Genomic DNA, 142,579 nt, shown 5'->3' with positions numbered 1-142,579 from the left:
CAGTAACACCTGAAGCCATGTGATACCCCCTCCCCATTCCTCATCAGCTCGCATTGGTGTCCTCGTTGGCTGCCAAGCAAAATACCACAGATGGGGCGGCGTAAACAGCAGACATTATTCTCAAAGTTCTAGAGACTGGAGGTGCAAGGTCAAGGTGTGGGCAGCGTTTATTTCTCCCGAGGGCTTCCTCCTTGTCATGTAGACGGCCGTCTTCACTCTTCGTCGCCTGTGTGAGTCTGTGTCCCAATCTCCTCCTCTTTCTAGAAGGACACCAGTCCTCTTGGACCAAGGTCCACCCCACTGGCTTCATTTTAACTTAGTTACTGTTCAGAGACTCCATCTCCAAATAAGATCACATTATGAGCTCCTGGCGTAACCCCAGAACCTAATAGACTTCCACGTGTGACTTTAGGGGAGATAATTCAACCCAGAACAGTTGGTGTCTCTTGCAACCAAGGAACCCCAGTCAATGCAAATTACCAAAGGGCAGGGGTCATGACTGTTTGCTCTTGGGACTAGCCGGTTCTGTCCAGGTGGTAAGAAATCAAAAGGGCTACATGAGCCTGAGAACATGTCGAGTACAGACAGTGAGCAAACCCAGAGACAGTGAGCCATGGGTGACACTCATACGGTGTGGTGGTGGTGTTGTTGTTCGGTCATTAAGTTGTGTCCAACTCTGTGCGACCCTGTGGACTGTAGCCTGCCAGGCTCCTCTGTCCATGTGATTTCCTGGCAAGAATACCGGAGCGGGTTGCTATTTCCTTCTCCAGGGGAACTTCCCCACTCAGGGATCGAACCTGCCTCTCCTGCAGGCAGATTCTTTACCACTGAGCCACCAGGGTGACCACAAAGGACAAAGGACATACAGTGTGTTAAGAACAATGAGGGAGTGGGTCACACATGGGATGTGTTACTTGACAAAGAGGACGCAACGGGAAGAATGTCATCACAGGTGGGACTGGACCCAGCCTATCAGAAGCCGACCACTCACCTCCAGGCTGACTGCTCCATCATCCCTGATCAAGTTCCCATTGATGACCCTTGTGCTGGTCCAATTCAAGGCCCCGTGTGTCACCCCAGAAACACAGACTAACATCACGGCGGCTCTGTGGGTCACTGGGGGTGCAGCTGGGCCAGCACTGCTTGCCCAGAGTCTCCTCACTAGAGCCTGAGTGTGGTGGCCCTGCCCATGTCCTGGCCCCTTGCTCAGAGCCCAGTTCTGGTCCTTGTCACCACGTACTGATGGGAAGTCCAAGAGAGGAACAGGACATCTCAGGACTTGGGATCCAGTCTTTCCACCCACTTGCACCCCATGCAAAGTGCAAACCTGCCTCCTCTGCCCCTCATTTTTCGCCATGTGCTGGAGACTGATTTACTAAAATGCATGGCTCAAACACCATAACTGGGTCTGTGAGCCTCCCACCCTGCGGCTGGCTATGTGCATGGAGGTTATCGCTGCTGCCAGATGATTGCCCTCGCAAAAACAGGCTTCCGTTCAGAATATGTTGAACTAAGGATCAGACCAGGAACCAACTGCTGAGGCCAAGTTGTGGCTTTAGATTCTATTTGTAGGGTCACTGGGAAGGGTCCTGTTAGCTTAAGGAAACTCCCTCACCTTTCTTTGTGCATGTGGGCAGGGACAGTTTGTGGAAATATTCAGAGCTTGTGAACCTGATAGGGATAATCACCCAAGAAGAGACACGTCCCAGGCCAGTCCCAGCACAGGGACTTAATGGAAGGTATCAAACAGTCACTGGTTTAAAGGTTTGAGCGGGCACATCATAGATATACATAGAAAAAATTAATAGAATAATTTTAAAGATATTTCTTAATTGTTCTCAGCTCTTAATATTGCCCCGAGCTGGACATTTTGGGGTTAGCAAACCAATTAAATTAGGAAAAACCAGACATACTCACATATATATATGTAGCATATATATGTGGTACAGTGAGGTTTGAAAGTGTTATTCACTCGGTCATGTCCAACTCTTTGCAGTACCATGGACTGTAGCCTGCCAGGCTCTTCGGTCTACGGGAATTCTCCAGGCAAGAATATTAGAGTGGGTTGCCATTCCTTTCTCCAGGGAATCTTCCCAACCCTGGGATCAAGCCTGGGTCTCCTGCATTGTAGGCAGATTCTTTACCATCCGAGCTACCAGGGAAGCTTAGTAAACCTATAAGTAGGGAACCTCTATGCTGAAGGCAAATATTGGTGGGACTTTCTACATTTAATCTGATCTAGTACATCAGTGGAGAAGGAAATGGCAACCCACTCTAGTATTCTTGACTGGAGAATCCCAGGGACGGAGGAGGTTGGTAGGCTGCCATCTATGGGGTCGCACAGAGTCGGACACGACTGAAGTGACTTAGCAGCAGCAGCAGCACATCAGTGTGGCAAACTCAGAAGGGCTGAGGGTTCACCTTATTTGCAGGTTAATGGCTTCATGGGTGCTGGCAGAGGACAGGAGACTCTTGGGAGAGATAAACCCCTCACTACACTGCATAGCCAGCAATGTAAGCAGCAGCACGTTTGGTTCCCTTGTCCCCATGTCCTCCAGGGATGATACAGATGAGCTCAGATGGACGTCAGCACACACGGAGTCGCATCGCAGGGGAGGAAGCCTGACCTCTCCTGGAGCTCAAATGGCACCAGTGGTAAAGAACCTGCCTGCTAATGCAGGAGACACAGAGATACAGGTTCTATCCCTGGATCAAAAAGATCCCCTGGAGAAGGAAATGGCAACCCACTCCAGTATTCTTGCCTGGAAAATTCCATGGGCAGAGGGGCCGGGTGGGCTTACATTCTATGGGGCTGCAGAGTTGGACATGACTAAGTGAGTAAGCACACATGTACGCAAGCTTGCCTGCCCACTGCTCCTGACGGAGATACCTTATAAATGTTCCAAGGTTGTTGCCACACCAACATCCTTGCAAAGGCAGCCTGGAAGAAAGGAGAGTTTGGATCACCTCCTATTCATCTCACTGGGGCGGGGGAATTTCCACCCAAGGCTACAAGGATGGTGAGACCCATGACACCTGACCCTGGGAAGATGGGACGATAGCAGTTTACCAGTCACATATTGCTCACCCCAGGAGGGGAGGCCATCCCGCCATGCAGGGCCATGGGGGTGTTGCATAAGAAACAGGATGAACAGCAGGGGCTGCAGGAGGAGCCGTGTGGTATCAGGAGGGTGGGGTGCCCACCCATTCTTGCAGGAGGATGTGATTGGCTTGTTTGAGTAAGTCTGCAGCCTGGCAGGGAAGTGAAATCCGCTACTTGGGAATAAGCAGGAACTGTGCCCAGCCCCTTGATAAGAAGGTTGTTTGGCTAAGGGGCCCTATCTGTGGGAGCCAAGTAGGGCAGAGAACTCGTGGTTAGGCCACTCGAGGCCTCTCAATTTCGCCAGATGTCAGGGCAGCACTTAACATTCAATTATAATTTTAGGTCCTAAACCATTGGGACAGATAGTGCCTCATTCACAACATGTGGAAACACGAGGGTCTCACAGGGAATTGTCTCCCGGCAACCAGAATACTGAATATACCATTTTCCCAATGGAAGGGGGAAAAAAACACTAAGGCACATTTCTGTCGCATTTCATTTATAAAATAAAACACGATTATTTCTCTCCCCTTTTTAAAATTTATCTTTAGAGTTGTAATAAAGTGCAGGAATAAACTTTTTTTTTCCTTAGAAGACCAGAGAGTAAATATTTTAGGTTCCTGGGCCATACGGTCTCTGCCACAGGTAATCAACTCTGCAATTATAGCTTGAAAGTGGCCACAGACGATGTGTGAATGACTGGGTATGACTGTGTTTTAATAGAGTTTTATTTAAACACAGGCAATGAGCTCATGGGTCATCATTTGCCAACTCCTGCTATATTTTTTTCCCCTTGATATGTGGTATCCTAAATTATTTAAGTATTTTTAAGTTTTAATACTACCCAGCTCCCACTCAGATACAAAAGGGATTCAAAAAAGACATTTTGAAGGAATGTAAATCTTGGCTAAAGTCCTTCAAAGTAGTACAAGGAGGAATTCCTTTGCACAATATATTGAAAAATGCTAAGGTTTATGTCTATCCAATTATACCCCCAAATATAATTCATCAAAGTCTCTAATTTCACTCCCTCCCAAACTCAGTACCATATTCTCAATAGTTGGTTTATCTATTTCTTTCTCCTCCCAACTTTGGCCACTTTATTTTAAGTAAATAAATTAAGTCTTGGGCTTTGGAAGTGTCTGTGACTTACCCACTCTATTGATCAGCACTGCCAAACTCCAGAAAATTGGAATGGTGGGGAGAGAAATTGTATTAGAAACACTGAACATGCAAATGTTGGTAATAAAATTTTTCTTTTTCCCCCAATGACAGTGTAAAAGTGAGATGTTATCCTAGTCAGCAACATCGTGAGGGTTTAACCAGGCATATGAGACACTGGAGATCATTTAATAAACCCTCATTTCAGCTCTTGTTTCACAGATGAGAAAACTAGTCCAGAGAGGAGAAGAGGCTTGCCTTACTCATTTGCCCCTACCCAGGTCTAAGTATTATTTTGAGAATTTCAGGAGGAAGTTTGGGTGATCCATGATGTTAGGTGGTAGATTCCTGCTCCCCATCTCCCGGGTGCCAGGTACCCTCACCAAGCAGGTCTAGTCTGTGCAGATTCTGGGTTAGGTTCTAGGGTTTCCAAATGAAAGAGGCGTAGGTCCCATTCTGTATATAACCCTACACTTTCTGTGTGTTTGGGAAAACTAATTTTCCATATAGACTATAAAATGGGGCTGATCTTTTTAACTCTTCCTTTGGATTGTGGTAAGAATTAAATGAGATGTAGCATGTGAAATCATCAGAATATCAGCTGGCGCAAAATTAACCTGCAGGGTTAGCTGTTACCTTCAGTACAATGAATAAAGGAGCCAGAAAAGTAAAACTCCACTTAAAATGAAGATGTGACTGTGCGGTGAATCTAGTGAGCTTGGGGGAAGGGTGAAGGGCACTTGTCTTTTCTCAGGGAAGGAGGCCTTCCTGGATGGAGTGGCTCCTGAGTCAAGAGCTGAAGGATGGACAGGAGTTAGGAAAGCAAAGAGTAGAGGAAGAGTTTTGCAGAGAGACAATGGCATTCAGGCAAAGGGTCAGAGGTCAGGCTGTGTCAAGAGGGCTAGATGCTTACATTAGGAAGGAGACCTGACAACAGAGAGGGTGGGGGCTAAGAGCAATCCAGCTCATAAAGGGTCTTGCTTTCCGTGCTCAGGAAACTCACGCTTGGGCTTTACCCTTCAGGTGGGGAGGCATGAGGGGGTGGCAGAGGAGTGGCATATACTGACTGTCACTTTATAAAGGTAATCAAGGCAGCAGACTTACATCTGGATGGGGACAAAGCTCTGGCTGATCGATTAGTTAATAGACAGTTGTACAAACCAGGGGAGATATCACGAGACTAGACTGGGCTGCAAACACAAATGCCGACAGAGACCAACAGCTGCCATAGCTGAATAAATCCAGCCAGGTGGGCAGTGGCTGCAGCAGACAGGAGAACTCATGCCCTGCATCGAGAGACCTCCACAGCTTCAGCCGCTTTTGGATTCCTTGGAGGATAGGTTGGCAAGTTACAGCTGCCTACAGCTTTTGTCTAAAAAATTAAAAAAAAAATTTATATTAGGTATGTTTTCTTCAATTAGGCTGTGAATCTAGAGCCACTCTAAATATATATATATATATATATACATTTTTGAAAAGTATTTTGCCTTTATTTTTAAAGGGGTTTTCCATGAGTATAGAATTCTGACTTGACAAGGTTTTCTCTTTTAGCACTTAAATATCATTTTAGCACTTAAATATCATCTTAGCACTTAAATTTCATTTTGTTGCCCTCCATATTGCATTGTTTCAGATGAGAGATCACTTGTAATTCTTAACACACTCCCCTGATTGCGGTGTGTCTTCGGTTGCTGTAAAACTTTCTCTTTTTCTTCTTGTTTGTTTGACTTAGTTGCACAATGCGGGATCTTTTTTAAGATGCATCTTCAAGGAGCCTAGGTGACACTGTGGCTCAAGGTCGGTGTCCAGCCCCCAGCCTGAGCTCATGTGATGGGAGTCACCCAACTCCCATCAGAGTCACCCAACACAGCTTAGAGGCTATTCTGTGGGCACAGGTCCACACTCAGGGGGGTGCCGCTCACACTGTAGACATTGCATCTTCCATAATGACTTCCCCACAGGTGGAAGTAGCTTGTCTTGAAGAAAATGTGCCCTTTTCTAAAAGCAAAAAGTGCCATGTGGACGGATGGTGCCCTGGTGGGAGCCCAAGGAGCTCCACCTCCAATGGAGGCAGAAGGAGCTCCCCAAGGAGGATGCAGGCCAGAGAACAAGGGGCTGATGAGCCGTCTCTTTGGCATGGATCAGCTGGTTTCAGCAGGAATCCTGAAAAGGCCTAGATGGGACAGCGGGAAGTTGGGCCAAGAGGGAAGAGGCAGAGAGGAAAGTGGGGCTGAGAGCCTGGAAGAGAAGACTCAGGGTCTTGTGTCCTGGTGGTGATGAAGGGTGACAGAGACACAGGTGGGGAAAGGTGACTTTTTCACAGTTTGATAAGACAGAGCACCAGGGCTGCTCGGCAGGGCTCTAGGCAGGGGTCCAATCTGTAGGCGCTGGAACTGGAGCTGGCAGAAGCCCCGAGCATGCAGGTCTGCTCTCCAGACTTGAAGACCCAGAGTTCCAGACTCCATACATTTTTGGGTTCCTGGCTGCTCAAGCCGTGCTTGACAGATTGGTGGTTCCCAGAAGTGCCCCAGTGTTGGGGCATTCATGAACGTCCTTGACCTCACCCCATCTCTCCTCTATTCCCATGGGGTGCATTCTCCCCATTTCTCTTTTGTCTCTTTGGGTCCCATTTTCAGACCCCTTCCCCTGGAGCATCTTATGTTGAGCACAGGCTGGTTCACAGGTGCCATCTTTTAGAAAACAGACAATTATCATGGAAGAAAAGAAGTGGTGGCAACAGTGGAAAGGAACCTGCCTGCCAAAGCTGGAGACTTAAGAGACAGGTTTGCTCCCTGGGTTGGGGAGATGCCCTGGAGGAAGGCATGGCAACCCACTCCAGTATTCTTGCCTGGAGAATCCCATGGATAGAGGAGCCTGGTGAGCTACAGTCTGTAAGGTTGCAGAGTCAGACATGAATGAAGTGACTTAGCATGCATGCAGGCTTGGCTGACATGAACTTGTCACTTTTACACTCATCTGAGGCTGTTCATTTTACCCTGTCAGCCTCATCTCCATGGTGATCCATCCCTTCCCCAAGATAGAGACAAGGAGATACAGACCAGGGACCAGGAGCCCTGGAGGAGGGTCTCCTGCCATTCTCCTGTTCCTGCGGAAGGGGTCTGCTCTGACTGCAGTTGGCTCATTTTCCCTGGTAGCCTTGGGCCCAGGACTTGAAAATTGCTGTGGTGTTAGCCACGTGCTTTATCAGGAGAAATCCCTAACTTCTCCCTTCCTGGGTGGGACCTGCGAGCGCCCGGCACCACATGTGCTGTCTTCCACGTCGGCATCCTGGCATGACCCGGCTCCCTGCCTGGGGCAGGGGGGTGGCCTGGCTGTGCTTGCAGAAAGCCCAGTGCTCTGCTCTGTCACCCCTACCCCCCACTACCTGCTGGCCAAGCTATCGCAACTCGTTTTCCTAACAAAGGCCTCAAATCGTTGGTGCCACAGGCAGAGACGAGTTTATCTTGCTTGCTGAGCAAACAGAGAGAAGCTTATAAAACACCCCTGGCAGCGGGGAGTGTGCACTCTTCTGGTGGCCCTGGGGTGCAGATGAACGTGGACATGGGACCCCGAGGCACTTGGCTCCTGGCTGCGCTTCTGCTGGGTCTGTGCGCCCTGGCGGGGGCCCAGAAACCAGGTAAGTGGAGATTCAGGTCCCTGAGGGGACGTGGAGCATCCGAGCCAGCGAGCCTGGGAGCCTTCTAGAACCCAGAGGGTGGGGGTGGTGGGATGTGAGGTCCTTGCCTCCTGCCCCCTGGGGGTCTCTGTTTGTATTAGTTTCCCTGGAAGAGAAAATGTGGATGGTGGGGAAGCAGGTGGGAAGGTGTCCTAGGACTGGGGATGCTGGCCATGCAGCTGGCTCCTACATGCGTCCACCCGCTTCCCACCATTCATGGAGGACAGTGGGGGAGAGGGGTGAGACATCCCAGGAGGACCCCCTTCGGGATCGGTCAGGGTGGCCTTGGGTGTGGGTGGGCCAGCTCGAGGAGGAGCTGGGTAGGAGGCCCATCAAGGTCTCCCAGAGGGTCCGACTTGCTCACTTTCATCCTGACCTTGGCCTGAGTCCATCTGTCCACCCTCTTGCCAGAAGGTTTTATTTTTAAACTAATAAAACACTTTCAGCCAAGCCTTGTCAATTCCTCTGAAGGACGCTGCGTGGTTCAAACACGAGCGAGATAAGACGGCCTTTACAAGGCCAGAGCGGAGCTGATGGAGCATCCTGGACGCGCTGGCGGGCGGGGGCACATGTAGGGGGCTGGCTGACCTGGGCTTCTTTGCAGACGCCTGCCAGTGCTCGCGCCTGAACCCGCACAACAGGGTGAACTGCGGCTTCCCGGGCATCAGCAGTGACGAATGCTTCTCCAGAGGATGCTGCTTCGACTCCAGCGTCGTCGGGGTCCCTTGGTGTTTCAATCCCCTCCCGAAGCAAGGTAACGGGCAAGGTCCCCTCCTGAGCCCCGGCCAGCAGCCCAGGACCCAGCTTCCCCAGGCTCTCTAACCACCCAGGCCAGCCCAAGGGAAGAGAAAACGCCCTCTGCCTCCTGTGTCCACATTAGATCCCGAGGGTGAGATGTTTGTCCTTTTAGGGAGACTTCAGGGGATCCGACTGCTTGACTGTATTTGAAGGAAGAGCGAGTCTCAGGACCCTCTTGGCTATGGCTCCTGAATCAGCTCCTAAGGGACATAAAGGCATTAAAATCAGAATGTTATTAACATAACTGCAAACAGACCCCAAATGTTAAGAAATTAAGTTAAGGCTTCTAGAGTCATCTTTTGAGAGTCAGTTTTGTATCTGTGCATATTATCAACTTAAAAAGTCACCTGTTTCAAGGCAGGCACACAGAGTTCTGTCTGCAAAGCAGATCCATTTGTGTGGAACTCAGCGCCTTGGGTCCCGTCCACACCCCTCACGGGTGGTGGTCGGAGGCTCCCGGGCTGTGGGGAAAACGGAACTGACTGCAGGTGGTCGGTTTGTCTATCGCCAAGGTTCATCCAGTAGTGGAAGGATCCTTGGGAGTCAGTTCTTTGTATTAGTATTAGTCAGTATTAGTCACTCAGTCATGTCTGACTCTGCAACCCCATGGGCTGTAGCCCACCAGGCTCCTCTGTCCATGAGATCCTTCAGGCAAGAATATTGGAGTGGGTTGCCATTCCCTTCTCCAGGGGATCTTCCCAACCCAGGGATCGAACCCAGGTCTCCTGGATTGCAGGCAGATTCTTTACCACTTAGCTACCAGGGTAGCCACTCAATTCTTGGTCAAATGCTTTATAACTTTAAAGGATCCTCCCAAGAGGTAGTGTGGGCAACTCCATTTTATAGAGCCATGTCAAGTCCAGGGAGATGAAGCAACTTTCCCTCTGACTTTGGGTATCCGGAAGAAGGGGTGGCCACCCGCTGGTGCCCACCTTTAGTCTAGGGGTGACAGTCCCAGGATCCCCTGTTGCTACCCTGAACCTGTGAGCCCAAGATGCTCCCCTAGCAGGATGGGATGGATGTGTCTGGCTAATGAAATAGCCTAACTGCATCCCCTTGTTGTCCCCAAACCCGGTGGTGCCTTGCAGAGTCGGAGGAATGTGTCATGGAGGTCTCGGCCCGCAAGGACTGTGGCTACCCCGGCATCAGTCCTGAGGAGTGTGAGTCCCGGAAGTGCTGCTTCTCTGACACCATCCCCCAAGTGCCCTGGTGCTTCTTCCCCATCTCCGTGAAAGGTAACGTCGGAGAACACAGGCAATTGCCCAGACACAGGCAATTCTCAGGGGCAGTGGGAGCCAGGGTGGGGGAGGTCCTCAGCTCGCCAGGATGCCCAATGCCAGGCCCCCAGACCCCGGGGGTGGCCAGTTCAGGAAAAACCGTGCTCATGTGGGAGCTCACCGTTACTGTGAACCGTCTCAGAAGTCAATTCGAGAATGTTCTCAACAAGGACAGCTTTTTTTTAAAAAAAAAAAAAATAAACTAAGCCCTCGGGTCTTCCCACTGTGTCTTTTCTGATGGTTGTATAAAGCACCTGACCCTCAGCCGCGGCCCCAGGTCCCAGCACAGTTGGCTGGTGTCACTATTTTGGGTGCTTCCGAATGCCTTGCCCTGCGCTGGGCACCATGGGTAGGATCCAGAGCAAAGCAGATGTGGTCTCTTCTCTTGCGGACCCTGATGCTCTCTCCCGTGACCATGGGTGACTGGTCCTGCCCCAGTGCCAGTCCCGGGGGGCCATCTCCTTCCTGCCACCCCCTTCCTGTCCCTGACCCTGAATTCGACAAGGAAAGACCACATGTTTCCAAAAGATGGGAAGAATGCATCAGTCCTTTAAGGAAATCAGGATGTTCCAAAGAGCACGCTTTTTCTTTCAGAAGTTTCCAAGTGATTTTTTGAGTGCCCTAAGGGTCTACTTGGAAAACTATCGATTATTTGAGGAGAATGGACCCCCAGAGGGCATCTGGCTGTGTCCCTGCAGGCAACTTCTTCTCCAGCAGGGATGGCTGGACAGAGATCTGTAGTCCCCAAAACCCATGGAGCCTCTTAGCCTGGATTCCAGGCTTCCTGGCACTCTTACCAACCATCTTGTTTTTAAATTTCTAGACTGTCATTACTAAGAGGCAGTGGCTTCAGAGAACCCTCCAGGCTCCTTGGATGTGCCGAAACAGAAGAAGAAACTCACCATCTTACAGTTTCGGATTTCATGTTTCCCCAACTCCTGGGTTTTCGTCATCTGCTTTTTATCCCTTTCAATGGCTTCACATATGATTTCTTCAAATAAAGAAAGCCCTTAAAATCTGCTAAGTTCCATGTTGGCTTCATTGACACAGAGGTGGCCAAAGCTTGTGAGCGTGTGTGTTTGAGAGAGAAAGTTATTGAGAGTACATATACGTGTTGTGTGTAACTTTAATATTCTTTTATCTGCTTTAAGAGCAAGAATTCATCTAATAGGTTCAGGCTACTCTGACAGTGAAAATGTATTGTATGTAAGGAACTTTGGAATCCATGATCCCTTTAAAACTCTCATACTCAATCACTGTATAAAAATTCAAAGACTTTACCTGTAAAAAATTGGCTTCTCTGGTGGCTCAGTGGTAAAGAATCCACCTGCAATGCAGGAGACACAGGTTCGATCCCTGAGTCAGAAAGATCCCCTGGAGAAGGAAATGGCAACCACTCCAGTGTTCTTGCCTGGAGAATTCCATGGACAGAGGAGCCTGGCGGGCCACAGTCCATGGGGTTGTAAGAGTCGAACACGACTTAGCAACTAAACCACCATCACCAAATCCCTAAAAGCATATTAGAAATTACAGGCTACTCTTGGAGTAACAAATAATTTCAGATTGCAATTACAAAACTGCTTTTACAAATGCATCACTGAGTGCTTGCTTTTGAAAATCATGCAAGTTACCCTAATACCGCTTCCAAAAGTGAGTGGAGGACTTGGGCTTCTGTGCATCCTCCCCTCAGCCTGGGAGCGAGCGGCCGCAGCACTGTGCTGTAATTGGAAAGCTGTTCTGAAGAGGAAGTCTGAAACTTTCATCAAGGCTTCTATGCGGCCTATGGGAAGGTCGTGGCGTGAATGATATTTCGGGCACCATGGTGAAGGGGTCCTGACATTCTGCCGCGCAGCGGTGGGGGTGCAACATGGGTGATCCAAGGCCGGACTCTCTGTGGCCTACCCCTCTCCGCTTCCTCCTCCCCCAGCCTGGGCCCACAGTCACCCCAGAAACCCAGGGCCTCTCCTGTGTGACAGTGGCTTTGCACTGCAAGGCGGGAATTCTACAGTGCTTTTTCCAGGTAGAGACTTGGCTCCACATCCGCTCTCAGGACACCGATTTTGAGAAAAGGGCCCCGCTCTGCCTTAGGTCAGTGTTGCATCTTTATCTTGCTAAGACACACACATAAATCCCATAAAACAATGGCTCTGGCTGGAACACGGGGTCTGAAACACTCAAGACAAGTGGCTCAGTGGTTGTGAATTGATTAGTCAGCAGGTGCCTTGTCTTCTCAACTTGTCCTCACGTGCAGTTTATGAGTCCCTGAGTCAGCCTCCCCACCCATCGCACAGCCAAGTCAAACCCCACCATTGACGTATTGGGGAAAAGGTTTGACACATGAATTATTCGTACCTGCACTCCCGGACCCGGAATTGGGTGCTCCTGTTCCTGGCGCCAGGCCGTCTGGGTTTTAGGATCTGGTGGAGCCTCTGGTCTCAGGCTCCTGTTCCGGGGTTGCACGTGTTAGTCCCTCCGCTGTGTCTGCCTCTTTTCCACCCATGGACTGTAGCCCACCAGGCTCCTCTGTCCATGGGATTTCCCAGGCAAGAATACTGGAGTGGGTTCTCCTCCAGGGGATCTTCCCGATCCAGGGATTGAACATGGATGTCCAGCATTATAGGCAGATTCTTTACTGTCTGAGCCACCAGGGTAGCAGGTAGAGGCGCCCTGATTCTTTTGCAGGAATCCTCTTCTCACGCCCCATCCGCAATCCCACCTCCTCTCACAGATTCTCTCTGATGTACACCCCCCTCATTTCCCAGATGACTCCTTATGGCCCTTCTGATAGCTGAGTGCAGATTTTTAAGCAATTTCAGTGGCATTCTCTGGGCTTGGGGGTTCTTAGGCTGTTTTAATCTGTGTGACGTATATCTCTAACTCCTCTTGCTCCAACACCATTGACTACAGAGAACTGCCTGGTATCTCAGTGTGGTTCGGAGCGGCCCCCGATCTCCTTCTGTAAGTGGCCCATGGGCCCGGGGGACGGGGGTACCCTTGTTGTCCCTGGAGCAGCAGCTGGAGACATTCAAGCCTCCCTCAAGCTTCCCCCCACCATTAGACAATCAACCTTTCGTTCTCCTCTGTTATGCCTTCTTCCCTGCCTCTCCCCCTCTGCTCCCTCCAGAGGTGCTCACTGCCCCGCTGGGCTCAACTGGGAGGTTGCTGATGGTGCAGAAGGGCGGGCTGGGTGCAGAGGGTCTGGTGGGGGATGGGACTCACTCCCACTGTCCTGGTCTCTGGGCCCCGGGGTTCATCCAGGTCTTTGGCCGGCTGGCTCAGGTGATGAAGTTGCTTTGAGAGGCAGTCACAGGGGACCAGGGGAGAGGGGGCCAGGCAGGTCCTGGGAGAGGGACAAGAGGAGACGTCACAGTGCTTGTCACAGTGACCTTGGGGAGGCTGTCTTATCACTGAGGCTTTCAAGTGTCCTGTTTGTCGTTCGTGGGTGATGATTGTGTCCCCAGCAAGGTCGTGGTGGGAAATAACGTGTGTGAGCTGCCTGGCGCACTGCCGCTCCCAGTAAACGCATCTCCTCCCAGGACCGTCTGCTCCTCCTGTCCTGACACCTAGCGGGCCACTCAGCGGCCTCGGGTCTAAGAGTCCTTCCCCCTGCGCTGCAGTGCAGCACAACTGAGTCCAGAGCGGGCGTGGGTCCTCAGAACGTGCGTTTATGTGTTATGTTCATTACATGCTCACTGTATGTTGAGTGTACATACAGTGGATTCCATTATTCAGGGCAGTTCTCTTCTATGAAATCACTGACCCCAAATGAGCAAATCATGAACAATCAGGATTGGGGAAAATGCAGAGCTGGGTGCCTTAGGGCCTCTTGGCCAATTTCATCAACTGACCAGCACGTGACCTTGCTTGGTGTGTGTTTCTGCGTGAAGACCCCTTAGTAGTAAAAGTATGGCACCCACGAGGAAGCCAGGAGACAGTGGGAACCCTGGGTTGAGTGGGCTAAGGTGGATCCTGGCTCCCACGTCACGGAAGGCCGTGCGGGTGTCTGGAGCTGATGTGGCGAGAGGGGATGAACACAGACTGGCTGCTGCAGGAGGGTGGAAATGAGGAGACTGGCGATCGAGGATTTGGGGTCACATACCAGCTGGTATCAAAAATCTGCCCTCTGATGATTTCCCGGAACCACTGTGTTTTGAAGCAGAATGCTGAGGGCCGATAAGCAATTATGGACAAGATTCTGGAGGGAAGGCTGTGATGGACACTACAAAATGAGCATTCTCAGGGACCCTGTCATTTTCACTTGTATTTGCCTCTCTCTCCTTTTCTCTTTTTTTTCACACAATGGTGAGAGATATTTGTCAGTTTTCACAATCAATAGCCAGACAAAAAATAAAAGATAATTACAGTTGCGAAAGGAAGATAAAATAAAGACAACTGATTTAATATATGTTGTTGTTTCACTAACGCTGAGCTCACCCCAGAGCCCCGTAACTCACACCTCCAGGAGGCTCCTCTGATGACCGTGCTTTCTCCGGAGGGCACAGCTCAGTCTCTTGCACTTGGGACATGAGACAGCACTCTCACTGTGCTCGGGTCATGGGAAAAGCAAAATCACCAGCTACAAGCACAAAAATATGAAAAACAAGGTTGTGAAAAGGCCCCGAAGGGCCCCTAGTTTATAGGGTGAGCTGAAACAAGAAGGCAGGGTCGCCCTGGGCCCTCAGTGGGGGATGCTCAGCGTCTCCCTGCCGTGCGTAGGCTTGCAGAGCTGATGGCCATAAAAGCCAGGCAGCACCGACTCTGGGGCTACATACAAGTTACAGTGAGCCGGCGAATCTGCAGACAGAAAACCTGCGAATCATGAGGATCAACTGTGTGTTCATAATAGTTGTTATATTCATTATACATATATTTTGGAGATGTGATTCACACTCATAAACACCTCAGATGTTGCTTTGGGGTTCAGGGGGCCAGCCCCTCTGCAGATAACCCCTTCTCCCCGCTTCTGCCTAAAGAAAAAGGAGGAGAGGCCACAGCCCAACCTGACCTCCACGGTGCCCACCATGGCGACCTCCTCAGTACCCCCCACAGGGCACCATGGAATTAGGGGGCTGCAGTAAGTTTACATACCAGATCTCCAATATACATATGTTGGCTCAGTGTAAAGAACCTGCCTGCCAATGTGAGAGATGTGGGTTAAATCCCTGGGTCAGGAAGATCCCCTGAAGAAGGAAATGGCAACTCACTCCAGTATTCTTGCCTGGAGAATCCCATGGACAGAGGAGCCTGGTGGGCTACAGTCCATGGGGTTGCAAAAGAGTCGGACATGACTTAGCAACTAAACAACAATATATATTAATATATATGCATTGCACTTATCTTCTGTAACAGTTTCTGTATCAAGGCTGCTTCCTAGCCGGGTGACCTTGGGCAAGTGACTTAGGTGGTTGGTATCTAGTTTTACTCATGTGCAATGTGGGAGGTATTAATAGCACCTTTTTCTGTAGGCTTGTTGTGAGGATTCTATGAGTTAAACCCTGAGATGTGGTTGGACCAGTGCGGGGCACGTGGTGAGTGCTTCATGAAAGTGACTAGTTACTGTTGGATTCACATGTACCGACCCCAACAGTCCAGGCCCCATTACCTGGGGGTACAGAAGGGATCTCCCTTGTCTCAGTGCCAGGTCATCAGCCCCTCCAAGGTCCCCCTTGCTGATACAGGAAGGCTAATCCCTGCCAGGTCCCCTCCTTGGGGAGCCTTCTGTGGCCCTGGCTAAAGTGGTGGTCCAGGGGGGCAGCTGTCCCCACCACAGGCTGCATCCCAACTGCTGGACCCCTGGGAACACCCTGAGGGTCTGCCTGCTGGCAGCATTCCTGTGGAATGAGTTCAACTCAGTTCAGTTGCTTAGTCATACCCAACCCTTTGCGACCTCATGAACCACAGCACACCAGGCCTCCCTGTCCATCACCAACGCCCAGAGTTTACCCAGACTCATGTCCATTGAGTTGGTGACACCATCCAACCATCTCATCCTCTGTCTTGAAATGAGAGGAGACTTCATTTTCCCTCTTGCTATACTTGGTGGGGATCCTGGCAAGGGTGCTGAGCCTCGGGGCCCCACAGCCTTGAGAAAGCAGCCTTGTCTTCCGTGCTGACGCATGGTGTCCTCTGCAAATCACGAAGCTACTGCTTCAGGGCCACACACACAGAGTGGAGGGTGCTTCTGGGGTCTGTGCCCCTCAGCACCACCTGGGCGGTGAGCAGCGCCCCTCCCCCTGGCTGGTGGCTTGTCCGTCCAGCCACAGCGAGGTGACCCCATGCCTCCCAGCCAGCTCATCCAGGCAGACTCAGGGCTGTGCCCTCACAGATCACTACTCTCCCCAGCCTGGTTCCCAAGGCCCGTTCCCACTGGTCAAGCCCCTCCCCTTCAGCCCTGAGCCCTTCTGTTTACAAAGCTCCAAGGCTTGTCCCTGTCCCAAGGCCTGTCTGCGTCTGTGTGAAGAGCTGTAAGGTGTTCCAGGACACTGCTGGCAGCTTCCTGGACACCCAGATCGATGGCAACCCAAGGAGTCATTTCAATCCACGGTCCCAGGGCTGGATCCCTGCTCCAAACCAGCCAGGCCTCCCTGGCAGCTCAGACGCACACCCAGGAGTCAGTTGCCTGGGCTAATACTGCTCTGGTGCTGGGGGACTGGATTTCTAGAAGGTCCCATGGCTGGCAACTTCTATATTTCCTGGGGTCCAAAGAGAGCTCAGCAAGGAGATTAAACCAGTCAGTCCTAAAGGAAACCAACTCTGAATATTCACTGGATGAACTGACGCTGAAGTTGAAGTTCCAATACTTTGGCCACCTGATGCGAAGATCTGACTCATTGGAAAAGACTCTAATGCTGGGAAAGATTTGAGGGCAGGAGGAGAAGGGGACAACAGAGGATGATGATTGGATGGCATCACCGACTCAATGGACATAAGTTTGAGCGAGTTCTGGGAGATGGTGCAAGCTCTGGGAGATTGAGCAAGCTCTGGGAGCCTGGCGTGCTGTGGAGTCGCAAAGAGTCGGACATGAATTAGCAATTGAACAACAAAAGAGAGCTCAGCACTTAAGGCTCAACCTTAATTTAGCACAGTCAGAAATGAGGCTTCAAGGAAGGAAGGATTGTCCTGTTTGCCTCACTTATGACACAAGGTGAATGAGAAGGAGTTTACCTATGAAGAACCTTCCAGGGCCAGGATGCTAACAGGGCTGCCTGTCCTCCAGTGCCCTCTGCTGGCAACCCTGGGAACAGACGTTCCTACCTTCAAGGGGCAGAGATTTGGCATCTGACAGTACTCAGCTTCCTGATGGAGGATCTGCAGGTGGCGCACTGGTAAAGAATCCACCTGCCAATGCAGAAGAGGCAGGAGACAAGGGTTTGATCCTTGGATTGGGAAAATCCCCCGGAGGAGAAAATGGCAACTCACTCCAGGATTCTTGCCTGGGAAATCCCATGGACAGAGTCCCTGGTGGGCTCTGATGTCCAGAGATTGTAAGTTAATAACTTAATAACTTTAATAACTATTAGTAACCTTAATAACTATTGTAAGTTGCTAAACTTGTAAAGTCAAATCAGGCTGAATTGATTGACGTGTGTGTGTTAGCGGCTCAGTCGTGTTCAACTCTTTGTGACCCCATGGACTATATAGCCTGCCAGGCTCCTCTGTCCATGGAATTCTCCAAACAAGAATACTGAAATGGGTTCTTCCTGACCCAGGGATTGAACCCTGGCCTCCCGCACGGCAGGCAGATTCTTTACCATCTGAGCCACAGGGAAGCCCCAGATTTGTTGACATGGGTTCAGAAAGCAGAGATGCCACATTCAGTGCTGCAGTCTAGGAAGTTAGGGACTCATGCTGCTTTGAAGATGGTCACCTCCTGGCTGTGCCTTTATATGGCCTTTCCTAGGTGTGTATACATGCAGAGAGAGTGAGAAAGAGAATTATAAGGCCTACTCCTGTCAGGTAAGGCTCACTTAAAGGCTCCACAAAGGCTCCAGCTCTGAACACAGTCACCTTAAGGGTTCAATATGGGAATTTGGGGACAGACTTCAGTTCACTGTTTTCACATCAGTAATATTGCTAATGGTTATATCTTGAGGTTGTTGTTGTTTTTTAAATTAGTCTCTGTTGTTGTTGCTGCTGTTCAGCCATTGTGTCTGACTTTTTTGTGACCCCATAGACTGTAGCCTGCCAGGCTCCTCTGTCCATGGGATTCTCCAGGCAAGAATACTGAAGTGGGTTGCCATTCCCTTCTCCAGGGGATCTTCCCAAGCCAGGGATCGAACCCAAGTCTCTTGCCTTAGCAGGTAGATCCTTTACTATGGAGCCACCAGGGAAGCCCACAATTCAATACAATAAAATTAGTCTCTTTTAAGTGAATCCATTCAGTGAGTTTTGAAAAATGATCCAGTTATATAAACAATACCATGATGAAGATACACAACATCTTCACCCTTCGCCTCAATCCACTCATGCCCTTTTGTAGTCAACGCATCGCTCCCACATCCAGCCCGAAGTAACCAGTGATCTGCTTCCCTTCACTACAGTTTTGCCTCTTCGAGAGTTTCCTGTAAGTTTAGACACGTCTTGCACGGTCATTTGCGTCTGTCTCTCTATTTGAAGCACATCAGGGTTGTCCACACCTGTTCCCTGCTGAATAGGGTTCTGTGGGGGCTGGGTGGGGGCCACTTCACTGTTTGTGTGCCATCCCCCGATCATAGGCTTTCGGGGGTTTTTCCAGGGTAGTTTCGCTGTTTTAGGAACAAAGCTGCTGGGGACAAGTGTGTGCACATCTGGAGCTGGCTATAAATAAAGGGTTAAATACCTTTTCTCATGGTAAATACCCGCTAAGCAGGCTGGCTGAGTCCTACAGCAACTGTTCTGCTCCACTTGATAAGAATCTGACCAATTGTGGATGTTTCCCACGGCCTCTCCAGCAGGACATTTCAGCCTTTACTTTCAGTCTGCTGCTGCATGCAGTGGGCATCTCGTTTCCACTTTCATTTATATTTCCCTGGTAACTAATGATGTCTTTCCAGAGGCTTGTCTTTTTCTTACTTTTTTCTCTGGTAAAGTGTTCACATCTTTTTTTAAATTAATTTTTATTGGAGAATAATTGATTTATAATGTTGTGTTAGTTTCAGGTGTACAGCAAAGTGAATTAGTTATACACATACACACATATCCATTCTTTTTCAGATTCTTTTCCCATATAGGTCATTACGGAGGATTGGCTAGAGCTCCTTGTGCTTTACAGTAGGTCCTTATCAGTCACCTATTTTATACATAGAGTCTGTATATGTCAGTCCCATAGTTTTCTTCAGGTGTTCTGTCCTCTATATGTTGAGTTGTAATAGCTCTTTATCTATTCTGCATACAGGACCTTTACCAAATTTATCTTGTACAGATATTTTCTTGCCATTTCATTTAAGTGTCCTTCAAAGAACAGACGTTTGTAATTTTGAAGATGCCCAGTGTTTTCAACCTTTTTTTTTTTTTTTAACAATTGACACTTTCCGTGTTCTAGCTAAAATAATCTTTGCCTAATCCAAGGCCACAAAGATTTTCTAGTATGTTTTCTTCTGGGAGTTTCATAGTCTTAGCTCCTATATTTTGGGTTTCTGACACATTTTGAGTTAATCTTTTCAGTGTGAATTTGGGCATTTTCCTTTTTTTTTAAATTCTCTGAAGCCATTTATGTTGCATTGAGAAGTATTTGGTACTTGCAACTCTATTAGACTTTCTCTGTGAGACCATCTGGGCATGGAGAGTTTTACAAACTTGTTCCTCGGTAGCGCTCTCTAAGTCCTCGTCGTTGTGTGCCTTGTTGCTCAGTCGTGTCCGACTCTTTGCCGCCCCGTGGACTGTAGCCCACCAGGCACCTCTGTCCACGGGGATTCTCCAGGCAGGAATACTGGAGAGGGTTGCCATGACCTCCTCCAGGGGATCGTCCCAACCCAGGGACTGAACCCAGGTCTCCTGCATTGCAGGCAGATCCTTTACCGTCTGAGCCACCAGGGAACCCCAAGAATACTGGAGCGGGTAGCCTATCCCTTCTCCAGAGGATTTTCCCAACCCAGGAATCGAATCTTCAGCATTGCAGGCAGATTCTTTACCAGCTGAGCTACCTCTTTGGTGGATTTGCGCTTAATGCCTCTACTGAAGCACTTTGGGTAAAGTGTGATTTTTCCAGGAACTTGTCTATTTCATCTAGATTTTTCCAAATTAGCTGCATAGAGTTATGTAGAGCAACCTCTTATAATTTTTTAAACCTTCTTGTATTTTAATAATGCTTCCCAAAGAATTCTTTTGTTGTTGTTGTTTATTTGAGGTTTTTTCCTCCTTTTTTGTTTTTCTATTTTGATTAGGTTAGCTAGTGGTTTGCATATTTTATTTTTTGAAAGAACCAGTATTTCAATGTATTACTTTATTCTTTTTCTCTTAGCTGCCTCATTAATTTCTTCACCTTTGTGCTATTTTACCTCATGCTCTTATTCTTTCCCTAGTTTTCTGAGTTGGAGACTTAATTCCCTTATTATTGATATGTGTTTAAACCTGTAAATTTTCCTTTGATTACTGTTTCAAATCTTCTTGATAGATTCAGAAATGTGATGTTTTTATTATTATGATTTTTTAAAGAAAGTCTATAATTTCAGTTTGTAGTTAATCTTTTAGCTACAAGTATTTAGTAGAGATGTTTAAATTTCCCTTTGCAAGAACTTCCAGAAGGGTTTTCATTATCTTGTGGCTTTTTCACATTTGATGGTAGAGTAATTGTGATGTTTCTACCATATGAAATGTAATGCTTTCTTTGTGATTAAATTCTGTGATTATTTCACATGCACTTAAGCCAGATCTGGATTCATATGGAATCAAGATTTGGCTGCTTGCTACTCATAAGCCAATAATTAGAGAGGCAAGTGTCGGTGGAAAGGAAAAGTGCTTTAATTAGGAAAGCCAGCAATCTGGGGAGAAGGTGACTGATGTCTGGAGACCAACTCTGAAGATTCTGCTCAGCCATGACAGTTTTTAAGGAAAAGGGGGAGGATGAGAATCTCAGTGAATCGTTGAGGCAGGAGGCTGGCTTCTGCACCCTTCTCCATGGTGTGCAAAATGGCTGACTCTCTCTTCACATATTATCTTGCCTTCATGATCTAAATCCAGGATTGCTAATGGGGGGCAGCTGTGGGTAGAGAGCTAGTCCTTCTTGAACTACTCAGTTCTTCATTCTTACTTCTCTTCTAGGAAAAGAATCCACAAGTTAGACAAGGCCTGGTGTGAATTCAGGAGAACATACATCAGGAGTTAGTTTCAATTGCTTAGGGATCTCATTCCTATAAGTAGGTTCTTTTAAAGTTTAGAGGAAAGAGAAATAGGGAACAGGAAAGGGTCGAAAAATCTGCTTTCAATTTCCCACTTGTCAGGACATCACTCCATCTCTACGGGATCGAGGTGAAGGTCCATCTTCTGTAAGTTCTTCATGCTGACATAGCATGCCATGTTCTTAAGAGTGGAAGATGTTGATGTGAGTCTATAGCATCTCTTTGCTGACAGTTTTAGTTGCCTGCTTACATATACGGGAAGAACAAACTGCAATTATTTTGGTGCCCACAAAGATGTGGATTACTATGAGCACTAGTGTTAGTCCCATTCTCTTGAGGCCAGTTCTTAGAACTGTGCTGACCATGGACTCAGTGCTGCTCAAGATGGAGCAGCCTATGTCATGGCTGCAGTCTGGGCATCATGCAGTTAGATTTTTCCCTCTGGTGGTAGTTTCAGTGTTTGTAAAATAACTCATTAATGTGCATCAAAAACAGTCTGTGGCTCTACCGTTCTCATTAACTTCTTGGTTTTGTACTCAGGAGTAGGGGAGGTAGGCAGTGCCCTGCAGGATTCTGCTCGGTTCCATCTGTATTATCAGGACTTAAAGTTTGACATACATGTGTCCCTAAACCAAGATCATGGCATCTGGTTCCATCACTTCATGGCAAATAAATGGAGAAAAAATGGAAAATAAAAAGTGGCAGATTTTGTTTTCTTGAACTCCAAGTTCACTGCTGATGGTGACTCAAGCCATGAAATTAACAGATGCTTGCTCCTTGGAAGAAAAGCTATGATAAACCCAGAGTGCGTATTAACAAGCACGGACATCATTTTGCCAACAAAAGTCTGTACAGTCAACCTGTGATTTTTCCAGTAGTCATGTATGGATGTGAGAGTTGGGCCATAAAGAAGGCTGAGCACCAAAGAATTGATGCTTTTGAATTACGGTGCTGGAGAAAACTTTTGAGAGCCTCTTGTACAGCAAGGATATCAAACCAGTCAATCCTAAAGGAAATTAACCCTAAATATTCATTGGAGGGACAGATGTTGAAGCTGAAGTTCCAATACTTTGACCACTTGATGTGAAGAGCTGACTCATCAGAAAAGACCCTGATGCTGGGTAAGACTGAGGACAGGATGAGAAAGGGGTGACAGAAAGAGGTGGTTGGATGACATCACTGACTCAATGGACATGAGTTTGAGCAAGCTCCAGGAAATAATGGTCAGGGAAGCTTGACATGCTGCAGTCCATGGGATTGAAAAGAATCAAGACATGACTTAGCAACCGAGTGAACAAAAGATTTACCTTATTGATTATATTGTCTCCATTTTCTTATTTTTTTGCTCACATAACTTACACGCAGAATGGGGTCCTCATCAACACCCCATGTGTTTCCAACTAAACATCAGCTGTGTTTTTCTCTCTTTCTGCAGCATCTTTATGTTATGTTTAGTAAAGTGTACCTCTGCCTAGCCCAGGTGGCACGAGTGGTAAAGAACCCACCTGCCAGTGCAGGAGACATAACTGATGCCAGTTAGATCCCTGGGTTGAGAAGATCCCCTGGAGGAGGGCATGGCACCCACTCCAGTATTCTTGCCTGGAGAATCCCATGGACAGAGGAGTGTGGCAGGCTACAGTCCATGGGGTCACAAAGAGTCGGACACGACTGAAGCGACTCAGCATGCAGCCCATTATTGGTACAAAGATATTTATAACTGTTACACCTTCATTGTGCATTGTGGCTTGTAAAGTGTCCCTCTCCATCAGGTGTAAGTGGTTTGTCCTGCATCTTGTTTTGTTTGATTTCAAGACACCTCCTTTGCTTAGTGTCCCATCAATTAAATCACTTTTGATCATTAGTGTTTTAAAGTTTATATTTTTAGCAATACATTGACTAATTTTTTTTCACAATGACTATTGGTTATAAGCTGAAAACAAAGGAATACTGATCAATAAATACAGAAAAGTAATGAGGATAACAATCATAAAAGTAATGATACTGAAAATTCATCTTCAGATTTTCAATGGAGAAGTTATTTGATGAATCAATTGAAAAATCTTATGCATGAGTGTATGCTGAGTTGCTTCAGTCATGTCCGACTCTTTCAACCCTATGGATTATAGCCCACCAGGCACCTCTCTCCATGGTATTTCCCAGGCAAGACTACTGGAGTGGGTTGAGATTTCCTTCTCCAGGGGATCTTTCCCACCCTGGGATCGAAACTGTGTCTCATATTTCCTGAATTGGTGGTTAGTTTCTTTACCACTAGCATCACCTGGGAAGCTCCTAAAAAATCTCCCGTTGAAATCACACAAAAAAAGTTGCAATAACTTTGTATGATGTAGGATAAACTGAATTGGTATAAAAATATTTTATTTCTGATGTTTCCTTAAAAATGCAATAATTTATATTATGATCCTATTTATTTCTATAAGATTTGTATAGAGAACATCAATGTTTTTCCAGAAAGTAAAAACAAGGTTAAGAAGAAATAAACAGGACCATAATATCAGTTCAGTCCAGTCACTCAGTTGTGTCTGGCCCTTTGCAATCCCATGGACTGCAGCACGCCAGGACTCCCTGTCCATCACCAACTCCCAAAGCTTACTCAAACTCATGTCCATTGAGTTGGTGATGCCATACAACCATCTCATCCTCTGTCGTCGCCTTATCCTCCCACCTGCAATCTTCCCCAGCATCAGGGTCTTTTCAAATGAGTCAGCTCTTTGCATTAGGTGGCCAAAGTATTGGAGTTTCAGCTTCAACATCAGTCCTTCCAAGGAATATTCAGGACTGATTTCCTTTAGGATGAACTGATTGGATCGCCTTGCAGTCCAAGGGACTCTCAAGAGTCTTCTCCAACACCACAGTTCAAAAGCATCAATTCTTTGGCACTCATATTTCTTCATGGTCCAACTCTTACATCCATACAGGACCACAGGAAAAACCATAGCCTTGACTAGATGGGCCTTTGTTGGCAAAGTAATGTCTCTGCTTTTTAATATGCTGTCTAGATTGGTCATAACTTTTCTTCCAAGGAACAAGCATATTTTAATTTCATGGCTGCAGTCACCATCGCAGTGATTTTGGAGCCCAAATATGCTATTGGAGATCAGTGGAGAAATAACTCCAGAAAGAATGAAGAGACAGAGCCAAAGCAAAAACAACACCCAGTTGTGGATGTGACTGGAGATGGAAGTAAAGTCCAATGCTGTATAGGAACCTGGAATGTTAGGTCCATGAATCAAGGCAAATGGGAAGTGGTCAAACAGGAAATGGCAAGAGTGAACATTGACATTTTAGGGATCAGCAAACTAAAATGGACTGGAATGGGTGAATTTAACTCAGATGACCATTATATCTACTACTGTGGGCAGGAATCCCTTAGAAGAAATGGAGTAGCCATCATAGTGAACAAAAGAGTCTGAAATGCAGTACTTGGATGCAATCTCAAAAACGACAGAATGATCTCTGTTCGTTTCCAAGGCAAACCATTCAATATCACACTAATCTAAGTCTATGCCCCAACCCGTAATGCTGAAGAAGCTGAAGTTGAATGGTTCTATGAAGACCTACAAGACCTTCTAGAACTAATACCCAAAAAAGATGTCTTTTTCATTATAGGGGACTGGAATGCAAAAGTAGGAAGTCAAGAAATACCTGGAGTAACAGGCAAATTTGGCCTTGGAGTACAGAATACAGCAGAGCAGAGGCTAATAGAGTTTTGCCAAGAGAATGTCTGGTCAGAGCAAACACCCTCTTTCAACACCAGAGAAGACTCTACACATGGACATCACCAGATGGTCAATACCGAAATCAGACTGATTATATTCTTTGCAGCCAAAGATGGAGAAGCTCTATATAGTCAGCAGAAACAAGACCGGGAGCTGACTGTGGTTCAGATCATGAACTCCTTATTGCCGAATTCAGACTTAAATTGAAGAAAGTAAGGAAAACCACTAGACCATTCAGGTATGACCTAAATCAAATCCCTTATGATTATACAGTGGAAGTGACAAATAGATTCAAGAGATTAGATCTGATAGACAGAGTGCCTGAAGAACTATGGATGAAGGTTCATGACATTATACAGGAGGCAGGGATCAAGACCATGCCCAAGAAAAAGAAATGCAAAAAGGCCAAATGGCTGTCTGAGGAGGCCTTATGAATAGCTGAGAAAAAAAGAGAAGTGAAAGGCAAGGGAGAAAAGGACCAAAATATAAATGATTGCATTTTAAAGGAAACATTGAAAAGAAAATATTTTTATATCAATTCACTTTATCTTGCATCATTCAAAGTTATTACAACTTTTAAAATTATTTTTGTAATTTCTAGAAAAAAAGTTTGGAGCTTTTTCCTTTTTGTAGTGGAAAGTTCAGAGTGAAAAGGGGTGGGAAGCCTGGCCCTGTGCCTGCTTCCATAGTCCTTATCACTCTGAACCTCAGCATCACCCCACCAGTTATGTATGGGCTCAAGAATCTCTGAGTTTTTCTGCTTTATGGCCACACTGTTCTGCAACATGTATCTGGGCACAATGAGCATATTGAATTAGGGTCCAAATGGTCTTCATTAAGGCAAACAAAACCAGCGCGGAGATCCTGCCTGTCTGCTTTGTTTGCTTTACTAGAGTCTATAAACATGGGATGATAACAAGGGCCCAGCTGATGGGTCTCCAATCTTTTAACAGACTTCGGGCGCTGGCTGGAGCCGTGCAGTCTGCTGGATGGCTGACTGCTGGCCTCCGAGTGCAGCCCTGGGTTACAGAGCTCCTCACCCATGAGCTCCAGGCAGGTCTCCTCCTTCCTTCTCCTCCCTTACCAGTCCCTCTTCCATGCTCTGTTACTGGGGGTACTTCCCTCACCTGCAGCTGGGGTGCCAGGGAACTGAGCAGACAGCAGCTTCCAGCTCAGGGTGAAGAGCTGGCAGGACAGGAGGTGCCAAGGACTGAGCAGCTGCTCTGGGCATGAAACCCAGAGTGAGACCCAGCCCAGGAGGCCAAGTCAAGCTGCAGTGAGTCATGACAGATGGATGGGGAGGTTTATAGAGTTCGCACCTCCAGGGCATCACAATGTAATAGGGCGGTCGCTGTGTACAGGTCACCTGTAATGATGTCAGCACCACCCTGCAGCCAGCGCGGGGATGGCACTTTACCTGTTGGGTGGCCCTGACATCACTGCTCCAGCCTCACACCCTCCTCGGGAGAGATCACAGTTGCCCATCAGGAAACCACGGCTCAGGAGTCTGAGGACACCCACTGAAGCTTCAGTCAAGTCTTCTGTCTTGAGACCCCACAGGACCATCCTCTCTCAGCCTTGCTGCTTGATAAACATGATATCATGGTGAGTCCAGGTCTCCATGCTGTGCTCTGCCCTTGAGCTGCTGCCACCTGGACCCAAGTTCTGGGATCTTTCTTCCCAGGGCTGTGCAGGGTCTCTCCCACCACAGATGCTCCAGTGTCAGGACTGTCTCATTCTGCCCTGATGCCCTGGAGAGAGGTGTGTTTTAGCTACATCTTCATCTTGCTCTTCCTCACATTTCGGACACCCCACTGCCTCCTGCCTGGCAGAGCTTGACTCAGGATCTCTTGTATCTTTCATATTTCCTCTATTCGGTTACATTCAGTCCGTCCGCCTCTTTGTGACCCCATGGAGTGTGGCACTCCAGGCCTCCCTGTCCTTCACCATCTCCTAGAGTTTGCTCAAACTCATGTCCATCGAGTCAGTGATGCCTTCCAATCATCTCATTCTCTATTGTCCCCTTCTCCTCCTGCCTTCAATTTTTCCCAGCATCAGAGTCTTTTCCAATGAGTCAGTTCCTCTGTTAGGAAGAGTGATGTGTGGACAATAGGGCCTCAACACCCATGCTTTCCCTCCCACACAGCTGCCTTTGTGTTTTGAACTTATTTAATTATGTATTTATTTATTTTTGGCTGCGCTGGGCCCCTGTTGCTGTGCATGGGCCTGCTCTCTGTGTGGTGCACGGGCTTCTCATTGCAGAGGCTTCTCCTGTTGAGGAGCACAGGCTCAAGGGCCCACAGGCTTCAGTCGTTGTGGCTCAGGGGTTCTGAAGCACAAGCTCAGTAGTTGTGGTGCTCAGGCTTCGTTGTTCAGCATCATGCAGGATCTTCCCAGACCAGGGATCGAACTCGAGTCCCCTATACTAGCAGGCTGATTCTTATTCCCTGGACCACCAGACAAGTCCTGAATTTATTTTTGAAATCAGCATATTCACCCACTCAATCCTTCCTAACATAAAGAATATGGAAAAGAATGCATATATATGTATAACCGAATCACTTTGCTGTACAGTAGAAATTAACACAACCTTGTTGATCAACTATATACTTCAATAAAATAATTAAAAAAAAATGAGTTTGGGGATAACAGCTTCCACACATGCAAATCATGTTGGATTAATTTAATTATTCACGAAAGTCTAGGTGTTATTCACCTTTATTCAGATGGAATTAAAAGGAATACATCTAATAGAAAACAAAGCACAAAGTTGGCTGCAGATCATCTTCGATTAATTTCAGGAGGAAAAAATTCTAGGGTGAAATTAAACCTCAAGACAATGTTACAGCGTTTCAACGCACATGACCACGTAAAGAAAGTGAAAGTGTGAGTCACTCAGTTGTGTCTGACTCTTTGCGACCCCATAGACTGTAGCTCCTCTGTCCATGGAATTCTCCAGGCAAGAATACTGGAGTGGGTAGCCATTCCCTTCTCCAGGAGGTCTTCCCTATCCAGGGATTGAACCCAGGTCTCCTGCATTGCAGGCACATTTTTTACCATCTGAGCCCTAAGTAAAAGTAAATAAATATGGGCTATGGTAAAAAAAATAAACTGTTAAATTGTGTGTACTTTTAAAGATATAAGCTACTTGGAGTTTCGTGGAGTTTTTCGTGTCCTGTTAACCATTTACTTAATAGCAGACCCCCACCCCAAATTCTAACGATAAAGTTCCTTCCTAACGCTTGGAGCCACTGCAGGGCAGCAGCTACGGCAGAAGGGACGCGGAGTGGCTTCCGTAGTGAGGTGTCTGAGGTCACGCTGCTCCCTTCATGACCACGGCTTCCTTATCAGCTGCGACCGGATCATTTTCCTCCTCTGGAACCTCCCACAATATATGGGATAAAGGCTGTGCACACAATGGATGTTTAGTAAATATTGACTGATTATTCTTTGTTCAATAAAGTATCAGTGTGTGGGAGTTGAACAAATATTAACATTTTAGTAAAACTCCTCAAGACAGGCAAACAAAAGCTATCATGTGAGTGCTATGGATTATGAGTCATCTATTAATGAACCTTGGTTTTAGCGTCTTTCCATTTAGTATGTGAAACAGGTCTATTTTGGGTCTTGAGAACTTGTGAGCTCCTTTATAACTGAGAGCTACATGTAAAGAGGCTTTGGCTGTTGAGGTCTGCTCTGACCTGTTGACATTGCCATTCTTGATGGCCTCACAGAGCTTTAAATTTCCTGGTGGACTGAATTCTTAATGAGGTGAATATATTAGAGCAGGGGAAAAGCAATTTTTGAAACTCTGGAATGATGGTGAGTATGGAAGATCAATCTGAGATAAGCTTGCTTCAAACCCAGCAAATGTCCAAATGGCACCTTAGCACAAACCAGTTAGAATCCCTGTGAGCAACAACCCTGGAGAGGTACCAACTGTGAGGACTTCTCCCCACAGAGAAATCTCCTTTCTCCTGTGTAGACAGCTTGAAGAGATCCTTGGGAGTTCCAGTCCGGGTAATTGATATGTTCTCTTTGAAGTTTTGATGGTCCGCTATGGTCTTGCTTTTGGCAACAGGTATCTTACGGGATGGATTTGCTTTCAATGCTTTCTGAATTTCCTAAAAACTATTCTCTACATAGTTGAGCTAACAGTTGTTGGGGATGTGGTGGAAAGAACCAGGAGTGAGATGTAGCTGCATTTTTATGAGATGTAAGGTACCTTGGGGTGTCCCTGATAGCTCAGTTGGTAAAGAACCCACCTCTGATGCAGGAGACACCAGTTTGATTCCTGGTCAGGAAGATCCCCTGCAGAAGGGATAAGCTACGTACTCCAATAGTCTTGGGCTTCCTTTGTGGCTCAGCTCGTAAGGAATCCCCCTTCAAAGCGGGAGACCTGGGTTTGATCCCTGGGTTGGGAAGATTCACTTGGAGAAGGGAAAGACTACCCACTCCAATATTCTGGCCTAGAGAATTCCATGGACTGTATAGTCCATTGGATCACAAAGAGTCGGACATGACTGAGCGACTTTCACTTTCACAAGGTACCTTCAATTGGGAGCATTTTTATCCTGCATTGTAGTGAAAAATCTAATCAGACGTTTGTTCACCTCTGCTGGAACCACACGCTGTTTGCACAAATTAGTGGGTCATTGCTATGAAATAGGAAACGTTACCTTTAGCTTATTTTCACTGAAGTACTTTGAGGCGAAGGATGAGACAGTACATGATGGTGGTGGTGGTGGTGTGTCACACTGAGAGCACTTTTGATCCAAGGAGTCATCATACAAAACATGGTCACTTACTAGTCGCTTCCGCACGGGGATGCCAAGTCACATTCATTCCCACCCAGCGACACAGCCAGGTCTTCCTACTTAGTGATTTTGTCAAATCACTAAGAGAAAGTTGGGATTCCACTGCAGAAGCCCAAGGACCTAGGAATTCAAGTAAGTGAACTCAAAGTGACTTGGGACTTCTATTTACTCTTAAACTGGATGCTGGATGTGATTTCATTGGTCCCCTTCCTCATCCCTGTGCAAATAAACCCCTTTGATCTTGACTGAGCATCTAGAATGAAATGTTCCACATTTCATTGTGGAATGAATGACTCCACAAGCTAGGTTCCCAGGATTCTGACTTCAAGCCTTGGTGCCAGTTTCTCCCAAGTCTGCTCACTCTTATACCCTCCTCCCCCTGCTTCCTGGACCACTCTATTTATTTGGTTATTTTTAATGAAAAATTCAAGCTACCATATTTCAAGTCCTTTTGCTTAGATAAACAGTATGTAATGTTATGGTTTTATATATATGTGTGTGCCACCCAGATTTATCCACCTTCAACTTTGCTTCTATTTGCCTTGATACCTTCTTTTTATAAAAAGAAATAAAACAATAAAGGTGCCCTCTCTTTCTATCCTTTCCCCTCTCTCCCCAGAGTAGACTGCTGTTCTAAAGTCAGTGTATTCATTGGAAGGGTTGATGCTGAAGCTGAAGCTCCAATACTTTGGTCACCTGATGCGAAGAACCAACTTATTGGGAAAGACCCTGATGCTGGGAAAGACTGAAGGCAGGAGGAGAATAAAGTGGCAGAGGATGAGACGGTTATATAGCATCAGTGACTCAATGGACATGAATTTGAACAAACTCCAGGAGATAGTGAAGGACAGGGAAGCCTTGGGATGCTATAGTCCATAGAGTTGCAGAGTCAGACACAACTTAGTGACTGGACAACAACAGCAACATTACTCTCATCATGTCCATAAGTAATAAAGAGTATCTGTTGTTTTCAAAATAATCAGAAATGGGACCAAAATAGGCAGGTTTTCATTTTATATTTTACAGCTAGCTTATGAAATTTATTTATATTGAAAAATATGTCTGGTTCGTTTAATTTAACACAGGCTGCATTCCCCTCCTGATAGGCAGTTAAGTATATTATTCTCAGTTCCTTCCTGTTGAGACAACACGGAGTTGCTCAATTTCCTAGGTATTGGCCAAATGCTTGCCAAGCTGAATGTGTCCGCTGTGCCTGCACCAACTTTAAGCAAGAGCTCTTAATTCTCTACACGCTTATCAACATTTGCTGATATGCTATTCTAGTGTTAGTTTATCTTGTGAGTGAGGTGGAGCCTTTTTCCACATCCTTATTGACTACTTAGGTTTCCCTTACTGTAAATTTCCTATGTATGTATTCTAAAAACCATGTTGACTTTTTTTGCTGTAGCCATAGGAGTTCTTTGTGTATCTTTTATAGCAGACCTTCCTCAATTATGTAGATTCCAAATATCTTCTCTGAGTTAAAGACTTGACTTTTTAATCATCTAATGCATCTTAATAAACATGTAGTCTTGATTTTGAGTCAGATTTATCAACAGTGCCTTCATAATTTGTGCTATTTTAGAAAATCCCAAGAAATCTTGGTAACAACAAAGTTATGAGATATAGTTGTTTTATATATTAGACACAAGCATTTGGAAATAAAGATCATCTGTGAATAAAGACAACTCTACTTACTCTTTTGCAATTTCTTTTATTTTTTCCCTTGCCTTATTATGTTTTCTAGAAACACCATCATAATATTAAATAGAAGTGGAGAGATTGAGAATTCTTTTCTTGGTCCCAATCTTAGGGGGAGAATGTTCAGTATTTCACCATAAGGTATGGTGTTAGTTGTGGGATTTTTTTCTGTAGACACCATTTATCAGCTTGAGCATGTTCCCTTCTATTCACTCCTAGTTGCTGAGAATTTCTATCATGTTCAGGTGTGAATTTTGTTAAAGGCCTTTTATGCATTTATTCAAATGATTGCATGTTTTTATTTTCACTTTTTGATTAATGTGATAAATTATTTGATGCTAAATGTGCCATGTTTTCCTTAGATAAATCCATCTGCATTCTGATATATTATTGTTTTTGTATCTTGCTGGATTCAGTTTACTAATATTGTGTTAGGCATTTTTGTATCCATGTTCATAATGATCTTTCATAATTCATAATTTGTCAGGTTTGAGTATTAGGCTCATGCTGGCTCCATAAAATGAGTTGAGAAGTATTTCCTCCTTATCATTTTTTTCCCTAAGTTTGCATAAGATTAGAGTTCTTTCTTTGATAGAATGCAGTAGTGAAACCACTGGAGCCTGAAACTTTCTTTGTATTAATAGGAAGACTTTTGACAGTGATTCAGAAAGTCTAATAGAAACAGGGATATATTGATTTTCTATTTATTCTTGTAAATAGAAGAATTTTGGTAAATTGTGTTTTTCACAGAATTTGTCCATTTCATCTGTGTTATCAAATTTGTTGGTTTTAATAATAATTAATGTTATTCTGAACATTACCTAATTTTTTCCTTTTAATGCCCTAGGACTATAGTAATACCTCACTTCTTCTCTTTAATTTTTTTTTCATCAACCTAGTTAGAGGTTTATCTTTTTCTTTATCTTTCAAAGGTTGTTAATTATTTTATCTTGCTCTTTTCTCTGTTTCATTTCTGTTAGATATTTTGATACTGCCCCACAGGTACTGAAGGCTTTGGTATTTTTTAAACTTCCTTTCTTCTCTGTTCTTCAAATAGAATAAGTTACCTTGTTCTATCTTTAAGCTGACTGACTCATTCCTCTGTCATCTTTATTTTGCTCTTAAGATCATCCAATAAGTTTTGATCGCACATATTGGAGTTTTCAGTTCTAGAATTTTTGTCTACTTTTTTTTTTGTACTGTATTCTTTCCATCCTTCCTTCCTTCCTTTCTTCTACTGTTTTTCACTTTTCAAACATTCATCAAGCATGATTATGATTGCTGTTTTAAAATCTTTATCTGATTGTTACATCTGGGTCATCCCAATTTGGTTGGTTTCTTTTCTTCAGAATGCATGACGTATTTCTGTTTCTTTGTCTTTCAGTAATTTTGCTGAAGCTCCAATACTTTGGCCACCTGATGCTAAGAACAGACTCATTGGAAAAGACCCTGATGCTGGGAAAGATTGAAGGCAGGAAGAGAAGGGGACGACAGAGGATGAGATGGTTGGATGGCATCATTGACTCAATGGACATGAGTTTGAGCAAGTTCCAGGAGTTGGTGATGGGCAGGGAAGCCCAGCGTGCTGCAGTCCATAGGATCAAGAAGAGTTGGACATGACCGAGCAATTGAACTGAATTGAATTTTGGATTATATGCAGAATAATATACTATTAAGTTGTGGAGAATCTAGATTCTGTTATATCCCTCTGAAGAATTTTTTGCTTGTTTGTGTGTTTGTTTGTTTCAACCGGCCATCTGCTTGGCTGGAGTCAAACTTCAAACTCTTCCTCTTGGGTGGCACTCACACCTCAGTTCTTTATATCTTTAGCTGGAGTGTGTCCTGTGTACACATGGATCAATGAAAGTGAAAGTGATAGTCGCTCAGTCGTGTCTGACTCTTTGTGATACCATGGACTAGCCCACCAGGCTCCTCTGTCCATGGAATTCTCCAGGCAAGATACTGGAGTGGGTAACTGTTGCCTTCTCCAGAGGATGTTCCCTTCTCCAGGGGATTGTGCCAACCCAGGGATTGAACCTAGGTCTCCCACACTGAAGCATATTCTTTACCATCTGAGCCACAGGGAAACCCATATAGTTCAGAGGTCAGATCAAAATTTGAAAAGGGTTTTTAAACATATTGGAGTTTGGGGTTCTCCCTCTGCGATTCTCTTCTTTCTAGGATTTCTCCTTCACTTCCCAGAAGCTGACCTTGTCTTGTTCACTGTATGCTAGTTGTTTAGGCTAGAAAGACTGGAGACTTTCTGTTGGGGTTTTAGCCACCACTAGACAGGAACAAGAGATCAAATTGCCAACATCCATTGGATCATTGAAAAAGCATGAGAGTTCCAGAAAAATATCTACTTCCGCTTTATTGACTATGCCAGAGTCTTATGACTGTGTGGATCACAAAAAACGATGGGAAATTCTTAAAGAGATGGGAATACCAGACCACCTGACCTGCCTCCTGAGAAATCTGTATGAAGGTCAAGAAACAACAGTTAGAACTGGACATGGAACAACAGACTGGTTCTAAATCGGGAAAGGAGTACATAAAGGCTGTTTTTACCTTATATGCAAAGTATATCATGCAAAATGCCAGGCTGGATGAAACACAAGCTGGAATCAAGATTGTCAGGAGAAATATAAATAACCTCATATATGCAGATGATGCACTCTTGTGGCAGAAAGCAAAGAACTAAAGAGCCTTTGATGAAAGTGAAACAGGAGAGTGAAAATTTGGTTTAAAACTCAACATTCAGAAAACTAAGATCATGGCATCCAGTCCTATCACTTCATGGCAAACAGATGGAGAAATAATAGAAACAGTGACAGACTTTATTTTTGGGGGCTCCAAAATCACTGCAGATGGTAACTGCAGACATGAAATAAAAAGACGCTTGCTCCTTGGGAGAAAAGCTATGACCAACCTAGACAGCATATTAAAAAGCAGAAATATTACTTTGCCAACAAAAGTCTGTCTAGTCAAAGCTTTGGTTTTTCCAGTAGTCATGTATGTATGTGAGAGTTGGACTATAAAGAAAGCTGAGCACTGAAGAATAATAATTAATGCTTTTGAACTGTGGTGTTGGAGAAGACTCTTGAGAGTCTCTTGGACTGCAAGGAGATCCAACCAGTCAATCCTAAAGGAAATCAACCCTGAATATTCATTGAAAGGACTGATGTGAAACTCCAATACTTTGGCCACCTGATGTGAAAAACTGACTCATTTGAAAAGACCCTGATGCTGGGAAAGATTGAAGGCGGGAGGTGAACGGGATGACAGAGGATGAGATGGTTGGATGGCCTCACTGACTCAATGGACATAAGTTTGAGTAAGCTCCAGGAGTTGATGATGGACAGGGAAGCCTGGCGTGCTGCAGTCCGTGGGGTCACAAAGACTCGGACGTGACTGCATGACTGAACTGAACTGAAGACAATACCAACCATGGCCTACCCTCAGGCAAAAATCCATAAAGAGGGCAAATTCGCTTCACTCCCTTGCCTGTCTTCCAGTTGTCGATGCCCCTCTAGGATCTTGCAAAGCATTTTCGTTTTGTTTTCGCTTTGTTTTGCACTCGCCAATGCCTTCAGATTGTTGCTTTTATTTTCCAGAGTTTTCATTATTATTGCCAGGAGGGTTGGGTCTGGTATGAGGTTGTTGCTTGTCTATATTTTCTTTTTAATACTGTAAGGCTTACTGTCACTTTGGGGCTTTTAATTCATCTGGAAATATGTTAATGGATTGCAAGTTGTACATGTAAATTTACCTTTTTTCTCAAGATGGATAATTAAGAGATGCTTAGTGTTGTGATCAGGCATCTAAATTTATCTTTTTTTTCTAATATGGATAACTGGTTGTCCTGACCAGGTACTCTGTTGTCCTTTCTTTCCCCATCATATAAACTATCTTTCTGTTATTATCCAAATTTCTTATGTAAGTGGATCTATTTCTGGGCTTTCTGTTCTGCTCCAGCTGTTTATGGTTCCATCACTGTGCCAAAACTTCTTTGCTTTAAAAACAATTTATGAATAATCTGATTGGATAGATACTTTTGCTCTTTCTCTTCTTTTTGCTGCTTGTTTTTTAAGAAGTTTTACTGGTTATCTTTGGCTATTTACCTTTCCATATAAATTCTACGATCAATTTGTGATGTTTCATAAACATCTCCCTTTGGAATTTTGATTAAAAATACATTAAATCTGTAGTTTAATTTTGAAAAAAAAAAAAAAAAAAAAGGCTGTCTTTAAAATCTGGTCTTTTCAACAAGTGGTGTTGGGTAAGCTGGACAGCTACATGTAAACCAATGAACCAGAGGCAAGCCATGGGGTCCAGGGGAGCTCTGTGTTTCCCTCTAGGGCTTGTGCAAGAAGTATGATCTCTTGAGGTGTGACAGACACCCTAGAGCAACTCATGATATCACCACATTTCCAGGGGATGAGAAGAGTCCTTGCTGAGCTGGCGGGGACAGCATCTCCAGCATCACAGTGACAGCAATTTAGGAATCCCTAAGAGCCCACAAAGCAGCTCCTGAGACAGTGAGTTTGTTTTAAACATCTGATGGGTGCAGAAAGAGTGGAGGCACTGGAGAAAACTCAGTTCAGGAAGAACTTGCCTTAATCCACTTTTCCCTGCCCTGCCCTTCCCTGCCCCACCCAGGTTGCCTACCCTTGTAGGAGCAAGTCAGAAGAGGAGGGATTAACATTTTCATTCCGGCTAACTTCAAACATATGTTAAAGTAGAGATGGTAGTTTGATGAGGCCCCCTGTGCCCATCAGGTAAATTCAACAATGATCAATTTATATCTAATCTTGTTTTATCTTTACCCACCCCATTTATTTCTCCCTCTGGATTATTTTGAAGAAATGTACATACAGATACACACTCATAAATCTATAATACAATTATCATGCTACCATTATTTCCTTTATAGCACTGAATGAAATTGAGTACAGAATTATGATGATTGCATGGAGCCGGAAGCTTCATTTCCTGACAACTACATTTCATGACTTTAGGGATCATGGGGTCACCTGAGTTTTCATCTCAAAAGGAAAAGAAACTGTCCCCACTGAATGCAATGTGTGAACAAGACACTTAACGAAATCCCACGAGCCCTGTTATTCAGCCCACTGACTACTGACGAGGACCTGCAATGGTCTGAATGTTTGTGGCCCTCCCAGACTCAAGCATTGGAAACCCAACACTCCAAGTGATGGCTTTCGGGAGGTAATGAGATCATGTGGGTGGAGCTCCCATGAATGGGGTCAGTGCCTGATAGACTAAACTCCAGAGGCCCCAGTCTCTCCCACCATGTGCAGCACAGATGACTTGGCAAGAATTCTCATCTATGAACCAGGAAGATGGTCCTCCAGAGAAGACCATGTTGGTGCCATGATCCTGGGCTTCCTGAATCCAGTTGTTCAGTCACTAAGTCGTGTCTGATTCTACGACCTCATGGACTGCAGCACACCAGGCCTCCCTGTCCTTCACCATCTCCCAGAGTTCTTCACATCAGATGGCCAAAGTATTGGAGTTTCAGCTTCAGCATCAGTCCTTGCCATGAATATTCAGGGTTGATTTCCTTTAGGATAGACTGGTTGGATCTCCTTGCAATCCAAGGGACCCTCAAGCGTCTTCTCCAACACCACAGTTCAAAAGCATCAGTTCTTTGGCACTCAGCTCTTTTTATGGTCCAACTCTAACATTCATACACGACTAGTGGAAAAACCATAGCTTTGACTAGACGACTTTTGTTGGCAAAGTAATATCTCTGCTTTTTTTTTTTCAGCAACAATAACACTTACTGTTTGCCATCACTTTACAAGTATTTTTTCCAGTGAGTTTTCCAAATAGCCCTGTAAATTGAAAGGATTTTTATTTCCTTTTTACAGATAAGGCAACTGAGATTCAGAGAGATTAATTTACAGAGGCATACAAATACAGGTACTAGCAGTAAGTGTCAAAATCAGACCCATCTGATTCTGAAGCCCGTACTTTCAGAAACCACGTTAAAAACAGGTAACTCATAAGATCCCAGTTCAAGGCAGACTCTAATCCGTGGCCAAAACGGGAGACTGGAAGTTTGCCGAAGGAATATTTGTGTGCCTTTCGTTAGTTTCTCTCCAAAATCGGTGTTGCCGACAGTTCTGGTGCCTTTAGCAGTGAGTGAGCATCCCAGTAGTACTGCTTTCTAAGAACACTGATCTTGAAGTTAAAATACAGGCTGTGTTTTCTCTAACTTGGAGTTTCCCAGCCAGGAATGATTTTGATCCCCAGGGAACATTGTTGGTGGTCACAGCTGGGTGTGAAGGGGTGGTGCGCTCCTGGCAGTCCAGCAGGAGGTGGCCAGGGCCACTGCTGAGCATCCCAGCACGCACAAGACCCACCCCACCCCTAAAGGAAGGCTTACCTTCCAGGGAATTCGAAGCAGGGACGGCGTCGGCGAGGGTCAGGAAACAATTGCTTAATTAAACGTTAATTAAGAATATAAAGAGTAACAGAATAAGGATACCTCAGCAGGAAAATTCAGTGGAGAAAAGAGGCTGAATAATTCAGCCAGAAGGTGAGAGAAAGAACCACATGGGGAGACCAAGTTTCGGTAAACAAGCTCTCTGCTTTTAATATGCTAAGTTGATCATGGCTTTTCTTCCAAGGAGGAAGCATCTTTTAATATCGTGACTGCAGTCACCACCCAGAGTGATTTTGGAGCCCAAGAAAATAAAGTTTGTCACTGTTTCCAATGTTTCCCCATCTATTTGTCATGAAATGATGGGACTGGATGCCATGATCTTTGTTTGTTGAATGTTGAGTTTTAAGTCAGCTTCTTCACTCTCCTCTTTCACTTTCATTAAAAGGCTCTTTAGTTCCTCTTTGCTTTCTGCCATAAGGGTGGTGTCATCTGCATATCTGAGATTATTGATATTTCTTCCGGCAATCTTGATTCCAGCTTGTGCTTCCTCCAGCCCAGCATTTTGCATAATGTGCTCTGCATAGAAGTTAAATAAGCAGGGTGACAATATACAGCCTTGACATACTCCCTTTCCTATTTGGAACCAGTCCATTACTCCATGTCCAGTTCTAACCGTCGCTTCTTTATCTGCAAACAGGTTTCTCAGGAGGCAGGTAAGGTGGTGAACCATGTCGGATTCATGCTCTCTGAGGAAGATTTAGCTTCGGGACCAGAGACCAGGCTTGATCGCTCGGGGCTCTTGTGTGGCTGAAGTTTTATTACAGTGAAGAGGGACAGAGAAACTTCTGACACAGACATCAGAAGGGGACAGAGAGTGCCCCACTCAGCTGGTCTTTAGCAAGGGAATTATATACTTTATAAGTTAGCTATTACAACAAATCAAAAGAATGTCTCATGGTTGTAAAAGCTTTACCAGACCTACTCCCACAATTTACATTTTAGGATAACAGGATTAGAATTTAACAACAGAAAGATTCTACCAAACCCTCTCCCACAATATACATTTTAAGGTATCAGAATTGTCAGAAGGTTTTCAGGAAGGAGAAACTGTCCTCAAGCAGGATACATTGTTGTTATATAATGCCTAGTACAGAGTTTAAACTGAGTTGTTTGTTGTATAACTATCAGTTCCAGTCTTAAAGAAAAAAAACATTTTATGTGACTAAGACTAAGGGGAAAAAAAAAGTTTGTCCTTTCCTCCTCCTTCAGAATTCCAGACCCCTATCACCTCCTTGAGAATCCTAGACCCCTCTCTCCTCCTTTGGGACCCTGGACTTCTTATCAACCTGCCTAAGAATTAACTCTCTCACCCATTCCCCGCCCACCCCCCACTTTTCTTTTAGGAGAATTATGTTGCCAAGGGAAAGGGGTGTCGTTTTCATTCCCTAACTACTTCCTGCTGTTAAAGGGCATCATCTCTAAATTGTTGAGGCAACATATTACCTTAAACCTCATATTGAGGGTCTCTGATCTGGGGCCCCAAATAATAGCTGGAAGAGTCTGTGACACTCCTAGGAGCCTGGACAACCGTTTGTAACTTAAAAGCTTTCAAACGGTTAGAAACAAATCCAGTTACACAGTTACAGGTGCAAGGAGCAAACAGTAAAAAGAAAACAATTAGAATTATTATGATTAAGATAGTTTTCCACCATGGGGAGCTAGTTAAGGTTTCCCAAAGTGCGGTGACTGAAGCTTCAAGAGAATCCACAGCCTGAATCATTTTGTTCACGTGTTTAGTAAAGTGAGTGACATTAGTACTCATATCTGGTATACAGGTACCACACTGGGTATGAATAATAGCACAAGCTCCTCCGTGTGTGGCCGTTAGAATATCTAAGGCCAATCTGTTTTGTAAAACCACCTTTCTAATTTGTATTTGTTCAACATTAAGGGCTGAAATAGCTTTTTGAGGATCTTGTGAAGCCTGTTGAGTAAAGCATCAACTCATAGCATAACATCTGTAGTTCCCAGAGAGGGAAGGAGTATTGCAGCCAGATAATCATACCAGTGAAATACAGACCTTGCCCAGCAAGTTTTAAGGTGTGGCAAATTAGCAGGCTTCTCTGGAAGCTCTGAAAATGTGAAGACATGAGTAAAAGCTAAACCTAGGGTGCATCTCCCTATCCAGCCGGGGGAAGCCATGCCTGTAGGTAAGAGCCATATATCCTGTAGGACCCGTTTGGAGCAAACCAGTGTGACTGAGGGATCCAGTCCCAGTTAGTGCCCGGCCAGGACCTGAACTGGGATTGGAAAACACAGGAATGGTTACTTTGCATATTTCTTGAGGCAAAAATCCCAATTGTTTCCAATCATTATAATTAAGTTGTCATCTAACTTCTGGGGATGGCTGTATTTATTCCCAGCATATGGGAGCAATAGATAGTAGGTGTCTCTTTTCAGGAGTTAGCCATATGATCTCATCCCATATTTTATAAACATCAGGTAGGAAACCACCAGAACTAGACCCATTTACCTTCTTACGTGTAGCAAAATAGTCATTAAACCAAGATAATGTATAATCAAAGTTGAAAGCCCCATTAGGTCCCTAGTTAAGGTACAAAGTGTTACACCAGTCCATTTTAGGATTGCTAGATATCATCAGATTAAAGAGAGGCATCACATGAGATTGTTGTTGGTGAAGATATTCACAGAGTTGAAGAAAGTCTTTTCCTTGAAGTGGAGAAACCCACCATGGGAAGCCTTCAACTGATGAAGAGGGAAGTGCTCCGCAGACCCAGGGATTAGACCGACTGTGGAATGCAGCATAAGATTGAGCCCAGGACAGGAAAGTGTTATCTTGAGGGTCAAAGGGAAGACTCAGGACTTTTGGAGTCAGCAGAAGCAGGCCCGCATAGATCATCAGGCCCATCTGAAAAGTAAAAGGGGAAAGCATAGAGGGTAAAGACATAAAATGACATTGTTTAGTTTGGGTGCCACTTTTTAACTCAAGTGTGGTGCACCCAGGAATCAATTCCTGACACCTTGACAGCTGTGGGAGAAGAAAGAATAACCTGGTAAAGGCCTTCCTAAAGGGGCTCGAGAGATTGGCCTTCAAATACCAAAGTCTTTATCAGGACCTCGTGCTTAGCTCAGTGGCTTGTTTGATTCAGAGGCTGGGTCAGGAGTCACCTCCCCGAATTTCCGTAATAGCTCTTCAAAGACTGAAAGCTGAGTCACATAGTTAGTTAATTCTAAGGCTTTGGGGTCTATAACAGTGTCTGTGCATAAGGGTCTTCCATAGATACATTCAAAGGGGGACAGTCCTTCCTTTTTAAGGGCAGTCTGAGCCCTCATTAAAGCTATGGGTAGAACTTTAAGCCAACTGTCCTGAGTCTCTTGAGTTAATTTACGCAGATGTCTCTTAATAATGTCATTAGCCTTTTCTACCTTTCCTGAAGATTGGGGTCTCCAGGAACAGTGTAAGAGATATTCTGTTCCTAGAGCTTTTGACACCCCTTGAGATACAGCAGCTCTGAAGGCTCTGCAGCAGCCCAAACCTGGGAATAACTTTACGGATTAAAATTTTTATAACTTCCTTACCCTGTTCACTATGGCAGGGAAAGGCCTCAATCCATCCAGTTAAAGTGTCTCCCAGACTTGTAAGTAAGAAAATCTGTCTTTGGCATATGAGTAAAATCAATTTCCCAATCCTCTCCGGGATACTTTCCACTTCATTGGAACCCAGTTCTTGCTAACTGTTCAGTCTTTGGGCTATTTTTCTGACAAACCTCACATCTCTTGATAATGTTTTTTGAAGTTTTCATTACATTTTTACCCTCACATAGGTGAGAAGCCATCTGGTAAGTGCTTTCAACACCTAAATGAAAACTCTGGTGTAAACCCTTAGGAATTTTCCATTGAGCATTTTCAGGAATTATGAATCGTCCAACTTCAGACAGTAACCAACCTATATCAGTAATTTTTGCTCCTCTTTTCTCATATCTTTCTAATTCTTCTTCAGTATATTGTCATTTTTCCTGTTGGGCAGGACCTGTCCAGACTAGGGGTGTTTGTAGGAGAGGGAGTTCCTAAAGTGCCACTTTTCTGGCTTGAGAATCAGCCACCTGATTTTCCTCTACTTTACTCCCATCTCTGCTGTGCCCCATGCAATGTTTATCAGCTACTTCTTTAGGACAATATACAGCAGTTAAAAGTCTCTCAATCTTTTTGAAATGTTTAATAGGTTCTCCTGTTGCAGTTTTAAATTGTCTCTCTTTCCATATTGCAGCATGGGCATGTAAAGTCAAAAAAGTATACTTAGAATCAGTGTAGATATTTAGATAAGGTCCGTCTAGTCAAGGCTATGGTTTTTCCTGTGGTCATGTATGGATGTGAGAGTTGGACTGTGAAGAAGGCTGAGCACCGAAGAATTGATGCTTTTGAACTGTGATGTTGGAGAAGACTCTTGAGAGTCCCTTGGACTGCAAGGAGATCCAACCAGTCCATTCTGAAGGAGATCAGCCCTGGGATTTCTTTGGAAGGAATGATGCTGAAGCTGAAACTCTAGTACTTTGGCCACCTCATGCGAAGAGTTGACTCATTGGAAAAGACTCTGATGCTGGGAGGGATTGGGGGCAGGAGGAGAAGGGGATAACAGAGGATGAGATGGCTGGATGGCATCACTGACTCGATGGACGTGAGTCTGAGTGAACTCTGGGAGTTGGTGATGGACAAGGAGGCCTGGTGTGCTGCGATTCATGGGGTCGCGAAGAGTCGGACACGACTGAGCGACTGAACTGAACTGAACTGCCCTCTGCTTATGGAGAAGGCAATGGCACTCCACTCCAGTACTCTTGCCAGGAAAATCCCATGGATTGAGGAGCCTGGTAGGCTGCAGTCCACGGGGTCACGAAGAGTTGGACACGACTGAAGGACTTCCCTTTCACTTTTCACTTTCATGCATTGGAGAAGGAAATGGCAACCCACTCCAGTGTTCTTGCCTGGAGAATCCCAGGGACGGGGGAGCCTGGTGGGCTGCAGTCTCTGGGGTCACACAGAGTCAGACACAACTGAAGGGATTTAGCAGCAGCAGCAGCCCTCTGCTTAACTCTAGGGCTTGAGTCAAAGCAACAAGCTCTGCCAATTAGGCATTTGTACCAGGGGGAAGAAACTTTGCCTCTAAAATCTGTTCAGATGTAACCACAGAGTAACCTGCTCTCCAATTCCCATTCCAAACAAAAGGACTGCCATCTGTAAATATATCCATGTTAGAATTGTCTAGTGGGGTATCCATTAGATCTTCCCGAGCTGCATAGTTTAAAGTTAGAAATAGCGAACAATCATAATAAGGTGTTTCATCTTCCTTCTCAGAAAGGAAAGTGGCAGGATTTAAGTTTCCACAAACATTAAGCTTAGTTATTGATCCTTCTAACAACAATGATGATATTTAAGAAGCCGACTGTCTGTCATCCAAGTATTAACCTTAGAGTTTAGGATTCCACTCACATCATGAGAAGTCAGCACAGTAAGATTTCACCCATTAATTATTTTGAGGGCTTCGGGTGTTAATAAAGCCCCTGCCACAATTACTCTTAGACAGTGTGGCCACCCACCTGAGATTACATCTAACTCTCTGCTCAGATAGGCTATAGATTGCTGGTGAGGCCCTGAGGGTTGTGTCAAAACTCTCAAGTTTTCTTTTGCTGCTGCTGCTGCTAAGTCGCTTCAGTTGTGTCTGACTCTGTGCGACCCCATAGACGGCAGCCCACCAGGATCCCCCGTCCCTGGGATTCTCCAGGCAAGAACATGGGAGTGGGTTGCCATTTCCTTCTCCAATGCATGAAAGTGAAAAGTGAAAGTGAAGTTGCTCAGTCGTGCCTGACTCTTAGCAACCTCATGGACTGCAGCCTACCAGGCTCCTGTGTCCATGGGATTTTCCAGGCAAGAGTACTGGAGTGGGGTGCCATTGCCTTCTCTGAAGTTTTCTTTTAGTGACAAATTAAATTCTGACAATTTGGGCAAGGTCAAAGTAGGAGCTTGCAGGAGAGTAGGCTGAAGAGCCTTAAAAGCCTTTTGAGTATCTGGAGACCAACCAGCTTGTCAGTTTGGGCCTGCTGAGTTTCAGTTATAAGTTTATATAAAGGCCGGGGAAGTTCCCCATAATCCGGAATCCAAATGCAGCAGTAGCCTGTGCTTCCCCCAAAGCCTCTCAAATTGTCTTAAAGTCACAGGTAAGGGATGATTTAGTATAGGTTTAATTCTCTCCTGGCCTATGGCCCTAGTCCCTTCTGATATGATTAGGCCCAGATATTTAACAGATTGTTGCAAAGCTGAGGTTTTTTTTTCCTTGATGCATTATAACTGCAGCCTGCCAGAAAGTTTTAAGAAATCTTTTGAGGCTTGTGAGCAAGCTTCCTCTGTCTCAGCACAGAGCAGAATATCATTGACATATTGTAGTACCACTGCCTTGGAGCGATTACAATTTTGTAGATCCCATGACAAACTTAAGCCACTCCAGTGTTCTTGCCTGGAGAGTCCCAGGGACGGGGGAGCCTGATGGACTTCTGTCTATGGGGTCACACAGAATTGGACACGACTAAAGCGACTCAGCAGCAGCAGCAGCAGCATGACAAACTTTGCCCAAATAGATGGGGGCTGTCAAATCCCTGGGGCGAAACTGTCCAGGTTAACTGAGAAGCTGGCTGAATAGGGTCTTGAAAGACAAATAGAAATTGACTTTCATCCATCAACAGTACAGAATAGAAAAGTTTAGTCACTCAGTGGTGTCCGACTCTTTGGGACCCCATGGACTGTAGCCTACCAGGCTCCTCCATCCATGGGATTTTCCAGGCAAGACTACTGGACTGGGTTGCCATTTCCTTCTCCAGAGGATCTTCCCGACCCAGGGATCAAACCCGGGTCTCCCACATTATAGGCAGACGCTTTACCGTCTGAGCCACCAGGGAAGTCAGATTTCCATAGAGGCAGATGGCAAATGCCTTTGTTGGTTAGTTGTTGGCAATGCTCTTGGTAAGTGCCAATTTGTAGTCGACACACGCAGTTATGAAATGGTCAAAGAGACTAGGAAAAGGTGACCAAGAAAGGAAAGTTCAGCCCACACTCTTTGCCCATTTTGGTTGCTCCCCTTGCAGGGACCTTGGGTGTCTCTTGGCATGGGCAGGTCGGTATAAACCCCTGACAAGGCTCCCCTTTTCGGGGCTGCCTTCAGTCATTACAAGGTACCACGAAACCTCAGAGCAAGGCTCATCCCTTGCTTCACACAGGGCCTGTCATTCATTCACACAAGCACCCCAAAGAGTGAAGTTAAGCAGAAGATGTGTATACTAAGAAAGCAGAGAGGCTAGAGCTCTGAGTGTTCTTGCCTTGTTCTGAAGGTCCCGGACGAGCCCCTGAGATGATAGCTTATGGTGAACGATGTTGGATTCACGATCTCTGAGGAAGATTTAGCTTCAGGACCAGAAACGAGGCTTGACACTCAGGGCTCTTGTGTGGCCGAAGTTTCATTACAGTGAAAAGGGACAGAGAAACTTCTGACATAGACATCAGAAGGGGGTGGAGAGTGCCCCCCTAGCTAGTCTTTAGCAAGGAAATTATACACTTTTAAAATTAGTTATTACAATAAATCAAAATAATGTCTCAAGGTTGTAAAAATTCTACCAGACCCACTCCCACAATTTACACTTTAGGATAACAGGATTAGAACCTAACAGTAGAAAGATCCTACCAGACCCACTCCCACAATATACATTTTACGATATCAGGATTAGTCAGAAGGCTTTCAGGAAGGAGAAACTGTCCTCAAGCAGGATACATTGCTGTTATATAATCCCTAGGACAGAGTTTAAAATGACTTGTTTGTTGTGTTATCATCAGTTCCGGGCTTAAAGGAAAAAACCGTTTTATATGACTAAGACCAAAGAATGCAGAGAGGGGAAAAAAAACCCAAAAAGACATTTTTCCTTTCCTCCGCCTTGAGAATTCCAGATCCCCATCTCCTCCTTGAGAATCCCAGACCCGTCTCTTCTCCTTGGGGACCCCAGACTTCTTATCAACCTGCCTGGGAATTGACTCCCTCAGTAGTCCCATCTCTTGAATAATTTTACACAGTTTGTTGTGATCCACACAGTCAAAAGCTTTAGTGTGGTCAATGAAGCAGATGTTTTTCTGGAATTCTCTTGCTTTTTCTATGATCCAATGGGTGTTGGCAATTTGATCTCTGGTTCCTCTGCCTTTTCTAAATCCAGCTTGAACATCTGAAAGTTCTTGGTTCACATACTATTGAAGCCTGGCATGGAGAATTTTGAGTATTACTTTGCTAGCATCTGAAATGAGTGCAATTGTGCAGTGGTTTGAACATTTTTTGGCATTGTCCTTCTTTGATATTGGAATGAAAACTGACCTTTTCCAGTCCTGTGGCCACTGCTGAGTTTTCCAAATTTGCTGGCATATTGAGTGCAGCACTTTCACAGCATCATCTTTAGGATTTTAAATAGCTCAGCTGGAATTCCATCACCTCTATGAGCTTCGTTCATAGTGATGCTTCCTAACGCCTGCTTGACTTTGCACTCCAAGATATCTGGCTCTAGGTGAGTTATCATGCCCTCATAGTTTTTTGGGTCATGAAATGGCAACCCACTCCAGTGTTCTTGCCTGGAGAATCCCAGGGATGGGGGAGCCTGGTGGGCTGCCATCTATGGTGTTGCACAGTTGGACACGACAGAAGCGACTTAGTAGCAGCAGCAGCAAGATCTTTTTTATATAGTTATTTTGTATATTCTTGTCACCTCTTCTTAATATCTTCTGCTTCTGTTAGATCCATACCATTTCTGTCCTTTATTGTGCCCATCTTTGCATGAAATATTCCCTTGGTATCTCTGATTTCCTCAAAGAGATCTCTAGTCTTTCCCATTCCATTGTTTTCCTCTATTTCCTTGCACTGATCACTTAAAAAGACTTTCTTGTCTCAACTTGCTATTCTTTGGAACTGCATTCAGATGGGTATATCTTTCCTTTTCTCCTTTACCTTTTGCTTCTCTTCTTTTCTCAGTATTTGTAAGGCCTCCTTGGACAACCATTTTGCCTTTTTGCATTTCTTTTTCTTGGAATGATTTTGATCATCACCTTCTGCACAGTGTTAAGAAACTTCATCCATAGTTCTTCAGGCACTCTGTCCATCAGATCTAATCCTTTGAATCTATTTGTCACTTGCACTGTATAATCATAAGGGATTTGATTTAGGTCATACCTGAATGGCCTAGTGGTTTTCCCTACTTTCTTCAATTTCAGTCTGAATTTGGCAATAAGGAGTTCATGATCTGAGCCACAGTCAGCTCCCGGTCTTGTTTTTCTGACTGTATATAGCTTTTCCATCTTTGGCTGCAAAGAATATAATCAATCTGATTCTGGTACATCTGGCGATGTCCATGTGGAGAGTCTTCTCTTGTGGTGTTGAAAGAGGGTGTTTACTATGACCAGTGCGTTCTCTTGGCAAAACTCTGTTAGCCTTTGCCCTGCTTCATTTTGTACTCTAAGGCCAAACTTACCTGTTACTCCAGTTATCTCTTAGCTTCCTACTTTTTCACTCCAATCCCCTGTGATGAAAAGGACATCTTTTTTTGGTGTTAGTTCTAGAAGGTCTTGTAGGTGCTCATAGAACTGTTCAATTTCATCTTCTTTGGCATTAGTGGTTGAGACAGAGACCTGGATTACTGTTATATTGAATGGTTTGCCTTGGAAACAAATAGAGATCATTCTGTTGTTTTCGAGATTGCATCCAAACACTGCATTTTGGACCCTTTTGTTGCCGGAGGCTTGAGAAATAACTGATGTTTATCCCCCGGTCTGTGGTGCTGTTGTAGGAGCGTGAACACACTGAGACAGGGCTGGATGCGCATGCTTATGCACACACACATGGCCCACCAGTGCACACGTATGTCAGAGCATGACGGACCATGACACACTCATGCTTGCACTACTTGGCTTGTGGCTGTTTCCAGAGCTTTAGAAAGCGCCTTGCCTGTGCTCCATCAAAGTCACACACTGTGCAGTTCCTATCAGAAGTGACTGCCACCAGGTTCAGGGCTGGAGGGATGTCCTCTTGCCAGGTGGCCTGGGACCCCACGCCTGCTGCCCTGGCATAATCGCTAATAGCGTCCCACGTGTTCTGAACGTGTCCCCACGTGGACGACTCACCACACGGTCACCTCCCTTGGGCCTCCCCTGGCGTGGTTGCTCCCTGCCCTGGTCCTCCAGGCCCTGATGGGAAGGTGAGAGCCTTGTTCTTCCCCCCAGCCAATGTGGTCCAGCCTCCCTAAGCAAGGACGTTTGAATGGAGGGCCTGGTGGGGATTATTTTGGTCCCATGTGGAAGTGTGGAAGGGATTCAGCAGACACGTGGTGATTGGCTGTGGCCCGTGGTTCACTGAGACTACTAATCATTTGAGCACAATGAGGACACAGGCAGGGACGCTGAGGGCGTGGGGTGTCAGTCTGCATAGCAGGAGCGCCAGGGTCCTGGGTGAGAGGACACAGGCCCTGGGCAGAGCTTGTCCAGTTGACCAAGGGGCCGGTGGGAGGCGGGGCCGGAGAGGCTTTCTTGGAGACATTTATCCAGATCTTTGACCGAATCCTCCCTCCCCTCAGAAGGAGAAGGGGGCAACAGAGGATGAGACGGTTGGATGGCATCATTGACTCAATGGACATGAATCTGAGCAAACTCCGGGAGTTGGTGAAGGACAGGGAAGCCTGACGTGCTACAGTCTGTGGGGTCATGAAGAGTCAGACAACACTTAGCGACTGAACAACAACAACAACCCCTCCCCTCCCTGGAGAAAGTATAAATTAAATAGACCCTCAGAGCTGGGTGTCCCCTGGGGCTGCCATAATAAAGCACCACAGACTGAATGGTTTAAACCCCAGACATCTCTCCTCCGCCAGCCTGGAGGCTGGAAGTCTCTGTGGGCCCGGGTCCCCCTGAGGCTCTAGAGGAGCCGCCTCCCCCATCTCCCAGCTCCTAGGGGCTGACCGCAGTCCTCAGCTCTGAGAGGCATCTCTGGGTCTTGGTCCCTGTAGTCAAAGACATCTCCATGCCTGTCCATGTTCACGTCGTCTCCTCTCTGTGTGTTTGTCGCTGTATTTTCTCCTTTTATGCACACCAGTCAGATTGGACCAGGGACCCACCCTACCCCAGCCTGACCTCACCTTAACTGAAGCACTTACACTCAGACAACCTTGTTCCAAATAAGGCCATGCCCTGGGGTTCCAGGAAGGACACGACTCTGGGAAGGACGTGACTGCACCCAGCATACCTGCAGGTCACTTGGGTGGCTTGATTCACAGGGACGAAGAGCAAGGTGACTTGACCTGAACTGGCTGAGGATGGAGTTCCCTGGGGGGGTCTCCTGCTGCTACTGGGCCTTTGTCCTGTCCTGCCTGCACTGGGGGCTCTCGGGGACGATCTCTGCCTTCCTGGGCTATCCCCCTAGGATGCAGCGCAGGGCCAGGAGCTGGCACTAGTCAGGCTCAAGTGGCGGGCACACCCAGGTGCCGCTTCAGTGGTTGGCAGGCCTCAGCTTCCTGCTGGAGCCCATCCAGCTGCACAAAAAGGCTTTCTGCGTCCAAAAGTCAGGGCTGTCCAGGAGGGGCCTGGTGCCCTGGGCAGGCCTGCTCCAGGCTCTAACTCTGTTTATTTCTGCCTTGATCCTGTGGGCTTCCTGGTCCTTAGCTGACTTGTTCCTGGGAACCTTTCTTTGTTGTAACATCGTAACAGCACCTGCTGCTGACGCAAGAGCTCCAACCCCAAAGGCACCCTGGATGTAGAGGTCACTGTGGCCACACCGCCGGAAGTGTACCCTGAGCTGGACATCACTTCCCCGGAACCCCCAGGGGATATCACAAGCCCTGTTGCGATAGGACCGCTGCTGGCAGGAGACCCAGGGCCCATGGGGGTTGTCCTCGGGCCCATGGCCTCCATCCCGACTCAGGGCCTGCTCTCCTCTCCCCCTCTCCCCACGTTTGGTGGGTGATTCATTTGTACTGCCCCAAGCCCCCCATTTGCCCTCAGTATAAACCAGTCCCCCCTGAATCAGTCCACGTCTGTGTCCCCTGAACATGGACACTCAGTCCTGCTCCTCAGGGAGGGTCTGGCTGCAGAGAACTCAGCACAGAAGGTGGGGCCGCACCCAAGACAGCTGCAGGGCAAAGTGACAGCTGGTCCGCAGGGAGCTTCTTGGAGAAGGGCGTGACCCCAGAGCCACCCAGAGGGTGTCAATTACTGGACTTTGAAACTTCTTTCTCTGTGTGACTCTCTGTGGGCTTGAGTAACCAAGAGGGACAGTATCAGAAAGCTGAGTAGTAAAGTGGAGTATATCACTCTGTGCAGACCACATTGACTGTATTTACTATGAGGTGGTGAGCTCACGGTGCCTGCCCAGAATGCCCTTCTGACCATCACCCATCTGAACTCCTACTCATCCCTCAAGACCCAGTGCGGTTTCACCCCCGACGAGAAGCCTGCTGGGTAGCTAGCACCCTGTCAGGTATCGCACTGCAGTTCACACTTCAAGGCCAATTCTCTGGGTTCTGAGGGCAGGCTTCTGCCTGGTGTCCTGAGGGCCCAGCATCACAGGCCGAGTATCCATCCCATGATCACGCTCAGCCCATGCTTCTTACATACATGCCAGTGGCCAGGCATCCTGCAGTGGGAGGTTGCAGCACCCAGGGCCAGATGGCCTGCTTCTTGGCCCTAGCTTGCCCTGGGCACCTGAACACACAGCCCAGGTGGGGTTGCTGGGCAGGCTCCCAGGACAGCCCAACCAGCTGCTCAGACCGGGCTCTAGGCACCAGGCAGCCACCTGTTGGGGCGGGGCCAAGACAGGTGACCCAGGGGCCCGCTGCTCTGGCACTGGGTTTACTTCATTCCTGGAACTTGAAGTGCCCCATTGGATTGCTGACGGCTACGGCTATGGGCCTGTGTGCTCTGGGAGGCAGGGTGGGCTCTCCATCCCCATCCTTTGCCCCTGGTGGGAACAGAACAAAGAGAACACACACACTGGACTTCTCCCCACAGCCTCAGTTCCCGGGGCTCCAAGGCCAGCCCCGCCCCATTTTCTCCAAGAAGCCTGTGTCCTGCTCGCCCATCCCCAACCTCCTGCACAGCCAAGGCTTCTATGGGACCGGGCTCTGGGGCACTGGACCCTCTGCACCTTAGCTGCTGCACCATGCCTGGCAGGTGATCAGAGTGTGACCCTGGCATCCAGCTCGGGGTCACCAGCTCATGGATGCCTGCGGACCAGGCTCCACGTGACAGGCGAGGAAGCCGGGGCCCCAGAGACGGGAAGGGACAAGCCCAAGGTTACTCGGCCCCAGACTGGGACCATGTCTCTCGGCTTCATCACTGTAACTACAACCCTGTCTCCCTGTGGGAGATTTTCCAGGTTGGGGACGTGTTCCATGTTATTCCTGCCTCGGCCCCAAGCCCCAGGCTCCTGCAGTGGGGCTCAATCTACATTCACTGAGGGATGCCAAGCAAGTTACCAGGCAGCAGCTGGTGCTGGCTGCGGGAGAACTCAGTGGCCTCCCAGTTACTTGCCTGGGTGGGCGGGCCGGGGGTCCATGCAGGTCCTGCTCTCCAGGCAGTTCCAAGGGCAGCCGGATGATCTCCCTGCCAGGACAGCCTTCAGATAACTGTCACTTCTAAGCCTGTTTCTGGGCATCTGTGACTTCCTGGAACCTGACCCAGTTCCCCTGCCTGGCCTGGCCTGGGGATATTGTGAGGAGTGGGAAGGCAGGGGTCAGGCCAGAAAATGCTGTGAGGAATTTGATATGATGTTTTTGTTAATTACATAAAAATCAAGCCATCTGTTAGCTTGGGTTACTCCCCTCTCTGGGAACAGAGCAAATGCCCTGAAAACAATGCAGAAACTGCTCTGTCTGTAAGCCTTATGGGGAGGGGCAAATCAGACATGGGTGTCTCTGCACATGGGTTCACCCAGGGCTCCCTGGGTAGCAGAGCGGGCCTGGGGAGTCATGAAGTGGGACACAGTGCCCGGTTCCAGAGCACACGCAGTCTAGCCCCATGAGTCCCTTGGGGAAGGGCAGTGCTAGAGATGAACCCCTGGGTGGTTTGGGGAGCCCTCCTAAAACATACCCCCACCTGGGGGTTAAGTGCAGCCAGCAGGTGTGTCTGCCCTGGGATGGTGGACAACTCCCACCCCACGGTTCCTGGATCAGAGTTCAACAGAGAGAGAAGAACACCCCGTTAGGAAGGAAGCCTGGAGAACACACCACAACTAGACCCCACGCTCCCCCACTCTCCCCGCCAGTCAGGTGCAGGTGGGGCTGGCATCCTAGATGGAGGAGGAGACCGCAGGGTCCCACAGAGGCAGGTCGCATCACAGCTCTGCCAGGCCTCCTTGGTGACCTTTGGCAGATGTCCAGTAACAGAGACGAGCAAACCCAACTCCATACTGCAGCTGATCCTTCAGCTCTAACCTTCATGCTCTGTGGACAGATGGATGGAGAAATGGATGGATGGACAGATGGAAGAATGAATGGCATGTGTGCTCAGTCGTGTCCGACTCTTTGCAACCCACTGGACTGTAGCCCTCCAGGCTCCTCTGCCCATGGAATTCTCCAGGCAAGAATACTGGAGTGGGCTGCCATACCCTCCTCCAGGGGATCTTCTGACCCAGGGATTGAACCCACATCTCTTAGGTCTCCTGCATTGGCAGGTGGGTTATTTACTGCTGGTGCCACCTGGGAAGCCCTCTTGTGCTCTGTGGCTGGAACTTAATCATGATGCCCTTTCATCTTGGTACAAGTAGGTCACCTATAGCCTGAAATATACAATAGCCCCTTCTCAAGGCTCTGTCTCCCAGCCTTAACTTTTAAAGGTAAAACACGTTTCATTCACATAGAGATAAAAAGTTGCAGAGCAGAGAATGTTTGTCCTGTTGGAAGTTTACAAGAACATGGTGCCTAGACCTGTGTGGACTGCTGCAAGAACAAAGGCCCGGGGTCTAGCCTGAGAAGTCTAGCCCCCGGTCTAGCCCTGGGTCAATTACCAAGAAGTTTGCAGCAACCAGCCACACCCCTCCCCTTTTAGTGGAAATAAACCTGAATTCTAATTCAGCTAAGATGGTTCTTTGGGACACGACGAGTCCACCATCTTCCTGGGTTCCTGGCTTTCCAAATGAAATCGCTACTGTTGCTCCAACACCCATCTCTCGATTTATCAGCCTGTTGTATGAATTTGATAACAACATTTTGAGCCTTAGTTTGTTCCTCTGCAAAGTGGGTATAATTATTCCCATTTCATTTAGATATGCTTTTTAATTAATTAATTAAAAAAAATTTTTTTTGGTTGTGCTGGGTCTTCCTTGATGCGCAAGGGCTTTCTCTAGTTGTGGAGAGCAGGGGTAACTGTCTAGCTATCGTGTGTGCACCACATCGTGGTAGCTTTTCTCGTTGCAGAACACAAGCTCTCGGCTCAAGGGCTCAGTCGTAGCGCACGGGCTCCATAGCTGTGGCTCGAGGATTCTAGAGCTCGAGGGCTTCAGTAGCTGTGGCAGATGCGCTTTGTTGCTTCATAGCATGTGGGATCTTCCTGAAGCAGGGACTGAACCCGTGTCCCCTACGTTGGCAGAACAGATTCTTAACCACTGGACCACCAGGGAAGCCCCTAGATATGTTGTTACAAAATAATTTCCAAGCTTTAGCTTTCACATTAAAAAAAAAATGGAAAGGAAGCTGGGCAAAGTAGAGTGAGTTCCCTTTAGTGTGAACAAATGTGCTTAAATGCACAGAGGACATTCTGGGAAAATGCCTAAGAACTGTGAAACATGAACAGTGGCACCCAGAAGGGGCAGAGTCTTCTGTACTGTCTGACTTTAACAACCAACTGCAGGTATTGTATCCTTATTAAAACATACTCAATACATTTGTTAAAATGTAGTTGATAAAAATAACTTTTTGCTGGAGAAAAAGCAAAAAATAAAGAAAAAGCACCTCTACCTTTCAAGAGCTGTGACATAGAAATGAAATCAGCAAACCTGTTTTACCTGACTTGTGGTTGTCGCCTGTTGTTTCAAGTACTCGAGGTTGGCCTGGGATTAAGTGGCCTGGAAACTCATGTCACTGAGCAGGGACCCTCCTGACCTGCTCCTGGGTGGATTGTTGGGTGGTGCCCAGGCCTGATGATGCTTCCTTGAGCCTCACACTGAGCCTTTGTTCTTTCTTCCTGGCCAGGCTGACAACGGGCATTGACCCTGCTCTGGCTCCCAGGTGTTCTCCCAGATAGAGAGGTGTCCACAGGCAGCTGCATCTGCCATTGCCCCTCACTTGCTACTGCAAAACAGTGGGGTGGGAAGCACCTCTACCCTTTGGGATGGTCGAGCCTCTGGGGACTTTGAGTGGGCGGGGCTGGAGGGAAGGGCTCCCAAACAAACAGAACCTGGAGTGCCTGTGTAAACACAGGGGTATAAATAAGTCTTCTTGGGCAACTCAACATGTTCTCTGAGCAGTCGGGTCCCCAGAGCCAGCCTGTGACCATGGAGGCCAGAACATTCTGGCTGCTGGTGGTGGTGGTCCTGGCCTTGGGGTCCTCCAGTTCGACCGGGCAGTATGTGGGTCTGTGTGAGTACCACTCTGACTCCCTCCCACTGGGCGGCAGGGAGGAGGAGGGGCTGGGTGGAGAGTGGGAACACAGGACTAGGGGACAGGACATGAAAGAGCCAGGCTGGGGGCTTTCTGTGGGCTAGAGGAAAGTGACCAAGCTCCTTAATAATTTAGTGATTGCTACTTTAGCCACCTGATGCAAGGAGCTGACTCATTGGAAAAGATCCTGATGCTGGGAATGACTGAAGGCAAAGGAAAGTGGGGTGGCAGAGGATGAAATGGTTAGAGAGCATCACCAACTCAATAGACTAGATAACTCAATGAACATGAGTTTGTGCAAACTCCAGGAGATAGTGGAGAGCAGAGGAGCCTGGTGGGCTACAGTCCATGGGGTCGCAAAGAATCAGACACAACTTCGGGACTGAACAACAATGACAAACTTACCAGACACATACATTTTCTCTCAGCAGCCCTACAAACTGGGTCTTGCTGTCCCTATTTTGCAGACAAGGGAACTGAGCTTCAGAGAGTTAATAACTGACTCTACTGGTCAGTGTGGAAAGCAGGATGGGAACCCTGGTAGCCACACAAAACCTACCCTGCCACTGCCTTCCTTGCTGGAGACTTCTGAATCAACAGTATAGGTCTTTCTACATTATTCTGGCACATTTGCAAAACACAAAGAAAAGACAAATGAAAACAGCCGCTTCCAGAACATTTTCAATACCTACAGTTTTCATTTAGCCATTGAATTGTGATTCCAGGTGGGGCATGACTGTTCCATTAACTGGATTTTGCAGAAATTCAAGTGTGGCTTTTATCAGGTTCTGAGTGGTCTCAAACTTGGGAGCCATCAGAATCACCTGGAAGCTTTTAAACCTCAAAGCCCAGTAGGATGTGCCAACTACATCGGAAGGTCTCTGGGTGGGAGCAGGTGTCACTGGTCCTGACCCCACCGTGAGCAAAGTTTGGGAACCAGTGGAATAAGGAATTATGAATTGGCAGCCAAAGAAGAGGATTCTAGGTTCCCTGTGAATTCTATTTGCCTAAGGAAAAATCCGGTTAAGGAATGAGGCACAGTGGACTTTTGCTGAGCTTCTGACATAAAGACTTATCTGAAAAGTGAATCATAGAGACCCACAGATACACAGGCACGGTGTGTCGAGGGAAGGAGGGAGAGGCAGAAAAGAGCACACATTGCGGTTTTCTCACTTGAATGCCTACGTTCTATTATCCTATTCATTTTTAAGGGGGAAGTTCTGTTGATTAAACACTGAAGGGAACTTTGTTTCCGGGTTCAGGGGCCCCTGGATTCCTGTGGGTACCTGCCAACTGGCGGGAACCCAGGCTCTACAGCTGCTAGGAGCACCCAAGTGAGAGACCCCGGGCAGCCGGCCAGATCCTTCACAAAACATTTCTCCTTAAATATTTATGGGGAAAGAGGGCTCTGGAGCAGCATGTTGGGGGAGGGGTAGGGTTGTATCCTATGAACTGGGAGCTGCGAGGAGGGTGCGGACTTGTAAATGCGGCCGGTGGACCAACCCCAAGCCAGAGAGGGCTGTCTGACCTGGCTTTGTGTGGGCCAGCGGCGAACCAGTGCGCGGTGCCGGCCAAGGACAGGGTGGACTGCGGCTACCCCGAGGTCACCCCCGAGCAGTGCAACAACCGCGGCTGCTGCTTCGACTCCAGCATCCACGGGGTACCCTGGTGCTTCAAGCCCCTGCAGGAAGCAGGTGAGCCAGATGGAACGCACAAGGTCTTTTGGGCCCCAGGAAGCCACACGCACTTGGGCCCTGGGTGGGCCCCCTATGCCACAGCTGTCTGCTGGGCAAGGCGGGGCTTCCCAGTTGGCACCAGTGGTAAAGAACTCACCTGCTCATGCAGGAGACACAAGAGACGTGGGTTCAATCCCCGGGTTGGGAAGATCCCCTGGAGGCGGGCATGGCAACCCACTCCAGTTTGCTTGCCTGGAGAGTCCCATGGACAGAGGAGCCTGGTGGGCTGCAGTCCAGGGGGTCACAAAGAGTCGGACACGACTGATCACTCATGCACTTAGTTTTTCTTCCTTTCAGAAAGGTGTTCAGAGTCAAGGCCTTATGTAGAGGGAAATAGCTTAAAAGCTCCCCTGGAGAAAAGTGGATATTACATGGGTTTGGAAAACCGGGCTGACTTTCAAGGCCATTTTCAGCAAGCACCCCATTCAGAGTCTTGGTCATTTGTGATCTGTGACGTGCTCTCTGTCTGGACGTGGAGTCCTGGCACGTCTCCCCACCCCGCCACCCACCTCCTGCCTGCACCACGAGGGGCTCCCCCCTCCCTCGCTGGGGCAGTGGGGTGCAGGGTGGCCCCGGGGGACCCTGCCCAGGAGCAGATGGCAGTGCACTGGGTGCTCTGCTTTCCTGGCTGTATTCCGCCCCCCTCCCCGCCTGTCCCCCATCCCCACCCCCTTGGAGGTTGCCGCAAGCCATCTGGAGCCCAGGTGCCAGCTCGCTTTCTAAGAGGCACGTACTACTACGTGAGGCCCTTTCCTGGAATTGGCACAGTGGCGGGGGTGGGGGGGTGGGGGGATGGGGGCACCCTTGCCCTTTGTCCCTGGGGAATGACAAAGGCGCCTTCATTCCAGCCAGCCGGTCTGCCTCCCTAATCAGTTACGGGGTGGGGGGCTACCCATTGGCCAGAGCTCCTCCCCTTCCCGCAAACCCCGGCAGAGGTCCAGAGCCCAGTGGGGAGTCACCCCTGTGCTGATCAGCCCCCCTCCACCCACTCTTCAGCCTGAGAAGATACTTCTTTGAACTCTAGCAGCGACCCTGTCTGGCCTGGCCCATCTCAGGCTCCATTTGTCCTGACCCCTTGGGTACCCCTGGGATATGTGGCTGTTCTCCCAGGGAGTGGGGACTCGACCCTTCCCCAGGGACTTGGCAGGGAGACAGCACACACCACTGACCTGGAGAAGCCAGGCAGCGGTGGCCGGGGACCACACAGCTGAGGGTGATGCTTGTCTGTGCTTCATTTCCAGAATGCACCTTCTGAAGCCACGTGGCTGCCCGACACCCAGGGAGGGGACCTCCGCACTTGGGTACCCTGCCAGCCCACCCAGTGCTCATCCCTCTGCTTCTCTCACACTGCTCCTGGCCAGGCCTGAACCAAATGCCTGGGGCCTGATGTCTTAAAGAATAAAGCTCCCGTGCTCAGCATGAGGACAGGTCTTCATTCCTAAGACTTGACGCCGCTGTGCTTTATTTCTGCCAAGTCACTCTCTTCCTTCTCAGCCTTCCACCAATGGGGGCAGGGAGCAGTGTCTTAGCATCACCCAGCAAAGGGTCTGCCCTAGGCCTGGGGAGCAGGGAAGGACCCCAAAGTAGCTCCCTAGAGGTGAGGATGCTGCAAATCTGAGACCTAGTGTGGCCAGACAGAGAGTGTCACTTAGACACTTAGAAGGTTTCTCACCTTCTAAGCATCACTTAGAATGGTGTTGAGAAACACCATTTCAAATGTAAGTTCCCCCCAAAAGGTTATTCATGACTTTCATGGTAAAGAGAGAGCCAATAAATCCATTTTACCAACTGGCACTTTTTTTGGTATTTCTTTGCAAGTCAAGTGTAGCATCTGTGACACCTTGGCCTTCTTTTGCTATTTTTCCTCTGAAAATGGATGCAGTTTTGATCCGTAAACAAAGTGTCACCATGAGAGCTCTTGAAGTCTTAGCCATCCCCAGATGGAGAGTCATCTCCCCCACTCTTGGAGACACTTGGCTCTCCCAGGACACCAGGAACCTGTCCATACCGTCAGACCTGAGCTCCTGCTCTCCAGGCCACATGGCCGACTCCCCTGATGCTACTGAGGGCCGTTTCTGCTGCTTGGGGGCCAGGAAGTAGTGTGGCCCCCGAAGGCAGGGCTTCTGGGCCTGAGCCACCCTTCCCGCTGGAAAAGAGACACTGGCTCCTTTTCAAAACAAAAGGCTTCCTTTTTAGCCTTGCACTTGGGGCCAGGTCTGTAGAGTGAGAGCCTGTGTTGTGTCCTAGAAGGGAGAGGTTAATACCCTTGTTGTAGGATAAGCAACTCATCCCAAAGCCCTTTGAGGGGACACCAGCCAGAGCCCACCCAGGGGCGGCCTGCCTGTTACACTGAGATGTGTCGAGTGAGGTCTGGTTGGAGGACCAAGAGCTGCCCTGACGTGGCACGTGATTCCCCACGTGGGAGCCCCCACCTGGTCTCCAGCCCTCTCACACCCTCCACCCCAAGAAAAGGACTCTGTCCCATCATCCATCATCCCCGATGGTCCTGAGTCAGCATCTCTTCCTGGCACCAACCACTCCCCCCACTCAATTTGTCCACAGATTCCCAACAGCATCTCCCCCATAGGTCCCTACTCATCCCCCACCCCCAAGAGGACAGGGCACTCAGCGTACAGCCTTGCAGGGTAAGGAGGGAGACAAGGCTGGGATCACAGGGTGCAGTTCCCTTCCCTCACCTTGGAGGCAGCCAAGGCCCCTGCACCCGCCCTCCTGGATGGAGCCCACTGGAGTCACCATCTCCCCACTGCCACTGCTGCCACTGCCCACCTGGCACTCCTGTGGTCAGCTCAGAGCCACTGCTTCTGTGTCAAGGCCTCCAACACCATCAAGGGGAGGGGTTCTTGCCCCCACCTCAGCCCCCAGACGGCAGCTTCTATTTGCTGACTGGTTGTTCAGGGTCCTGTCTGGAGAACGTGTTTCCTGGGAAACTTGGGGGAGACCCCAGGCCAGAGTTAGACGCTGGAGCAACCTTTGTCCCTACCAGAAGACCTGGCCACAGGCGAGAGGATGGGGAGATGGAGCCTTAACCTTTCTGTCCTGGGGCCCACACATCTCTGTTGTTCCTGCAAAGGTCAGAGGGGTCATCATGCAAGTCGGGCATCTGGGGTCCCAGTTGGCGTGAACACTAGCCCCTCCCCAAAGCCAACACTTTTCAAGTGGCTCAAACAACAGGTGTGGATCAGAATCACCCAAGGCGTTTCCAAGAGTCTCAGAGTCTGGTGATGAAATCGGGGTCTCCAGGGCAGCTCACAACCTCAGTGATGTCCAGTCAGGCAGAGAGAAGCTGGGCACATCCTTCTGTGCAGGGTCAACATCTGATAATGGAAGCCAAGTGTGTTGTGAGGGTCTGTGACACCAGGAAGGACAAGACCCCCAGAGAGGGGCCTGACCAGGCAGACTCGGATCGTCTTTGAAACCGTAACTCTCCAGTCAAAATGAAATACACAAACAGAACCAGTGGCTCACTTGTCCTCCAAGCCAAGATAACTGCAGACTTGTGGGGACCTGGACAGGCCACTTCTTAAATAATTTCATATCATTACTGAGTTAGGGCACACACTTCAATCCCATGCCTCACCCTAGCCACACAGGGCGGGGGCTGTGGCTGTAGTAGTCTCATAAGTGTGTTCAAAGACCACCGACATCAGGCCAGACCGCTCTGACCGCAATGGAGCAGGACACAGGGAAGCCCAGTTCCCCAGCCTTCCAACCTGGTCCAAACCACACTGACCAATGGCCCCCTCTGCTGGCTGACCTGAGTGACTGCAGCTTCCTGCAATCCCAGCTTCAGCCTGTCTCCAAGTTACTCACTTTCTAAATGGGATTTACTAACAGGCCTGGTCACCTGACCACCTCGCCTCCAGACAGCATGGGATCTTGAGCAGAGCTGACCCCCCAGTTTCCACCAATTAAGCAAAAACTTCATCTTCTCAGGAAACTTGGAATTTTTTTCTCATTCTCCTTTTCCTTGCGGTTAAGTTTAACCCTGGCCGTGGTGCTCCATTTCCCGCTTCCTGAGATGTCCTCTAGTCCCAGGGGGTGGGGGAGCAGAGGAAGTGGGGATCTCATGGAAGCATCTAGTGCCCCGTCTCCCTGAAAATAAACATTGAAAAGGCGGCTCAGCCTCCTTTAGTACACACGGCTGCAGCGCTGTGGGGCTTCACACACGTTACTTCATTCAGCCCCCACAGCAGCCTGTGAAGTACAATCGTTATCTCCGTTTTTACAAGCGAGCAAGCAGAGGCACAGAGAGATTAGTCAGGAGCCCAGGGTCACACAGCAGGGGAGGGAGATCTCCAGGGTCTGCAGGCATTTCCTCACCCCAGCAGCTCTGAGCTCTCAGAGTAGAGAGGGCTCCTTCTTAGTTCTCAGGCCAGGCGCTGGGCGGGGCAGCTTCTGGGCCGTGGGTAGAAGAGGGGCTTCCCTGTCCAGGTCAGTAAGTAGCAATGGCTGGGTGGCTGCTGCATGTCCTGCCAAAGAGAGCTGGAAGTAGCCCCACTGAACCTGCAGGTTCCATAAGGGTCTTGGAGGGTGTCCCTCTGGGACCCTGCCTCCATGTGTGCCAGGCCAGGTGAGAGGGGGAGGCTTACAGAAGTCCACATCACCCTGCCCAGTGTGGAAACCCAGACCCCAGCAAGCCCCAGCTTACTCAACAGGGAACTGGGCAGAATTCACCCCAAAATGCCTGAGGGGGAGCTTTAAGTTCAGCCATAGAGAAAACTCAAGTCACTGATGTGCACAGTGCAGATGTGTGCACCACGTTCTGTGTGTCTGCCCGAAGCATGTGGCTGCCCCTCGTTTCATCCTCTGGACAGACACTCAGAGGGTCTGTGTGAAGCCCAGCATCTCACAGTGACACCTGGGGTGGGAGGAGCTTGGCGGGGTCTGGCTCCCAGGCATGCTCTGTGTTGGTGGCAGGGTGGTTCCGCCTTTATCCTTCACCCTGGTGTGGACATCTCATGCTGCGGCCAGCCGGAAGTCGCTGGCTGACACCCAGATGGATCTGTAAAGATAATCAAAGCTAATAAGATGATCAAGCACTTGGCATGTGGCAGACTCCCATCAGGTACTTGAGATTTGCTAAGTCCTTGAAAGCTCATGTGGTGTGGGGGGTGGGTACTGCCATCCCGTTTTCTATTTTTTCAGAAGAGGAAGCTTTCACAGAGCCCTTTAGTAATTTGATCAGGCATCCACAGCCAGGAGGCAGCCTGTGAGGATGCACTGTGGCGGAATCATAGCACCTCCCATCTAATCCATTTTATAAACAGCAATAGATTTCTGACAGATGGCGCTAGCAGTAAACAACCAGGCTTCTGATGCAGGAGAGGAGAGAGATGTGGGTTCAAACCCTGGGTCAGGAAGATTAAGATCCCCTGGAGGAGGGCATGGTTAACCCTCCAGTATTCTTGCCTGGAGAATTCTGTGGACAGAGGAGCCTTACAGTCTAGTCCATAGGGTTCCAAAGAGTCAGACACCACTGAAGCAACTAAGCACAAATAAATTAAATTGTTAATATGTTTACAAGCTTGTGTAAAGAAAGGTCTATAACAATTGGCTAGGTTTAAAAAGGAAACACTGATGGGGAATTTCCTGGAGGTCCAGTGGTTAGGGCTCAGAGCTTCCACTGCAGGGGGTACAGTGCAGGCCAAAAAAAAAAAAAAAAAAAAGAAAAAGAAAAAGGAAACATTGAAATGCTGAAAAACATGAATAATTATCCTAATTACTGACTTGCCAGGACCCAGGAGAACATCCCACTGAGCCCTGCTCAGTCCCTGAGTTCTGTGTGGGTCTCCCAGGGGTGGGTGGTCTTCCTTGGCTCTGGACCCTAGATGTCAATTAAGTACAGAGAGTGCTAACCAATTTTAAAATTCTGGGAGGAAAGGTACTACAATGTGGACTGGGCACTTTTTTCTTAGATTTATCCTTACTTTACCAGTGAAGAGACAAGAGAGAAATTCACTCAAGGACACAGCCTTGCTAAGACTCAAACTCGAAGTGTGCTGGCATTTTCCTGGGCTGCGTGCAATTTGATCATCACTGGTGGATTTTACGCCCCCGGGCACTCAACTGACACTGACTGTCCAGGTTCCAAATGGCCTATACCACCCATTAAACCTTCCTACCTCCCGGCCAGTGCACATCTAAAATTTGAAGCCACCAGTGGTCACAGTAGGTTCAAAAAATGAATTGGGTCCCATTGGATCCAGGGATCACTCTGATATCAAATACCTTCCTCACTGATTAATGATGCACATTTGTGGAACCTTCCAGAAACCATGGGATGAGAGGTTTGACTTGCCCAGGAGAAGCCAGACCCGCTGCCTTGCTGCTGGTGGAAAAGGGAAAACAAACATCAGGCTTACTCCACCCCCAGCATACACAGTGCCATTAAACCTGCTTATTATTAATATTACTTGTGAAGTTCACAGGCTTTTCTCCTCCTCTTGTGTCAGTGCGGTTGGTCTGTGAGAGCGTTGCCCCGACATTTCTTATTTGGCAATGACTCCTTCCGTATTGTTCCAAAATATGTTGACTATTCACTGGAATTCATCACTCTGTTCTAAGAATTCTTGAACACTCAGAGGCACACAGAGGAAGGGTTTTGCGGGGTCAGGTGATCAATGCATTCACCAGGGAAGCATGCAGGGGAGGTGAGTGTGTGATGCCGGAAGTCCCAGGTCTCACTGTGGGTCTGACACCAACAAGTGGAGCAAGGAAGGAAGGACTTGGGGCGGGGGGCAGAGCCTCAGGCCACGGCCAAGTTCAGACAAAGTTTCCAACAGGTGGATCCCTAAACCAAGCTGCCCCTTAGAAGAAAACTGCATGGGGAGGAATGGCCAGTTTGGGAGGGGCCTGGGGGAGGTGTCCTGGCGCCGGTGCCCTGGGGCTAGAGGCAGGGTGTGGGTGCTGGGAGGGGCTGCCTTGGATGAACCATGAGAGTGGGGGTCACGCGTGGGGTCTGCAGCCCCACCTCCAGGGGGAGAGCTTCTCTGTGCACCTGTTTCACATCGCACATTTCCTTCTGCTTGAATTTCCAGAAAAGCTTCTGTGGTTTAGATTGGAGGTTGTAAGGATATAAGTATAAGGTTGTTTTCCTACTTTTCAGATTTATTGAAGCATGGATGCTATGGTAAAAACAACCACAGTGGGGATCAGAAGGGACATGGCTGCATGGATTCTGGAACATTCCAAGGATGGCATGAATGACGTACCTTCTGGTCTGATTTGGAGTGAGGGGTGGGAAGCCAGTGTGAGGAGAGTCATTCTGAGAGTCATGAGGGGCAGGGTGATCACCAGCCATCTGGTGGGCAGCTCTGGTTTCCTTGAGGGGCTGTGCTTGGGATGGTTTGGGGGTGAGATGACTAACTTTCGTCTTATTTGTTTAAAGGCGTGTGTAGAATATTGGTGAATGAGATGTCTAATGAAGATATTTTTGGAAGGAGTGGACAGTGGCGGGGAAGCTGGTGGGGAAGTGCGGGTGGCTTGGAGCAGAGGACGGTGTCTAGAGACAGATAAACTTGCACGGGGAGAAACCGTGGGGGCGCCAAGCCTCAGCGGGGCTCCTCCCTGTGTCCTGTCCCCTCACACACACCTGCAAGGGAAACCTAGTCCCCCCGATCACGGCCTCTCTCAGGTGAGGATCCCAGAGACACCTGGACCCAGGACCAGCCTGAACCCCGGTGCTGAGCCCTGTGGGGCCCTGACAGTGTAAAGACCCGCAACACTGACTCCTGGTGATGTTCACCCATCGTCTGGTTGTGGTTGTTTAGTCGCTGTGTCCAATTCTTTTTGACCCCATTGGACTGTAGCCCGCCAGGCTCCTCTGTCCATGGGATTTCCCAGGCAAGAATATTGGCGTGGGTTGCCATTTCCTTCTCTAGGGGATCTTCCCAACCCAGGGTTGGAACCTGCATCTCCTAGCAGAGACTGGGAGAAGTGTGGGTGTGGGGGCAGACTCCTCCAGGCCGCTTCCTGTGACTGGACCGACTCTTTGCTATCAGCCTCCTCAATGCCTTCTTCTGAAGGCGGGAGTGTGATGCAGGGGTCAGGAGCCCTGGTCCCCTGCTAGACTGTCACCGTCTGAATTCCACCTCCACCATTTGTCTTGGGGCACTTGTCTCATCTCTCAACCTCAGTTCCCTGGCCTGTGAAACGTGTTGGCCATAGTTTTCTATCCCCAAGGATGCCTGAGAAACGAGATCACGTATGAAAGCCACCTGACCCTGCGTTACCACTTTGCCTATCGAGTGGGGCTGGCATATCTCCTCCCGCACTTTCACTTTCCTTCCCAACTTCATCCATCATAACACCTTCAGAGGAACTGTTTCATTAAGAGAGAGCGCAGTGCAAGGTGGACAAAATTCTCCACAGCCTCCACCAGGCCCCAGGCCCGAGTCTCCCTGCAGGTCTGCGAGCTGCTGCTGTCAAAAGGAAAGAGAAGCAAGAAACAGGAAAATCTGAAAATAACAATGATTTATTTTGATTTATGTCACATTTTCATAAATGGCATCTAATTTCAGAAAACAAAACTCAAGTCTGCAAAAAATGCACGTACAAATCATCTAAGGAGATAATTCTACAGAGATATACAAAGTAGGACCAGGGTCTATAAGATTGAGTCAGAAAGCTCACACCCTAGGGTCTGCTCAGGTCCCTGTTCCAACAGAGGGAAACAGCCAAGGAGTCAGGTACCCAAGGGAGCCACCATAACTTAAAAAAAAAAAAATATATATATATATATATGTACGTATGTATAGATGTCATTCTCATCTACAAGAGTGCACACCTCTGCCAGGATTTCCTAAAGCTACGTGGCTATATCAAGGCAAGGTTATCCACACAGCATTATAAAAACCAGAGATTACATAATTACATGTTAGATATACAGATATATGCACATCTTTACACAATGATTAAAAGTGTTATTTGCATTGACTCTTGCTTTGGAAAGAAGAACAAAGGAAAAAACGTAAAGTAGCTATTCATCGAGTAAAAGGCAGCAGTTCAGATTCAGCTCTGAGCAGGTATTAAGCCACTCTGTCTGCAAAGAAAATAAAACTTGGGGAGTGGGGTCAGCTACGTGTGCTAATTTTTTAAACATACACATTCTACCAAGAAACCCATCTCTGGTCATCCCCCTCCCCAGGGAGCATTTGATGATAGAAACAGAAAACTTCTAGTGTAGGGAGAGTGGTTCATATTGTTAGCAATTTGGGTGATAGAACCTTTTGCTATCATTTTTCACTGGCCGAGGACTTGGAATGAGGTATTTGTGATGAATCTTGGGCAGCCTGTGTTCCAAAGGTCATAGAAAAGTGTCCCCTAAGGTACACGATGCCAGAATTGTGGGGAAAAAAAGTAGAGATATAAAAACAAAGTATCTACCACAGCCACTGGAATACTCTCGATGAAACCAACCATGGTGCCTTTCAGACCGGGTTGTGCCTGGGATGTCCAGGAACCTATGAATGTAGGGCTCTCAACCTTGACCCAGGTGCCTACGACTCTCAGTCTATCTCTTCGAGATCTGACCCATTCCACCCAGCTCGAGAGGGCATGTTCTGGGATCCCCAGGAGGGCAGGTGAGTTTGGTAACTTCTCCCCTTGGAATGAGTGAGCCCGCTGTTTCCTCTGCCCCAGCAAAGACCTGCTTGGAAAATACTGTTTTCTCGAAAGTGCCACAGTGCCGATCCAGGGCTGTGCTGACCGGACCACTGCCTTGCGGCAGGTGAAATGAAAGCAAGGCTTCCTAAACACTCCTTCAAGGAGACGCCCTGGGGGGCTTGAGAAGTTGCCCCCAAGCAGGTCAGGGACTGTCACACCTCACCGCCTGGCCATGCCTCAGCATCTCCACCCCAGCTCACCTTGGCCCTGCTGCAGGTGAGGGATGACCTCCATCCTGCAGAGGTACCAGCAGATGGCTTCCAAGTTCCCCAGGACCAGATGTCCTAGCATCAGTGAACATAGGAAGTACCATTTAACTGTACACAAAATCGGGGCCACAGTTAAATGCATGTGCAGGGTTCTCGCTCATATTTATAGACACCCCAAGCAGAGGGTGCGGGCCATGGAGACAGAACTTCGGCTGACTGTAGCCGTTTTCTGCTTTGCTCTTTTCCACTTGTGTGGCTTGGGCTCTGGCTGTTTCCAACATCTGGTTAAGACCATGAGCCCCAGGGAGAAATTCACACGTACTTGTGGCCCTATCCTTGGTTTGGGGGTGTCTCCGTGGGAATGGGGAGCAGACTGGTTGGGTCTGGCCTTCCCACTGTATACTCACAGCCCATCTTCCCTCCCAAAGTGGGGCCCAGACCCAGCTGACAGGCTCTGTCTGGCCTGTGAGCAAACAAGGACACACTTCTGTGCTTCTGTCCTTTCTCTGCAGCTTTACATCGTGGAAAAGCCCTGAGGCTGTGCCCCTCCCGTGATGACCACTTGGCTGGCTGGAAGATGGTAGCCAGTGCACCTTCTCCTCTGATGTTAAAGGCCTATTTTAAGAACAGGGAGGTGTCAGGGGCTCTAAGTCTGGCCTGAATTCACTTGAGTCGTCTGTAGAAACCTGGCTTCATTGGCTGGCCTCAGGACCACTGTTATAGGCCACAGTGAATGCCTGTTTGAGGACTGATTCCACGCTGATGCGTTCAGAGATAACAAAAATGAAGCTAATGCTAAACCTTCATTTCCTCAAAGATGGGAAGAAGAAGTGGGGGAGGACATGTAACAGCTGTCAGAAAACCTGGGCCGAGCCTCAGAAGGACATGCCTGAATGCTTCAACTGCATGCCGACTTCCTGCCCAGAAAGTGGGATTTTCAGCCCAGGCTGCATGGAGCCTGCAGGTGGGAAAAGTGGACTCCACAGGGAGGGTGTGGGGCTCCCCCATTTCTGGTCCCAGGGGGACCCCCAATAGGGACATCAGAAACACCTGTTTTTGCAGAAGGCGATTGTCTCCGGGGCATTTCCCTGAGGCAGGAGGTCAAGTGCAGGGACCGGAAGGACCAGACCTTAAATGGAAGCTGCAGAGAAGAAGGGTGGGATCCGCAGGGCAGCTGGGGTGCAGAGAGGAAGCAGAGGGAGGCTCTCAAGCCTGCCCCACTCCAGGGAGCTCTCCAGTGTCTGCACACACTCTCCGGGCACTTAGCAGAAACGCAGGGACGGCCCATCCTGGGACTTGCCTGGCTCCATCCTCTGTGTCCCCAAGGAGAGAGGCAAGCCCATGATGACAACGAGCCCTAAACACGCTTCCCTGAAAAGTGTGGCTCTGGGTGTATTTACAGACCGAAACCAGGGAGCTGAGCAACACCCTACACCAGCTTCCACGGTCCCTGTCCCCTGGGACCATCGCAAGGGAGGCTCACTGGTCCCTGTGAATCTGGGCTGTCGGCACTTTCTAAAGCCCTGGCTCACATTAACAAGAGGGTGGGGAAGAGATAGGTGAGGAGGCTGGAACACAGAGGAGAAAAACAGAACTTTAAGACAGTTCAACATGAAACACGAAAGTTACTGAGAGAAAGGAGACTATTTACAATCAGGCATTAGATGGGACCACTGAGGAATGAACCAGAACCTCTGCTGGACGTCAGCAAGGGTAATTCCAAATACAAACAAAGACCCCTCCCCTTTACCGAGTCAGATCCAAGCCCAGTATTTTGAGTCTGAAGCATTTAACACTGAACACAAGTGAAAAGTTATAAAATATTTTATTAGTGGTCTTATTTCTTCAGAGCCTCTAACTTGATGGCCATACACACTGCACCTCCCTCCGCCCAGCTGGGTCGTTTGGGTTTGCTTTCTGCCACACGCTGATCAAGCCGGCATTTGCTGAAAGACTGAGTTGGTTCTGACTATGCTTCACCATCTGCTCGGCAGGTGTGAAGTCGGGGAATTTTCACTTTGCTTCTTGGAGTAAAAGACAAGTAAAGATTTACAGACACCACAGATAATACTGTGAGATACACACCTGGAGCGAGCTGGCGCATGCCCCTGCGCGTGTGTGCACACACTTGTAGGCACACACACACTGGACCCTCTCGGACCCCAGCCAACACACAGGCAGGCTGCGTTAGGAAGCTACAGCCAGGCACGGACAGAGGAAGGCACCTCTCCACTGAGACAGGGTGGGTGGGTGGGCGGGGTAGGGGTAAGAAGCTGGGTCCCCAGGCCAGCTCGGGACTCCACTACAAAAGGCAACTGAGGAAAGAGGAGCAGGCTGCCCCCCATCCCCATGGTCTGCACGGTGACAGCAAGTCCAGAACTATCCTCGTTTCGCACTTTACACCTTGAAAAGCACTTTCGAGTCCATTCACACACTGAGAACAGGAGGCAAGAGGGCAGAGCAAAGTAATAGAGCATTTGGGGTCAGACTTGGCTCTCTCCTGGCCCTCGGGCCCGGGGCCTCACTGAGCCTCCCCAGCCTCGGTGCTCTGGCTGCACCAAGCATGCGGGGGGGCGGGTGGTGGTGAGGGGGAGTCAACACACGTTAGTGAGTGAGGCCCGAGCAGAGGAGCTGGTTAGGCACACAGCCGGGCCACCCAGTGAGGAACAATGGATGCTAGGCACACGGGGGAATGTTCAGCCGTGAACCCACCGGAGGCCTTTCTACCTCATGCACTGGCCTGCCCCTGACCTTTCTCAGGTGGGAAAATGACCTTTCTGTGGATCTCTAGGATGAGTTTTTACCTAAAAGCTTAAGTCCTGTTTCTTGGTCCGGAAGAGCCCTCTCCCAAGGTGACTTAATCAGATTCCAGCATCTTTGTAAAATGTGTACCTGGTGTCTTTCCTTCCCATGTCACCCATACGAAGCTTTGGAAGCATTTAATTCTCAAGCTGATACTCAGTAAGAGTAGGTGAAAGGGAGGTCTGAGGTACTACAGACAGAGGCGAAAGGCTCCCAAGATGGGCTGGTCAGCAAAGCCAGGCCCTGATGCTTCTGAGGAGCCACGGGGGTTAGAACACAGTGGAGCCCCTTCTTCTCCTCAACCCCATGGATCAGAGATTCTCTGGACTTACATTCTCACCTATACTGACAACCAGAAAGGCAGCACATCACTCATCCGAAGTTTCCTCCTTCCTTCTACATGAAGAAATGAAATCACAGACGAAGGAAGATCCAAGTCATTACATTCAGAAATTACTTAAAAGAATTAGACTTGGCAAGTGGCCCTGGTTTAAATTTCAATGTGTGAAAGACAGCACGTCACCCCTCCCCACCTCTTAACTAAACCCATATAGGAAAATAAAATCAACAAGTTACTTGGATATTATCTTTTGTTGTTGCTTAGTTGCTCAGTCGTGTTGACTCTTTGTGACCTCATGGACTATAGCCTGCCAGGCTCCTATGTCCATGGGATTCTCCAGGTAAGAATACTGGAGTGGGTTGCCATTTCCTTCTCCAGGGTATCTTCCCGACCCTGGGATCAAACCCACATCTCCTGCTTGGCAGGCGGTTTATTTACTACTGAGCCACTTTGGGAAGCCCGGATATTATCTCAGGCCATTGCAGTAAGGGCTTTGTTGTTTTTTTTTTTATCAAACTTCCATACAACAAAAAAGCAGATTCACTCGGAGACCCTGATTCCAGGTTCACGGCATCCTAGAAGGGGAAAATAGTTCTGTTTCCTTCAGAAACCTTCTTTGGCCTGAACCCCCTTCTACCCTGTGGCCACACTGATTCTGACAAGCACACAGGCTCCTGCCAGGAATTCAAAGGCCATTAACCCTACAGAAGTGCCCATGATTCTTGCCCTAGAGGGATTTTGCTTAGGTGATCGCATCATTGGAAAGAAGTTTCCAATCCGGAAAGACTGAAAAGATGATGGTGCCGCTGAGTTGCCATGGAAACCAGATGTGGGAGACAGCATCTCCCATGGCTCTCAGTACACAGTTTGATGGAGCTCCAGAGTCTTGGCCACACTAAGCTTTTGCCGGTTTTTTACCAAGGCCTTGGATTCTCAGGAAATCTCAGCATCTTCCCTCCTGTGCAGTTAGTACATCTTTCATGGGCTACACCTGCAGGTCCTTCACGTTCACACCTGGGTTTCTCTGAGCCCAGGTTCAGTGGAGGTAGTTGATGTGATAAGTGAGGGAAGAGAAAATGCTTGTAAAAAATCAGCAGGATTGAGCTTCTAGAATTTTTAGGCAAAATTAAGGTGCTCAGAAAGTTAGGAGAAAAAAAAAAAACTCCAATATATTTTGCTTAAGTGAAAATAAGAAGCACGGGGGAAATAAAAGATTTTGAAAGAGATAGCCAAATTTGCCTTACAACTTTCTGTACAACTTTAAAAAATTCCTGCGTGGCTTAGCGCACATGGTTGGTTCCAAGGTTTTCCTCCAACCTGCAACCAGCACCTGTGTCTTTCCCAGGTTCTGTCTGCAAATGAGACCAGCTCAGCGATCAAGCCAAACCCCTCACATCTCTCCACGAAGTAGGTTTACCCTGAATAATTTTCTTCACCAAGTACTAAAAAGGTACAGCTTCTGGAAATGAATGAAATTGATCGACTTTTGACTTGGAAAACGACTTCTCGTTGGAAAAAGAGACAAACTGTAGAAAGATGAAACTATGAAAATACCAGTCACAGGATGGAGTCCCTCTTGGCTTCGCCTTTCCACCCCTGGACATCTGACTGCCCAGGGGCCCCGGGAAACTGCCCACATTCCTCGTGCAGAACCAGAGCTCCCTGGTCAGAAGGAAGAATTCTGCTGAGGAAGCCTCTTGTCACCCACTTTGTGGCAGTTTTAAATTCTGCCTCAGGGGTTGTATTTTAAAAATTTCTGCATGTGAAAAAGAAAGACCATTCTACATCTTCTTCCTAGTTATAGCTAGAAAGGGTAATGGAGAGAAGACCCAACTCAGTGGGGCGGAGAAGTCCAGCACTGGTTTGCTGCCTGACAACCCGACGTAGTCCCCAGGCTCCACAGGCGGGTCTGTGTCCTTGAGCCCGCAAGGGTTCTGGAAGTGGCCTATGGCCACGGTGTCCAATGTTCCTCTCTCTGGCTTTGCAGCACTTTACCTCTCGGCCCGGATTTTGTATCTCAGCACGAGGTAGGCGATGAGACGCAGGGAGATGAAGAAAATCCCCAGGACAATGAAGTCCAAGTAGAGCTTGGCGTTCTCCACGTCCAGTTCTCGAAGGATAGCCTCTGACTTCTGGAAATGGCACGTCTCGTTGGTGTTACAGTGCAGGTCCTCCCGGTCGAGGCCGTAGATGGAGAGGATGACCCCCTCAAACCCATACCTAAGGGGGGAGTGCCAGAGTGAGGAGGGCTTGGGACCCCCCATCCCTACCTCTGCCCATGTCTGTGGAATGTACACTGACCACTCCCCCGCCCCCCACCGCATCCTCAGCCTGGCTCTTTCCCTCCCTGGAGGTCTTTTTTCCTGGAATACTTCTTAACCGCTCTGCAGCTTCCTAGCATAAATCCATTCAACAGCTTGACCGAGTGTCTTCTAATTTCCTTGCCTCCAAAGTCTCCACACACACACACAAAAACAACCCAAATTTAACCAAGAGTGGGTATTGTTCAGAGGTGACACGAATGGAAAAACACTTTTTTTGATCACTTCTGATATCACACCTTTTTTTTTTTAAAAGTTAAATAGAATAAAAGGTCTGAGAGCTTTTCAAGGCCTGCAGAGCATTTGAATAAAACATTTCTGCACCACCTTTCATTCTGTTCCAGCTCTGCATTATCAAAACAAAAATGCTAATTCTGAGAAGAAAGACATGGGTCTCTGATTTCTCGGTCTTGAAAGGTGCACCATTGCTGAAACTCTGCACAAGGGCTTTGTTTTGATTTTGCTCTCGGGAATAATATACCTGGCTCTGAATTGACATTCTAGAAAACACAAGCTTGTTCACAGCTTGAGACCCTGGGTGTCATGTGGAATGGCTGTGGCTGGGGGCATAAGCTCTAATGACCGGCCCTGCCTGCTGAGGGCCAAGGTGCCAAAGCGCCTGTGAGTCAAGAGCGTGAAACCTGATGCTGAAGCGCTAAGGCACCAGAGCAGTCTTCTTCAAGAATATGAGGACATTTGAGACATGTCTTCTTCTCCACTGGATTTCTTACTCAAAACCTTGTACTGTGGTGTTGGAGAAGACTCCTAAGAGTCCCTTAGACTTCAACGAGATCAAACCAGTCAATCCTAAAGGAAATCAGTCCTGAATGTTCATTAAGGACTGATGCTAAAGCTGAAGCTCCAATACTCTGGCCACCTGATGTGAAGAGCTGACTCATTGGAAAAGACCCTGATGTTGGGAAAGATTGAAGGCAAGGAGGAGAAGGGGGTGGCAGAGGATGAGATGGTTGGATGGCATCACTGACTCAGTGGACATGAATTTGAGCTACCTCTGGGAGATGGTGAAGGACAGGGAAGCCTAGTGTGCTGCAGTTCATGGGGCTGCAAAGAGTCAGACATGACTTAGCGACTGATCAACAAGAACCTTGTTATAAGCAGTGTTTATTCCAGAGAGGAATGAAATTCTTCAAGGCAGCTCTCTAAAGCACACAGGACATGGGGCTACCATGGCTTGTCCAGGGTACCAGTGCATGCTTGCTTGGTCGCTCAGTCATGTCCAACTCTTTGTGATCCCATGGGCCATAATGTGCCATGCTCCTCTGGCCATGGGATTCTCCAGGCAAGAATACTGGGGTGGGTTGACATTTCCAGGGCACCAGTAGCTAGGGTTTATTTTATCCATGAGTGTGTGTGTGTATCTGTGTGTCTGTGTGTGTGAGGGTGAAGGTGCTGCTGCTGCTGCTGCTAAGTCGCTTCAGTCGTGTCCGACTCTGTGCGACCCCAGAGACGGCAGCCCATCAGGCTCCCCTGTCCCTGGGATTCTCCAGGCAAGAACACTGGAGTGGGTTGCCATTTCCTTCTCCAATGCATGAAAGCGAAAAGTCAAAGTGAAGTCGCTCAGTCGTGCCCGACTCTTAGCGACCCCATGGACTGCAGCCTACCAGGCTCCTCTGTCCATGGAGGCACACACAACTAGGAAAAAAAAGGCACTGATACTATCTGGGTTCATGACCTGAGAATCCAGCCGGCATCTGGCTGACGGCCAAGGAGGGGCTTTCGTGAGCCTCTGCCTGTCCCAGTTCCCTTCCCTCTCTTGTCCTAAAGGCCCCAAGTCCTAAGGGGCCCTGCAGGCTACCTGACGTAAGAGACATAGGACATCCACTGCAAGTAGGTGGGGATCGTGTCAAAGCTGACGAAGAACCCTGAGAAGAGGAGCACAGGGATGGCCGTGACGGGTCCCACGAAGGTCGCCACCTGGGAGGGGACACAGAAGGACTTTACTCCTACCCGCCCGCTCCTCCTAAGGGGGCCCGGAGCCCACAGCCCATGCTTCCAGGAAAGGGCCAGAGCTGTCAGGAGAGGTCGTCCAGGTCATCCAGCGCCAGGATGGCACAGACGCACCCCTTTGGGGAAGAGCAGGCTGGTCTCCTGCACAAGGAGGGGCTGGGTTGCTGCCCAGAGGCCCAGCTGGACCCAGCAGAGGGGATGGAGGCTGAAAAAGCATGGAGGCCCTGAAAAGCAGGGATAGAGAGATGCTGGTGTGGCCATGAAGGCACTTGTGGGGGTGGGAGGCACACGCCTGGGGAGTTGACATCCTGTGTCCCAGCAAGGAAGAGTCAGGAGTAAGACTCCCTGGGTGCCAACAGCAGCTGGCGTGGGCCCAGCACTTTCTACGGCTGTCGGCTGTGAGATGGACACCACTGCCATTCCCGCCCATGGATGCAGGTGCTGCTCAGAGGCCGTGGACATGGAACACGAGGCCACGCAGCAGGGGAGGGGGCAGCAGAAGGCCGTGGCGTGCTGACTCCCCAGGCTTCTGGCTTTGTTTCCTAAGGCTCAGACTGGCCTGAGCACATGAAGCCCTGGAGGTGCAAAAACTGTGCACACAGTGGGTTTGGCAGGCTGGGAGTAGGTGGCACCAGACGTCCAGAAGGGGCATGTGGAGGGGCTTGGGCAGGTGGGAGTGTGAGGTATGATGGGATTGTCTGGGGAACAGCTGTGTGGATCCCACAGAGGCAACAAAACATAGGAATTGAGAGCTTGGCCTCAGAGCTGGCTGCGTGACTCTGACAAAATCACCTTGCCTCTCTGGGCCTCAGTCCCCCCATCTGTGAAATGGGAGGACTGCACCTAACTTGTGGGGGTGCTTAGACTCAATGAGCTCATGTTCAATCACAGGTCCAGCTGGCCTCTGGGCACAAACTCAGCCCGTCCTTGTGCAAGAGACCAGCCTGCTCCTCCCCAAACAGGTGCTTGGTGAGAATAGCACCTGGTGTGCCCCGTGACCCATAAGGTCACCTGCTGCTGTCAATCTGCCAATCCTGAGCAGCCAGGACACCTCTATCCCTTCCCCAGGGACTGACTGACCAACCTGCTGAAGCCAGGCTGGGAAGTCAGGACAGAATCAGGAGGAGGGGTCTCAGGGGCGGGGTACTGAGCCCATGGGGCCCGCAGCCCCAGCCACATGGGTGGAGGTGGGGAAGCGAGGTCTGCCCCATGGTACATCCTTGGCTGGTACCTGCAGTGACGTGGATGCAGCTCCAATCAGCAGGCCCAGGGACTGCGCCACCAGGGAGGTCATGGTGCCCAGTGCCGCGAACAGGACGAAGCGCACAGCGTCAGACGGCTGGGACGTCATCCAGTACACGATGCTGCAGTAGGCCACGGGGAACATGATCTGGAAACACAGGGCCCATCACCCTCACCTGCAAGCCGCGCTTCCCGCCCCCCAGGGATGCTGGAGAGCCCCGCCCCCTCACGCCACGCCAGGGTGCTCGCGCACCTGAAAGGGCACGTCTGCCATGGTCTTGGCCAGGTAGTAGGCCTTCAGGCTGTACCAGTAATTCAGGTGTTCTCGGAGAAACACGCTCATCTCCAGAGGAACTAGGGGGCAGGAAAGTGAAAAGGGTCACTCGGACATTACAACACACCAAGAACTCAGACAAGGGGTCTCCCATGAGGCCCTCTGCGGCCCCAGCTTGGGCTGCCTGCCTGTGAACCTCAAGTGCTTCAAGTATTAATATCTGGAGTTTGAATGGAAAGATATGAAATGATTCACCTGCCTGGAGAAACTGCCTGGTATGCTGGCATCACTGTAGTGATGGGTCCAAGTATCTCCTGCTGAACCTGTTTTCACTGAGTAACTGACAATGCAATGCCTTTCCCGGGCAAGTCCTCAGAAACTGCTCTTGGAAATTCAGGGCAACTTAAGGAGGAGGCACTGCTGGAGGAGCTGTCTAGGCTGGGAGACCTGGTGAAGCAAGTTTTCCACACTGTCCCCCTGAAGCGGCCAAGGGCAGCCTGCTCTGCAAGCAGCCTAGAGTTGCACAGAAATCCACCTAGAACAGCATTGCTGCATGCTAAGTCGCTTCAGTCATTCAACTCTTTGCGACCCCATGGACTGTAGCCCGCCCGACTCTTCTGTCCATGGAATTCTCCAGGCAACAATACTGGAGCGGGTTGCCATGTCCTATTCCAGGGAATCTTTCCAACCCAGAATAGCTTTACCCGCTCACAAATTTGGCTGCACCAGGGCTATCTTAACTGAATGAGGTAATGCTCACACAGTAGCATTTGAGGGCTTCCCAATTAGAAAACCTTTTAAAATCTCTCAGCCTTCCACCAGGCTTACACATCTTCCATTAGTGATTCACTCCTTTGGCTTAAACATGGTATGCATTTTCTCATCTAACAGAACATACAATCATATATACATCTGTCAACAAAGAAAACAGTATTTTAAAAAATAAAATAAGACACTCTATGTTTGTGGCCAAGCAAGCCACGACCTAGTGGCAGACAAGGAAGGAGGGGTGGGCACCGGCTGGACCAGGCACTCACATGTGAGGACGGTGGGCATGAGGGCCGCGAACATGAGGAAGAGCATGGAGAAGAAGAGGAAGCCGGAGTTGCTCAGGACCTTCTTGGCTTCGTTCCCAATCCCCAGGTAGAGCAGGCCAATGAGGAGGCCGATGCCGATGTGGGACGTGATCCGCAGGTGCGTGAGGACCTGGGCAGACGAGGTCCACACTCAGGTGTGCAAGCTCGGAGGTGGGCGGTGAGAGGACAAGGAGTCCAGGGGCCCCAGAGGGGACAGTCAAGGCTTCTGCCCCTTCCCTCCAGAAAGGTGGCAGTCAACCCGCTTCTCCTGAGGTCTGTGCATTGCAGGCGGATTCTTTATGGCCGAGTCACCCAGGAAGCCCATTCATTCACTACCCTTAGTTTAAGCTTCCATTATACCAAGCCCAGGACCCTACACCAGCTCATGTGAGTGTGTGTGTGCATACACGCACACACACACACACACTCACAGGGCAGCATTTAACTGCTGTTCAAGCAGAAGGAACTTCTATCCTGCATTAAATCCCCTTCAACATAGCAAACCAGGACTGTGTCCCTTCGGAGGAGGGGACAAGTGACAAGAACGGTGGTGAAGCAGACAAAGAACGGCCACAGGACAGACCCACCCTTGCAGAGCACAGCCTGGATGGCTCTATCTTTCAAACTGGGTTCCAGAGGCTCCTGGGCACTCGGGGACCCCCTACACAGGCTGTCAGATTGTCCGCTCGAAAGGCTGGATCTTGTTCTGATTCCCAATCCTTCACCAACTCCTTCCTCTGCTGGGTGGGGCTTCCCAGAGGGAGGAATCCCCTCCCTGATGCCAGCCTTGGCCAATGGAACATGAGCACCAGTGGCAGGTTCCTCCACCCACCCACCCGCCACCCCACCAGGAGCAGGAAGCTATAAGGGCTGCCATTGGGTTTCTCCGACACTTTCCCCTGCCACGTTCTAGAAAGGAGCCGGTCCTCCATTCTGGCTCCCCAGACGAGAAGACACATGGGGCAGGACCACAACCCACAGCCGCCCACAGGTTACACGAACCAGACAGGACTACTGTCCTAACCACTAGCAGCCGGGGAGTGTTTGTTACTGCGGCGTCACAGAAAACTGACTGATGCAGAAAAAGGAAAGCGCAAGCAGATGAACCAACCCAAAGGTGACCCCTCAGCTTCTGTTGCCACGGAGACCACTGCACACCGCCTTACCGAGTCCCTCATGATGCTGAGGAAAGTCCTTTTGAAGAGGATGCAGAACTGGGTGAGGCAGCTGGCAGAGAAGCTGTGACAGCCTTCCATGGAAGTGGAGTCCTGGGGACACACCAAAGGGGAGCGGAGGGGTGAGCCCCCTGGCCCCCGGACGCCCCCTCCTCTGAGCCGAGGAAAGTGCTCTTGCAGCAGGCGTGCAGGGTGGCGTGCAGCGCTCCCGGGGGCTGGGGGTGTGCATTACCTTTCTCCACCCCTTCCATCGTTTTGTCTGCTTTACCTCTTCAGAGGGCCGGTGCCAAATAAAAGGATTCACCTCGGCATCGCCCCCAGGCTCTCTCCTGCAGTCAGAGTCACACTTGCCCTCCCAGACCGCTCTCACCAGGCGGCCGTTCTGGTCGCCGTACTCGCCGGACGCGACTTCCATGACTGCACAGAGGAGAGAGACAGAGGGTTCAGCCCAGCATTGCTCATGTGGGCCTCTTCCTTTGCAACAAAGTCAGTAATCCGGTGGGAATCTTTTAACTGATTATATAGATGCCGCGTGAGGATGCTAATGGTGTGATAAAAATCATTTAGCGGCCAATGTTTCCTTTCTCAACGCCCAGCAAGGCCGTTGATCATATCAGGAAGCTGGAAATGCAAATACAGATTGTGATGTTGGACAGCCCGAGAAGTCATGAGCTCATGCATCTATTAACTTATTCATCTGTCTAGCCTTTATTGAGTGCTGGTCATGGGCATGCATGCATCAGAGTTGGAGCTGAGAGGAGGGCAGAAGGAAGCAAGATTCCTGTTGGGAAGGCAGTTCCCAGGATAAGGGTGAGTGATGAGCACTGAGGCAGCTCTTTGGGACCAAGAAGAAGTGCTGGGGGTCCTGAGAGGGGTGCGCTGAGGTTTTGGACTATAAGCTCCACCTCTCAGATCCCCAGGGAGCATTACCTCCACCGACCCTCCTTGACCCTGGTATCATGCCTCCTCTGTACCCCAGACTGTCCAAGGTCCCACCTTGCTCTTTCTCTCTGGGGTCCACCCTCCCCTGGCACCTGCTGCTCCTTCCTCTCCTCCCACCTGTGCTCTCCCTCCACCCTCCCCCATTCCTCCTGGTGTAGGACCTGATCCTTCATCTCAGTAAGATTCTTGCTAATGCAATGCCCCCAGGGACCCTTTCTGGCAAAACCAGCTGTTTCCAGAGCCCAGGCCAGGACAGCTAACTCTCTCTGCATCTGATCACAAACCTGGAGAGCCTGGCCCCACCAGAATGTCACGATCAATGACACCAACCCAGCCAGAACTGCCTGCTCTGCTGGTCATTCACACCCACCACCCTCCAAACAGCCCCTCTCTCCCCACGTCTCTCCCTCTCCTCAGGCATGATATTGAGGAGCCCCGCACTGGGCTCTCCCCAGTGCCCTGTTCCTTCTCCTCCCATCTGTGCTTCCCTATAGGTCCTCACCTCTCTGCTGGCCATGGACCTCACTGCCCTTCCCTGTTCAGCAGCACCTGTCCCCCACTGTCCTTGCTCCTGAATGACTATGCAGCCAACCTGACCATCCCCACCATCAAGGATGCTTAAGACTCCTCCTCCTCTCCCTTGGCCCGCATCTCCTTCCCGCTCACCCCACTCTGGCCTGGCTTCGTCAGAGCACCCTTCTTGAAAGAGAGAGGCATTTCCCAGCAATAGCATCTCATGGAACACAACTTGGGAGAGGATGTGTAGGAAAGGTGGGGTCTGGGGAACTGCTGGGGCTGGATGCTTGAAAGTAAAACAACTGAGTGAGGAAGGCAGATGACCAGGAGACCAAGAAGGAGGAATGGAGTGGGTTGAAGCGTGCCCCCTCAAAAGACTCATGTCCACCTGGAATCTCAGAATGTGGCCTTCTTTGGAAAAGGTTATTTGCAGATGTAATTGGTTTTGGATCTTGAGATGAAATTATCCTGGATTTAGGATGATTAGGATGCCTGAATCCAACTGAAGGCAAATGGAGAAGGGGGCGGCAGAGGATGAGATGGTTGGATGGCATCACCAACTCAGTAGACATGAATCTGAGCAAACTCCAGGAGATGGTAAAGGACAGGGAAGCCTGGCGGTGCTGCAGTCCATGGGGTCACAGAGAGTCAGACATGACTTAGCGACTGAACAACAACTGAATCAAATGACTGGTGTCCTTATTAGAAGAGGAGGTGACATATAGACACACACAGAGAAACACAGAGAAAAAAGCCACGTGAAGACAGAGGCAGGGACTGGAGGGATGGGTCACAGGCTAAGGACCACTGGAGCCTCCAGAAGCTGGATGAGGCAGGAAGGACCTTCCCCCAGAGCTTCAGGAGGGAGCCCAGCCCTGCAGACACCTGGACTTCTGGCCTCCGGAGTCTGAAACATGACTTCCTCTTGTTTCAGACCACCCAGCTTGTGGGGCCCCAGGGAAGCAGGACACGATGGCCAGGACAGGACCCCATGCACCATAGTCGAGGGGGAGAATGGGACGGGATCGGGGTGTACAAGCACTTGGTGGTCTAGTGACTACGAAGCTCAAAAGAAAAAGAAGGCAAGCAAGGGGGGTTTCAAGTTCTTGCACTTGGACAGCAGGGAGCAGAAGTGGTGGATCTGACAGGAGGACAGGGAGATGGTTCCAGAGGCGCTGGACACAAAGGGGCTGCCATCTGCAGACAAACGTGCAGGCTGCACAATGGGCAGATCTGGTGGGGAAGTGACTTGGGACGTTGGTGTCAGTGCCCTGGAAGGTTCCGGCCAAGAGGAAAGGCCAAAGCGGGAGCCCTGGGGGCACTAAGCATGGAGCTCATAAAGCATGAGCTGCAAAGCACAGAAGCTGCAGCCTCTGGATCAGGAGGAGCGACTCCTGTCATTAACCTGGGCTCTAGGCTCCCAGGGTGTTAGTGGCTAAGTCGTGTCTGACTCTGTGCGATCCCACTGACTATAGCCCGCCAGGCTTCTCTGTCCACGGAATTTTCCAGGCGAGAATACTAGAGTCGGTTGCCATTTCCTTCTGCAGGAGATTTTCCAGACCCAGAGATTGAACCTGGGTCTCCTGCATTGCAGGTGGATGCTTTACTGTCTGAGCTACTAGGAAAGTCCTGGGTTCCCAGTGAAGTGATGTGAAAGTCACTCAGTCATGTCCCACTCTTTGCGACCCCATGGACTATACAGTCCATGGAATTCTCCAGGCCAGAATACTGGAGTGGGTAGCCTTTCCCTTCTCTAGGGGATCTTCCCAACCCAGGGATCGAACCTAGGTCTTCTGCATTGCAGGCAGATTCTTTACCAGCTGAAGTACAAGGGAAGCTCTGGATCCCAGGGTCTTGTTCAAAACTGCTTTGGTCAAAATTTGTTGTGTTTGGTCAAAATTTAAGTTGAATTTTAACATCTGCATTAATCAATGCAAAGGGGAATTTGTTAAAGGTTATTTCTTTTTAGAAATAACTTCCTTTAGACTGAAAGCATCACACAGTCAAGTATTGGGAAATATTTGGCCTAACAACAGATCCCTTGTTTCTAGTCCCATGTATTTCATCTGGAGGAAAGAAAACCTCTTTTGACTTGGTCTTGAAAGTTCTGCCTCAGGACGGCACTTGAACTATCTGTGGAATATTAAAGTAATTCTTGATTTGAAGGCTAAAGGTAAGAGTGGAAACCCACTAGGAATAAAAAAGACCCTCTTTTGGCTGGTCAAGGCTCAACTCACCGAAATCGGCCGGGTTGTGGTAGGTTGGGCAATTCAGACCTAAGTCCCTCAAATACGGTACAAGGTTTGAGACTTTCCCTCGGTACACACACTGTCCTTGACTGAGGACATAAAGCTGAAAAAGAGTAAGAAGGAAAACATCAACTCTGCCTTACTCTGTAAAGGGAGAGAAACTTTCAATCCATCCATCCAATGATCCACTCACCCACTCACTCACCCATCCATCCATCTATCCATCCACTTATCCATCCATCCATTCACCTAACCACTCACCCATCCACTCACCCAACCATCCATCTATATACCCACTCATCCATCTATTCATCTATCTATCCATCAATCCATTCATTCACCCCATCATCCACTCACCTATCCATCCATCTATATATCCACTCATCCATCCATCCACCCATCCATTCACCCCATCCATCCATCTATACATCCACCCATCCATCTAACCATCCACCCATCTATCTATCCATCCATTCATCCATCAATCCATCAATTCCTCTCTCAGGACAGCTTTATGTTACCTCCCAAGGACTCAAAGTTCAAAGGGAAATCAATGATAAATCAGGAAAGACAGAAGCTATCATATGACCAGGAATTATTCACTTTGTTGCCTTTCTTCCCCTCATGCTAACCACTTGCTTAGGCCAGATTTTGGAGCTATACACACTGCATTCCTTGGGACATTTTTTTGCTCAGGATGATATAAAAGCATAAGATTTATAAAAGAGATGATACCGTACAAATATCACAACCTGCCATCTAATTCTGTATGGCAAGTGTCCCCCTGCTGTCATCAGGGGGGCCATTGATGAAGCCTCAGTAATGTCAGTGACTCATCCAAGACCCTGTGGCTGGACACTAACCCTAGAGAGAGGACACTGGCCAGCTCTTCCTATCTCCTCTGGCCCTGCCACCTGAAGTGCTTAGGGCATCAACGTCTTAAGAAACATAACACCTAAGGCCACTCAAAAATGAAGACACCCTCATGAACTAAGCCACGAGTACCTAGATTTGGTTTCACCCAGGCCAATGACAGTGGGCTAACGTACCTGGTCGAACAGCTCGAAGAGCTTGGCACTGGGTTGGTGGATGGTGCAGATGATGGACCGGCCACCCTGGGCCAACCCCTTCATCAGGGAGACAACCTGGAAGCAGGAGGCGCTGTCCAGGCCACTGCAAGTCAAGGGACACCGTGAGACATCTGTGAGCCCCAACCAGACCCCTCATTCAGAGCGCCCTGGTTGTGTCTGTGCAGGCTGGCCTGAGCCCCTTGGCGGGCAGAGAGGTGGCACCTTCTGCTGGCGGGGAGGGCAGGCCTGATTACCTGGTGGGCTCATCGAAGAACATGACGGGAGGGTTGTTCACCAGCTCCAGCGCAATGGCCAGTCGCTTCCGCTGGCCGCCCGAGAGGCTGCCGGTCCGCGTGTTGGCACAAGACAGAAGGCCCAGGGCCGTCAGGATCTCCTTGACCTGGGGGACAGCAGAAGCAGAGTGGCATCAGAGACCACCCGCCACTCCTCGTCACCTACAGGCCCACATGGAACCCTGATCCCCTTCCCCACCCAACTCCCAGACACCTGGAGGGACCGCACATCCGGCCCACCCCAGCGTTGCCAGGCCTGATGTCCTGATTAAGGAGGCTGAGACCCAGGAGACTGAGAGGCAGGGCTGGGGCCAGGCCAGCCTGGGCTGGAGTCCTGGTCCTGCCTCTGGCTGGCAACCTAGCAAGTCCGTCCATGTGTGAGCCTCACTCAGGGCCAGGGCAGAGAAGGTGTTGGATGAACACTGCAGAAAGGGTGGATCCATGGACACATAAGTGGACGAGTGACTGGGTTTCTGACCAGCACAAAGGGGAGGTCTGCCGTAACAGATGAAACGCTTGGCACACGGTAAGCATTCACTCGGCGACAGCTGTGAGTCACAGTATTGCTAGTGCACATGGCTCCCGTGGACTCAACCACACAGGCCAGGTCTCCCAGAAAGACAGAGCTCCATCCACGCTTGTAAATGGGAAAAGAAGGCCTCTGATTCAGCAGCAAGGCAACGACACTGCTTAAAGCTATCACTGCTTCTCTTAGAGACCCTGCCAACACTGCCCCGGGAGCTGCCTGGGAACCAAGGTATAAACAGCCCACTGTGCGCTCAGCCCTCCCTGGCTGTCCCATCCCTGATCCGGGCTGGACTCAGGGAGCTGGACTCAGGAAGGTCAGAAGAGTTCGGTGTAAACCGTTCATCAGTTTCATCCACAGCGGTCAGTGTTCGGGGTCCATCCTGGTGTCTTCTGGAGGTGGCCACAAGAAGGCAGAGGTCAGTTGCCGCCCTTCTGGCCTCCTTGTCAGGTTCACCTCCCAGTGGGGTGCGAGACAACCTGCCACAGAGGTCCTGCCAGAATTCACTGAGCCATTGTCCTAGCCCATGGTGGTAGCAGGTGGACCCTAGTCCAGCAACTTCTCTAGGGAGATGAGGTCATCCTCAAGGAGAAGGAACTCAAGGAGGAAAATTTCCACTCTGGCTCTTGAATTACTTCTGCGTGGTCAGGACACAATGTGGCCTCGCTGATGGGAAGGACCAGGGCACTACTGCTCCATGCGCTGGAAGCAGGCAGGTCAGATAGATCTGCATTTGAATCCTGCTTGGCCTTTCCCCTGCTGAGCCCTAAATCCAGCTCCACCACCTCTTCCAGAACATACAGCCACTGAGGCACGCCATCCCGGAACCTCGCAGCGAGGTTGCCCAGAAAAGGCCATCTTTCAGGAACGCTTTCCCTCATGTGGACAGTCCACTGGCCTTCCCAGGATGACATGGCTCCGGCAGTCTCCAGGAATCCAGTCCAAAGGTTCAGGAGGAAGACCACCCACTCCCTACTTGCCCTTTGCCCCACTGGAAGGATGCTGGAGGCGGAGGCCAAGGTCAGCACCTCCTGTTTCCCTTGCATGCAGGCATCTTGTCTAGGATTCTCTCAGGAGTGACGCCCTGAAGGCTGGTTTTGTTTTAAAGTGAATCAGAAAGAACAATGTCCCCTCCTGGGAGATCTCACTCCTGAGGAAGGCCCCTCACCGGGGGGTTCTCAAGGCTGGGGCCACTTTTCTGGGAAATGAGGTGCAGTGGGCAACATTCCACTACCTGCTGGAACATTCCAGTCTCTTATGTTTCCTCGAGAAGTAAACAACCAGGACCCAGGGACACAACAGGGCTGGAGGGAAATGAGTCAGGGCCTGTCCTCTCCTTGGACAATCACGCAGCCCTGCTGATGGTTCTGAGGGGGAAGGGGGACTGGACCCTGCTGAGGACGAGGAGGACCGGTCGAGACTTGACAGACAGAGCGGGTGCAGGGCTGAAGGACTGGCTGTGGGTGCTCCTCTGTGGAGTCATCTGAGAGGCACACACGTGCTCCTCGCCCCCGCCCTTTAGCAAACGCTCCCTCCCGGCTCCCTCTCCCACCTGGAAAGGCTGATCCCCCGGACCACGCTGCAGGCAAACCATCCCACACCCACTTACTCATGGATTGCATCTGTTCTGGGAGCTCAGACAGTAATGAGAGCATCGCACTCAGCTTCCCACCTCCAGGAGGCAGCTACGGACAAAAGTCCCAGGCGCTGGACGGCCTGGCCTCAGGTTGTCCAGTGGTTTCCAGGAGGCCCGGCCTGAAGGGTCCCCTCATGGGCTTAGTTCTGCTTCACTTCAGGGCAGGTTCTCCCTCTGAACCCCCACATCTGCTCACCCATCCTCCCAGGGGGCTGGCCTGTGTCTGAGGCTCACCCTTCAGAACAGAGTGGTGGTGGAAACACCCATGCCTCCCATGCTTTTTCCCCACATCTGTGTTTTGGGGTCTGTTCATCCATTTTATTCCTTTCAGCTACAGAACCAGAGTCCATGTGAAGCATCTACAAGGAGGGGTTTTCACTCCTCACAGAAACTGGGCTTCCCTACCCTGGATGTGCCATTTCCTCATCCTCTCAAATTCCCACCTGAATCCTCAGGTTTCTCAAGAGTGAGGTTGGGAGAGGAGGGCACAGGGAGGGACGGGAGGGCCCCTAAAGACACACCACGCTCCAAGGTCATTTGTGCTGCGTGCATGTTCAGCCATTCAGTCATGTCCAACTCTTTGTGACCCCATGGACTGTAGCCCGCCAGGCTCCTCTGTTCATGGGGTTCTCCAGGCAAGAATAGGGGAGAAGGTTGCCATTCCTCCTCCAGGGGATCTTCCCAATCCAGGGATTGAACCGAGTTTCTTATGCTTCCTGCATTGGCAGGTGGGTTCTTTACCATCACATCCTATCAACTGTCATGTTGCTTCTGACACTGTGACTGTTTTCTACAACAGAGGATGAGATGGTTGGATGGCATCACCGACTTGATGGACATGAGTTTGAGCAGGCTCCGGGAGTTGGTCATGGACAGGGAAGCCTGGTGTGCTGCAGTCTAGGGGCCACAAAAACCTGGACATGACTGATCGACTGAACTGAACTCATTCCATTTTGCATGGACACATAAAGAGCCCAGTTGCATTGTTGGTACCAACCCCACAGATCTTGCTCTCTCTGCTGCTGGCCTGTGGCCCTACAGGCACGGGAAGACAGGATAATATAATAAAAGTAGAATTTCACCAAATCCCATCTTACACTGGAACTACCAGTGCCAGCCATGGGGTGGAGAGGAGGGGAGGTGGGTTTGTCTTAGACAGTGTATAAATATAAACCAGGCCTCCCCACTAAGTGGGGGCTTCTGGTGCTCCCCGCTGGGTCTGTTTACCCAACACCCTTTGGCTCCCTGGGGTTTCAGGGAGGCAAAAAAGCAATGAAAAGGATCACAAGATCTCTGTCATCTCAGAAACTTGCTTGTGTTATTTTTAAAAGGCTGGTTAATAACAGGTAAGAACCAAATTTCTTCTTGCAAGTGTGTAGGAGTGGAGGCTGGTTATTTTTAAATGGATGACTAACCATCTTCACTGTTAGTGTTTCATCAAAAACAATGGAGTATAAAGTGTATCAGAAACTAAAAGGGGCAGAGGGCTGGGTCTAAGCCTGAGGTTGGTTCCTCAAGCCCGTGTCCTTGCTACATCTGTGAGCTGCGTCTGTCTTGTGGCAGCATGGTCATTCGAGGCGTGTGCCAGTCCAAGGGCACACTGCTATGCCACTGACCCCCCCCAACAAAAACAGCCAGGCACCAAGCCACAAGCCAAGTCAGTCCCCAGAGGCCCCTCCACATGTGACTGCCAAGTGGATTTCATGTGACCCAAGCATACACTTACCATCTCCCTTCTTCCTTCGTCCTTCTCCTGGAGTTTGAGGTGTGCGGATACCTGTAGGGGACAAAAGCAGCAGTATGGGTCAGAACAGATGGCCAGCAGCAAGACAACCTAACTCAGCGACGGCGGCCCCAGAGCCCCAGGGGCTGAGCTGCTGGATGACAGAGGAAACCCACAGAGGTCCGGGCTCTCCACCTCCCTCGGCTTCACTAAGAAAGGTCCCAGAGAGCAGTGGCCCCAGGGGCTCAGCTGCCAGATGACAGAGGAAACCCACAGAGGTCCGGGCTCTCCACCTCCCTCGGCTTCACTAAGAAAGGTCCCAGAGAGCAGTGGCCCCAGGGGTTCAGCTGCCAGATGACAGAGGAAACCCACAGAGGTCCAGGCTCTCCACCTCCCTCAGCTTCACTAAGGCAGGTCCCAGAGAGCAGTGGCCCCAGGGGCTCAGCTGCCAGATGACAGAGGAAACCCACAGAGGTCCAGGCTCTCCACCTCCCTCGGCTTCACTAAGGAAGGTCCTGGAGAGCAGCGAGGCCTGGGATGCTTCCAGTCATTTCCGTGGATTCTCTGCTGGTCCCTGAGGGAAGTTAGATGTGGGTAACTGAGCGGCTTGGACTCCCCAGGCTTTGGAGGCTTCAAGATCACTGTCAGGAATTTCACAAAGCCACCTGTGATGGCGCTGACAGCTCACCATTCTCCACAGTGGGAGGACTTACACCACAGAAACTGGCAAGTGCACACACAGGGAGTTAATTGGGAAAGACCCTGATGCTGGGAAAGACTGAAGACAACAGAAGACGGGGGCGGCAGAGGATGAGATGGTTGGACGGAATCACCGACTCCATGGACATGAGTTTGAGCAAGCTCCAGGAGACGGTGGAGGACAAGTAAGCCTGGTGTGCTGCAGTCCACAGGGTCGCAAAGAATCAGACACAACTTAGTGACTGAACAACAACATGCAAAGAGTCTAGTTTTGTTATTTATCTTGTTTGGTTTGATACCCCGCCTGCTAGCACACATGGGGCCCCTGACCCTGTCTGGCAAAGGCCTGAGTAGCCATCACCGTGGCCAGCATTCTGCTGATTCCTGGGACCTCGGGAAGCAAGGGCTTCAGTCTCCTCCTCGGCACAGCACTGAGGTCAGAACCTGCCCACCTGGTGAGCTACTGAGGCTGCCCAGTGGCCCCTCAAGAAACTGTGATGCAGGGGTGAGGGGCCAAGAGGCTGAGCTCCCAGAATCAGGCTGGAGCAGCTGCCAGCCATGTGACTCTGAGTGTCATGTCTCAGGCTGCCTGGGGGTGCACGGAAAGGCACCACCAAGGGCTCGTGGCCAACACCATCCCTACATGTGGGACAGGACCCTGCAGAGCACAAGGGATCCTTTCTCATTGTGTGCCAGTGTGTTAAGTCGCCTCAGCTGTGTCTGACTCTTTGTGACGCTATGGACTGTAGCCCGCCAGGCTCCTCTGTCCATGGGATTCTCCAGGCGAGAATACTGGAGTGGGTTGCCATTTCCTCCTTCAGGGGATCTTCCCGACCCAGGGATCAAACCCAAGTGTCTTATGTCTCCTACATTGGCAGGCAGGTTCTTTGCCACCAGCGCCACCTGGGAAGCCCATCCTTCCTCATTAACTGAGAATAACTCATTTACTCAGTTAATCATTTCTCATTAACTTCACAGTATTTATCAAAGGGATCATGAAGTTCTCAAAATCAAAATGTAATTGACTTCAATTCTGAAAAATAAATGGATTTCCCAGCAGAACCTGGAGACACGTTAGGGGGAAGACAGAGGTGACAACAGGAGTCTAAGATCTCGTTTTCAAAAGAAAGCGGTGACAGAGCTAGAAATCGAAGTGAAGATTCTCAAACAAGTAACCAGGGAATGAAGCTCTGGTCGCCCCGGATGAAGGTGAAGCGACAATGCGGGAATCCTGAGAATCCACAATGAGGGTAAGTAGAAATCATGTATTTCCCAACCTCACCATCCTATTTGCAAACTCCTCCTGAGCAGCCCATGCCCCCATGAGAACAGCCACTTGGAGGCCCGAGGGGCTACATGGTCAGGCTGCTGGGCACTTAGGGCTGCTGGGGCAGCAGGTTAGAAGGCAGACCACCTACCCAGCACCTTCTCTGCTTCTCTCTGCTGAGCTGAGGATCCCTTAGAATTGCCCTTTAGCCAAAATGCTGGGCATCTACCCCTCTGTGACCCCCCAGAGAGGAAGCCTGGCCCCGTGTGTGTCAGGAGTGCAAGGCAAGACCTCTCTTGTGGAAATCCATGGTGAATGCTCGTCTACTGCCCGAGCACGAGGTAGACTATCTGGGAAGGTCCCCAGTGTGCCAGGAGAGGCCTGGAGACCAGGCACTGCCTTGCACCGCAGATGAGATGGCAGAGAAGCAGGCAGCCCCACGGACCCATGCTCCATCGTGGAAAGGGCTGCCCACTGACTTCCTGGATGGGAGGCTCCCTAGCAGCTTCCACAGCCCACAGCGGGTCAGTGTGGTCCCTGTTCACCTGGCACAAGGCTAGGTCACGGTCTGCCCAAAGAGTACAGACCACGCCAGGCCATCCTAGACCCCGCTGTACAAGATGCACGGGCTAACCGCTAAACTCTCCAAGGCACCCTTTCTCGTGTGGTTGTGTAGGATTACATGTCTGATGACCTTGCTGGACTATGTGTGTGCGGGCCTGAGACCCAGTGAGTGAGCAGCAAACACGTGCTTTATACCCACCTGGCAGGCAGGTGAGTCAGAGGACGAGACCCTCAGGGCCCTAATCCAGGCACCAGACTGCCTGGAACTTTGGCGAAAGCCATAGAACACCAATGGGAAGAAAAGACCCTCGACCCATGGGCCTAAGACTGAGATCACCCTGGCAGTGGTCCCCCACATCAGCCAGGTTAATCACCTTCTCAGAAACCTGGCCTCGATTTCGCCATCCGGGGTCCACAGGGCCTTGGGGGGCTGCCTTGGGTGAAGCTGTCCACACAGCACGTGGGGTCAGAACTCTGTGTGAAAGTGGGGTGCCAGTGCCTCTCCGCCTCATGTGGAGGGTGGGGGGTAGATGCAGGGGAGGGCGGGGTACAGGCGCCGCTCCGCCTCATGTAGGGGATGGGGTGGCCAGGTGTGGGGCTGCGGGCCCCGGGACGCTCACCATCATGGCCTCTTGCACGGTCAGGTGTGGCAGCAGCAGGTCATCCTGCATGATGTAACAGGACACCTTCCGGAAGCAGCGCAGGTCCCGAGGGAGCCCGTTGATGAGGACCTCACCCTTCATGCCGGTCTCCCTGCAGGGTCAGCGAGAGGACGTGTCAGCCCAGCCCCTCCTGCACCGCCTCCCCCTCCTCCAAGGCTGAGGGAGCGGGGAGACCACAGCCCATTCCAGCAGCATCCAACTGGACGAGGAGGGACACCAAGCTGGGCATGGCCGGGACGCCCAGATCAATGCTCAGAGGAAGGAACCCCAAGAAGAAAAGGCCCAGTGTGGAAAGGGAGGGGAGAACAAGTGTGCGCCTCTCTGGGATCTCACGTTCGTTACAGGTGCCTATGGACCAAACCAATACATGGATGCTCCTACCTGTGGACATGAGGCCCCATGCATGCCCCCGGCTTTGCAGGGTTTATAAGATGAGCATATTAACAATCCTGTGTGTAGCCTCGGTTATATCAACTCCCCGAAAGGCAGCATGAATCTGATGCTGACTGGGAGGGACCAGTACAGGCTCCCCAGGCCCAGGTAGCTCAGAAAAGAGAAGGGAGTCTGGGCCCTGGACCCACTAGATCGAGCAGACAGGGAGTTGTTCTCTCAGATCACAGTGGAGGTGCGGCATCCTGGGTATACTGTGGAGACGGAGGGGCATGGCCCCACCAGCCACACTCACTCTCCCACTCAGACGCACTGGGCATCTCTACTGTCCAGTACGGCTCTGGTGCATCATCGCAGCCCAGGGAGGTAGAGGGAGCCACAGGCATCCTACTAGGATCCACCTTATCCTGTGCTGCCTCGTTGATGCCACGAAGAACAGAAACACAGAGAGTCTATGGAGACCAGTGAGATTATACCTGCTCTCCAACTTCGTCCAGCCCACTACTATGACCATGGGCCCTGGGGTGGGTCCCTTCTTTCCTCCAAGGAATGGGTTGGATCAACTGGCTTCCCAGGGAACTAGGCTGGGAGACCTGTCTCCAGGTTGCTGCAGGTGGCTCCAGGATGGTGCTGAGTAGTGTGGGCAGGAGTGTGGGTGTGGGGTGAGCTGAAAAATGACTGTATTCACCAAACAGAAGCTGCTTCCCTGAGGCTTCCCAGAGCCTTTGAAAGTGATGGGGTGGCCCATCAATGCCGCTGGCCCCTGGCGGACCACTGGCTGAGGGTCTGCTCACCTGTATCCAGCCAGGATGTTCATGAGTGTGGACTTCCCAGCCCCAGAAGGACCCATGATGGCCACCAGCTCTCCACTGTTGAACTTTCCAGAAATGCCCTTCAAAAGGGTCTTGTATCCTGTGAAAAAAGGATCACGTTCATTTCCAGCCATCCCAGGACATAGTGGCTCTGCCCCCAGTGCTACAGAGGCAAACACAGAGCATGGAATTGCAGACCCAAGGCCACAGGCAAGGGTTTCACCCCACAGTATTTATAAAAATGCTGAGTTCTGGGCACGAAAATGGACCTCCTGTCCTTTATATGCCTCTGCCTACTTTCTCAGTTGCATTTCATGGGTTATATTAGTGATAAGTACCAGTGGGTGTACAAGGCTGTAGCATTTACAAAGCCCTTTCCTGGACCTCACCTAGGGCAGCCATCCCTAACCTTTTTGGAACCAGAGACCAGGTCGGTGGAGGACAATTTTTTCCACAAACCAGGGGGTAGGGGATGGTTTGGGGACGATTCAAGCACATTAATTGTGCACTTTCTTGGTACTGATATTATTACATCAGCCCCACCTCAGATCATCAGGCGTTAGATCCCAGAGGCTGGGGACCCCTGATCTCGGGTACGAGGAATCCATATGACTTATCTATTTAAAATCTATATTGGTATAAATTATTTATATAGAATTTATCCACATTTGTAATTAAATGTTTCACATGCTAATAATTCATTACTAACTGAAAGTTTATCATTTTGCAGTTATACCACATTGCTCTGGACTTTCTGCCAAATCTCCATCAAAGAGCCTTATGAAAGGACAAAAAAAGAACTACACATGCCAGACAGAGTCACGTTACTTCTTTTCAAGCAGATGGTTGAAGATCTTAAAAGATTCCACGTGCCGCAGTGGGACCTGACAGTCAAATAAATAAATTTTGTTTTTTAAAAAGGAATCAAATAGAGGCAACTAGATTCATCTGAAGATTCCTAATTCAGAGACAGTTCTCAGTCCCTGAGAAACATTGCCAGGACATGCCCTTAAATGATCAGAATCGGGCAAATTCAGCATTCTGGTTCCCCACGCAGAGCTGAAAGGGGCCTGATAAGGACAGGGCCTTTGGGGCACCTGACGAGCCCCTAGTCACTCCCCGGGCCCCAAACCCATGTTTACTCAAACCCCAGCCTGGGTCTAGGTCTCGGCATCTTCTCCCAGTGGCCTCTCTTCTTTCACAGATGGGAACCCCAAACCCCCACTTGTCACCAGGTGCCTCCCTGATTTGAATGGGGAGTCAGTCCCTGAGGACTTTTTAATCAGGCTGAGAGAAGCAAAGGGCAGGAAGCTTGCAGCCTTGCGACTTGACTCATTATGGGGAGTGGTGGTCACCAGGGAGGCCTGAAACAGTCATCCTGGGGGGAAGGGACCGAGTGGCAGATGGGCAGGTTGCGGGGTATCTGGGAGAGCCGCTTAGGTCTGCAGGTGAGTCAGATTCTTGCCACTGGGATGTCAGTGATGGCAGGTGGACAGACACACAGCAGGGAAGCCAAAGAACACAAGGGTAGGGGTCAGCGACCCTGATAGGTTACACCTGCCCAGCTGTGGACACAGATGGAAGAGCTGGGGGACAGCAGGGACCCCCCATGGTGGGTAGAGCCCCAGAGTGGGCTCCATCCACATGGGAGGGAGCTCTGTGGAGGGGGACCCCAGGGGACCGGTGTGACATCACCGAGGGAGCGCTAATGCCAAGCATCTGCTCATTAGCAGTCTCCTGGGGGGTGCAGACAGCTTCGGGGTTACTCCAGTGCAAACCTTCCTTCAGCTCTGTGCTTCCCTGAGTTCAGAACTAGCCAACCTCCAGCTGGTCCCCTGAAAACCGGGGCTGCCGAGGAGGTATGGCATGGCTGAGTTGACCACCAGCCACTTGGAGGTCATGTACATTCTGGATCATGATGCCTGAGGGCAGTCTTGCCATGGGGTCTGTGAGACCCCTTCCCTCGGGCAGGGGACCATGGGAGCTGCTCTCTTTGGGACCCTTGATGATGGGGTCCACACAAGGGCACTGGATAATAGTAACACTTCCAGGGAGCTCACACAGGCTGTGATGCCCATGGCCAGGATGCCAGGAACCAACCCGAGTCTGGGAGCTGGGGGAAGCATCAGCCTTTCAGGGGAAAAGGCAGACAGACAAGGGTATAGACTGTGGTCTTGTCATTCACAGCCACCAGCTTGGAACTGGGAGTCTGACTGTGGACCCTGGGCTAAACCAACACACCTGGAGCCGAAGGAGTTATCTGCCTCCCAGCCCATTCCTAGGAGGGGGCGTGGGCTCCCAGGGGGGCGGAGAGGGACATGACGCAGAGCTGGCTGGCCAAGAAGTGTCCCTGTGTGTGGTCCACCCTCTCGGGCACCGCGTTTATATCAGAAGCCTGCTTTTCTTTTAAAACGACAGACCTGTATTTAGGATTGAAGGTGACACTGGACTCAGAAGTCCAGGAGGCATCCCCCTGCACCCACCCTGGATGGGCCAGGATGGGAGGACAGGGCGTGCTCTGCGCTGGCCGAGGGCTGGGGAGCCAATGGGGGGCACTCCCGTTAGAGTCGAGTGTGTGAGCGAGTTGGTGAACACAAATGCATCCCTCTGCTTAGTCACTCAGTTGTGTCTGACTCTTTGCGACCCAATGGACTATAGCCTGCAAGGCTCCTCTGTCCATGGGATTCTCCAGGCAAGAATACTGGAGCGGGGTGCCATTTCCTTCTCCAGGTGCATCCCTGTATTTATGTAACGAGCTCGTCCTTCACTGCAGAGTTTGGTATCTGATCCCCATATAGAAACATGAAATTGAGATGCTCTACCCCACCCCACTCCACCCTGCTGCCCTACTTCCCAGAGGAAGCTCTGCTCGGCCCAGCTTTTGGTATAATGGATAAACCACCTCCTCCGAGTCTAGAGGTCACTTGTTTACACAGGTGCTGATTCTGGGCTGCTCTTTGGATCAGGCCGGTGAGCACTCAGGGGACTCTAAGCACATAAACCTCCAGAGAGGAAGAGCTACCGAGTGCCCATCAGCCCCACACAAGGCATGAGTGCTCTGTCCTTAAAAGGTCCAGCCCCAAAGGCTGGTCAAAACCCAGACCCAGGATGACAGGAGAGATGGATAGACAGAAACAGAAACAGAGAAAGACAGGCAAGACAGAGAGATGATAGTGCCTTGGGCCCACCCATCACAGAGAAGGAAACTCTGCTTAGACCCTGGGTTCAGTGGGGCAGCTTTGCTAGCATCCTCTCAGATGGGAAGGACACAGCCTGAAGCGAGAAGATGGGGACCAACAGTGGGAGTGTCCCTTGACCTCCAACTGCAGGAGCGCTGAAGCAAATGTGCTGATGAGTTGGGGTGTGTGGCACTGTGGGGGCAGCAGGTGGAAACCCATAGTTTCCAGCAAGCCTAGGCCAGTCTGTCTCACAGCCCTGGATGCTTTACATCGAGGGGATGTTCAGGGGGTCTTCATGGGGAAAAGGACAAAAGTACAATGTGATGTCTGGTCCTGGCTGAAAGCCTAGTTATGCCCCAGCAGTTAGAGGAAATACTATTGTTGGAAGGGTGGCTAGAGCAGGTGCCCAGGGCACGGGAGGACAGAGCATCTGCGGGAGAAGAGAAGCCCAACACGGAGGAGGAGCAGACCTGATTGAGAATCCCCACAGCCCCACAGCCCCACAGGCCCAAGGGTGCCCAAGGATCATCTTGCCTGGCTTGTCTTTGGTGTTCAAGAGCAGTCTGAGAGAAGCAAGATTCATTTTCCAGAGTTTTGCTTTACAAATGCCCTTGCTACGCATGCTGTGTTTTGTAAAGACATACCATAGCATTTCAAGTGATCCCGTGGCTCCACTAAACTCAGAATTGGTTGACAGACCCTGTGCCCTGCCCAGCGGGTATTAGGAAGGAAAACCATGAGAGTAAACCCATAAAGGCTTTCTCCATAAACACCGCTGAGGACATGAAAATGAAGCCAACTGGAGGTGACTTTTCCACGATCTAATCCTTTCTCCAAAATCACTGTGGATGGTGACTGCAGCCGTGAAACTAAAAGACACTTTCTCCTTAGAAGAAAAGCTATGACAAACCTAGATAGCATATTCAAAAGCAGAAACATCATTTTGCTGACAAAAGTCTGTGTAGCCAAAGCTATGGTTTTTCCAGTAGTCCTGTACAGATGTGAAATTTGGATCATAAAGAAGGCTGGACACTGAAGAATCGATGCTTTCGAATTGTGGTGATGGAGAACACTCTTGAGAGTCCCTTGGACTGCAAGGAGATCAAACCAGTTAATCCTGAAGGAAATCAACCGTGAATATTCATTGGAAGGACTGATGCTGAAGCTGAAGCTCCAACACTTTGGTCACTTGATACAAAGAGTCAAGTGATTGGAAAAGACTCTGATGCCAGGAAAGATTGAAGGCAAAAGGAGAAGGGGACAATGAATGAGATGGTTGGATAGCATCTCCCACTCAGTGGACATGAATCTGAGCAAACTCCAGGAGGCAGTGAAGGGCAGGGAAGCCTGGCATGCTGCAGTCTATGGAGTCACAAAGAGTAGGAGCAACTGAACAACAAAAACAAATCCTTTCCAAGGGGAACTGAGATATGTTCAGAACATCCACAGTCCATTCAGCACCCGCCTGGTGGGGCTGTATTTATCTATAAAAAGTGGAGATAAAGATGCTTGTTAACAGTTTGCATGAAGCGAAAACTGAAGGCTCTGTTATACCTGCAGTGAGTTACTCTTACAACGTTAGCAATTCGGAAAGAGCCTGTCCGGACATTCTGCATTTGGGGAATGAAGGACACTCTGAGCAGGCTACTTCTAAAGACAATGCCCATCCGCCAAACCGAGTGCCCAAGGGGAGCCTGAAATCTTATACCTGCCCCCCAATGCACCCCTCCTTCTGCCTCCTGACCCTCTCAGCTCCAGGAAGACATAAGCAGAGCCATCTTCTGAAGCACCATGTCCTACGTGTGCAGTGGTGCCTGGCGTGTAGTGGTCACTGAGAAAGTGTCTATGACATTAATAATCAGAAGGTGAGCTCTTTGCACAGGTGAGCTCAGAGTGATGGCCAGTATCTCAGGCACAGCTATTTGGATGTCACTTCTTTCCAAGCCACCCTCCGACATGACCAGACCCCTCTGGCGAGTGCTGGGCTAGCAGGATATGGCCAGGAGCTTGTGGAGGACCAGTGGCCTGGATGGTCTCCAAGATTAACCCACCAAGAGGGCACTGCCTTATGGATGGGCCACCGTTGTCCCTCTGTGTCACATCTTGTGTCACATCCCTCTGGGTGTTATACACCTCTGGGTGTTCTACACCCAGTCATCTGTAAACTCTTACGTAATAGCAGTCAAAATGTGCATGTTCTATCATTTCCAAGGAATCCCTTTTGATGCAAATTTTACCGAAATAAAGAAAGTGTATGCGTGTGTGTGTGTGTGCGTTAGTCACTCAGTCGTGTTGGACTCCTTGTGACTCCATGGACTGCAGCCTACCAGGCTCCTCTGTCCATGGAATTCTCCAGGCAGGAATACTAGAATTGGTTGCCATTCCCTTCTCCAGGGGATCTTCCCAACCCAGGGATCAAACTTGGGTTTCCTACATTGAAGGTAGATTCTTTACCATCTGAGCCACCAGGGAAGCCTGACATATAGAATACACAGAGGAAAGTGAACACACTGGTAATGTACGCATGGCTCCGTATACCTCCCGCAGACAGAACCACCCAAGGAACAAGCCCTGAGATCAAGAAATGGGATCTACAGAGCTTCTGGAGGGTCCTCAGGCCCCCTGCCATCACTTCAGTGTGGGAACTGCTTTTGAATCTTAAGTAGAACCCCTGGGCTGTTGAGTTTTAATCAGGGAAACACATCTTTCCCAAACAGAGGGAAAACCCGGTAATTTCCTCCCTTGGAAATGCATACAGCTCTTCTTTGCTATGGAAAAATTAAGAAACACCCCTTAGATGGGAAATTGCTCCTTTGTTCCCCACCACCCCACATGGCCAGTGTCTGTTTGAAAGCCTGTGACCCCAGCCTGGTGGTGGGCTACCCCTCCCCCCACTTGGCCAGACAGCAGCCCCTGGGATGCGCTAACTCTTGTCCAGAATGCACCTCGGGAAGTGAAGTGAAAGTCACTCAGTCGTGACCAGCTCTTTGTGACTCCATGGACTGATGGAATTCTCCAGGCCAGAATACTGGAGTGGGTAGCCTTTCCCTTTTCTGGGTGATCTCCCCAACCCAAGGATCAAACCCAGGTCTCCCGCATTGCGGGCAGATTCTTTAACAGCTGAGCCACAAAGGAAGCCCCAAGTCAGGATAGCAGGGAGATGCAGCGACTGCCTGCGGTTACATCCTCTATGTCAGCTAACAGTGCTTTAAAGAGAAATGGTGCTTGTCAACACCTCCGAGGTTCTGTAAGGCCGGTTGGGTCCCGGCATGGATTTTTTCACTCTAGAAACCTGCCCCTGAAGGAGGGGTTAGGAGCAGCCCCCCACCCCTCGGGAAGCGTCAGCCCTGGGCACCCTCATTTGGGTCAGTACGGGCCAGCTCTGTGGTGTCTCTGTCTTCATGTCCCACAGCAGGCTGAGTCCCGGGTGCCTCTCCATATAGTGCAGAAGAGGAGAAGCCAGGGCTCAGAGAGGGTTCATGACCTGCCTGAGGCCACACAGTGGCTGAGCAGAGAACCCAACATTCCAACCACTTCTCTGCCTAACCCCAGAGTGGCTAAGAACCTCTGCCAGTGCAGGGAAGTGCATCTGGGGGGGTTCGGGCAGCAAACTCCCCCCACCCAACCCTCCCTCCACATGCAGGCTTGCTCCCAATGCATGTGTGTGCTAAGTCGCTTCAGTTGTGTCCGACTCTTTGCAACCCCATGGACTGTAGCCTGTCAGGCTCCCCTGTCCATGGGATTTTCCAGGCAAGAATACTGTAGTGGGTTGCCGTTTCCTTCTCTGGGGGATCTTCTTGACCCAGGGATTGAACTCACATTTCTTGTGTCTCCTGCATTAACAGGCAATTTCTTTACCACTAGCACTACTTGGGAAGCCCTAATGAATCCCCAACTGCTATTGCTGCTGCTAAGTCGCTTCAGTCGTGTCTGACTCTGTGCGACCCCATAGACGGCAGCCCACCAGGCTCCCCCATCCCTGGGATTCTCCAGGCAAGAACACTGGAGTGGGTTGCCATTTCCTTCTCCAGTGCATGAAAGTGAAAAGTGAAAGTCAAGTCGCTCAGCCGTGTCCAACTCTTAGCGATCCCATGGACTGCAGCCCACCAGGCTCCTCCGTCCATGAGATTTTCCAGGCAAGAGTACTGGAGTGGGGTGCCATTGCCTTCTCCGAATGAATCCCCAAGGTCAGCTCAATTCGGGAATGCGCATTCAGTCTGCTGTTGCATGAAATATTTAACAGAGGATGGGAATAAACACACATCTTCCCGCCTCAAACACGAGATGCCCTTGGTCAGCAAAGGCCACATGTGCCACCCAGGTACTAGCAGCCTCTCCCAGTGTTGATGTGGGAAGATGCTATGGGAGCCAGGCCCCCAGCCCCTCTGTGGCTCCAAAGAGCTCCCAACTTGTCCTCTTATCCTTCAAATTCTGAAACAATCTTGAGTTTGTTTTGCTTTGTTTTTTAAATAAAGAAAACCAAAAGTTCTTGCCAGGACATGGGAAGCTTCTTTGGTCTGGGGGGAACTCAAGCCCCGCTTCTGAAAGGACCTCTCACTGGGAGCGGGGTCTGTCCTCCGACCCAAGTGGATGCTCCCAGCCCCTCCTTGTCATAAAACCCTCTGCTGGGGAAGAGCAACACACAGAGCCGTGTAGACGATCCGGAGCAGCAGTGTCGCTGGCACATCGGGGTCTGCCGCCCCCAACACCATCAGGCCCCCGACCCTGTTACCTGCAGAAAATGACAAGCGGCTTGTCCTTCATCTCCAGCTCCAGGGGCCTGCTCACTCAAGTTTCATTTAACAAGCTTCGGACTTTTTAACAAGGGCTGGCTTTTCTAGGGAGATCCCGAGGTCAGTCAGTCTGTTTCCTAGCTCACTGCACAGAGGTCTGTGGTGTGTGGCAGGGCTAGAGTGGACAGTGGGTGTCCTCCCAGGTGGGCTGGCTGGAAGTCCAAGGCCACAGCAGCAGCTCGGCACTCAGACCCCTCCAGGGGGTAAGTGTGCCATAAAAATACTGTGCTCAAACCACAGGGACCACAGCTAGCATGTGTGTCAAGCTTGTGGAAGTGACTGGGCCACACAGAATAGCCTCCTCTGAGTCTCAGCAAAGAGGTGAGTCTCGGATCTCCTTGGTGGTCCAGTGGTTGGGAATCTGACTGTCAATGCAGAAGAACGTGGGTTCAATCCCTGGTTCAGGAAGCACCACGTGTCATGGGACAACTAAGCCCGTGTGCCATAATTACTGAAGCCCGCACACTCTAGAGCCCATTCACCACAAGAGAAGCCACCGCAATGAGAAGGTCATGTATCAAACTAGGGAACATCTGCATTCGGCAATGAAGACCCATCACAGCCATAAATAAATAAATATCTTGGAGGGAAAGAAAAAAGGTGACTCTCATCACAGAGAAGAGTCCTCGATGGACAGAGAGACGCTGCCTGCAGGAGAGAGAGGAATAGAACTGCCCATATTCCCCTCCACACCCCGACCCGGTCCCCTCTCAACCACCCCCAGGGTCCCCACACCCATCAGCCAGGCTCCAGGACAGAGTCTCAGATCCTGCAGTCCGTATCCTCAATGGGAGACCTCCCCTCACACAGGAATGATAAAGCACAACCCAACCACCCCCTCTAACCCCACTCCCATCTCCACACACCCAAGAGGTCAGTTTTCCAAATAAGAACCCAGACCACTGTCATCACTGACCATCTGACCACCAGGGACATCTGAAACCCCCACAGATGCCTCCTGGTCCAGTCCACCTGCAGCTACAAAGAGGCCCCGAGCTAGTGGGGTGGGTAGGGGTGCCTTGCGCCATCTGAACATGGCTGCTGGGGATTCCATGTAGAAAGGGAGGCAGGAGGACACTGGCAAGGAGCCAGCAGCTTACATGGAAATGAGGGCCAGGGGATTTCGAGCAAGTCCCCATTTCTGGGCTGTCTTTCTATTTGTTCTTTCTGCTAATGGATATTTTCCCACCATCAGCTCCTCAGCTCCTTGGCAGAGCAGGGGGTGGGGACACAGGGAGGGTGGGCACAGAAACTGACCACCTGTCCTGCCTCGTGCTGTCACCTCTGACACCACCAGTCGGCAGGAGGAGGTTCAGACCCAGGTCTTTAATCACTGGGACTCCACATGTGTATCTCCACGTTCCCCCTGCCCTGCTGCAAACAGCAAGCTCTTGGATATTTCGGGCAGCTCTTTTTAATGCTCACAACTCGAAAAGGACCACAGCAAAATCATCCAGAGGGAACACAAGGAAGGGAGAATAGGGACTTGCAGGCACCTCCTGGTTTCAGCACAGTTCATGTGTCACTGAGTGGCAAGACCCTGGCTTGTCAAGTGCTGACAACTCACATCTCAGGCCCTTTGGGAGGGGTCCGATCCCAGATCAGCCACCATCGAGCTATGGGACTTGGGCCAGCTCCCAGAAGCACCCACCGCCCGGTCTCTGGTTCCCACCTTGGGGTAGAGGTTAAGTGTCCACTCTAAACGTGAGTGGCCAGGTCACCAGCTTTACCCGAGAGGTGACACAGGGTCCTCACCTTCCTCCACAGGCTCATCCAGGAAACCCTGATCCTTTGCCCTTCCTGCCCTGTGAGCCCTGACATGACTGGTGTTAACAGAATAACATACCCAGGATACCATGACCCTCATGTAGTGAGACTGACTGCATGGAGGGAAGCACCTCTGGAGGCCATGACTGTGGGCACCAAATGCAGGCACAATTGCCCGATGGGCGCAGAGACATGGTTCCAGCAATCTTGCCAGTCCACAAGATGAGTGACAGTTAGGAGAGCAAGGGGCTTCCCTAATAGCTCAGTTGGTAAAGAATCTGCCTGCAATGCAGGAGACCCTGGTTTGATTCCTGGGTCGGGAAGATCCACTGGAGAAGGGATAGCCTATCCCATTCAGTATTCTTGGGCTTCCCCTATGGCTCAGCTGGTAAAGAATCTGCCTGTAATGCGGGAGACCTGGGTTCAATCCCTGGGTTGGTTAGATCCACTGAAGAAGGGAAAGGCTACCCATTCTAGTATTCTTGCCTGGAGAATTCCATGGACTGTATAGTCCATGGGGTCGCAAAGAGTTGGACACGACTGAGCAACTTTCACTTTCACTTTAGGAGAGCAAGAGCAAACAATGGCCGACTCCTCAAAAGCCACACCAGCTTGGGTCACCTCCATTGTTCCCTGGGCCAACATGACGCCCCCACCAGGGAGGACCCTAGGAAGTGCTCCTTGAATGACTGGTCGGATGGTGGCGATGACAGGGCTCAAACCCTGCAGACTAGGAGTTGGCAACTCATCTCTTTAAGGGCTAGATCATCAATATTTTAGGCTCTGCAGGACACACAGCCTGTCACAACCACTCAGCTCTGTGGTTTTACCACAAAAGCAGCCAGATGAAACAAACGGATGTGACAACATCCGGATGAAGCTCTACTTAAAGAACCAGGAGGTGGAGGGAGGGGTTTGGTCCCCAGGGCATTGTTGCCAGCCCTGCCCTAGGACCCTGGAGTACCAGCCATGCTACTTCTGGCCTTGTCATCCCTCTGGGAGGTTGGAGGAAGGCCAGGTAAGGAGGGGGCACAGTTCTGGGGGAGATCAGGACAGCTGGGGTGTGCCTGGGAGGAGGGCATGCACTCTACACCCAGAAGTGAAGAAGAGCACTGCCCCGAACCACAAGTTGCTCTGGAGGGCATGGGTCTCCAGAATTCTAGAATGAACCAGGCTAGCTCAGCCAGCACAGGGGTGACAGCCTGTGGGTATGCCAAGTGCTAGGAAAGCTTTGGGCTGGCTCTTCTCCCATCCCTCCCAGACTTCCCATCATGCCACCCCTGTCAGGAGTACCACCGGAGCCACGGTTTCGAGGGCCACCTGCAGGCCCCTCATCAGAAGCCCTGAAGGCAGGCACTAGCAGCTGCCCTAATCCCATGACCCCTCTTTGATAGGACGTCCCAGCCCATGTCTCCAAAGCTCACCAGGAACAGCAATGTCACCCACAAGTTGTCACGTGCCATCTATCTCTACAAGGGTCAAATCAGGAGCTGCTACAGCTGCTGACCTTCAGCACCCACTAAAGGAGTTCAGGGTGGAGATCAGGAATGCAGCATCAGTGCTCTGGGAAAAACTGGCAGAACAGGTCTTCACATAGTTAGATATTTTCAGGAGAAGATTTTTTTTGAGCCTAATTCTTTTATCTCCTTGTATCTAGAAAAACATTAAAATCCTTTCCGGTGATGACTGTTCCCCATGATTGGCAGAAACCTTCTGCTAAAAATATGTGGTTAATTGCATGTACTCACCTTTCACCAAAATCACATACATACTGACCTCCTCCCCTGATTCTTTGGAGCAATTTCTCAGAGCTATCTGAGATGCTGCTCCCAGGCTATAGTCCTCATTTTTCTCCAAATAAAACTTAACTCATAATTGTCACATTGTGCTTTTTTTTTTTTTTTTTTTTCCAGTTGACAGCAGAACCATGTTTAGAGCAATCCCCAACTGCAAGCCCCAGAGTAGTTTTCATGCCCAGATCTTGGAGACTAGGGGTGAAGAGAACTCTGGAGGGAGGGATGGGTGGGTGGGTGGAGGGAGGGGTGGTGGGATTCACACTTTGCCTCATTGTGGAGGTAGAATCATAATCTCCATGGATGTCCACATCCTAGCTCTTGGCATCTGTATGTTGTCTTTGTAGATGGGATTAAATGAAGAATATTTAGATCAAGAGATTATTCAGTATTACCCAGGTGTGGGGGTGAGGGTGGGGGTGGTGCATGATGGTCCAAAATCATCACAAGGGTCTTTATGAGGGAAAGAAGGAAGCAGGAGAGTCAGAGGCAGTGGCAGGAGCTATGAAGATAGATGCATAGAAAAAGAAATTTGAAGATGCTACTCTGTTGACTTTAAAGGTGGAGGAAGAGGCCATGGGACCAGGAACCAAGGTGTCTCCAGAGCAAGAAAAGGAAGGAAAGGATTCTTCCCTGAAGCCTCCAGAAGGAAAGAAGGAACACAGCCCTGCTAACACTTTAATTTTATATTCTGACCTTTGGAATTTTCAGGTAGCAAATTTGTGAGGTTTGTTTAAAAAGTTTAAAAAAATGTTTTTGACTGAACTGAAGGGCCTGCGGGATCTTAGTTCCTCAACCAGGAACTGGATCCTTACCCCCTCCAGTGAAAGTGTGGAACCCTAATCTCTGAACCTCCAGGGAAGACCCACAGATTTGTGTGTTTTTAAGCCACCGAGTTTGTAGTAATTTCCATCAGCCATGGGAAATGAACACGCCCACCCTCACACTGCCCACACCAGCAGCATCCCTGCCAGACCCAGGGGACCACTTCCCTCTGAAGATAACTCCTACATGAACATTACGGAGAAGCTATACTTTTCAGCCGGCAAACATTTACAAGAGGCAGTGTTCTGAGAAAGAATGTTCTGGAAGTGATGAGAGCTGCTGTCTTGCAGCTTTCCCAGGGGTCCTTCTCCAGTCCAAGGTCCTTCTCAGACTCTCCTGTGCAGCTCATGTGGGCACGAAGCCTGGTTACATCATCTCCAGTACAGGTTTTTTCATGATAAGTTTAAAGGAGCTGGTTATGTGCCACGCAATTAAATATGGAAAGAAAGATAATCGGCCTTGGAGCTTCCAGTGGAGACCTCTGGAAAGGAGGGAGCACAGTGGCAGGAGGAAACCTGGGGCTCACGACTGGCTGTGCTCATGGCTAGAGAATGGCCATGCACAGGCTTCCCACCATCTTGGCCTCAGTTTCCCATGAGGAAAGAAAAACTTAGACTTCTCCAACTGTGAGTCACGTGGGGCTCTCCTGCTGAATCAAATGTCAGCTGAGGTTAAGGGGCGGGCTCCTACCAAAACAACCAAAGGTCCTGACATAAGGGCCGGAGACATGGAATTGCATCTGCAGACACAATGCTCCCAGCAAACACTGAGGTTGAGATCACCGACCTGCAGAGCCTGGCCCAGAATCTTGTCTCAATCTGAAGCAGGTCTTTCATTTCAAAGAGATGTTTTTCAGTTGGTTCTGAACCCTGACAACTAAAAAGAAACAAGGGAGCCCAAGCAGATTATAAAGGCAATAAACCTAGATCATTGTTCTCAAGTGGATGTGTGCCTTCAATTATTTTTTAATGGTAACATTTTGCACAGCAGACTCACAGAATCGTCAAGTGACACATTTTCTAGGTCTGCCAAACAAAACTTGCGTAACCCCAGGGCATTGCCTCATGCCACACATATCAGTGATCCCCCACTGCCCAGAACTGAGCTCATTGACTGCATATTTTCTCCGCTGAGAGGTAGAGACATAGGCAGACATTCCTACTCAATGGATGACAATTAATGTCGATATCATGGGATGCGAAAATTACAGCAATCAAAGGACTGTCTGACCTGGTGAGCATGGAATCCTTCTGTATCCTTCTCCATGCTTGGGAACCAGGAAGGGGAAATGGGATGAATGATGGGAGAGGGAAGTGGGGTAGGGGGAGACACAGAGAAGGCATGTGTGGGCTAGAGGGGCTGCCTCGGTGACTCAGGAGAGGACGAGTCGTGTTCTGATTGGTCAGTCACCTCTGGAAGAGAGTGTAAAGGTTCCCTGTACTTGCCAGTGTTATCCAGTGTGCCTGACTGCAGGGAGCAATTCAGCCCATAGCACAAGCTCCATCATCTTCGAAATCTCCTTTGCTGGCTTGATGACTTCACTCACTCCTGCCATTCAGGGAGGCATCTGTGGACTGCAGGCATTTCAGTGGCCAGTTCAATCACACCCTTAAGTGTGTGAGATTCATCTTGACCACAGATTGAAACACATTCCAGTTTCTGGAGTGCTGGATCCAGTGTGGGAGGCAGTGCGCACAGTGGGCAGGCAGCCCGAGTGAGAGGTCTCTCAGAGTCTGGATGTCCCTGCATTGTCTTTCTCAGGGTCACTATCTTGTCCTCACGCTGCCTTGCCACAAGCTTTGGGATGAGGCTGCCTAGAGGAGCAGGATAGATGGAGGGTCCCAGGTCATCCATCCCCAGCACCCAGGAAATACTAGCACATGTCCTGCTAACTCTGCATCTCTCTTCATCAGCCCTGTGTCTCTTTAATGATAACTCCATAAACAACAAGGAATAATTCAGACCAGATGCTGGAAAATACTTCTGCAGAGCCGCCAGCCCCGTGGTCCCCAATATCACTGGCATGTGGGGTCTTCCTGGAGCTTTGAAAGCTATTCTGATGGAGTTGGTCTGGCCCCAGTGGCCCCTCCACCACCCTGGAGCTCAGCCCCTAGTTTGCGGTGTGACCAGGACAAGTTGCTTCAGCTTCCTAGACTCATTTCCTTACCTTGACCTTCAGGGTGTTTGTGAAGACAGAACAAGATCATGTGCTTGAAGGGCATCCAGAGGAGGTGGGGCGCCCTTCCAGCAGGCAGGGGCTGCAGCTGCAACAGGCACAAAACGCACCCGGTGAGCCGCAAGCCACCCGACAGTGACCTTGTCACCTGAAGACGGACAGCTGGGCCGCCATCCTCATTCACGTAGACTGAGGACCCTGTGTGCATCCCAGTGCATCTGCAGGGAAGGGGCACCCAAAAGAGCATCCACCCCACGGTTAACATTCTGGGCCTGGTTGCTCAAGCCTGTGATCATTTTCAATGAGCCAGAGCCCACTCTTGGAATGCTCCAGAAAGCCTCTAAAGGCTGCTAGGTACAGAGCCCGGTCAGCCCCTGTGAAGAGGAACCTTGACCTCAGCCTCCCTGGGAGCAGGCCTGCCTCTGTTTACACTGTGAGAACTGCTGATTCTCAGTGGGTTAGGGTCCCAGACAACACAGCTGGCACACTGCAGTGACATCATTTCCTGTCACCAGGCTCTATGGGTCATCGGGAATGACAGCCCCCTGGAGCCAGGACTCCTGGGCTGGGTGCTCAGAGCAGCTGTGATATCAAGAGAACAATGTACTATGCACCTCCAACATGCACACACACACACACACATGCACACACCACGTGCACGCATGTGTACACACACCGTGTGCACACACATACCATGTACACAGGGCACAGACACCGTGTATACACATATGTACACACACCAGGTACACACATGCCATACATGGGTGTGTATACACATCATGTGCATGCATCATGTAAAACACATATACACATATCCCATGTACACACATGTACACATCCCATGTATATACATGTGTACACACACACCATGTATATACACATACCACATGTATATACACTATATCATGTACTATACACTACACCATGGATATATACACACCATATACACACACACCATTCACATATACAGCATGTACACACACCCCATATACACACAAACCATATACTCACATACCATGTCCACACCCACCATGTACATGCACACACCATGTGCACACACATACCATGTACACACACACACCATGTACACACTGTGTGCACGCACACTATATACATGCATATACCATGCACACACACAGTGTGTGCACACACACACTATGTACACACACATACCATATACACACACACACCATGTACACACACTCCCGTGTTGCACAGTTGGTCAGTACAGAAGCTCACTGGCAGAGGAGCCCCTGCCCCAGTGCAGACAGTGGCTGTCACACCTGCCTGTCAGGCATGAGGCAGCTCTCCATCACTGCAGTATTTTTATCCTTCTAAAAGCAGAACTGATCTTTTTCACAAGCTTCTAAACCTGCTAGAACATTGAAGAAAAAAATCCTTCCGATGACTTAAATTATGCCAAAAGCACTGATAAGGGTGCCAAATAAGCTCCAAGTATCACATCAACCTCAAACTGAAATCAACACCCAAGGACCATTTCTGCACCCAAGGTCGTGACTTTCCTCTAGATGCCAATGTTGACAAGAGGAGCCCGGCTACACCCCTCCCCACCTCCCCTCCTCCCCTTTCCTTCCCCGTCAGTCTGGTCTTGGGCTTCAAAGGGACTCATGGTGAGAACAGACTGCCTTGCTCTCCAGACCCTCTTCCTCCCTCTTTGAGTATGCTCAAGGCAAAAAGTACAAGGTCCGTGTTCCCAGACACTGATGACATTTCCTCCTTAACCCTGCCTGCGTCTCACCCTAATTCCCAAGGGTCAGCTCATCAGTGCCTCACTTTTCCTTCAGTTCAGTTCAGTCGCTCAGTCATGTCTGACTCCTTGTGACCCCATGGGCTGCAGCACACCAGGCTTCCCTGCTCATCACCAACTCCCGGAGCTTGCTCAAACTCATGTCCATTGAGTTGGTGATGCCATCCAATCATTTCATCCTCTGTCACCCCCTTCTCTTCCTGCCTTCAATCTTTCCCAGCATCAGGGTCTTTTCCAATGAGTCAGTTCTTCACATTAGGTGGCCAAAGTATTGGAGCTTCAGCTTCAGTATCAGTCCTTCCAATGAATATTCAGGACTGATTTCCTTATTAAGTACTTTTTCTTATTAAGGGGCAAAGCTACACCCACCACTCAGACCTCTTTCTTCTTGTTTTTTGCATCTGAAGTAAAAGGGGACTTTTTATGCTCACAACAATAACAGGAACCAGGCCTGGGAAACTGGACCTAAAAACGTCCAAATGGACCTAACCACATGTGAGAGTTTCTGAGTCTGGGGGAAGGGACTACTTGTAAAATGAGGACATTACCGTTCATTCTCGAACTGTGCAAACAGCACATCTTCATCTGCCACCCCCAGTGGGTGTCATGGCAGGAAGTCCATTCTGCCTTCGGAACAGCTGCTCGAATGGTCAGGCTGTGAACACTGACCCCTGGGCTTTAAGCAGGTGCTCCACTCTGGAAGTCAACCAGGCAACAGACGAGGTGGAAAGTTTTCTGGACAGTTTCCCCAGGGCATGACTTTAAGAGGCTTAAAATGGTCCCCTGGCCACAGCTCAGCAATGCTTTTCATCCTTGTTTCCTCAGAACCTCTCCCTGCATCAGCATCCTAATCTCCCTCCTGCTTTGGGGTCTCTGTCATTCTGCCTGCTCCGGCCCCCAGCATCCCAATGCCCTGAACCTCAGCAGAAGCGGCCCCTAGCCCTCCTGTCTGCATGGGTTCTGAATTTTGGTGGGCGGTTACCACATCAGTATATATGCAAAATGCTGCTCTGTGTCCATAAGCATCCCAAAGAGCCGCCCATAGCTTCCTCTCACCCCCGACTCCACAAGGTTGGGAAATCCACCAACTTAAGAGGCACTCCCACAACACAGGGCTGTTTGCCCGTCCTTCAAAGCCCAGCCACTCGGCGGACAGTGACAAGTCAGGGGCCACTTGACAGAGTCACTGAAATGCAGTATCCTGTTTGTGTTCCCCAGAGAAAAGTCACAGCACCAAGGGTGGTGCCCAGCTGCTGCAATGTGGGCTCCTGGCTTGGGGACAGTGGGGTGTTGACTGCACCTGCCCCATGGGTCCCATCAGATGGAAGTCTCTCTTCCTACTGTGGATGGCTGGCGGTCGGGGGGCAGGGGGCTCTTCATTGGGGGCGGGGCTCACTGTAGTGAACTGTGTCCCAGGCCTTGCTGAGCTGAGTCCAGCATGGTTCTGGCTTACTCTCCACCCTCCACGGGGGCTGGGTTGCTCTCCCCACATGGGCACCTGCACATCCCTGCTCTGGTCTTATGACCTACTCTGAGCACCTGCCCTGGCAGACACTGGGGTCTTGGCTCCTCACCCATGTTCCTGGCTGACAGGCCCTCACCCACCCTTGAATCTCCCGCTGGAGCAGCCCTTGATTCAGGGCAGAGTAGGCGTACTCCCTGGGGACGAGCTGCCCCCAGGCTGGGATCTAGGTTTAGAGGCGTCTTCTGCTGCTTCTCACAGGCCCGGCTACATTGGTCTCCAAAAGCCACTGTCACATGCAGGCACGTAGGGACTTTGGAAAAGGCAGAGCACATAGGCAGCAGCCCCAGCACAGAAGTCCCTTCCCCTGCCGCCTCCAAACAGTGGCCCCCAAACCTCACTCACTGCCACCACCACCTGGCCTGGGATGACATCAAAAGTTGACCTTCCCTCCAGTGACTTCCCAAACCGTGGCCCTGGAGTGAGTTAAAATCCAAGCATGAGTGTGAGTCGCTCTGTCATGTCCAACTCTTTGTGACCCTATGGACTGTAGCCCTCCAGGCTCTTCTGTTCATGGGATTCTCCAGGCAAGAATACTGGAGTGGGTTGCCACGCCCTCCTCCAGGGGAGCTTCTCAACTCAGGGATTGAACCCATGTCCCTTCATGCCTCCTGCATCAGCAGGCAAGTTCTTTACCACTAGCGCCACCTGGAAAGCCCCATGAGTATGAATTAGTTTGATTCTCACCACAGCCCTGTGTGGTACAGACTTCAATACCCCCATTTTACAGAAAAGAAAATTGAGGCACAGAGAGCTAAAATAACTTTCCTAGGGTACCATGACTACCAGGTGGGAGGCCAGAATGTAAACCAAGCAATGGGCTGCTCGCCTAATTCTCTGCTGGAGATGACAAGTTGGTGAGGTTTAAGAAAGAAAAATAAATGAAGACACACGTCATGCCACTCCTGAGCTCAACCATCTGGAATTGTATTATCCCCTTATTTTTGTCTGTATTGTATGACATTTGTATTTATCCTTAAATAAGTTTGGTAAGTTTTCCATGGTTTTGGAATTTATATAAATGTGTCATAATGTGTGTATTCCAAGAATTGCCCCTTCTCCAGCTCCACTTTTTTTTTTTATTATTTATTTATTTTTGGCTGTGCTAAGTCTTCGTTGCTGCGTGGGCTCTCTTCTCTAGTTTCAGCAAGCAGGGGCTACTCTCTGGTTATGGTGTGCAGGCTTCTCCTTGAGGTGACTGCTCTGGCTGTGGAACGCAGGCTCTGGGTGGTCAGGCTGCAGTAATTGCAGCTGCTGGGCCCCAGAGCACAGGCTTGATAGTTGTGGTGGATGGGCTCAGTTGGTCCATCTGATTATCTGATTTTTTGGCACCCCACTCCAGTACTCTTGCCTGGAAAATCCGATGGATGGAGGAGCCTGGTAGGCTGCAGTCCGTGGGGTCGCAAATAGTCGGATACGACTGAACGACTTCACTTTCACCTTTCACTTTCATGCATTGGAGAAGGAAATGGCAACCCACTCCAATGTTCTTGCCTGGAGAATCCCAGGGACGGGGGCACATGGTGGGCTGCCATCTATGGGGTCGCACAGAGTCAGACACGAATGAAGTGACTTAGCAGTAGCAGTAGCAATCTGGTTACATGAGGCTTTGATATTGACAGCAGGATCATCAGTATCTCAGTCAGAACAAAATGAATACATGCACGTAAGATACAAATTTAGACGTGGCAGTAATAGGGCTGGATCGCAAAAGCTGGTTTATCTCAAACCAAAGGTCTTTCAACCTGGGCTTCCTCATCTATAAAATGAGAAGACTGGACCATTGCAATCTTTAATAGCTTTTCCTAAATTTGGAAAAAATACTCATGTATCAATACGATCACACGAGGGTGCACTTGTAAATACACGCACTAATATATGTACCTGCTATTGCATATTGAAATGTCATTTCTTCTCTCTGCAAGGCAAACTGATGAAAAAGAAACTCAAAAGCTCAAGGCATGGCATTCATCCCTTTATGTCAGTGAGGAAAAGCTGTGACTGATGATTCTTCTCGTAGCCAAAGCAGCTCTGTTTACTGTCTTTGAACTGCACTGAGCTTCATCTATGAAAATATTCAGTCGTAGGTAAATCATTAGGACAGTTTTATTGTTTTGCCAATATCTTAGGTGAAAACTGTCTCGATAGCAGTAATTCCTTTCAAAGCTATTTTATGTCCATTGATGACTATTTTCCCTCAAGAAACAGCCCCTGTAAAAGTCCCCACCTTTATTTCTCTGAAGTGCCTGGATGGCAAATTCAGTGCTGCCCCCTTGAAAGTCTGGGAGCTGCCAGGAGAGCCCGTGGGGTGCCCAGAGGTGGGTGGGGCAGTGATGTCTGCCTCCTGGCCCTCAGTCCCTGTCCCCACCACCCAGAGCTGCTGCCTCCCCTGGTGACAGGTGTTGGAACGCTCCGGCCCAGGGCCACGTCCTGGATCTTATTCTGGGCCATTCCATGGAGGAGAGACACAGGCAAGGTGTCTCGTCTGTCTCACTAGCACTTTCCCCGCCTTGAGCTCCATCTGCTGGCCGTCAGATCTCCACCAAGATGTGGAGGTGCGTTTGAGAAAGGGAGGCACTCAGGAACAGGGAAAATGCCATGTTGCCTGGATTCCCCCAGAGGTTGTCCAGTGAGCTCAGTACCCACTTGCCAGGCCTCCTACCCACTGAGCCGCTCCCATCCTTGCCTCGACAGGACTCCGCCTGCCTGTCTAGCTCTGCCCTGCCTGCTGGGCCTCTCCATGCCTTCCTCCCATGAGGGCAGGCTCGTCTTTGCTCCTGCTTTGCCATCCTCCTGTCCCCTGGCTGGCCATGTCATGTGCAGCAGACTGCAGGATGTGTGGCCCAGCTCACAAACGAGAGGACCCCAGTGTCCATGAGAGCACCCTGTCCAAGCAGTCCTCTCGTGAAGCAAATCAGAATAAAGACATCCTGCTGCCCTCACCAGCTTTTCCCTTTATCTGGCCCAAACACCTAAAGTCAACTGGAGAAGAATGCAATTTCCAGTGGCTTTGTAATTTTTATGACTACAAAACCCCCAAACCAACATCTTCCTTATGAATCAGGCTTCTACACAAGCTAACGGAAAGCGTCAAGCTTTTACATAAATCCTGTTTTCTTTGGTTCTTCCACTGGACTTTTTGATCCTGAAGTTGGCTTTATCCTACACCTTCTGGTACAAAGCACAGGATGTCCGCAATTCAATGGAAGAGGCCCAGAGACAGTCCCAGGGGACACACTTCTGACACTCAGCTCCTGGGATAAGGCTGAACTGCAGGAGGCACCTGGGGTTAAAGCTGGGCCAGTGAAGGGGGATCTGGGACCTGCCAGGCATGGGGTCGTCTTCCTCAGGGTTCACCCTCAGCCAGTGAGTCGTGAGATAATGAAGCCCACACTGCTGGCTTCCCTCCCCTTCCCAGGATGACTTTCTCCAAGTCTCAAGTTCCTCCAATAAGTTTGGGGTTTTCTCTGCCTCTGGCCAACCACCATATGAAAGTGCTTCACCAGGGGTAAAGGTCACAGCGCTCAGCAGGTGTTTTCCAAGTTCGTTGCAGAGTCAGTTGTTTTGTGTCAGGGGAATGGGCCTCTGTTCAGCACAGAGGCAAGAAGGTCTCCCACCACTCAGCTCACACTCCAACCACTAGGACACTTGCGTGCTCCAAGTAGAATTGTTAAAATTCGTAAACTATGATCCTTGCAATTCAGAATCTGCCATCTGGGAGACCAGGAAGAGGCTCCAGTTCTTTGCCAAAAAGAGAATGGGGACTGCGAAGTAAGAGAACGCCGCCTATTAGACCATGGCAACACGGTGCACGAGAGACAATCAGGCCTTTCAGATGCGCTGACTGATGGGCAAATCAGTAACTGCATTGGCTGCCCGTGTTCCCTGACTGGTTGCTGGAGCTGTTGCAGAGGATGGTGGACATGTTGACCTTATTCTGCGGTGACCGGTATCACTAAGAACAAAATACCCAGAGAAGGGCTCGGGCAGGCCCACGTAGGCACCCGCACCAGGAGGGTTTCTTAGAAGCCTATCTGGCTCCTTTGCACTCTCCCCAGCAGGCAAGTCTGTGAATAGATGACTGAAGCACTGTGGGACATCCTCCATACAACGGAATCATTTATGAAACAGTGTAAAATTACCTGGAAAATCCCATGGATGGAGGAGCCTGGTGAGCTGCCGTCTATGGGATCGCACAGAGTCGGACATGACTGAAGCGACTTAGCAGCAGCAGCAGCAGCAGCAGCATAAAATCACCAAAGCCTATGGATTTTCAAGTTCCACCCAGAAACACAGCTCTGATGTGTCCCCCTTTCAGTTCCTGGTGAGCTCACTGATGTTATGTATAGCAAGAAGGCCCACTTTGCCCAGGGTTTCATGAAGCCGGTGGCCCAAGCCAGTGGTCCAGCTCATATTCCAAGAGGCCGGCACTTCTGAATGTGGGCAGGCCTCTCAGAACAAGTCCTCAAGCGTCAGAGTCATGAAACTCCCGGAGATCCACGTGCTCCTTCCTGGCAGGTCCAGACACCTGGGCCCCCGAGTCCCTCTGGAAAGTCTGCCTATGTGGCCACCCCAATGCTCCCCCGACCCCTGCAGTGCTGACAAAGTCCCAGAGCAGCAGATTGATCCTGCACTGCCCTGCCCAAGTGAGTGCGGGATCCATTTGTCACAACAGTCTGCTGTCCACAAAGATCTGCAGCAGGTTTAATCTGGGCCAGGCCTGAATCCTACTGCAGGCTCTGCTCCCACAGCCTCCAAGCTCCTCGGATTTCTCTCTGATGACACTGGCTCATTCTCTGTGTAAACAATGCTCCAGGGCACAAGCAGGCAGGAAGTAAACAATTTAACCTTTAGAGTGTATAGATAACCAATGGGAATTTGCTATATGATTCAGGGAACTCAAACAGGGGCTCTGTGACAATCTAGAAGGGTGGGATGGGGAGGGATGTGGGAAGGAGGGGACATGGGTGCATCAATAGCTGATTCTTCTTGATGTATGACAGAAAACCACAAAATTCTGTAAAACAATTATTCTTCAATTAAAAAAAATAAATAAAGTTGAAAAAAAATGCCCCTCGGCCAGGGAGGTCAACGGATCTTTTGACTGGATGCAGAACAAACAGAAGGAGCCTGGGGTCCAGACAGGATCCCGGGGTCCTCCCAGAAACTCTGAACTTGTCATTCACGCTTCTCCAACCAGAATTTCCCTGTTGATGACCTGGAGACCAGGCCTGACAAAGTGACGGGGACTCACTTGGCAAGGCAGGTCACACCACAGCCACCCTCCTCTGGGAGGCTGCTAGTGGGCCCTCACAGCCCAAGACGGGGACACAGGGCTGGACTCGCCCTCTCACTCAAGACTTACAGCCTCGTGACCTCAGGAAGGCCCCAAATGTTTCCCTGCTCCTCCCTCATACCCAAGAAACGTTCAGCTAAGTTGACGTCCACCAGCTGTACAGTGTCTTCACTTTTTTTTATTTCTAAAGTCTCAGATTTTACCCCCAACTTACTTTTAGAATGATAACCAAAGGCTCTGATCCATCCTATGACCTCTGGGCTATGAATATTTAATTATATCCCATATAATCCCATTCATAACTACTGTGAAAAAAGTGAAAGTCACTCAGTTGTATCCGACTCCTTGCCACCCCATGGACTGTAGCCTGCCAGGCTCCTCTGCCCATGAATTCTCCAGGCAAGAATCCTGGAGTGGGTTACCATGCCCTCCTCCAGGCTTAAGGACATGTAGCATTCACAAGGACTGTAGCTACTGTTTATTAAATACTGCACATTGGGCACAGATCTTCACCTATATCAAGTTATTTGGTTCAATAACATGGGTATTATTACCAATAATCCCTTTTCACAGGGAGGTTAAGTAACTCACCCAGATGCCCAGCTGGAGTAGGGTAGGTTTTGAACCCAGACTCTGACTCTTGAGGCCACATCCCACCCTCAACCCCTTCTCTGCTGAGCACAAGCTACTAAAAGGCACTAGACTGGGAATCATTTTATTAAAATAAACAAGAGAGAAAGAAGGAAAATTTTAACTAAGCCCAATGGCACCCGACTCTGGTACTCTTGCCTGGAAAATCCATGGACGGAGGAGCCTGGTAGGCTGCAGTCCACAGGGTCACTGGGAGTCAGGCATGACTGAGCGACTTCACTTTCACTTTTCACTTTCATGCATCGGAGAGGGAAATGGCAACCCACTCCAGTGTTCTTGCCTGGAGAATGCCAGGGATGGGGGAGCCTGGTGGGCTGCTGTCTATGGGGTTGCACAGAGTCGGACATGACTGAAGCGATTTAGCAGCAGTAGCAGCAGCATGTAACACAGAAAACTAACCAAACTGATCCATGGACCACAACCTTGTCTAACTCAATGAAACTATGAGCCATGCAGTGTAGGGCCGGGGACAATAAAGGACAGAAACAGTATGGACCTAATAGAAACAGAAAATATTAAGAAGAGGTGTAAAGAATACACAGAAGAACTATACAAAAAAGATCTTAATGACCCAGATAACCACGATGGTGTCATTACTCACCTAGAGCCAGACATCCAGGACTGTGAAGTCAACTGAGCCTTAGGAAGCATCACTATGAACAAAGCTAGTGGATGAACAAAGCTAGAGGTGATGGAATTACAGCTGACCTATTTCAAATCCTAAAAGATGATGCTGTGAAAGTGCTACACTCAATATGCCAGCAAATTTGGAAAACTCAGCAGTGGCCACAGCACTGGAAAAGGTCAGTTTTCATTCCAATCCCAAAGAAAGGCAATGCCAAAGAATGCTCAAACTACCGCACAATTGCACTCATCTCACACACTAGTAAAGTAATGCTCAAAATTCTCCAAGTGAGACTTCAACAGTACGTGAACTGAGAACTTCCAGATGTTCAAACTGGATTTTAAAAAGGCAGAGGAACCAGAGATCAAATTGCCAGCACCCGTTGGATCACAGAAAAAGCAAGAGAGTTCCAGAAAAACACCCACTTCTGCTTTATTGACTATGCCAAAGCCTTTGACTGTGTGGATCACAACAAACTGTGGAAACTTCTGAAAGAGATGTAAATACCAGACCACCTGACCTGCCTCCTGAGAAATCTTTATGCAGGTCAAGAAGCAACAGTTAGAACCGGACATGGAGCAACTGACTGGTTCCAAATTGGGAAAGGAGTACATCAAGGCTGTATATTGTCACCCTGTTTATTTAACTCGTATGCAGAGAATATCAAGCGAAATGCCAGGCTGGATTAAGCACAAGCTGGAATCAACACTGCCAGGAGAAACATCAATAAGCTCGGTATGCAGATGACAACACTCTTATGGCAGAAAGCGAAGAGGAACTAAACAGCCTCCTGATGAAAGTGAAAGAGTAAAAACAACGGCTTAAAATTCAACATTCAAAAAACTAAAATCACGGCATCTAGTCCCATCACTTCATGGCAAATAGATGGGGAAACAATGGAAATAGTGACAGACTTTATTTTCTTGGGCTCCAAAATCACTGCAGATGTTGACTGCAGCCATGAAATTAAAAGACACTTGTTCCTTGGAAGAAAAGCTATGACCAACCTAGAGAGCATATTAAAAAGCAGAGACATTACTTTGCCAACAAAGGTCCATATTGTCAAAGCTATGGTTTTTTCAGTAGTCATGTATGAATGTGAGAACTGGACCATAAAGAAAGCTGAGCACCAAAGAATTGATGCTTTTGAACTGTGATGTTGGAGAAGACTCTTGGGAGTCCCTTGGACTACAAGATCAGACCAATCAATCCTAAAGGAAATCAGTCCTGAATATTCATTGGAAGGACTGATGCTGAAGTTGAAGCTCCAATACATTGGCCACTTGACTCAAAGAACTGACTCATTGGAAAAGATCCTGATGCTGGGAAAGACTGAAGACAGGAGGAGAAGGGGATGACAGAAGATGAGATGGTTGGAATGCATCACTAACTTGATGGACATGAGTTTGAGCAAGCTCCAGGAGTTGGTGATAGCCTGGCGTGTTTCAGTCCATGGGGTTGCAAAGAGTCAGACATGACTGAACAACTGAACCGAACTAAAGCCCTATGTAATAAATAATAATTCAGTTCACCTTAACTTCCTTATTACACATTAACTCAAAATTACTCTAAAGGAAGGAAAATGCCTTTTCCACAAAACTACAGCCAATGGGATTTCATGTTAAATATCTGCAAACCCAAGAACAGCATTTATGCGCTGGTCATGCATGGCCACACAGAGACTGGGCTCACCACCAATGCCCCTGTGGCTGCCAGTCAGAGCAGAAGCCCATGACTAGACAGCCTGCCCTCTCATACCATTTAGGACAGAACCATTTTCTGGACAGGCCAATATGTAGGTCTTTAGAAATAGGAAACCCACAAGCTTCATTGCAGGTCTTAATGGGGACTCCTGTGAAATGTGAAACTAAATATAAGGGCTTTCCACTTTTCAACCAGCTTCTGGACATAATCTGTTCTTGTGTTGGCAATAAGCCCTATTATTGTTTATAATGAGGGAATAATTCAGCTATCATAAATGTGCACTTCCTTCTTTTTCCAAAGGTTTTCCACACACCTCACCAGCAGCACTCAGGAAACCATAAGAGAGAATTTATTGCATAACAACTACCCACCACCATTTCTGATTCCTGTATCCCACCTTCAGGTCAGCAAGTCCTGGTGCTTGAGGACTACACTCTCTAGGTAGGTTTACAAAAACGTCAACTCTACAGTCACAAAATCAAACAACCAACCAAGTAAAACCCAAGGCTATGAGAACAGCTATTAACTCTCCATTTCCTTGTGTTTGGTCAAGAACCATATAAATGATGGTGCTGAATGTTTCGTGTGTGTGTGTGTGTGCCCAGTCTTTGCAGACCCATGGACTACAGCCTGCCAGGCTCCTCTGTCCATGGAATTTTCCAGCCAAGAACACTGGAGCAAGTTGCCAAGCCCTTCTCTAGGAGATCTTCCCAACCTAGGAATCAAACCCACATCTCTTTAGTCTCCTGCATTTGAAACGGGATTCTTTACCACTATCACCACCCAGGAAGCCCTGAATGTTTCATAACTCACCTAAATTCAGCACAGAGGAACCAAACTGGCCAGGTGTCCAGGGAAGGCCCTGGTCCTCAGGGAGGGGCAAAGCATGGCACCTCTGCTTCTACCAAGGCATCTCTGGCCTTCAAGGCTCTGGAATGGAGCCCAACTTGTAGATCATGTTTATATTTATGATCACATGAATGGATTCACACACAATGTACACGTGTATGCTCCAGGAAGCACACATAAAGTTCAGCTGCTGTTTCTCCTCACAAACCCACCCAGGGTGGAAGTGAGTCACCAGGGAGTGGGGAGCAGCAGCCTGGGAGCTGACACTCTGGATTCCAGCCCCCTTACTCAATCTGCCCCTTGGATTCCTAAGCAGAACCTCAGGATTCCAAGAACCACCCTGCTCATTTTAAAACGCTGACTGCTCAGTCTGCCCGGCCCAAAGCAGGAGGCCCTGCTTCTCACTGTCTCACCTACAGGGTGAATCTAAAACAAAGCAAAACAAGAATGATTCACAAGGATTCGGATGTGGGTGTCTCACAGGAAACTCACGCACCTGGCCTCATGGCCCTACCTTCCACTTTCAACAGAAGTCCGGAAAACTCATGAAGCTTCCCCATTCTGAGGAAAGCCTCGAGGAGGAAGACACTACACAAGGAAGCCAGCCAGTTTCCCTCAAGATGGTCTTTCTAAATATCTATGTGCTATTTCTATCCCAGTGAAGTCTCCCAATTATGCTTAAATAGACATCAAAATAATAATCATGGGTAAAAAGGAATCCCATTCATCGGATGCATGTTAGTGACGTCTCCAGGGTAAAATTAGGCTATGGAAAGGTTCTCTGATTTTCTAGGCCCAGGTGTTTGTCGGATTTGGTCTGGAGCCGTGTGGCACTCAGGCTCGGCATCCGATGTGCACAGGGCAGGGTCTGGGGAGGGCGGCCCGGTCCGCTCAGAGAGGCCGCAGCATCCGGACCTAGCAGCTTGGCATCCTCTGTTCGCGCTTAGCAACAGCTACCGCTTAGCTACAGCGCCCGGCGGGCAGCCAAGCACGGCGCGGCCGCCGAGGTTACCCGCGAGCGTTGACCGGTAGTAACCTCGGCGCGGGCGGCGGCGGCAGCAGGTGGCCTTTGCGCATGCGCAGCGGAGCGCCCCTGCCCAGCCCGCACCTACGCGAGCGCGCGCTTGAGAGGCCGGCCAGTGCTCTTCTCTTCCAACCATTCAGAATGTAGGGTTCCCGACGTGCACGAAAACCACCAGGCAGCCTCCGCCGGACCCTCAACCATATCTACAACTGAAAGCAGGTGTGTCCCCGCCACTTGGCAGGGACAGTGCAAACGTCACCCAGGGCCCCAGGCCTGCAGAGTCAGCATCCGCCCCGGTGGAAAAGACAAGGGTTTTTTACTCCATTTTAAAAGCCGGGCAAGAGCCCTGTTGGCGGGCCGGCCAGGGCCTCGCTTTCCCCAGAGCCGCCCTGGACGGGGGCCCGGGGTAGAAGTGTGGAATAGGGAGAAGGGGTTGTGGGGGTTGGGATTGGCCCCAATGAATTCGCTCCTTGGAGACAAGCCAGCCTGGTCGCCCTTGGAAGGAAGGTCAAGGTGAAGGACAGGTGGCCCAAGAACCCCATCCTGGAGGGCACAGGATCCACGGAGTCCTTAGTCAGGGTGGTGAACACAGCCGCCCCTGGCCCAGCCCATGAAGGAACTCTGGGGGTCTCTTCCCCAGGAGGTGGGGACGCTTTCTGTGGCACCTTTGCTGCCACCGGGTCTGGGGTTGTGTTTGTCATGGGCAAAGAAAGGTGAGAAAAACAGCTCATCTTTGTGGACCTGCGAAATGACAGAGGGAGGAGGGTTCTCAGTGGAGCTCGGAGCTGGTGGAGAGGCTGGTGGTTAGTAAGATTCGAGGTCTAGGCCTGAATCTGACATCTGCCTCCTTCTAAGCCTCCTTTCCTCCTCCCGTTAGGTCCACACTGACAATGATGCCCTGTGGCTTCCCCATGAGCACTTAACATAGACAATATGCTAAAGCAAACAGCATTTGTTTAGAAAAGCATTTTTTTAAAAAAATAAACACTTCTCCTCCAAAAGTGGGAGGGAAGAAACAACAACTGAGAAATCCCATTAAACTCCTGCTAAAAGGTTCACTTTCAGGATAGGCAGAGGAGATATCAAGGCGAGGGACTTTTTGTCTGAGCACATCAGCTTGTCTGATGACAGTAAAAGAAACAGAATGACTCAGGTTCTGTTTTTCAGTTTATCGCCACCCTTATCAGTTCACCACCGACAGCATTCGGGCAGGGGCTCCTTCTCACTGCCCTGCCCCCAGGAGTGCCACTGTGCTACCTTCTCCCAGAGCAGGGCTCCAGCTTCATTCATTTCCTCTACCAGCCACATGCTTTTCATTCCCTCCTTTCCAGATAGCCCTGGAGCTTAAGGCACCTGGTTTGTACATAGGCTTTTTTCCTCCCAGTTTGTGAGCTCATTTCAAGACCAAGATAATGCACATTTTTTTCAGAGTTTCGAAAAGCAGAACTTGGATCAACAAATGAACATTACTCGAGTTGAGATTTCAGCTCCACAGACAGAATTCTAAGAATAAGAGTTGTGCAAACATGGACCTGGTCAAGCTGGGAAGTGCCAGGCCTTAGTTGCTGTCAGGATGAAGCAAGAAAGATTGCTCCATGGGTGAGAGGTCAGAGGAGGGAGCTCCCAGGCTCCTTTGGGCTCCAAGATTCAGGCTCTAAATATAGGACTCCTTTGGACATAATTGCAGTCTTGAAGTCAAGCACAAAGAAGACTAACAACAGACACAGCTGACGAAAAGTAAAACTAAGGGCTGTGGGTCAGGTCAAGTCCCGGCAGGCACACCCACCTCCATCCTAGACTCTGAAAACTCCTCCTGATGCCTTTTTGCAAATTATGGGCAAAACCACCCAGTATTAGAGATACTTTATTCAAAGGTAAGTTTTCTATAGAGGTTTTGGAACTCCATCAGCGAAGGTTTTATAGAGGATGTACTTCCATCCTAAAAGCGCCTCGTTTTGTTCAGGTCTGTCTTTCCAAATGTTTTTCATCTGACCCACGTGGTTGCCTTTGTTCCTTAAATAAGCAAATCTGTTCGTTCTAGAACTGAACTCAAAACAAGCAGGTGTGTGGTTACTAAACATTTTCTTCTACCAGTTTATACATAAAAGAAATGGTTTCATGTTCAGCAGAATGTCACCTTCGGTTATATCTTGGCCTTGATGGATTCAGTTCTGGTTTATACGAGATGTTAGTTCCAGCATGTGAAGTTTTAATGCGCATACTTGGGGGTGTTAAAGGAAGGCAGGAGGGTACCTGCCCAGCAGGTGAAGATGAGCGTCACAAGAATGTACTCGAAAAGTGACACAGTGACACCAAGCCCCCACTGAGCAGAGCACAGTCCTGCAAGGTCACACTGAAGAGACCAGATGGCTCCAGACCAGGCACACTCTTTAGAAAAATGGCAGCGTGTTAGTGGGTCCTGCCAACTGGAAGGTGACTGGGGTGGCCTGACATGGGCATGAAGGAGAAGAGAAGACCTCAAAGCCAGTGTCAGCAGGGTCACCTGTGCTATGTCTGTGGGGGCTGTTGAGCCCGATCAGACTACACAGGAATCATGCACCCCTGATTCCAGGTCCCTGTTAGTGATGGTTTGACCTCCATGCAGCATGCCCCAAGAGAGCTACAGAAAGGCTGCCTAGACCCTTTGGATGTTCAAGTTCTGCCTATAAGCTAGCAAACTCTTACATGGTCACACTACATCCATCTGTCAGGAGAGTTGGCCCATCCTCTATAGTTTTTCAAAGCCTCTTTCGGAGCCTATAAGGCAGAGATTCAGAACTATTCCAGAAGACCTCATCATCAAAAGGGCCTGAGCCAGTGGCCTGACCCAGGGAGCCACAGAGAACCTGGAAACTGGCCCTGGAGGGGGCAGAGGAGTGCTCCAGCTGTCTCCATTCACCAAGGTGACCTGGGGTCATTGGGTTCCCTATGTCAACACCCCAGCATCAAGCAGGGAGCCCTCGTAAGCAAGGTCTAGGTTTGCTAAACTGTACCATAAGACCAGCCACAGCCTCAAAAATAAAGGCAGAGTATCAGAAGCCTTTTCTTTGCTCCCCAAAGAAAGCTTGCCTTTGCATGACAGTTCCATAGAAGATGAAAGTAATTTATGTATGGCCAATTCATTCTTCTATACAGTAGAAACTAATACAGCATAGTAAAGCAACTATATTCCAATAAAAATTAATTTAAAAAAAGTAATTCATTCATGCTAGAGGAGCATAAACTTGCCTTCACACCTGAGGAGCCCACCCCCTAGAGCCCCCCTCGCTGCTCTGGGATTTCTACAGTCCTCCTTTCACTGGCCTTCCTCCCCATCCATATCCCCGCCAGTTGGATCAAGTCACCCAGTGCTGGGATGGAATCCAGTCTCCACCTTAATGGAATTGCTGAAAGGGATTTTAATGGCATCTTCTACTCATTTTAGCCAGCCTGTCATTGCAGGCCTTGTGAAATAGCCGTGGAAATTAAGAGAAAGCAAACTTGAATTTGAGAAGGGCATTCAAATGCATTTTTATGGCTGAGAAGCAAACCAATACAGATAATCTGATGTGGGGCTGCCCAGAATGTTTAACTCTATCCTGACATTTGGCAAGGATGAGGCTAGAGGGTCTATTTCAGAGTAGGAGGTGCTGTCCCATTCCATCGGAGTGTTAGCATGTTGAGACCCCAACCAGGCTGAGGAAGAGGAAAGAAGACTCTCTAAAGCCCCAGCTAGGATTACTTTTGTTCTCAACCCACAGGTAATCTGGGGAGGTGTATTTCATTTCTAAGAATCAAGTCACCTGTTTGTGCAAAGCATGTCAGGCACACCAGCCTCACCTCCCTCAGGAGAGGACAGGACAGCCAAGCCTCTCCAAGAGATTAAAAAACCTCTTTATGGGTCCCTGTGAAAGGCAGAGGTGACTGACATCCAGGCAGGACTATTAAAGGGAAAATAAATCAGAAGTAACAGTCAAGGCAACCCTTAGTGGTTTTGTAAAAAGGGTGAAGTACACTCATGCCATGGTGGTCCTGTTGTCAGTTGCCCATGTTGGGGCCAGGGGCTTACTGGGTGTCTCGTCGGGTCCTAGTCTCAAAGCTCCCGTGCTTTTGTGTCCCACCTCCCCTGCTCCTGTGACCTGGGATATGTCTCCGAATCTCCTATACTCAGTGTATTAAAAGGACAGAATTGGCTTCTGAGTCACCTGAACCAAAGTGCTGCTTGAATTTTATAAATGGAAATGGCTTCCTTCTCTCTGGAAGGCAGACAACTCAAGAGTACCCACTACTCCACATCATGGACAAGCTCTGAAAGCCAGAGAGTGCTGTCTGTGTGTAGAATTGCCTCTGCTCCACCTCAGCCTTTCATGATGTGGATTCTCTTCCTAACAGGGCTGCTGAGCTGCTGTCTAGCACAGGGAGCTCAGCTCAGTGCTCTGGGACAACCTGGAGGGCTGGGATGAGTGGGGGTGGGGGGGAGGTTCAAGAGGGAGGGGATTATATGTATACATATAGCTGATTCACTTCCTGGTACTGCAGAAAGTAACACAACATTGTAAAGCAATTATACTCCAATTAAAAAAAAAAAATATATATATATATGGAGTCCTAAATGTTACCAACAACAATGCAGTGCCTAGCTTCCACAAAGCAAAAGCTACTTTCAAATTTAAGTCACACTGGGGTGAGTGAGGACAATTAAACTAGATGTTCCCTTACTTCCCTCAACACAATAGTTCACGTGACTAGTTAACGTTATGATACCAAAGTCCAAATTGTTCCAAGTCATCTGTCCCATCAACTCCGGCTCCATGAGTGAATTCCTTGAGGTAAAGTCATTACCGTATCAGAAGTCAGTGAGATCCTCCCCGGGGGGCACTCTTTTCTCCTGGGAATGGCTCCTTTCACAATTATGCTCTCTACTAGGAATCTATTACACGATCCACATTTTCCTCTAAAGACATCATTAATCATATAGTGCAAGTGTAATGACAATTGAAAATACAAGATGTTTTCTTAAAGGCCACAGTCAATGCGGGGCAACCATCAAGCTCAAGAATTGTAAAGAACCAGTGCTGACATCGCCTTCTTAAACATGGCGTCACTCACATCCTTTCCACTAAGGGTTATGAAGCTTCCTTTTCCCATCTTTTTTAAAATAATTATGTAGGAGCTTGTGATATTATTCTAACGCCAGTGACCGACTTTGCTACAGCATTCTGTGTCGAGTTAGTGTATAGCACCATGCTCTGGGATGGGGGTCGGGGGAGGCTTTCCTGGAGTTTACTTGAGTGGACTAGTGTCTGTGTGAGGGGAAGAAGCATGGATAGGAATCCAAGGCCAAGTCGAGGTGCTGGCTCTGACTTTGAGCGGTCACCCCCGCCTTCAGGCTCCTGTGTCCATCACTCACTATACAACCGGGCAGTCCTGAAACATGTCACCCTCTCAACCCACAACTCTCATTTTCCTTTCAGAAACGCCTCTCCCCTCCTCGGTGCACTGCGTTCAGCCCCGCTGTGATCCTTATAGTGAGCTTGGCACATAACGTTGAATTTTAAAAAACAAACAATACAGACAGAAAAACAGAACATGGTAAGAGAAGAAAGCACAAAAGCTCCTGCCCCAACAGTCAATTGCACTTGGCATGACGCCTGGCATCACACATCACACAGAGGTGACGCCAAATATAAAGCTGCCATCAAGAGAAAAGGGAGACACTGGCCAGCTGGATGAGCAGCAGCAGAGCGGGCCTCATGGGCACTGAGCCTGGAGAAGAGCACCGCTGCCCTGTGGCCACAGGGACCCTGGCACTCCGAGGCCCTGCACCAGGTGTGGCCTGGGCACCAAGCTGGGCCACCGAGTCTGAAACCACTGTCTAGCCTCCGGCCATCCCTGAAGCTGAGGCTTGGGGCAAGTCCTGCACATGCTGCTTCCTCTGTATTTGGTGAGAAGGTGGACAAGTAGCCCCCAGCCTCTGGGCGTGCGCGAGTGATAAACCACCAGGGCAACAAGAACAAAGGAAATGATGTAGTGCAGGGAAGGAGGGAAGGGCCGGGGGAAGTGAACACAGGTGCTGCAGAGGCCAAGGAGGAAGCCAGATGGAGAAGTCAGGCCTTGCTGCTTGAGAAACCAGCAACCCGGACACATCAACCCGTCTTCCACTCTGGCTCTAACCATCTCTGACTCACAGGCAGGTCCCTGGGGCCCACACCCTACTCCTCCACCCAGGCCCCCATCCCGAGCCTACACAGAGGTTACTTCAGGGCAAGTGTCTACCCGGAAGCCACCTGGACAAGGCTTCCTAGTAGGCCACTGGCCATGGACCTTGGTGGCCTCTCCCTTGCTAATTAAGAGGCCATTTCCATTGACAATCAGCATGACCATTTCTAACACGTAGAGACTATAGTGTGGGCAAGCCACACATCTGGCCAGGAAGTGATATTCTTCACCTGCCAGAGCCCCAAGTGAACACCTGCCAGGTTGGATTTCAAACCAACATTCTGCCTCCGTTTTCAAATGTTGGCATTTCTTCATTGCAAGTTGTCTCCATTTGAAATTTGAAAAATACCCATCTAAGCACTTCTAACATCATGATCACATTTCTAAGGCCACACATAACACGTGGACAGAAACCTGTTCGTGTATCCCACAGGTTTGCCACCATTTATCTATAGAGACACATCAGGTCAAAACCTCACAATGTCCTCCTAGTCACTCAGTGCATTTTTTCAATAAAAATCTTTGTTCAAGTGAAGAAGGAAAAAGCTGGAAATTTATGTTGAAATTTCAAGAGGCTCAAACAAATAGGCTCCTGAGCCTCTCACAGAATTTCTTTGTTAATGAAACAGGCTGGCACACCCTGAAAATGTAAGTCTCAGATCACTCAGATACTATCAGCTGTTGATAGTATCTGTTTGGGATCTGTTCCTGGTTGTGGTAGCAGACACACAGTCATCCCACAGTCAACTTGGCTCCAAAGTCCCAGGGATCTGTCAATCAAGGCTCTAAAACCATGGTTCCAAGGAATTCTGGGGTGCCACACCAACTGTCTCAACAGATTCGTGTCAAAGTGGTAGGAAACAAAACGAAGGCAAGAGAGGGCAGAAAGATGAAAAGTTAAAAAAAAAAAAAGTGAGTCTTGGTGGGTCTTCTTCTTAAAGGAAGAAGGATAGAGCCTAGATTAAGTTAAAAGGTTTAAACAATATAAACATTTAGAAGGTACCTGAATCACCTTGTTCCAAATTCCTCACGATTTTCCAGTTGTTTTAAATGGTTCATTAGAAACTAAAGACCATCGTTTCTGGGTGACATCTAACATGTCCTCTCCAAGTCACCTCCCTCCCCTGCCTCCAAAGATGGACGCAGGGTGGGTACACAGAGCTGGGGTGAATGAGGAGTGAATTCCATGGGAAGAAGTGAGTCAGGTTTGAAAAAGAAATACCAACCCAGGGAGGCATCAACTCTACACTCTGAAAATCCAGAGCTAGCAAAGGAGTATCTCCATTGTGAAGAAAACTCAAAATACCATCAGTTGTCGATTCCCAACAACAAGCAAAAAGGCAGCGGCAAACTCCTGTGTGTGCGCGTCTCCCAAGATCTCTGAAGTCTCACCTGCTCCATCAGCTCTTCTGTGTTTATGGCTAGCCCACCAACACCCCCCTGAGTCAGTCCTTTCAAGATCTATAAACATATACAACTGGTTTCCAGAGAGGTTACCCTAGGTCAGTGGTTACTTTTCAACACTTCAAGCATGGGAGGAAACACCTGGTTTCCATTTTTCTCTGAAACTAAAAAAGTAAAAAAGTCCCATCTAGAAAGACTAACGTTAACAACATCCAATAAAGAGAACCCTCCGTGTTCAGACTGGAAGCCAGCACACAGGAACGTTGGTCAAACTTTGTGATCATATCAGAGATTAAGAACTACTGTGTGATTCACAGACACAGAAAGCAATCTTGTGGTTACCAGAGGGAGAAGGGGAGGGATAAATTAGGAGTTTGGGGTTAACAGATAGACACCACGATGTATGAAATGGATAAACAACAAGGACCTATTGTATAGCACAGAGAATGCTATTCAATATCTTACAATAACCTTTAATGGAAAAGAAGCTATAAAAATATGCATATATATATAAAACTGAATCACTTTTCTTTACACCTGAAACCAGCACATTGTAAATCAACTACACTTCAATTAAAAAGACAAAAATAAAATCACTCAAGATGTCTCTTGAGTCATCTAATCTAATCTGTTCATATCATAGATAAGAAAAAAAATCAGGCATAAAGCAATCAGACAGATTGGCCACAGCAGAGCCGGAGTGGAAAGAGACAGTCCCCCACCTTCCAGACCCAGATTTTCCCAAACCACCTGATGATTCCTTCAAGGCTCCGCCCACCGCCGAAGGCTCCTCCCACCGCCGACGGGTCCCAGCGGCTCCGCTCCCTACCTTTCTTCCTCCACCAGGGGCCTTCTGGGACAGAGTAGGAGAGGTCCTTGAACTCAATGTTCACTGCCGCTCTCCGAGGCAAGGAGGAGAGGCGCTGGGCTTCTGTGAGATTGTTGTCCTCCTTCTTCAGATGTCCGTTCAGCAGCTCCTTCTCCACGGTGTCCCTGTCCCTGTTGCTGAAGACTACCTCGTCCACCGAGACGCACACTGACTTGGGCTCTGTCATCCCTGAAGAGCCGTTCTAAAGAGACAGGAAAGAAGCGTCGAGACCGAGTGTAAGCTACATCACGGCAAGGACCACAAGGACAGAACCGTCCATCAGTCAGAGTCATCTATCAACACTCCTCACCCTCCACCGCGCCTTCAGCAGCACAGGACGGGTGCTGCTCTAGAGGAATTCCCTCTCTCCAGCCTTCACTTCTTCTACCACTATAAATATGCTAAAGATAAACTATGAAACTGATCTACCGTCTTATTCAGGAATCATAACATCTAATCACAAAACCAAAATAAATATACCACTTGCCTCAAAGAATGAAACATCAGCCACCCTAAAAAATTATCTACTTACAGTCCACTTGTTAAAAAACCCAACAAAAATGCATGAGACTGCTAAGAAATGCACAGATGAAAACGCTTTATGATGATCTCCTTCAGTACCTCCCTGGTGTAACCTCATACACATTTTTTCAAGAGCAATGGTATCACTTGGACCCCTGGGAGTTGGTCTTTGTGTTTTCCTTATAAATTTTCCAACCACCCTACAACTCTCCTCTCTCACTGTATCTTCATAATAGCTCTGAAGTGTTAGAAAGCTTGATTTTTTTCTCTGTGATACAGACAAGGAAACTGAAGCACAGACTATTTTAAGGAACTCTACGATCAAGTGAGGGGCAGAAGGGATCCCAGAATATAAGTCATCCATAAAAACAGGTGCCTCTTCCACTGCATCACCAGGATACCTAATATGTAGCTCCATTGGCCTTTCAGGCTTCCACGGTGAGTCCACTGAACAGATGACCCAAGAACCAAAAGTATTTATGCAGAGAAAGGAATATCCTTTCTAATGGCTTGGCAATGCTGAACAAATCAATATGCTTCAGGCACCTCCAAAACACAGAAGAACCCTGGGGTGGACAAATAATGTGCTGTGCTTTTTCTAGCTGTCTCTTGAATCAAGAGAGAACATTCCCCTGTGCCAAAAGCGTGGGCCTCCAGTGACACACCTCCATACTGTTGAAGGCAGTCCGCCCGATCTAGTCTGATCTGGATGACCATCTTTGATAATTCAGGCCCTTCTGATGGCTGTAAGCCTGGGTAGCCCCTGACATACTGCTATTTGTTCTAAATAGGAATAATATCACACTGTTATTTTTCCATAGGTTTGTGGGGGTATTTCTTTAAAGTTGATGGCTTTTTGATCGTTATTGTTTCTAATAAAAAATCTAAAACAAAACCAGAGGGTGGACCATCAATAAACATTCTTACAAACCCCAGCAACTCTAGTGACCAAAACAAGCCCTCTCCCCATTAGAATGACCTCTTGTGTGTACAGTGACTGCATCCTTAATGAGCTGACATTATTTCCATCATGGGATTTAGGGGCCCCCACAATATCAGAGGATGTGGAGGTTTCAAATCTTTAAAGCAGGGGTAAGGGGATGGGGAGATGTGACCACAGGGGTTACTGGTTCTTACAATGCTTGAAAATGTTGTTTTGCAGTTTAAGAAAAAGACACACAAACACACACACACACCCCTCCCAGGCATCTCCCACCTCTGGAAAGCTTAACTGCATCAGAACTTAGTTCATTGACTGTAACGTTCTGTGGATAAAAATTAAACTGCAGAGTAAAACTCTTGACAAAATTAATCTTGCTTTGCTGCTGGCACCGAGCACGTGAAGTGCTTCAAACGCAAACATGAGTGGGTTCGTGCATCCCCCACACAATCGGGTTTGTGTCAGCCTGACAACGGGCCTGCTCAGAGCGTGGGCTGTGGAGGAGCCCCTCCTGCGCCCAGGAGGGCGCTGCAGGGCTTCTGCATCCGCGCTGGCCCAGCGCCTTCAGTGATGCGCCCCCTTGAAGGAACAACAGAGACCCTGCCCCAGTTCTGCACGAGCTTGGCTTTGACCCACCAGTGCGACGCTTACCTTCAACTCCAGCACACAGAGCAGCCCCAAATGCCATCCCTGTGCCACCTGTCTTGCCCTTCCGGGAACAGGAGCTTCTTTCCCCAGGTTATAATCCAGTTTGACTCCACAGGAGTCCTGGAAGCACCAGTCCTGGCTTTGGCCCGGGGTGGGGGTAGTGGAGGAGAAGGAAATGGCAACCCCTTCGGGGCGGATGTGGCGGGGTGGAGTAGTGGAAGGGCTTGGCCTGGGGGGGGGGGCGGGGGGGCTCAGTGGTAAAGAATCCTCCTGCAGTGCAGGAGAGGAAGGAAAAGGGGTTCTATCGCTGAGTCAGGCAGATCCCCTGGAGGAGGGCTTGGCAACCCACTCCAGTATTCTTGCCTGGAGAATCCCATGCACAGAGGAGCCTAGCGGGCTACAGTCATTGTCGCAAAAGGTCCCACGCGACTAAGCACGCACACATGCATGGGGTAGTGGAGAGACCAACAGACAGGGCAGTTAGCTCCAGGTCTGGTCCCCAAAGTCTATCCTCACCCCCCACCTTGAAAGGTGAGATGTCTGCGTTGCGTCCTGAGGCTCTAAAGTCTGGGTGGCCAATCGTTTTGTGTTCAGTTAGGGACGGGGAGTTTCCAGCAGCCCCTCCCCAGAGCGTGGCCTCCTTCCCCTTCCTGCCAAGGTGGACCATCCTGAGGAAGCTCAGGGACACGTCGGGTCTCGCAGTGCTGATGAAGCCCACACGACACGGGGATGAGCAGCCATTACTCCACCCTCCTCCTAACTGGAGCAGATGCCAACCTGGAGTATGAGGAGGGTCTGACTTCCCCCTCTACACTTATCTACTCCCTCCCTCCTCACTCTTAGCCCCGATAAAGCCCTGGGGATCAGCAGCCAGCCAGCCAGACACGCTCAGGGCCAAGACTGGGCCCCAAAGAATTTCAATACGAAGGGGCCATGACTAGAAGGAAGACGCTACTGGGACCCGCAGGGGTCACCCAGTGCAGGGCGGGCCTGGGGGTGTGGGACACACGGTGCTTCTGAGGAAATTGTGAGCTGGGCTTAGCAAGAGGAGGTGGAGGAGAGGTGCTGCTTCTTGACGGGCCCTGCGAGGGAACAGCAGGTGCGAAGGCTGGGCAGCAGGAGAGGGCGGAGCATCTGGAGACCGGAAATTCAGGGGCTAGAGCGCTGATGTGGGGTGAGGGAAAGCGCTTCTCGAACAAGATGGGACTGGAGAGGCTCACCGGGTCCACACAGTGGAGGGCTTGCCAAGCTTGTTAAGGGATTTGCACTCTATCTGGAAGTCTCTGCGGGGCTGCAGAGGGATGTCTAGGAGGAAGTAGCCAGCAGCCGAGTAGCTCAGCAGGGTGCCGGAGCCCTGGCGGCAGCTAGGTGGTGGGAGTGAGTGACCTCCACTAGCTGGGGATAGTGGGGAGGGAGACAGATGGACGGGCCGGTGGGACAAAGCTGGGTGAGTAAACTGATTTGGAACTGAAAGAGAGAAGCCAGAGGCCCGTACTTTCTAAATAAAGTTATGAATTATTATGCCTCCTGCGTGGTAGGTAAACGATTATGAACAATAGCGACTATTCATTCAGTAATGCACGACAATGTGCCCAATTACACTCCACGCTGCACAGATTAGTCCCCTTCTGTCTCCACAGCTCTACAGGGGGTATACCCTTTTCCACTCCACTTCACAGAGCCTGAGGCCCCACGGCTAAGGAGAGGCTGAGCTGGGGGCCAGCTCCTGCAAGGTGCTCCCACAAGCAGCATCCCTAACCATGCGGGAATATTGCTTGGCTTTCTATAGGCAAATTGCAGTAGTCCCTAGGCCATCCTAGCCCCTGTCCATCACAGGCAAAGCCACAAGAGACTGGGGAAACTGTACAAGCCCACCTTCCAAAGCAACCAAAGCAATGCATACCATCACCCGTCGTCTTTCCAACGGGTGTCCAATTAATAAAATCCTGCAGTCCTGTCTGATGGGAGGTAGTGGCTGTCACTCCAAAATAGACCAGCTCTCTTCAAACACATCCTCGGAGGATGTAGGTTACAGCTAGCTTGTCCTTAGCCTCCGGAGCTCATTAAAAATGAAACAAATATATCTTCCCTCCCTATTCGTTCCCTTTCATTGTATGCTTCCCTATCTTACCAAAGCATTCTCTTTGCCCTCTCCCTCCACACAATTTGTGCTGCATAATAAACGGTAAATAATAGCGAGTACATTCACAGATGTTGAGTGCCAAGGAGACCCATTTGGACTGTTTCTGCTTGCTATTGGTAAGAATTTTTTCTTGGCCACTGATTTCCTTGCACATCGAGATACCTATTTAGCTGGGGAAGGTCTCTAACAGCCAGCAACCCCCGCCCCCACCCCCGACCATAGTGACGCTGGTTCACTCCCTTTACTCAGGGAAGTCCAGTTGGAGATGGAAACTTTTCAGCATCGTTTCACAGCATCGTGGGAAGGAAAGGAAAGAAGAACTCACAGGCTCCAGGTACTGGCATGCACTCTCTCCACTTCTTTCCCTGCTGCCAGCTACAGTGTCCACCTAGATGAGTGGACCCTGCATTTGGAGGGCAGACCCCCCTCCCACACACACACACTGGAACCTTGAGCACACACAGAAAAGGAAAACTAGGTCCAGCACCCTCAAGAGCACTGCCTAAGGGAAAAGAACCCAAGTGTCAAGCCCTTAATTAAGCAAAGGCTAGGTGTCACTGATACGGTCACTCGGAGTGCCAACGTCATCGTCTCCAAAACCTGGCTTCCAACGGCTGCAAATGCCAATCCCATTGGGAGCCCTGCCCACCCCACCCAGCCCAGCTCAGGGACTCGCGAACACAGGTGGGTGATTTTCCCATCCTCCAAGACACCTTCTCTAGACTCACACCTGGCAGTCAGCCCTGGGCTGGACCCTAGAGGAAAGTTTAGGGCCCTGGGAATGTCTCTAGGGTTCTGTTTATGACTTGGGTCGAAATTTTAAATTTAAAAAAGGACAAGGTTTTCAGGGAGAATGATTTTCACACAAAACAACATTCTCTGAAAAAAGTGAGCTCAGTCTCATGTGAAAGAAACACCTAAGTTCTGGTGCTGCATCAAACCGTAAGGTAACACTCAGGAAATCTTGACAAAAACACCTGTACCTTAAAACATTCTAATTCACTATTGTCCTACATGTATAAGCCACTTTTGCAGCTTTGAAAGGGCTTCAAGAGTTAATTACCAGGCACCTCCAAGACCTGAAACTTTCTTTACCCACAACTAACAATAATCTCCTTCATTTTCCATTCCCACCATCATTCTGGAATCCCAAAGAAATGAACAAGTGCAAAATGAAAAATAGTCAAGTGTTACCCAAACATGCAACCAGATAAAAGCAAACGTCATGAGGGGGGTGCCTTTTTCATTTGGGTATCCCTCTCATATATAAGAAGCTAGGTTATAAAGGCGGAGACCTTCCAGAGATGGGACCCGGCTTGTGGATCCCCCTGCCCCTGGCTCTTTCCTGCTCTGCCAACCTCCTCAATGTGTCTGCGGCCCCATTCTCTCGGTTTACACAAAATCATTATATAATGAGCTGGCGAGGGTGGGTATGTTCTACAGTAACCTGTTTGGAATCATAGGATGCAGTTGTCAGAGCAGAGCATGCGCAGAAACCCGGCTACGTTTTTTTTTTCTTTCGCTCAACGCTAGAGGTAACTGTCGGTCAAATCCTGCGGAGCCCTGCTGACTTCAAATACAGGATGCTAAAAATGAAATAAAGGCAAAGGGTGGGGAAGAAACCCGTGCGTGCTGTGCACGGTGGGGTTACAGCTCATGGGAAGTGACTAGCAGGATAGTAAACACACAAAGGACCGAAGAGGGATGCATGGGGGGATTGGTAGGGGGAGGGGGAGATGGCTTGGAATACGGAATACTTTATTCTATCTGTACTTTAGATGACCTGAAATCAGTCCAGAAGTACCTCACTGCACTGCCGGTGTGCTGGGCATAGAAATGAAAGGCCCTGGTATGGGTGAGACAACAGTTAGTTTGTTTTTCTTTTTTCTACTGTGAGTTTATGTTTTAAAGGGGTAAGAGGAGACTCCTGACTACCTATAGAAACAGCATTTACTGTAAGTGTCTAGCAAAGAATTCGCCTGCACTCGGTGGTCCCCCCACGGAGCTGGCACCCTTGGGAAGAGTGAGATGAGCACCTTTGTCCCCACCCCAGTCTCTCCCCAGGGTAGAGAAATGTGACCCAGGGTAGCCCCTCACCTGCCTCCCCCTAACTCCGCCCGCCGCCCCCTCCGGAGCAGGTCCGGGAGAGGCTGTCCCCGGGGCCGAAGGGGCAGCCCAGGCTCTCGACCATCTCTCTCTTTTGTTCCCCTAGACAGTGCCGGCGCTCTGGAGAGCAGCGCAAGAAGCGCCGGATCCTCAGGCTCCCGCCACGCGCGCGGGCAGAGGGATGGGACCCCCTTTCCCTCTGGCCCAGGCTGCCGCCCCGCCCCAGTATGCTATGGGTCCCCAGGCCGGACACCCTGAGGCGGACGAGGTCAAGGCCATCTGTCCAGTTATGGGACCTCCTCTTTCCCTTCCTCCATCCCCTGGCCGTCCTCGGCTGCAAGCAGCATCCTGAGGCGTCAGGTGGCCAGGGCGGAAGGGGGGGGTGAGTCGGGCGCCTTCCCCGGGGCTCACGGGCAGGTGTCAGGGTGCGGGTCTTTGTGCGTTTCTTATTCTCCCGGAGAACAGAACCCAGCCCCGGGGGCAAAGGATGCGCTCACTCACCATGGCGGTGCCGACCGAGAAAGTGGCCATCAGACAGGCCATGCCCCGGGGGCGGCGGCGGCGGCGGCGGCGGCGGCGGCGGCGGCGGGGACAAGGCTGCGGGCGGCGGGGACGGGCGGCGGACACGAGGCTGCGCTCGCACCGGCTCGGCTGCTACGCGCCGCGCGGGCTCGGGCTCCAGCTCTACAGCTCTGGGGCCCCGGCTCCGCCCACGACTCGCCCACTCCGGCCCCGCCCTCTACCAGCGATTGGCCGGCGCGCGGGGGCGGGGCGGAGCCGACAGGTGCGCGTGCTCTTGTTTTGCTTCTGCGGGGGGCGGGTGGCCCAGTTTTTCGCGTCCCGGCTCCGCTGGCTGCCCGAGCGGCTGGCCCGGCAGGTGCCGAGGATCCTCCCCGGACCCCGAGTCTTCGAGTTCCAAAACTCGCGGGGGCCTGGCCAGAGACCCTGGGCCCCCGACTGTCAGCGGGGGGTCCTCGTCAGGACTGCCACCTCACAGACTGTAGTGCTGTGCGGGGAGGAGGGAGGGGGGCGGAGTTCGTCTTGGGAGGGAGAGTGGAAGGGTAAAGGAACTTCTCTCTCTCTTTTCCCCGTTGTTGGGCACCTCTCTGCCAGGTAGGAGCGTGAGAACTAAAGAAGAGGAGATGGCCGCTCCAGTACCCGACCCTCATTACAGCTCTGTATCTGGGGCACCCGCCCCTGCATACTGAGGCAGCACATTCACTCATTCACCCAACATTTCTGGGTGCCAGATGCAGAGTTAAGGCCTGGGTAACAAAAGGGTGCTAGGTGAAGATGCCCAGGCCTCTGTCCTTCCCCAGCTCCCCAACTACCACCTTAACAAAAAACCAAAAACTTTTTTTTTTTAATTTTAGATGTAGTGTTCCCATTACCTGGCCCACAGCTGTGTTCATGTAACTGCATAAGGAGAGACACATCAGACACCCTCTCATGTGGCCCCAGATGGGAGTATCAGATAGCCTGGCTTCTGCTAAGACCCTTATTATATGTAAGTGGAACCATTTCCTGGTAACCATGGTGATAAGACGTTTCTTACTCCCAATCTCAGAGGCTAATACTTTTATTCAGTGGTTTGCATGTCGGGACCACAGGTAGGAATGCATCCCTTCTCACCTCCAGCACACCTGGGTCACCCCTCCCCACTTTTCCTCGGGTTGGTGAAGCCCCTGCTTTTCTCACGGGGAGAGGGAGCATGGCTTTTCACGCCAGGCAGGGGGGGCTTCACACCTGAGGTCTCATGACCATAGGCAAAATCGCCCCTCGAATCAAAGGATGGAGGGAAAGGCAGTGTAATGCATGAGTTCAAGGGCGAGAGGGCCCTGCTTTTGTCTGCATCATTCGCTTGAATGGTTCACGCATCACCTTTATTGTGTTGTTAAGAAATCTGAGTGTTGTATCTCTAGGTGCCACTCGTTCTCTACGTGCTGGGCCCACCAGGCTGTGTGGTGCCTTGAACATGCTGAGCAAGGAGGCCAATGAACTCCCAATGTTCTGGAAAGAGGTTTCAGATTCACAAGCCTGTCTATGAGAACTGAGACCCAAAGGTAGGGATGGAGGTGCCCCATCTCTGAGACCTGGGATTTGTGGGCATCCCTGAAGCCCACCACTTGCCCCAGGGCCAAATGGAACACAAAACAGGGGCAAAAGACACAGCAGAACGTGACCATGGAGGATCTCTCCATGAGAATCCACTGGACCGTGCTGTGCAGCCAGGACAAGTGACAGTGTGGTCCTGCTGCCCTGGTGTGTATTCTCTGCCTGAGACCCACTCTCCTCACGGCTGGGTATGTGCTCAGAACATCCTTCTGGAACTGCCCCTGCCCCCAGCTCTACACCGGCTGATTCGGCCAGTGATTGGTCATGTACTGGAAGTGTAAGGCTCTGCTTGCCGAGCTCCTGGGAATGGCCAGGGGGACATGTGGAGCCTGAGGATGAAGCCAGAGAGGGAAGACAGTGGTAAAGTGGGTCCTTGCTGGCTTTTCCGTTACAGACCATGGAGAGCTCCACTTACACATCTGTACATGGGGATAACAATCATCTCAGCCACGTGGGAAATAATGTGTGCGCCACTGCTCATGGACACATAGCCAGCGATTCTAATCCTTACTAATGTTATCCTTCTTGTGCCAAATTTGGGAATAAGCAAATGGTGAATAAAGTCGGTCAGATCTGTGACGTGGCTATTGGGACTTCTTTGGCTATAAGTGACAGAATGCCCTCTCCAACTGGCTCAGGGTATTTCACTGTCTTAGGTAACAGGAAGACTCAGGGTGCACTGGTTTCAGGATTCAGCCCTTGATCCCAAGCTCTGTCCATGGCTTTGCTTTCTGCCTGCTGGCTTTCCACTATGGGAGGCTGTCACCACATTGCCCTCCCAGTAACAAGCCTGCATCCCATCACTGTGACCAAAACCAAATCAGGTCCACTCTTCCATCATTAAGCAAAGCCAAGCTGCTGACACTGGAATGTGAGGCAGGAAAGTGTAGCCTTAAATGCAGGGCACCAAGCCAGGAATGGGGAGACAAGCCTCAGATCCACTTCGACCGGCTCTTTGATTTTGGGATTTTTTAAAGGGAATGAACAAAGAAGCTTGGGTTAATTATCATCTGTGACAGCTCTGAGTCATGGTATCAGGAGACAGGAGGTCTCTGGTGGTCCATGGTTCAGGGCGTGGACCTGAGAATATCTTGCCCTGGAGAAGCAACCTGGGTACATATATTAATGATGAATCTATGTGCTGTGCTTAGTCACTCAGTCTTTGCAAACCCATGGACTGTAGCCCTCTGTCCATGTGATTTTCCAGGCAGGAATACTGGAGTGGGTTGCCATGCCCTCCTCATAATGGAGTGGGTCTCCATGCCCTCCTCCAGGGGATCTTCCCAACCCAGAGATCTAAATTTGGTATGTTTTATACTTGCTCTGTGAGATTAACATATTTTGTAAATATTAATTAATAATTCTTTGCCTAAGATAAAGGAACTCTTATTGTGTAGTTTTAAGGGACACCCTGCCAGAAGCACACTGGTGCCACTCAGGCCTCAGGTCTTTCTCCTGGCCCTGCCCTTTTGGAGTCAGTCCTGCAGATGTCCCACCCTGGAGACTATGTATATATCTGCAGTTGCACCCCCTTCCAAACCATCTCATCCCTGATGCTATGCCCTCTTATAATCCGTGTATCACCTAATTAATTCACTATTGATTGTGTTTCCTGTCTGCCACACTGCTCAAGAATGTAAGCCCCATGTGGGCAGGAATATCCACCCACTTATGGATCATCAGCCCCAGGAGCAGTGTCCAAGCTCATGAGCTATTCAGTCAATACCTCCCACCCCCCGTCCCTCTGGATCCTCCACGCTGGTTGTTCCCAGTGTGCATGAAGTGCCCAGAGTGGAAATGTGCATGCCTGTCAGTGTTCCACCAGGGGGGCTTCTCCCCCATTTGGTGCCCACCATTGCCCAGATGGGCTTTCCTGGTGGCTCAGTGGTAATGAATCTGCCTGCAATGCAGGAGATGTGGGTTTGATCCCTGGGTCAGGAAGATCTACTGGAGAAGGAAATGACACCCCACTCCAGTATTCTTGCCTGGGAAATCCCATGGACAGTGGAACCTGGAGGGCTACAGTCCATGGGGTTGCAAGGTTGAGCATGACTAAGCAACTAAAGCACCACCACCACCACTATTGACTGGAGTAAAACAAACAAAAAAACCTATGACAGAAGGCTGACCCCCCACCTCCTTAGTTCCTCTCGTCATGTTGACACCTGCTTTGCAGCAATGTGAAAGCTTATGGGATTTCTTTCCCCAAAGCCTCAACCGAGCTTGACTTTGGAGGTGTGGTGTAGGAAAGTGTTTGTTTGCTTGCTTACTCTTTACAACCCAAGCTCTGACTCTGAAGGTAAAGTTATCAGACAAATAAAAGCAGAATCTGGTGCCTCAACAACCACTAGAAAGGGTGGGGCTTGCCCCTTCCCCAGACTGGCAGGGATGGGAGACATAGTGGGGCCTTTGGGAGGCAGGGATGGTCTGGGGAACCCTGCCCTGTATTACCCCCAGGCCCACAATATAGCAGGTATTGGTCACCTGAGGAGTCCCGAGGGGAGACTTGCCCTTGGCTGGGCTGGAGACCTGCTTTCAGGTCATGGCCCCTGACCTCTTGGCCTCTGTGGTCCTTCCACTCATGTTGGCAGTCATCGGACCCCTTCTACTTCTGTTCACACCACCTCCATTGCTTCCACTTTTAAAAAGGAGGAGAAAGAGAGAAAGAGACAGCGAGAAGAGGTGAGAGGGAAGAAGGAAGACAAGAAAGAAGGAAGTGGAAAGGGGGAGAGAGAGAAAGAGCCTTGAATGGAAAGAATAGGAGTCTTAGCCTTTGATGGAAAGGGTGGACAGGGGAGCAGATGAGCAGACAGACGCACAGATAGAGGCTGCCTGGGAGGATGACAGGCTAAGCCACACACCAAATGGGAACTCTGTAATTGGTGTACTTTTAAGAAACATTGTTTTCCTGTCTATGGTTTGTTTGATTCCTATTTTACTAGCTGTCTTGACTCCCCCAGGGTTCCCAGTGGCTCAGTGGTAAAGAATCCACCTGCCAGCGCAGGAGATATGGGTTCCATCTCTGGGCCAGGAAGATCCCCTGGAGAAAGAAATGGCAACCCACTCCAATATTCTTGCCTGGAGAATCCCATGGACAGAGGAGCCTTGTAGGCTACAGTTCATGGGGTCACAAAGAGTTGGACATGACTAAACAGCAACAGTCTAACTTCCCCAGCATCTGTCTCAATCCAGATGCCCCCCCATCACATGTGAGCATCAGCCCAGCTCCAGAGAGGGGCCCTGCCATCCCCAGCCTGCCAGAGGTGATAGCAGGGGCGGGGTCACCACTGAGAGTGTGGTGGAGGTGGAGGGAAGAAGAGCCCAGATGGTAAGAGGGAAGGTGGAGGTGAGTGAATGAGAGAAGGAACAAGGCAGGTAAGTATTTTATAAGCTAAGTTAGCAAGAGGCAAGTTAACCATTGCAAGCAGATTATTTGTTTTCTCTCATTAACATGGAACACAGAGTGGTGGGAAAGATACAGGAGACCAGCTATTTCTACAAATGAAGAAAGAGGAAATAGCATCTGGCAATGAGATGACCTTCAAAGCTGAAAATTAGGAGAGAAGTCTCAGAGGCAGACATCAGAAAACTACTGGAGGCCTCCTTCCTCCACAGATATAGAAGCATGTCCCCCCATAAAAGATGCCAGCCGGGGAGTAGATGGAACCCCCCAGGCCACGGGGCACCCACTTGTCTTCTGGAAAACTGCTCTCCCCAACTCCACGTACTCAATCCAAGACAACCTCCACCCGGAGCCATCAGATCATTCCATCTAATGGTTTGAAAAGTACAGTAATGTGCGTTACCCTCTGAGATGCTCGGAACAGCCCTGCAGGGTCAGAGCACAGGTGCCATCACAGGAACATGTGTGCATTTGATTCCGAAGCCCCAGGAGCAGGACAAGTCAGGCCTGCTGGAACACATAGTAACTTTCCATGGCTCCGAAGACCACAGCTCCAGTCCAATGTGCTCAGCACCCAGGCCACCCAGCAGAAGTCCTCATGCCTCCTGGAGACACCTGAACTCTCCTGGGATCTGCCCACCACTTTTCCTCTCCCCAGGCCTGGGAAATGTTTCCTCCACCTCCTGCCTCTCCCCTCTGGAGACTCAGCTCTATCCCTTCCCCTCCGGGAAGACCTGACTGTCACTTTGCTGAACCCTGGCTTTTGAAAGCAGAAGTCTGGTTAGGGAGATTATCTTCTGTACACTTGGAAACTTTCAGGGCAGAGCCTTGCAACTCAAAAGTCCCCAAGGCAAGAGAGAATCAATCTAATTTTTTAAAAAAAAATCTTGGCTACTTTTTAAGGGAAAGGAAGGGGGGAAAGCTCCAGCAGGGAAATTAGAGTCAGAGATTATCTCAGCAAATAATTTGCTGCTGCAGAAAATAAGGGGATGGAGACTGCACGAGGTTTGAAACCTGCCTGAGACCAAGATGCCGAGTCAAGAACCCAGCTCTCCTAACTCCTGATGAGCACCTTTTCCACTTTTTTACAGCTGCTAAGCATTTGATACAAAGAGTGGACTCATTGGAAAAGTCCCCAATGCTGGGAAATATTGAAGGCAAGAGGAGAAGGGGATGGCAGAGGATGAGATGGTTAGATAGCATCACTGACTCAATGGACATGAATTTGAGCAAACTCCAGGAGATAGGAAGGACAGGGAAGCCTGGTGTGCTGCAGTCCATGGGATCTCGAAGAGTCTGAAACTACTGAGCAACTGAACAACTATAACAACATTTGTTGAGACTACGTCAAACCTATTTCTAAATGGCAGAGAACTAGCTACAAGTCCAAGTGCAGTCTTTTAAAAGTCACAGGCAGACTAGAGGGGAAATGGAATAGACATGCTTTTTTCTATTCCTCACCCCAGTACAACTAAAAACTCTGGACATAATACAAAACAGACCTGAGGAGACTCTGGAAGGTGGAGTGGACAAGGCAGGGTGGCCAGGACCTGGGGACCCAAGGCAACACATGGTGCTGAGGTCTCCGGGGTTTCTTTTCACTATGTGGATCCCAGACGTTCTGCTGAAGAAACCAGCAAACCAGAAATGGCAATTGGCACAAACAAAAAAGGTCCCACAAAAGACTACTCACTCTAGCCACGGGGATGGAAAGAGAGCCGCCTGGCAGGATGGAAAATTTGTAGACAACTACCGCTCTGTTCCTGCCAAATACCATGCAGTAAACTCCGCACACTACCCACACCAGCAAAGATGAAAGGGGAGCCTAGATTTTCACTCTCCCCAGGCTGTCATGAAGCACCCAAACCTGCCTCATCCCCCATCAAAACTGTATCAGAGAAGGCCAGACAGGGAGTCTGGGACCCTCTCTCTTCCTTCCCTTCCTCGCTGGAGTGGTGGCAGAGGAGACACAGTGGAATGAGCCCTCGCAGCACCAATCAGTGGTAATGAGAACATGATCCAAACCATGATGCCCGTGGAAAGCGTGTGGGGAGCTGTAATGAAGTTCACCTGTCCCAGCCAGGGAGGTGTGAGTAGTGACCAGTGGAGGGTCAGGATTCCAATCCTTCCCAGCAGTAACGAGAAATCCCTCCCTTGGATGTCCACAAAGAGTGAGCAGAGAACCTAGAATTCTACCCTCACAGGTAGTAATGAGGTAGTGCTCCTCTTCCCTTCCCTGCCTAGTGATGTCAAAAGAAGTCAGCTAAAACAGAAGCCTTAAATAATATCTAGCATTGTAACATTACATTGAAAATATCTAGGTTTCCATAAAAAATCATTCATCATCCAAGAATCAAGAGAAGCAAAATTTAAATGGGAAAAAAGGCCAATCAATAGATGCCAAAACCAAGATGAAAAAAATAAAGATATAAAAGCAGCCATTATAAAAATGCTTTAGTGAGCATTTGGGAACACACTTGAAAGAAATTGAAAAATAGAAACTCTCTACAGAGAAGTAGAAGATGAAAAGAAGAATAAAATGGAAATTGTAAAACAGCAAAAAAGTGCAATAACCAAAATGAAATAGTCAGTGGACAGGCTCAACAGCAGAATAAAGGGGAAAAAGAAAGAATTAATGAAATAGAACTATAAAAATCACCCAATTTGAACAATGCAGACAAAACATGCATGTATGATAAGTTGCTTTAGTCATATTCGACCCTGTGCAACCCTATGGACTGTAGCCCACCAGGCTCCTCTATCCATGGGATTCTCTAGGCAAGAATTCTGGAATGTGATATCATGCCCTACTCCAGGGAATCTTCCCAACACAGGGATCAAATCTGCATATCCTGCAACGCAGGCAGATTCTTTATTGCTGAGCCACCAGGGAAGCGCAACACAAAGAAAATAAGCTGTACAAAAATTAAGAGCCACTGTGGTCTTCACTGTTGGCTCAGATGGTAAAGAATCTGCCTGTAATGCGGGAGACACGAGTTTGATCCCTGGGTCTGGAAGATCCCCTGGAGAAGGGAATGGCTACTCACCCAGTATTCTTGCCTAGAGAATCCCCTGGACAGAAGTGACTATTGGGCTACAGTCCACGGGGTCACAAAGAGTCAGACACAACTGAGCAACTCACACTTCCCGTGGCTAAGAATCCCCTGCGAATGCAGAGGACACTGGTTCCATCCCTGGTCCAAGGAGATTCCATACAATTCACAGAGCAACTAAGAACACACAGCACAACTACTGAAGCCCTCAACCTAGAGCCCATGCTCCGAAACAAGAGAAGCCACTACAGCAAGCAGGAGTAGCCCCAGCTCACCACAACTAGAGAGCGCCTGCCAGCAACAAAGACTGAAAGCAGTCAAAAATAAATAAATTAATTAAATTATTTTAAGAAGGCGAGGG

The 142,579-nt window shown here is 49.4% G+C and overlaps 3 protein-coding genes and 1 long non-coding RNA gene across 6 annotated transcripts; 2 read left to right on the top strand and 2 right to left on the bottom strand.

The window, feature by feature from the left end:
- Nucleotides 1–7,728: 7,728 nt before the first annotated feature.
- On the top strand, nucleotides 7,729–11,035 carry TFF2 (trefoil factor 2). The gene is made up of 4 exons (XM_006071538.4): nucleotides 7,729–7,901; nucleotides 8,545–8,694; nucleotides 9,827–9,973; nucleotides 10,839–11,035. Exons 1-4 carry the CDS (start codon nucleotides 7,814–7,816, stop codon nucleotides 10,850–10,852), a joined length of 399 nt encoding a protein of 132 aa, XP_006071600.1. The 5' UTR covers nucleotides 7,729–7,813; the 3' UTR covers nucleotides 10,853–11,035.
- A 43,460-nt stretch (nucleotides 11,036–54,495) lies between these two features.
- Nucleotides 54,496–57,848, top strand: TFF3 (trefoil factor 3). The gene is made up of 3 exons (XM_006071537.4): nucleotides 54,496–54,649; nucleotides 56,218–56,364; nucleotides 57,648–57,848. Exons 1-3 carry the CDS (start codon nucleotides 54,523–54,525, stop codon nucleotides 57,659–57,661), a joined length of 288 nt encoding a protein of 95 aa, XP_006071599.2. The 5' UTR covers nucleotides 54,496–54,522; the 3' UTR covers nucleotides 57,662–57,848.
- Nucleotides 57,849–70,849: 13,001 nt separating this feature from the next.
- Nucleotides 70,850–134,312, bottom strand: ABCG1 (ATP binding cassette subfamily G member 1). 3 transcript variants are annotated; one of them, XM_006071535.4, is made up of 15 exons: nucleotides 134,149–134,312; nucleotides 127,250–127,490; nucleotides 90,829–90,946; nucleotides 89,603–89,735; nucleotides 86,456–86,506; nucleotides 82,529–82,674; nucleotides 82,254–82,377; nucleotides 81,193–81,307; nucleotides 77,730–77,914; nucleotides 77,489–77,590; nucleotides 76,284–76,452; nucleotides 75,226–75,326; nucleotides 74,962–75,120; nucleotides 73,579–73,697; nucleotides 70,850–71,661 (listed from the first exon to the last, which is right to left on the bottom strand). In XM_006071535.4, exons 1-15 carry the CDS (start codon nucleotides 134,188–134,190, stop codon nucleotides 71,433–71,435), a joined length of 2,034 nt encoding a protein of 677 aa, XP_006071597.1. In that variant the 5' UTR covers nucleotides 134,191–134,312; the 3' UTR covers nucleotides 70,850–71,432. The 3 variants fall into 3 exon arrangements, with proteins under 3 accessions (XP_006071597.1, XP_006071598.1, XP_044803305.1); XM_006071536.4 differs by having other exon boundaries at nucleotides 77,766–77,914; XM_044947370.2 differs by lacking the exons at nucleotides 127,250–127,490; nucleotides 134,149–134,312 and adding an exon at nucleotides 117,759–126,846.
- Nucleotides 102,719–107,299, bottom strand: LOC123466141. The gene is made up of 2 exons (XR_006641371.1): nucleotides 105,371–107,299; nucleotides 102,719–105,017 (listed from the first exon to the last, which is right to left on the bottom strand). It is a non-coding gene; the product is annotated as an uncharacterized LOC123466141 (long non-coding RNA).
- Nucleotides 134,313–142,579: the final 8,267 nt, after the last annotated feature.

Source organism: Bubalus bubalis, chromosome 1 (assembly GCF_019923935.1).
Source record: "Bubalus bubalis isolate 160015118507 breed Murrah chromosome 1, NDDB_SH_1, whole genome shotgun sequence".
Lineage (NCBI taxonomy): Eukaryota > Metazoa > Chordata > Mammalia > Artiodactyla > Bovidae > Bubalus > Bubalus bubalis.
The sequence above is the reverse complement of the archived record's forward strand: the minus strand, read 5'-3'. Positions and strand labels throughout refer to the sequence as shown.

Bases quoted from the DNA above. Each gene is read 5' to 3' on its own strand.
- TFF2 (XM_006071538.4), top strand. From the start codon at position 7,814: ATGAACGTGGACATGGGACCCCGAGGCACTTGGCTCCTGGCTGCGCTT. The intron at 7,902-8,544 runs GTAAGTGGAGAT...GCTTCTTTGCAG, and splicing joins GGCGGGGGCCCAGAAACCAG to ACGCCTGCCAGTGCTCGCGC. The intron at 8,695-9,826 runs GTAACGGGCAAG...GGTGCCTTGCAG, and splicing joins CAATCCCCTCCCGAAGCAAG to AGTCGGAGGAATGTGTCATG.
- TFF3 (XM_006071537.4), top strand. From the start codon at position 54,523: ATGTTCTCTGAGCAGTCGGGTCCCCAGAGCCAGCCTGTGACCATGGAG. The intron at 54,650-56,217 runs GTGAGTACCACT...TGTGTGGGCCAG, and splicing joins CGGGCAGTATGTGGGTCTGT to CGGCGAACCAGTGCGCGGTG.
- ABCG1 (XM_006071535.4), bottom strand. From the start codon at position 134,190: ATGGCCTGTCTGATGGCCACTTTCTCGGTCGGCACCGCCATG. The intron at 82,675-86,455 runs GTAAGTGTATGC...GCTGTCCCCCAG, and splicing joins ACGAAGGAAGAAGGGAGATG to GTCAAGGAGATCCTGACGGC. The intron at 76,453-77,488 runs GTAAGGCGGTGT...TCGTCTGCCCAG, and splicing joins TCAGCATCATGAGGGACTCG to GTCCTCACGCACCTGCGGAT.